At 40.6% G+C, this 144,179-nt stretch overlaps 3 protein-coding genes across 6 annotated transcripts; all 3 read right to left on the reverse strand.

The window, feature by feature from the left end:
* Positions 1–6,220: 6,220 nt before the first annotated feature.
* Positions 6,221–24,566, reverse strand: CCDC34 (coiled-coil domain containing 34). 2 transcript variants are annotated; one of them, XM_032690389.1, is made up of 6 exons: positions 24,339–24,566; positions 20,114–20,246; positions 17,554–17,661; positions 8,540–8,698; positions 7,970–8,111; positions 6,221–6,713 (listed from the first exon to the last, which is right to left on the reverse strand). In XM_032690389.1, the coding sequence occupies exons 3-6, from the start codon at positions 17,656–17,658 to the stop codon at positions 6,505–6,507; spliced, it is 615 nt and encodes a 204-aa protein (XP_032546280.1). In that variant the 5' UTR covers positions 17,659–17,661; positions 20,114–20,246; positions 24,339–24,566; the 3' UTR covers positions 6,221–6,504. The 2 variants fall into 2 exon arrangements, with proteins under 2 accessions (XP_032546280.1, XP_032546281.1); XM_032690390.1 differs by lacking the exon at positions 24,339–24,566 and adding an exon at positions 23,842–23,949.
* A 5,848-nt stretch (positions 24,567–30,414) lies between these two features.
* LGR4 (leucine rich repeat containing G protein-coupled receptor 4) lies at positions 30,415–103,413 on the reverse strand. Of its 3 annotated transcripts, none has more exons than XM_032690386.1 (18): positions 103,229–103,413; positions 72,002–72,073; positions 57,898–57,969; positions 56,294–56,365; positions 46,604–46,819; positions 45,881–45,952; positions 44,389–44,457; positions 43,723–43,794; positions 43,565–43,636; positions 42,829–42,897; positions 42,323–42,394; positions 41,133–41,198; positions 39,986–40,057; positions 39,013–39,084; positions 38,595–38,720; positions 37,086–37,207; positions 36,406–36,474; positions 30,415–33,398 (listed from the first exon to the last, which is right to left on the reverse strand). In XM_032690386.1, exons 1-18 carry the CDS (start codon positions 103,411–103,413, stop codon positions 32,122–32,124), a joined length of 2,847 nt encoding a protein of 948 aa, XP_032546277.1. In that variant the 3' UTR covers positions 30,415–32,121. The 3 variants fall into 3 exon arrangements, with proteins under 3 accessions (XP_032546277.1, XP_032546278.1, XP_032546279.1); XM_032690387.1 differs by lacking the exon at positions 103,229–103,413 and adding an exon at positions 88,095–88,168; XM_032690388.1 differs by lacking the exons at positions 39,986–40,057; positions 103,229–103,413 and adding an exon at positions 88,095–88,168.
* Positions 103,414–114,597: 11,184 nt separating this feature from the next.
* LIN7C (lin-7 homolog C, crumbs cell polarity complex component) lies at positions 114,598–127,011 on the reverse strand. The gene is made up of 5 exons (XM_032691206.1): positions 126,940–127,011; positions 121,903–122,021; positions 121,148–121,219; positions 120,624–120,833; positions 114,598–118,139 (listed from the first exon to the last, which is right to left on the reverse strand). The coding sequence occupies exons 1-5, from the start codon at positions 126,974–126,976 to the stop codon at positions 117,984–117,986; spliced, it is 594 nt and encodes a 197-aa protein (XP_032547097.1). The 5' UTR covers positions 126,977–127,011; the 3' UTR covers positions 114,598–117,983.
* Between the last annotated feature and the right edge of the window lie 17,168 nt (positions 127,012–144,179).

Here is a 144,179-nt window from a genome sequence, read left to right on the forward strand (position 1 = left end):
GTGATTTGGTCTAGAGATTCTACACTGCAAACCCTTCCTGTAGAGGACTTAAACAAAACTAACGATTGAATGTGTGCAAAATTAAAAGGAAAGAGTAGCACAGTATTGCAGCACTTGTATTACAAATGAAGTCAAAGTGCCAATTAATCCTGTTTCTCTTCCCAGACAGCCTCTCTGTTGGGCACACAAGTCGCAGTGCACAAATATGAGTCACCATCCACACATTCATGTCCTGCCAACTAGCTGTGTGCAGTGAAACCTTAACTGTAGCTCAGATACTAAGGGACACAGTTGTAAAAATAATTAGGGTTTTAGCATCAGCAGAGGAACTACATCTTCCCATCTCAATCCCTTCCCCAAAATATCATTCAAACTGTATCTAAACCCAAGCTAAAACTGCCCTTAAAGAGCAGAAGCCCAAAATCTTGTTAATTCAACACTAACCTTTGAAGATGAAACTAATTTTTTTACCATAAATATGATTACAACAGGTTTTTCACAGAACTTCTGGGGAAAAAAAAAAACATCAAACCACTTTATTTCCCAATAGTCAACTACTGATTTCCACTCACTTTTAACAGGGGTACTCAGGCGAGTGACCTAGTAGCCAAACGAGGAGCTGTTTAATCCTTTCTGCTGGAAATATTTTACTTTGCTTCACTTTACTTTCACTAAGTAAAAAAAAGTTCATTGATCAGACACTGAAAGTCTCATATCTTATTTTCTAGACCAATGGCTCTGGAATCATTATTACCTGTTAACTATTCTAGAAAAACCATCAGCATTTCAAAAAGAATGTCTGAGGGAAGTCAAATTCTGTAAATTTATCTGCAAGGAGAGTAAATGAAAAATAAATCACTGATCTAACTGGACTAGGCATGAAGTAGATTAATATTTTAAGTGACTGTACCAAACATTTGAACAGCTTTGCAAGAAGATTATGCTTTAAAAGTATCAAAGGCTTGAAGGTAAGTTGCAATGACACTTTTCAATAGTTTTAAAACACATAAAGTTGAAGCTTAGTGTCCCTATTCCTGTTTAAGCACTTTAATCCTGAAATCTTATACCTCTGAAGCAGTCTTAGAACAAGCCTAACAATTTTACGTATGAGCAACACACCCAGAGCACCTGAAATAACAAAAAAGTTGGGAGATTTTTTTCAAAGGTCTGTTTGTGTTGGAATCTCATGAAACATGATAGGCTCATAGTTCAATAATAACTTCGGCTTAAAAAGTAAGTTAACAAAAAAAAAAAAGGAAAAAGAGAAAAAAAACATCAGCAGTGTCTGGATCCTAGAGCTTCCTAAACCAGTATGAAAATACTTTCCTTGCAAAATTCACTGGGGCTATATTACCCACTTCCTCTACACCAAGAATGCTGGTAGGGTTTTACCCTCCCGTTTTCCTTCCTTAGAAGTACGAGAATTTGGATATGAAACAAAACTAAGGTCTGGAAAGCTGGCTGAGGTTGAAGTATGCACAAGGAAACAAGGAAGTTTCATACAGCTTATGTCAGCTGCAATGGGCTGGAACATTACAAACATGTGCCAGCCAAAGGTTTTAATGTTCAGCCCTGTACCAGTGCAGCAGCCTTGGCACTTGGCTTAATAAATGTCACTGTCTAGGTTCTACTGATGAGAGCACTTCAAGCTGTTGTCATTCATGTTTGGCTTGGGATAATTTTGGTACACCTCTGACAAACTGTGTGGTACAGGAGAAAGTGCTGGATGAGCACAGTAACTCACTCGTTCCAGCTCCACACTGCACACACTTTGATGGCATGAGAAATAAATGATGCAGCACAGGTACCACGTTCTGCCCAGTCACAGCTGCAGCCTCAGCTGCCATCAGCCTCTCATCTTCGTGTCCAGTATCCTGGCACTTACATCTGTTATGGAAACTGTCTTTGCAAACTTCACATGTCCTTTCACACACCTGCCACTGCCTAACTCAGTGTGCTCTGAGCTCTGCCCAACTGGAACAGATATCCTAACAGAGAGAGAAATCACTTCTGAACGGTGGAAATAAAGCCACTGGTGTTAGTCCTTTGAACTAGTGCATTAGCAAGAACAACACAGGAGTTCCTGGGACCCATCCTCTACAACTTGATCACAGTTTTGTTAGGAAAGGCTGAAGTGTGGATTTATACCAGTATCTTTGAAGGGCTCTTTGAACTCAGGCATACCACAGTCATCTTGGTTTCCTCACAGGTACTGACACAGTACATGGCTTTCAGGAACTGTCATTTAACAATAGATGTGCCAATGTAAAGGGAAATGGAAGAGCTTTCTTCTTACCCTGATCAACATCTCACCAAAAAGGACCTATATATTATGGATTTCTTACCTGTACAATCACATAGGGGGGTATTGTATAACAAAACTTGTAGGGTGTTTTTTTTTGTTTTAGTCAGACCCAAGTTACAGCAAAAACATTCCAGCATCTCTTAACATTTTGGCATTGCTGGATCACTTATTAACAACCTGTTGCCTTAATCCCAAACCACACAACCTCACATTGTTTAAATGAATCAGCTGGAAAAGTCAAAGACCCACCTTCCACAGGATCTATACACAAAAGCACTTACTATGATATTTATCGAGCTGGATTAAGAACTTATCGTCATTTAGTGCTAATAATACTGAAATAATTTCAGTTTTAGCTTCAGTAAAACAAACCAAAGTCTGAGTTCTTTGTAACAACATCGTTAACATAATTGAAACATAACTGAATGCACCCTTGCATCTCACTACAACATAGTTCAATTGGTTTTAAGACCTTCAAGAATTTCACTTTCCAAATGACTCACCCTGCCAACTTTCTGTAAATTCAAATTTGCCTGTGAATTAAACACTTGCAATCCCTGTTTGAGTCACTAAGCCAGACCAAGCAAATACTTGAGTCTGTATAATTAAGGAAAAGTCTACAGATTTTCCAAAAATTTACCTCACTTAACTACAACTTTAGAGAATTGTCTGTCATTATAAAATGAGTTACTTGTATAAAAATGTGGACATCACCTTACAAATGGAGGCTTTGCTAACTGAACAGGTCTTAGGTCTGAGGCCTCAAATCCCAGAAAGTGTGACTGCTTTAGCCCTTCCTTATCGATGATCTTCCTAGTACATCTCAAGTTAACCATGTGTTTATATGCTTTACTAGATCAGGGTGATCAGATTTCCTTTCTGGTATTGAATTTAAACACAGCCCCTGATGCTGCCCGGGGAACACTCACCTTTTGAACAGAAAAAAAGGCTGAAATCTTCCATATTTACTCAAAAAAATCTACGAGTGAAAATCACATCAGGACTACTGACTGCTCTTCAATCTGACTTTCAAAAGGATAAATTAAAGAATTAATTTTACAATCAAACACTCCACTGGGAAGGACATTGTTAGAATCTGATGCAGTTATCAGGTTGAAGTGAATCCTTGGCTCCACACCAGAACCAGTAACAAAACTTGCAACAGTGAAGCTGCACTGTGCTGCACTAACCAGACTTCCCACGAATGCAAGGCTCCCTACAATCACAGTGACCTCCCACTCTTTGTATGCTCTTCCAGCACTTTTGATCCACTTTTCTGCTTGTAGGCTTTCAACCCTGAAATATATGTGTGAAGATCCACTGTTAATTTCTGGAAAGACACGCTTCTTTACAGAGCACCTACACAGTCATTTCAAAACCCAGAAAAAGCTCACAGGAGATGTAACCCTTCATAGTGAAGCTGAGTGTGGCACTCTATTTATGACCAACAGATGGAGAAGAGGAAAGGTTGTGAATCCTAGAAGGATGCAGCAGTCACGATTTGGAAGTGGTCTATGAATTCTTACAACCAGAAATTCTGTGAAAACATGGGGATGAAAAAAAAGCTGATGTTAAGTCTCCTGTTATTTTAGCAGCATAGACATCGAGATGCAAGATCTTGGATTGGTTCCAGTGAGTAACTTGCGACTCTGAAACTTGATCTACTGTGAAATTTTGTGCGCAGAGAAATTCAGGAGAGGCCTTAATAACAGAATGCTGCTTAAGCTACAACAAAGTGTCAAGATTTTATCTTTCTAATATCTGAGAAAGAATGGTGTAAATTAGTTGCCACAACAGCATGAAATTATAGCCTTCCATAGCACACAATCTAAAACTATGCCACACAGCCAGACCATTTTATTGTGTGTTTGATACCCTGTTGGAAAAAATCCAAACACTATTTCTCTTCTTCAGAAAAACCATTATGTGGACTGAATCAGAGCCAGTATGTACACTTAGGAGCTATCTTGCCTTAACCTTTTTTATAATTCAGTTAGGAGAGAACTGTGTTTACAATGCTATGGATAGACTACAGCAAAGGCCTCATCTTAAAGCTTCTATTTTAGGGGTTGTAAGTCTACTAAGTCATTTTATTTCACTACAAGCAAATAAATGCTAAAACAAATACGAAGTCACAAATATACACTCAGGTAATTATGTCAACACACTTTCCTGGTGGCCACGTGTTATTTCAGAGAAACTACCAGAGAAAACACTAACATGCCAGTACATGACTGTTCAACTAAATCAGTCCCAATCCAAAATTAATCATTTCCATTGTAGTAAAATGCTGTCCCTTCACCTGAACACTCACGAGCTTCTCACAGCTTACATCACTGTCAAACTTCTGACTCTGATTAGACATCTCAACATAGAGATGGAAAGATTAACAATTAATCTATTAATCTACTAGGTTCATACCCATCCATTGCAGAGGTCCTTACAAAAAAAGCTGGGGCACAGAGTTCTAGATCCTGAAGATAATGTGCAGACTTCTTCTCTGAAGCCCACATGCTTCTACCTAAAAGGAACACAGTTTGACACTCCATGTGTTTTACGGAGCCCAGACTTCTCCTAAGTGTGTACAGTAAAATTAAGACTTTGTGAAAGTCAAAATACAAACACAAACCAAATAATCTATTAACAGTAACTACTGCACAGTGTTGCAGTCTTGTTAGCATTTGCCACTATGCTGAAAGAACAAACACAGGCATATTGTATAAACTGATTCACTCAAAGTAATGGTACAAGAAATGTATTAAGTATAAACTCGACGTGAGATGGCTTAGTATTGTTCACAACTTGCTCTGAGGAAATTAAAATATATTATTAAGACTAGAAGTAGAATCAATTTAATAGAATACTTACATGCCAGAATGTGCCTTAGTGGGTTTATTTACCACGTAAATTTTATAATATGTAATATACTTCTCAGTAGTGTAACTTTTAAAGAAGAACAAGATATTTCCCAAAATGATACAACTATGATAAGAGGAAAAACAGTCTTCTTTCCTTCTGCTTTCTCCTTTTCACCATTAATCACAGACTTGTTGAGATTGGAATGTACCTCTGGAAATGGTCTAGTCCAACTCCCTTGCTCAAAAATAAAGGCCGACTAGAGCAGGGCACTACTGGGCACTACTAGGATGGGTCTGTTCCACGTCTCCACCCATAAGGTATTCACAGACATTGCTCAGACACTACTGAGCTTTCTCTCCTTCATGCTGAACAGTGCCAATCCCTTTACTGACCTTGCTCCAGAACGTTCATGTCACTCTTTCACTGGAGTGCCCAGGAGTGGACACGGCACTCCAAATGTGGTCTCCAACACTTATGGTACAGGGGAAGGATTGCTTCTCCTGACTTGCTGGCCAGTGCTCTTCCTCCTGCAGCCAGGGACACTGCTGGCTGCATTTCCCACATCCATCACCTTTCTAGGTGGCCTGTAGTACAGACACACCTTCTTGCCCTCCCTGAAGACAGGGTTGACATTTGCTTTCTTTTAGTCCTCAGGAACCTCCCCTGATCACCATGATCTCTCAAAGATAACAGGGAGTGCCCTTACACTCAGCACTCTCAGGTGCACACTGCCAGATCCCATAGACTCATGTGTGTCACTGCAGGCAAGGCTGCCCCAGTTCTCCCTGGTTTGCACATATCAGGACCAGCATTTGTATCCATTCATTGCAGCACTCCAGAAATGGAAGCTATCCCACTACATCTCTGCAATCTCAATGATACTGAAAACTGCACACATAAACCCTGAAACTGCACGCAGGCCTTGAATTCCTTCTGCATTAAGCCAAAAATTGTTTTAAAATCAATTATAATCAGCATCTTTAAAATAACCCAGTTATACTGTTGCCCAAAAGAATAATCACATACACAGAAGAAGTCCTTCAACAACAAGAGAGGAAAGGAAGAAACAATCCCGTGCATTTTATTAGTATTAAGTACAGTCCCATTACAATTGATTAAAGATGACTTTTTCTTTCCCCCCCTTTTTTTTTTCTTTTTTACTAAAATGTAACATAGAAAAAACATAAAAAACCTGATTGGTCAGTTAGCTGAAACCTATGCACAAAAATGAAAAAAAAAAAAAAAAAGCACAAAGCAATCTGCTTTGGACATATGTCTACACAGAATTTCACATTAATGGCTCAGTTTGCTCCAGATCATAAGAACACTTTTTTTCTGAACTAGGACTTCTTTCTGCACAAGGATCCAATACCAGGGTTGCTCCTGGGCTTAGAAATTACCATAGGTGCAGATGGCTGACAAGATACAGGTCTCTTATTCTTCTTCATGGTAAGGACACCGTCTTCCTTTGGGGGAGGAACATGGATCGGTTTCCAAGGAATGGGGTTACAATATGCTGGGGCTGGATACGAATTTCTGTCAGCAATCCCTAAAACATTTAGAAAATACACATAACTAAAAAGGAATATTTACACTGCAAGTTTTTATAATAATAAACAAGCAGTTATAATATTCATCTGGACTAAAAAAGGCACAACAGCATCTTCAGAGAAAGACAGCACAGGCACACCACATAATTTTAAATTATTCACGATAAGAAATATTCCAACTTTTTTTTTTTACCAATAACTGGTGTACTGTTCATGTTTACTAAAAATAATAAGCAAGTTGAACGCTCAGTCACTGGCATACTTAAAAGCAGTAAATGTCTATGAATTGGCTACTTTGTTTACCCGACCACATGATGGATACACGTCAAAGTCTGTGATATATTCTGTTGCATGAACACAAGTGAGTAGAGAAATATTTCTCAAAAATCATTTCAATAAATGATGGCAGTTGTCAGTAAGTAATGAAGGTCCAAAACAAAACATGAAGGCAAAGTGTATCACTATCTATAAATATATGTATGCGAAAGAGTAAAGGTTGTTCACTGGCTTTATACATGTTTAAACATTCAGAATTTTGGTCCCAAGTATTTTAATTGTACAAAAAAGAAAAAAAAAAGGAAATAGCATACTTATCTATTTTTAAAGAAATAATAAATTAAAATATAATAAAGCACTCAAACATGTAATGCAATACCACTTCTTGCTACTCTTCTGCTTTTGTACCATGTGGGATGACAAAAGCCACCAAAAATAGTGAGACTTGTAAGACACCACACTATCAACAGCATTCTCTTTCACACTTGGCTTTCAAACAAAAAAGGAACAGGATTACAGAAGCCAAGGAGGTGCAATGCAAGGGAAAAGCAAAAAGGAAAGGAAATTGTAGCTCACAACAGGTTGATTCCCATGTCTCCTTTCACAGACAGGACTTCTGTCAGCCTTCTTGTGCCTCACAACCCCACCTCTTTTCTAAGGGGGATTCCTGTGTGCTAAGCTGGTACACGCCTTCTGTGGCACGAACATCACCTTTACCAGGGATAACATAACTGATTTGCTTCACAGGAACCAGTGATTGGCTCTGGTGATTCCTGTGCCTGGTAAAAAAGCTAAGAAAAGTGCACAAAAGGTCTCAGAGTATATTTCTCTGAGTTATACCACATGAGGTAATCACCCTTATGTGACAAAATTAGATGCTGGACAAGTATCTCAAACAGGCTTCATTTTACATGAAAATATTAGAGGGAAGGAACCACAAATCTAAGTCACTACATATTTGTGTACTAGAAGTACAAACCTGTGGACTTCCCATGTGGGAAACTATAATCATTTAAAACAGGGCGTGGTTTATTTCTAGCATTTTGTAGCCATTCCTTAAAGATTTTCTCCGATCTTGTTTTCTTCTCCTGTAGCTCAGCTTCCCGTTCTTTTTCTTTTTCCTATAAATAAAAAAAATCTAAGATACTTATAGACAAAGCTTGTGTACAATATACACAAAATGGTAAACAATTTTTTTTTTAAACAGATTTCCAGGCTGATGAATATATTTCAAATGTCTTCAACTACAAGCACAATTTCCCCAACGACAGAAAGGATGCAATCTTTTCAGTCTGAAAACAAATTTCAAAAAACCCAACCTCCATGTTAACTCCACTGTTTCTGACAAAAAAGCTCAAAGGCTATAAAAAAAAAATGCTTTAATGTGTATCTTGCTTTGCTGAACATTCCACAATGTCTTCAATGCACTAACACTGCAACTTTTCAAAGTTTATTTTTCATGTACAACACCGCCATTTGATATCGACATATTTAATAGAGGTCACAGATTAAGTAACGGCATCCAAATAAATGATCAGTTCATTAATACCTTCTCTTTTTTCTTCTTTTCAGCCTCTTCAGCTCTCTTCTTCTTTAACCATTCTTTATACTTTACCTCAGCCTTTTCTTGTAACTGCATTTTTTCTAGTTCCCTTGTGGCTTTTTCTGCCATTTCTTTGCTCAGCTTTCGTTTCTTTTCTCTTCTTTCCTATGTGAAACATACCAAAGAAACAGAATACAAACTTTTCAGTGTACTTCCATGAGCAATTTCTCTGAGGAATACAGTTAATTTTACTACATAATTACAAATAAAATTATCATGAACCTGAAAAAATATGTAACATTGTAACCTCTTTAAAGACAGAACCTATTCATCTCTAGGTTCCAGATAAAATAGTTTTAGAAACATAAACCTGTCAGAAAAACATGATAAAAATTTTACTTTCAGGTCTCCTTATACTATTATGTTTACTATGCTCTTTTATTTATTCAGACATTTGTTAAAACACTTCAGACACTTCTCAGTATTTCTGGGAAAGAAATAAATGTTTCAATTCTCAACAGTGGTGTGTTAGTTCTACTTGTCAGTGAAATCTAGAGCAAATTACAGTTCCAAATGGAAGACAGGCAAACTGTCCCCTCCTAAGTCATTGAGATATGCAGACTGTTCAGCACACTTTAGCATAAATTGATAGGAAAATAAAAAGTTCACATAAAAATCCAGTTCATGTCCTGTGGAATTCTCTAAATTTTTTATATTCTTTAGTTCATTCATATAGGGACTACTTCACTGAATCCATCCACATGTTTCTCCTCTCAAAATTATCAAAGGGAAAACGAGAAAACACGTTCTAGGGTAGGAAAAGAGTGGTAACTGAGTGTGAAGTGAAATTGCCACCTGACCTGCATGATTTGGGAGACAGAACACACAGAGGTGTCATTCACTTCTGCTTCTGTTCAGTGTGTGTGTACCCAACATTTTGGGGACCTTCCTCTAAGCAAACAACCACGTGTCGATGGCCTGGTCCTGATCTGGAGAGGGAGGTATTTCCATCTGAAGAGTAACAACAGCCCTTCCTGCCATTCCCTGTAACCTTTATAAAATGTCTGGAATTCTACTGCTTCCATACTACTCCTGCTTAGCTCGCTTAGCTCTGAAGCAGCTGCATACACGTGTAGAAGCAAAAATCTACCAGACAAGCTGTGCATGCGACTTGGAGGAGAGGCAGAAGACTTAAGAGCAGTTTCATCTTTATAGGAAACAGTTGTTGGAAAAAAAAAAATGTTTTTCTTCTAAGAAACCTTTTACTTGTATGCTTCCCTGTGTACTCTTCTGGAACAAAGGAGATGTGTAGTTCAGCAGAAACTTATACTGACTCAAAATTGCTATAGTTGGCAGTATGGATGTAAAATGCCTAGAACTACAGCTGCAAAGTATAATAAATAAATGAAATAGGGGAAAAACACATTCACAAGAAAACCAGAAATATACCCCCATTCCCATTTTACCATTATATATCGCCATTTTTCCCATTATAAGCACAAGAAGGCAGAAACAAGAGCTCTCCCCATGTCTCCCTCCCCCATCTTTTCCCCCAGACTTACTGCCTTTCTGCAAAATCCAATTATACATAATGAAGCAGAAGCCATAATACTGGAGCTGGGGACCAGCACGATTCCCTCAGTCTGGTCTAAACAGGATATCTGATGGTTCAGTGCTTGTCCCCCACACCAAACTTACCAGCACCCCAACAGAGTAGCATCATACAGAATAAAAACTTCAGCTTATATTGCCCTGCAAGACACCACCTCATTTCTACCAGAAAAAAAGCCAGTTTACAGAGCTGCTTGAGTTAGTGTGTCTTGTTCTGTGTTTGCCAACACAAGAAGCATTACTACAATTTTATCAACCAGCAGCTAAAGTATTTCCCCTCCCCCCTCTCAGAAGCTATACTTTATTAACTCTGGTATAATCTCTGAGGTGGATGTTTCTTCACCTAAATCAGAATGATACTTTCAGTACCACTGTTTTGGTATACTCTTGTCAAATAGTCTTATTTGACAACAAAGATTTATTTATGTACATACTGCTCACAATTTCACAAAACTATTACAATTAGCTAATAACTCTGTTTTCTCCTTTGTTGTTGTTGTTGCTGTTGTTGTTTGGTCTCTTGTGTTTGTTTCCATTTCACTTCTAATATATTCTAGCAAATATCAGCTGAATCTGTACTGTAGTGTAGGGAAAGTGGTCAGATATGGATACACTCCAGTGTCAATGCATATTCTGGAATGCAAAACTCCACAGAATTACGATGTAATTGAAGTCTTATTAATATGATTTCACAGCACTGAGGCCTGTACATGTAATAAAATTATTTACAACTATAACCAATGAAAAAAAATAATTTCATTTTGGAAAAAAAAAAAAGTTGAGATTCTGAAACGTTTTTGTACTAGCAGAGAATGGAAACAAGATCTTTCTTAACATGAAACAAATGCTTCCATACTTAAAAATGTTGAAAAGGAAAATTAATGTATTTTTGACAAATTATGCAGAGTCTAAGTATCACCTTCCTGAAAAGAACAAATAATCCATTGTCTAAGCTCTTCCTCCTTCATCATCTAAAATTCATTCGAATCTTTTATCCAGAGCTGTTTCTCTGTCTCTCCATTACAAATATTCCCCACATGCAACTCTCAACATTCCCCTCTCAACAACTCCTGCTTCAAGACAGTGGCAGTCTGTGACACATAAGAAGCATTAACATAGATGAGAGATAAAGGTTAAATCAGTGAGTCAAACTATTGGTGAAGGTGGCTTACAAAGACTTCACATATTTTGCTGTTTGCTGACTTACCTCTGATGTACATGAATGTAGGTTACAAAACTAAGGATCTTCCAAAACTACAAAACAAACACAGGACAAAACTGAAAAAAGTGGGCCCCTTCCATACCTAGGGGAATTGTTCAATAATGGAAAACTATTATAAGCAGCAAATAGACCTAAAATCTTTCTAAATGCTCTAAATGAAATGCAGGGAAGCTTCTGAAATTATGTATCTTTAATCACAATACTTCAGATGAGTTTAGCTAGTATCTAGGCCAACCCAAAGTTAAATTAGGTCCTATGTAAACAATAATATGCCATGCACACTACCATGAAAGCCACAACAATTGCTAAGTTTTACTTCCAGTGAGACATCATTAAGATGGGGAGACTCCCTGCAGAACTGCAGACTTTGCAGCTGCCTAAAAATTATTCTGCAGACAAATCAGAAACGCTTCCTCTTTCTCTCACAATCAGAACAGCTTTTCCTTCAGAAACTTAGTGTACACCACATTCCCAGCTGCTTTAGGAACCTGTTTCATGTCAAACTCCTGTCACCCTGGCCTTCCCAGCTTCCCCCCCTAACTCATTACTTTCCCTTATACAAGTCTATCAAAAATGCTATGAATGTGCATATTAATGTACATGTTCTTCAATCCTTATTTTACTTTCCTTCCATGTATATACAGGAGGGAGAAACCACTTGTTTACGCTTGGTGTTGTCAGATTGGGTTTTAAAAATTCTCTTTGATCTTGTGTTCAAAACAGACATGATCTATTCGATAAACCACTAGTAAACTTACATACACTAAAATATGATTACAGGTATTACATAAACTAAGGTATTGATTGTAAAACATCCAATTACTCATTGCAAGAAAGGCTTGTTCTCCTGCCACCCTACCCAAGCACGTAATTAAGGACAGAGGATACAAATCTACCCTGAGGGTTCACTGCTCTGGGCTGTGATCCTATCAAGCCTCAGAACCTAATGAAGGCTGGGCTAGGTCTGTACTTGGAAATCCCCCACCCAAATCAAATCATTCTGTCCCACAAAGCAGTGATGGTGACTCAGTCTCACTGAGTCAGGATTAACTACTAACTTTTCAAGAAAAATCAGACCTAAATGTATGTGGCGAGCGGTCACAGGATTTTAAAATTTGAAGCAGCACCCCACCTCCTTCTTGACGGAAGGCAGAAATGTTAAATCATTTTCCATGCAGGAAAAAAAGCCTAATTGCCTTAGAATCGGAGGCACTATATCCAACTGGAAGAAGACTAATAAAATATATACTTCTGTATTTTCACATCAATGCTTAAATGAGGCTGGAGAGGGTAAAGCACAGAGATGCTTCTGTTCTGCGTTTTCTATGTAGATTGACACTGAGTAGAAATATTTCCAGAAATTAACGTTGTGATTGATATTTTTAAGATATTTCTCACAGCAATCCTTTTCCACTATATGTCTGCAGAATGTGACAACATTTTTCTTCTCAGATAATGGTTCTATTTCACAGCTGTTTGCCCTGACATCTCAGCTACCATATTCTAGCATGATTTAATGCTGACTGATGGCAAAATATAGGAAAAGTCCACACTGCCAACATCAGAACATACATCCAAATTTCCTTGTTTATCCTCATACTAATCCTGAACATCAACCACATTTAGCAATCTTGGAAATCTGGGTTGTTCAGACAATTGTAATTATCTTTTCCATTTTGCCCTATAACACAATTCGGTCACCAAACCAGCCCACAGAAATACCTCTTTATTCTCTCCTGAACTGGCAGGTGTAAAGAACAAGAGGCTAGAGAAGAGGTCAGTGAAACAACACTGAGCTGCAGTTGTCTCCTGATAGGCAGGTTTACAACTATTTACTGCTCAAGTTCACATAAAGTCAGTGCAGACCCCACTGCAGTCTAGGAACTGGAGAATTATTGGATCTTTCTCCCAAAGCATGCTCATTTCATGTGGGTACTCAATGTATGTGACAAGTAGGAAGTTTTAATGTACTTGGTCCCTGGAACACTCTCAGGGTCTTCAGAAGAATGCAGAGTCCACAAATGCTGCTGAAATACATGAGCACTCATATTTTATTCATCTGTCACCCTGAGTTCCTCCTCCACAGCTCTATCTAAAACTCATTTTAACACTAACCATGAGAAATTAGTTCATTCTACTTACAGAAATCTAAAGGTAATTAAGATTCAGGTACAACCTAAAATAATAACTATGGCACTGGTTATGCATGAGGTCACGGAACAATTTTGTGTAAAGACACTCCAGGTTCAGAGAGTGAAAGACCCACAATATGCAGAAAAATATCCTTAATAAATTTATCCCAGAGTCACAAAAAATTTAGATACATAGACTTTTATGCAAACAGAAAATTTTAACTGTTAAGTGCAGTTGGTTCTCAAAATTGGAAAGTATTTCTGCTAGAAGATGCCCTCACAAACACACTTCTTGAAAGGGTTCAGTCTTGAAAAAAGCAGACATCTTAGTATCTCTTTCAAGCCTAAACTGTCAGGGAAAGCCATAGTACATCAGGGTCTGCATTAGCAACCACTGCTTCGACTCAGAAAAATAGTTCAGCTGTTAGAACATCAACCTGGGACAGGGAAGATCTGGATTTCACTACCTTTCTCCCTGAGGGCATTCCAGTGAACATGTCCCACTGAGAGGAGAAGTCTCCACCTATCAGGGTGCAGGCTGGGATGACAGGATTCTCCACCCCTTCTGCTGAAAGGGTCCCACTCCTCGCAAAATAATTCACAACTCATTGGATGAAAGAAAGAGAGCATGAGTGAGCATAGCTTTTGAACCTGAAAGTCATGCTCAAGCTGTTGAACAATCTGTGCTCTTCATTACCAATGTTGAGATAAAGTACAAATTAAACAGAAAGTCTTTGGAGTAAGAGTTGGAACCTCGGTGTCTCTTCTGGGAGGAATCATGCAGCACACCAAGAAAGGGAAGTCTGCTCCAAGAACACTGTCATTCATTGCTATACACTGTGTTGGTTCTAGGCCTTCATACTTCTTACTGCTCTCTGCTTCTCAGAAAGACTATCAGCCAAATGCACACTAAATTGTGAGACCAAAATTTTCAAGGGCAAGGCATTGAAACAGAATTTTCCCATCCCATACCTAGTTTCCATTAAAATTATATTTTTCAGTGAGTAAAGGGGTCTTACTGAAAAAAAAAGGACAAAAAAAAGTTGAACATTCACATTTTATGACTAATGCCTGTTTTGTTCATATTTGCTGAAAAAAAAAAAAGTGATGCCTTATTCTCTGTTCTGCAATGCAGAAAGTATTAGAAATGCTACAGTCAAATTCACATTGGTATTAATTAGTTTTTCCAATTAAAAATGTGTAACTTCACTACTCATGCTCTTACAACTTTGCTATATATCATGTTGATATAAAGAATTACATGCAAAGACTAAATACCAGGATGTTAACGACATGAGTTTCAGAGCCAGCTATTTTGGGATGCAAGCATTCCTCTCTGGGGATTTCTGTTACTGCTGCAAACATATGCATTGCACACATGCACTGGGTTTTGGTTGGGATGGAGTTAAGTTTCTTCATAGCAGCTCCCGTGGGTTCAGTCTACAGTCTACAAATCCACATATTTGCATTTGTGACCAATATGGTGTTTGTTGAACACAACTGCTGAGCAGTGCTTACACAGCTTCAAGGTTTGTTCTGCTTCTCACTCCCCCCCCACCAATGAGTAGTCTGGGGGTGCACAAGGAGTTGGGAGGGGACACAGGTGAACACACATGTTCATATATGAATTGAATACTCCAGATATTTCTAAGTTCATATTCTATTGGCATTCTAAGAAGGAAGTAGCTTTGCAGAGTCAGTAAAGGTGAACTAAATATGATTGGAAGATACCAAATTAGAGTGCAGAGGGTGGAGTGCACTGTATCAGTTTTAATTTTTTTAATATTTAATCAAAACTCTGTTGTCATCAGGCCTGACCTTTAATCCTAATATTTTGTTCAGCATTAATTCATAAGAGATTCTGACTGTTGTGACAATGTTCTAAATAATTAAACAGTTTACAGACTCTTCACAGTTTATGCATTCACAATGCATTTCTCAAAAGCTTTTGGTCCTCTGATTTGAAATCAGTACTTTGATTTAATCACTAATTCAGCATCTACAGGTACCTTTTACTAAAGTGTTAAATCCCGGAGCTGCTGATAGGAATGAAAGAGACCACACATTTCAGGATCAGAAGCTCACATACAACAGTAAAAGAAAAAACCTTGCTCCTGTCAGCAACAAGATTCCTATCTCATGGCAAACCATTAGGAGGTAAGTCACATCCAGCTCGGGTTCTGCAGATATGGTCTTGTAAACACAGCACCCTCAATAGGTGTGGGCAAGTCTTAAACCTGAATTATGCTTACAACTGTAAGAGAACACTGAATAAAGGAAGAAAGGGAGCCTTAAAAGGTAAAGGTTTTACAAACTGAACTCTAGCAAAGAGTTCTCCGTATTGCATCTCATTCCTGAGAGATGAGGCTGTAGGGGTAAAGTTGTCTTCCTGGAAGAAGGCTACAAATATCTTGAATCAGTTAATTCAAGGGAAAATGACATGAAAAACAAATCAAACTGGCTTCAGAGAGCAGTTTACTGTTTTTCCAAACACAGAAGAGCAGCTTTTCACTGGCACCTCCAGAAGCTCCCACTGAGTAGAACACAGTAAGTTATCGGGCAGTAGGACCCATCCAGAGTTTTGTCATCACATATTAATTCAACAGGATTTAGGTGACAGAGAAAAATCCTTGGAAGGAACCAGAAATGTGATTCCCAAATATTTTGAAGATGTGTAGCAGTGCTTTCTACCTTCCTCCTAAAACTATAATTTACCCAAATCTGTAAGCAGCCTACCTATCTGGCACAACCTGCTAAGCCAAACAGCCACCAAACCTTTATTTCTTAAGCAAGATCACATTTAACAAGATACAAGTCATAAAGATGCCACTATGGAGAGGAGATTTTCATATGTAGGTACCCTGATTCAAATAATTCCAAGATACAGTTTAGGGGAGTGTATTGAGGGTGTTGTTGGGTAGTTGGTTTGTTTTAAATTTACTCAGTGGTGGAGAACAATGACTGAAGTTAACTGATTTGTTCAGTATCTACATGGAGTCACAGGAAATTACAGACTTCGAATGCCTCTTCTTTTTCATGATAAAATTCTATCCATTATTTACCTCTTGGTATTATTTTCAATAAAAAACTTCATTCCACTAAGAATTAGTTTTCTATTAGCCCCTCACCCTCCAAAAAAGAAAAAAAAAAACCACAAAGTGCCATAATGAACTGACAGAGAGAAAAAAAGCTTTCACAAGCCTTAAATCTAACCTGAAGAAATTAAACACAAAGTAGTTTTCAATCCTGAATACCTATTCAAGATGTAGTTCTGTGATGAGATGGGAATGAAGGATGTCAATTCCTTTTGTTTTAAACTCTAGGGTTCAGCTAAGAGCTCCTTACCAAGCTGGAGTCTAAATACAGCAATTAGCAAGCAAGCATTTTAACATTCCAGAAAAATTAAGACAGATTCTAATGGTTTTGCTGATCTGTGTCCAGTTCTGCATACCACTTAAAAAAAGGCTACTTTAATGATGAAAACAGAACACTGAACACCAACTTTGCTCAGCATTTATAATCACTACCACTTCATTTTTATCAATGAATCTAACAGTAACTCAGAAATAAAAGTTTTAGTTACATACAAAATCATGTTGTATTCAAGTAAATTTTTTTTCTGGAATCAAAAGCATGCTTAGAGTCATTTTAGAGTTAAAATATTTCAATTGATACTCCTGGGACTAGAGCTCTGCTTGGTGTACAAGCCATTGCACACAGTCAGGGTGTACACTTCACCCAAAATGCTTGGGCACTGAACCTAGGAAGTCTGAAAGAGTTGGGTACACTGAAGACCAGAATCACAGCTATAATCAGCAGAAGGCCACTGCCAGCTGTCAGCTACCTGACTACTGGGAAAACAAATCCCTTTACACCTTAAGGAAGAAAACAGATCAGTCTTGGAAAAATGTTTAACTGTTTTATAATTTTCAGTTAAAGCAGCCATTCATTCAGCAAACTTAAAACATGGGTGCCCAAACAGACTGAGTAAATTTTACATAGATTTACTCAAGCATGGCATGTACTAGAATATTTGCAGTCAAAGCAATGTTTACCTCTTCTCTCTTTTTTTGGACCCATTCCTTGTGTTTCTCTTCAGCTATCCTTTTCCTCCTTTCACGTTCTTGCTTTTGCTTCATCTTCTCAAGCTGTATATTCATTTCCTAATTAAAGAAAAAGTATACCTCTTAAATCTGTGGTGACCATCTACACCAATACTGGAAATAGTGCTACAGTTTAAACAATGTAAACATTAGATTTTGGTATTTTTCCTTCATTAAGACTTTGGAAAAGACAGATGACAGTCAACACAGAAATATTATGAAATACATTCAATAGAAATGTACAATTTTTAGAGTATTAACTGGAAATACATATTTTAATTAGGCTTTGGAAGCAAATCAATGGAACAAATCACTCCTCAGCTTATTGAAACACCTTTTCAGTCAGCAGAATCTTAATCTGCAGCAGTACTTTTCTACAATACTTAAAATTTACATTGTGGAACCCTCTGCATTGTGGATGGTATCAAAAGCTAAGTGAAATATTACTCACTGGTGAGTTTTAGTACCAGAGCTACAGGAACCTAGGCTTAACCCAAAGCTCATTAAAACCAAAATTATTGCAGATTTTAGCAAACTTTGAAACAGGAGCTTTATTTTGAAGATGAGAGAAGAAATTCCCAAATATCTTTATATGACATACAGTATATATGTAATCACTTATGTATCCCCAGTGAAGTTAACTGATAAAGGAAAAACATGACTAAGAATACAGTTTGAGAAGTCTGGCTTCTCCAACAGGAGCATTAGCACAAAGTGCTCTTTTTCAATGAAAATTCATACCTTCAAACACAGACAGATGGAATCTTGACTTTATGGTTCCTACACTGCAGCCAGTCTCAGAGAGAACCCCTTTATCTTATGAATTGAATTCAGTTTAGCAGGACATCAAGAGGAGCCTACAGAAAGTTCCAATACCCACAATATATAGTGTGAAAATACAGCTGTTGCTGTATTGAGGTAAAGTTACAGCAAGTATCACTCCTTTGAGTTCTGAGACATCTGTGTTGCAGGGATCCTGGTTTCTGTAAAAGCTGATGGTATTATAATTACTTTAGAAGACCCAATCCACTATCCACTCCAAATGTTTATCTACATTTTTGACAATCAAGACAGACTTGTTGCTGCTGCCAGCAAAAGATCTGGGACTTCACAGTTGTTTCTTATGATATCAGTTTAGAATACTTTTTACATGCAGATGTAGTAATAAATTTTTATATCACTATCATATATTTCATTGTCTTCTGGCACCTTACAAAAATATTGTATTTTTTTCCCCCAAATATAAGCTTTTTGTACTGCCTATGTTGCAGTTTAATACCTAATGTTTTCAAAATCTTACAAATTAAAAATAAAACTTTTACCTATACAGCCATTTTCTACATGGCTTTAAGTAATGTTTGTCCCATAACTCCTCATAATACATAGTTGAGAGACATCTGCTAGATTACATTTAGTATGGTGTAAATGTTATTGTGTGATACACAAGAATAAATTGTTTTGGTTCCTCATCAAGACCACATGAGAGGTCCATACACAAACCACATTTTCTACATAACGCCTAAAATTGCTTTGGCTCGTTTTTTGTACTTAAAAATCAAAATAGGGAAAGACAATTACCAAATTAAAATATAAAGGGGAAGTCATGAAACATTGGGTGGATATTAATGGATCAGAACATATTCCTCAAGCTTAAGGAACTACTTTGGTGTTCTGCTGACCTCTAAAAGACTGTTCCAGAACCTTCCATCAGTAGGTGTTTTATAAATAATATGAGGTAGCCCACATAAAACAGTTGTATGCTATATGCACTTTTACAGATAATCACAGGAAAGCTAGGGCACTGTTCAAGGTCAAACAGTAAATCAGTAACTAAAGTGAGAAATTATCTAACTTTGATGTGATTGTTCTAATCACTACCCAATACTTCCAGTTTGATTTTCAACACCAGTATCATTTAATCAACTGCAACTACAAACATATTAATCAAGAAAAGATATAGTGCTCTCACTTAATTGTGCCCCAACCCCGGTATTCAAGAACTGTTCATTTGCAAGGGGGCAAAAGACAGAATGAGGGGGAAAAAATGCTGTAACAGGGAACCCTATCCTGGGAAAGGACACCAAACAGCTGTAAAATTACACACTAAGTGGGTAACAATACTGTGCCTCCAATCTAACCAAGGAGCTTGGCATACTTACAGCCAGCACACACCCTGCTGTGTTTTATAACCTCCATGCAGGTGCATGTACCTGAGATGAAAGTTGAGGTACCAATGATATAACTATGTTTTAATCTTTTAAACTCGAACCATTACCTGACAGTTGGATAAGCAAAATACTATACAGCACCACTTCACTGAAGCATAACATTTAGCAAAAGGGAATGCACATAACACGAATCGTGCCAGCACTGTCAAAACACAAACACAACACAGACCCAAGACATTAAAAAAAAGTGGACAACACTACTCATGTTTCCATAAAGGAAAAAAAAAAACCAGTGTTTCCTGTCTTCTATTAGATTTAACATCAAGCCAATCGGATGTATTCACCTCTTCAGCTCTAGCCTGGAAGCGGGCACGTAGTTCCTTCTCTTTGCCAATGAACCACTCTTCCCATGGTGAAAGATTATCTTTCAAAGGTGACTCTTTTGTCCCCCCTACTATTTCAGAGTCTTCAGCCTTCCTGAATTAAAAATGAGAAATGTAAGGAAATATTATCTGTAATGTATGGGACTGAAAGGTTAAGCAATGCTACTGTCTTGAAAACCTACTTTTATAGCATAATGTGACAACAATGACATCATTTTTCTACTTGCTCAGGAACCTCCTTAACTGATAAACGGCATTTATAGTGAACCTCTGACCATCCCCCTTATTTTCTACATTCTACTTGTTAAATTCTAGCTTGTTAGTGATTTCCCCACCCCTGGCACACCCCCGTCCTCCCCTGCTCCAAACTGTGGGACAGATCTAATTGTTACCTTTTAGAACCTAAACAAAAAGAACACCAGTAACATCAGTGTCACCTTCCTTCTCACACACCGAAAACAAGGAAAAACAGAATAAAATTAACATCCTGTCCTTGCCCACAGAGAGGTTTCATGTATCAAGTGCCCTTTAGCACAAGCAAAGAAAGAGCAAGAATATTTCTTCTTCTTTCAAGTACCATCAAAGTGGATTCATGATATCAAGCCATCTCAGCATTATGAATCCGTTCACTCGAAGAGGTCAAGTTTTCCACCTTAAAAAGCTTTCACAGGAAACATGCTTAAGAACTGCAGAAAGCATACAACACCTGATGGTATTATACAAGGTCCTATTAGACTTTTAAGAGAATACCTCACATAACTCACTCGTAACTTCTTTACTCATGAATAATGCAGCAGTCCTAGCCCCAGGCCAGAAATAACTTTTATAATATTCTATACACATACTATTTCTTAAGTAAGACAGTATATTAGGCTCCAAGTCAACACAAAACTGAAAACATGCCGATAGATTTCTTTAAAATATTTCTTCTATCTGACATAGAATTTCTTCTTAATAACAAACAGTGACCACAAGACTCCACTTTAGTATTTTACATGGATGTATGGCTCTGGAAATACCTACCTATATATTTACTTCATGACAGTGAAGTGTTTGCTGAATTTAAGCTACAAAAGTAGGATCCATTATGCTAATGGCCCCAGACATCAATATTTTAAAGATAAGATATCTGGGGTTTATCAATATAAAAGTGTAACATATTCACAGGAAACAGCAATACTCCAACACTATGTTGCAAAACATTTTCTGTCCCAGTCATCTTTAGAATATATTTCTGTGACAGGAAGCATTTGGGGGCGATGTCAAAGCAAAGGAGTTTTGTCCTACTCTTCTCTGTTGTTTTACCCAGGTGTGCTTGTGCTAACACGACTGTTCACTGCTCAGGTCATGACATGTTCGGGGGAACTGATTCATGCTGGAACTCACCTGGAAAAGGTTTGTTCCTCCTCACATCAGCCCCCAGCCCTCTTTTATACTGTGCTGCCACAGACATGTAGCGTAACAGAAGTGCCAGGGACACCCTGACACACGGACAGTGCAAGGACAGAGGCAGCACAGGCCAAACACTCCCAAGCCCGGCGTTGTCCAACACATTCTGCTGCAGCGTTACCAAAGACCAAAAATTTAACACGTACATATAATAAGAGATGCAACTTAAGAATGCATAATAACACATTCTGTTAGACAATAACTCTCTGGAAGTTTATTAAATATAAGGATAAAAGTATTAGGCATTCAAATGCAGGAAAAAACCCACAACTTTGTACAGACCTGACATTTTGGGCAGGGATACTTCCTCAACGCATTCTTTTGCTTTGCGTGATTTGCATTATGGCACCTAGTACTAGAACAAGGCTGACACATTAAAGCAACCTCAGAAAAAGTACTAGGAGAAGGAACAAATTAAGAAAAATAACATTTGCTATGTGTTTTCTTGTATCAGTAATTATGAAGTTCAAGCTGTCAACTTCTCAAAAAAACACTTCACAGTAATAGATTAAAGATTTGTTGTAGACAAGTAAGCATGAAGCTTCAACAGAGGAAAATACACTCAATATGAAGACCTCAGTATGAATTTAGGAGAAACACCTCCCCAGTACTGTGTCTCAAGCTCTCAGATTGCACCAGAAGGCAGACACATTTGGCATTAGAAGTCTGATTAATAGAGAACACTGTGATTATCATTTGCCATATATTCACTTAGGTCACACCATCAAACACAACACTACTGGTCCATAACGAAAGCATGAAAATGCCTAACACCGTTTCACAAGGCCTTGTTTACATCCTTTCTCCTCTGCAAATATTGCATTTCCCACATTGGATGTCTGCCTCCAGCTAATTTTTGTGTAGTTTTAAGAGGACAACAACAACAAAAAGATTCAGAGTATGTGCATACATAGAGAGGGCAGTGGCTATGTAAGAAGTGCTCTTTATTATTATACCTTTGAGATCCTGGTACCTGTACCTGGAATCTGCTCTGTGAACATGTGGTAGGCACTTAGCACAACACAGCAGCAGTGTTACTCAGAAGTGGTGTCTGCGTGAGCGAGGTATACACTGTGCCCACAGTTTAACGAGGCTGTGCTAACTCAGGGCCTGAGAGAGGTCATCTTCAATTGCACCTTAGTGCTGCCAGAGAACACTGCAGCAACAGGCCCCAAAACTGAAAGCTGTTTCAAAGAGCATCTCAAGCTGTAAGGACATGCTGAAACTTGAACAAAGTGCTACTGAACTTCAAGGTAGGTTAACAAATTCCTTCTTGGGAAGAAGTAAATGGTGAGGTAACAGAAAAACTGAAAGAGAAGGGGACCATAAACTGGCTGCTATCTTTTTCATTCCAAAGCTTCTGACTATGCTTCAACACGCTTTTCCTGAACTCTCAGTGCTTTTTTCAAGAAGCGCTTGTAAGCAAAGTTCAGCGTGGTTCATATTCCTCCACTGCTCTCCCTGGAGGTTTGAGAATCAGGCTGGAATCCTGAACCCTTGCCCCACCTGCACTTTTAGCTCAGTTCAGCCTTACTGATTACATTCACCACCAGCTAATGCACAAGTTTGTTAAGTTTCCATGGCAAAGGCTGTACTCCAGAATAAGACAGGCACTGCCTGCTCTTCCTCCTTCTGTTTTAAAGAGAAGAATAAGAATTATTTATTTTCCTGTCCAGCTGGTGAGATCCCAAATAAAAAGAAGATACGCTAGGCTTGCATATGATTCAAAGGGAGCAAAATTAAACCACAGGAGAGGGCACCGTGCAATGCACACAGGCAACAGTGACTCTGGACACCACTACATACACTAGGCAAAGAGGAGCCCTTTGGTCTCAAAGAGCTTTTAAAAGGATGACAGGAAAGGCTGCAGCTTTTCATCTGGCAAAGACCCCGAGGCTCGGGTCAGCTGCTTGCAGTTTACAACCTTCTAAAAAATACTCAGCTGCCCCCCCAAGAAGACTTCCCAAGATATAAGAAAGAAAAACCACCAAAACCCCAAAGCAAAACAAACAAACAAACTAAAACGGAACAAAGCGCTTAAAGCGCTTATCTATGCAAACAAGTCTATATTTATGTAAAATAATCCTCTGTCCCCAAGGTCTCCAGCGGAGGGCCCGGCTGCTCGCGCACGGGCAGCGCCGAGCTCGCTGCCGGAGCCCGGCCCCAGCCGCAGGGTTACCTATGGCCCGGCGGGCTCCGGACGGCCGCCGCCCCTTCCTCCTCCTGCCCCTCCTCCTCACCGCTCGGGGAGCTGGAGCGGGACGCGGGGGACAGCGAGGAGCCGCCGGAGGGACTGGAGGGCTCCTCGCCCCCGGAGCCAGGGGAGCACGGCGGGCCGAGGGCAGTGTCCCCGCTGCTGCCGCCGCGGTGCCGGGCGCCGCCGCTCATGGCGGGGCGGCCCCTGCGGGAGAGCCCGGCGGTTACCAGCGGGCCCGGCGCTCCCGGCGGCACCCGCGGCCCCGCGGCCCCGCCGCCCCCGCCGCCCCCACGGCCCCCACGGCCCCGCCGCCACGGCAACCGGGACGCGCAGCCCCGCCCGACCCAGCCCCGCCTCAGCGCCCCGCCCGGCCTCAGCGCCCCTCTCCGGCTCCGCCTCAGCGCCCCGGCCCGGCCCCGGGCATCTGCAGCGCGGTGTGTGACGCGCGATCGGTTGTGTGGGAACTCTTCGCAGTTGTCCTTTTCTTAGTGATGTTTTTGGGCGTGTACCAGTTCACTAAACGGGAACCAGCCGCCTCACCTGCGGGTGACAACAGCAATGTATCAAGAGGAGGCAGCTTAACGCTTGCTAACGGCCCAGTCGGAGTGTGTAGCCCGCACTTGTATTGAATTGCAAAAATCCCCTTTCGGTCGCCACCGTTGTTATCTTGTTTCCGATTTAAAATTCTAAAGACTTTTGGTTTTCATACATCTCTGCTGGGCAAATGGTGTCCTTTGCCTTCTCGCCTCTCAGTTAATTCTCCAATGAGCAACAACTATCTGTTATAAATAGATCAGATTTTATATATATATATATTTTCCTATCCTTGTTTACCAGTAGATTTTTTTGTCAATATTCCACTGTGGTTCCAAATCCCAGGTACACAGTCCCTTCTTCATTGCTCATGCTGGGCCACCTTGACCCAGGATCAGCAACAAACATGTATCACCAAAGCTTTTCACTGCCTTCAAATTTCATCAACCAAGGAAATAACTGCTGACTAGCACTGAGCAAATTTTTATAAAACTTCATTGACTCATTTTGCTGTGGGTGCCTAAGCAGAAGTATTACTGATATTAACACAAGATACAGAAGTTTGAAGGTGATTCTCCAGGTGTATGAGTTTAGCAAATATATTTTTAGTTGGATAAATGTTGATGTAAAAAATACCCAAATGGTCATAATTTGGAAATTTTAAGATGGGCTGTTTGGTTCTTGGGCTGCAGAGCCACAGGCACCCCAGTCTATAATTTCTCAGCCAAAGGAGCTGCATCTCTCCTGTCTCTCAGGAGCACATACTTCTCCCTCCCTCTTGCTCACCAGACCCTTCACTGACCCACAAAACCTTACTAATGTAGTAGAAAACTCTTTGGCCAAGCAAACTCTTTGGTCTGAGCAAGTTAAAGCTCAGGGATATGTCTGACATCTGCTGAGGCCAAAACCAGGCAAGCCCCAGGAATGCAGAGCCACAAACTGGAAGGGAGAGGCAGAGGTGACTTTCCCCTTTCAGTGGTGGAGCTTCTTCATTTGTCTTACCATTTCATGGGAACTGCAGTTTTGGCAGGTTGGAAAAATATCCTTATGGTTCCTGAAAGAAAAAAACCTAGATATTATCCCACCGCTGATCACATGTGCTGATAACCAGTTGATCATCTGGAATGGTTTTCCAGCAAACTGAAGAACACCCACAAAAAAGGCCTGACTGCATCTCTGATTTAAGCATCCCCAGAATACTGACGACATCACTATGCAGCAAATCGATGCTGATGATGCTGAAATAACTCCAGTCACTTACAGTAGATTATTTGATGATAATCAGGCTCAACAAAGAAGCAAGTGTGACTAGCCATGGTGTCTAACAAATGAATTACACCCATTAAAATAATTTAAAATCATTAAAATAAATAAAAAATAAAATTATTTAAGCTGATGACTTAAGTCTTGGAGACAACAGAATATCACTAGAACCTAAGTTTCATGCCAATTAAAGTTACAAGAAGAAGACAATTTCAAATTGGATTGAATTCTTAGGTCACAAGTTACACAGTCCAGTGCCTCAGCTTTGTTAAACACTAACCACCTATGGGTTTAGAAGAAGTTTTGTGTATGTGCCACACGCAGCTAAAAAATAAAAGTAGTGTAAAAGTTGCTTACTCCATGGCTACACAAGCACTGCTAGCAAAGCTCCATTTCCTCCAAGCAGGAAAATTTCAAGTATTTCAACAGGTTGCAGACCAAGGTAATTTCAGAACATCTTAGGAAGGCTTTAAAATCTCCCCGATCTTAAGGCCTGTCTCATAGTGAAGACTAATAACAGTCTTAAATGAATAGAAAAAATGTTGCCCCATCTTGTGTCACTAAATTGAGGAATTCTGGAGCTCACTGCACTGGGCATCTCTCATTTCTGATGGAGGCCCACATCACATCATCTGGGATGGCCAGAAACTATGAAATGGGTGTCTCACGGCAAGGCAGCAGCAATCTTGCCAAAGATACAAACATTTGAGTCTGTCTCTTCCTTCCATATACTGTAATACAGATTAAAAGAATTTCTTAGGGTTCAGGAGCAGATATTGGGCAAATAGTTTTTATTAACAAACTTTAGCCTTGTGACAAGCTCCCAGTGTCGGGCAAGACTGCCCGTAGAGAAGGTGGCAAAAGCCAGTTCACCTTATGGGGAATTAAAGCATTGCCACTGGAATGGCAGAAGCATCCAACTTTTAAGAGATGTGAAAGTATAAAATAATATTGTTATTATCCCTCTTACCGTTCTGCCCAACTTGTCAAGCCACCTCCACAGCCACTGTGCCCTAGTTAACACAGGCAAGGTAAAAGCCCAAACAATGTGATTTAATAAAATACTAAGGATTGAAACAACAATCCTGCAGGTTCAGGTACACAACTCCTATGGCCATAGCAGGACTGAGAAGCAGGCAAACGGCATGGTACAAGGACAGTGCTTCATGGCAAATCCTTAATTCTGTGAACTGAGTGCCAGAAAGCATCTGCCCTGGTAAGAATTAAGTGCCAACAGTGCTAAAGCCCACAGGCAAAATCAAACTGCCACAATGAAGCACAGAAGTTGCCGCAAACAACTTGAGTGTAGTGAATAAATATATACACACATCCTACAGTTGATACCAGCGTGCAAAATCATCCTAATTTTTCACTAAAGAATCTACAGTCTTTCAGTGCTAACTGAACCAACACTGCCACAGACTACTGAATAAGCAACAGGGAGTAAAATTCAGAGTAAACACAGCTTGATGTATTCACAGACCTATACCTTCTACCTGTTTGGACATGCCAATCAATGTGTCTGAAGAGCCCAATGCTCCTGGCAAATTTCTCAAGTACTCCCTAACTGCCATCCACAATATTTGAGAAAACCTTTTATGCAGAAAATATCAGGAAAGCAATTTGACAGGTAACAGACATAGAAATGAATTAAACTCTAGGCACAAATCAACTAGTCTGAATCACTAAGTACCTTGAAATGCCAACACCTCTTTATGCAAAACTTCAATTTTAGAAATTCAACTGTAATATGATAAACAATCTCTGAAAACACAAAAGCCAGCAGAAGGAAACTTCTCAGTTCAACTTGATGAATACTACCCAGATTTAATGAAAAGAATCAGATCAGATGTAATGTCTAGTTCCACACTTGTATTCAGGAACATAGAAACATAAAAATAATCCTGTAGGAAAAAAAATTACTAAATTTAGACAGAAACAGAGGCTTAGACAACATGCCTTAAGCTTGAAGAATATAGATCTTAATTTTACTTGCGACCTTAAAAAGAGCAGAAAATTTGAACCAAATATAGATGAATTTAAGAAGTTTCCCCAAGTCTTCCAATTTTCCACTGTGATAAAAAATAGTGCGGCAGGCACGGGAGTGAGGGAGAAACTTGGCTCACACTCCACGTCAGAGCTGAACAAGCACTGCCTATACTTGTCTGCTGGCTATTTTTGTGCCTGAATGTGTAGTTCTGCTTGATTAGAGGCTGTGAAACCTGAGAGGTCCTGGATTGCTTCACTTCCCTTGGCAGTATGGTGTATTCCCGTCGCTGCAGTACACTGCACACACCACTAGTCCCAGCCCAGGTTCTGCTGACTGCAGCTGTGGAGCCATCTCTTCCAAGGAGCAGGGCCTTCAGATGAGAATTTTTCTCTTGTTATTTTAAAATCACACCTTTTTCAATCACTGGCAGGATTCCCACTCAACCCAGCTGTTTTATGTGAGTTGGAGATCACAGCCCTCCTGCTTTTGAACAGCCTTCACTTCTTTAGCTAGTTTATTCTTCTGCATAAAGTCTTTCTTTTAAAGCATCAGATAGTAACAGATTTACTTGCTCATTTTTGGGTTGAAATTTTCAAGACACAGGTTATGCTTTTGTTACTGGAAACCAGTGAGACCACTTCATATTTTGTTACCCTCAAATCAAAATAATTTCCCTACAGCAAACACCACAGTGACCACTAACTAGTATTCCTAAAGCAAAACCTAAATAATTATATTTTATATTACTGTAGTGCCATGAAATATAACATATGAGTCCATTCACCCTCCAAGTTCTTAGAGTACACAACAGTACAGAAAACAGCAATTTGTGATGTATTACCTCATTTCAGATTTCATTTCCTTATTTATTGAATCATCTTCAACTGACATCTAGTGCTAAATCAGTCACTCTACAGTACAATATGTGAAAGGTAATATTAAAAGTCTCCTGCTAAAAAATAAAGTTATGCTACCAGTAAAAGATCAAAAGCATTTATGAAATTAAAAATTATTGAGAGTACATATGAAACAAACTCTGCATTGAGCTTTTAATTAAAAATATTACCCTGTAAACTAAAGCTGAAGGCTTAAAAATAGTAGTCAAAGTGAAAAGAATTACTGAGGTATCTTTGTGTAAGTTTGAAATTTCTGGGTAAATTTATGAATAAACACAGGAAATCCCACTGGAAAGAAATTATGAGAGGCAAAAGGACTCTAGACAAAAAAGTTGCAAAGCAGATGCATAATTTTTGTAAGAGAATGAAAATGCTCAGTTTCCCCACCATACTGCCACGGAGCAGGCTAATAACCATAAGTAAGAAATTACTCTTAATGGGGGAAAGGTTGGGAATACCTTTGGCAACACTATTTGTGACTCTGTCTCCCTGCAAAAAGCTGCTTCCTCACAATGGCAGATGAGGAAGAAAAACAACAACAACAAAAAAATGCTCTCTCCTTGGCCTAATTTTTTCATTTAAATTCAACAGCAAATCCTTTTTGACTGCTAAATCCAGCACTGGAATTCAGTATGACAGTTTGTTTAGAGAGGTCTAGAAGCAAGGTGTGTGACACTGTCACTGTAAGAACAGTTTCAGCTTGCTTTAGACTCTAGAAGATTGGAGCATTTATTTTCCGCGGACCTCCAGAAGGGTGTAACGTGAGGTTTCACTTGTTTGAGTCTCAAAACTGAAGTTAGGAAGCTTTGCCTAGCTGAAGAGGAGGCTGCTGAGGGGATAGCTCAAAGGTAACTGGTACAAAGGTAACAAAAATCCCACATGTTGCTAATGCAACACCGCTTTAAGGCAAGTTGTCCATATATTTGACACGGCTTTTGGAGCGGGAGCGAGTTCTCAGTGGATGTGAACATCTGAACATTCCATTGTGCCCTAGCCCGAGATCAGCTTGACCAGCAAAGACACAACAAAGGTGGCACTAAGTACCTGACAGCTGGATTTGTCCGGGTTCTCCTTATGTGATCGTCCACGGGTGTTCAGGCACGTGGTCATGTTGAGAGGGGCAAGTTCTGCTGCTTCTTGGTGGGCTGGTTTTAGGAGCTGCTGCCTGTGTTCTTTCACCTCTACCAGCAGCAGACAGAACCTGTGTGTGCTGGAAGACACTGGGCTGACTGCAGTAAGAGTTAACCACTAGCACAGCTGAACCCCACAAACATACTGATGTAAAATGAAGTACTGGAACTTCAAATGGACCACATCGGACCTTTTTAATAGCATTGCAGTGAAGAATCATTTGTAAAACACAGAAGAAATAAATCCATTCTCAAGAACACGGTTTGAAAATACAACTGGCTTTTTGGAAGCTTGATGCTTCAATTTCCTTCTCTACTGATTTTAAATGGCAGCTGACATTTATAGTCCTTTTTGAGAAGCATTCGTGTCACCTTTGACAGGTTGGCCAACAGAGGGAATGTGGGACAGACTGTGACTCTTACAAAATGATAGCTTAAAAAAAACCCCAACCAAATCTCAAACATAAAAAAAAGTACCAATATGAGAATTATAATCTGTATGATTATCCAAGCCATACAAAAATCATTCTAACTCAAACACAATACATAACATCTTTAATCACGAGACTGCTTTGTAAGAGGGCAAACACCTCACTGAAGGTTTTAATCTTTTGAGTGCCAAGACAGCATTAGTCAGAGATCATAAATCCACATGTAAATTGGCAACTTTCTTAATTTTCTGGCAGTTCTTTCCTGAACTCACCACACGTAGCCGAGAGCAGATGACACATTATTTATGCTCAATAATTCTACATGTGCACCATTTTCAGCCTTAACTTTTGAAAAACAGAGATAAATAACAATCAATATTCATGTACCCTTTATTTGCTTTCAGTGTAACATTCCATGCTAATTGCAGATGTAATATTCATGAGTGTAAATATAAGAATTAACAACTCTGGGTTGGTTTTCTTCCCTTTTTACACGTGAATATTTTGGCTTACAAAATTAACAGCATACAGTAAATAATCCTCCCATACTTTGTACAAACTACATGATTTTGATATACAAGGATTCTGTTTTTATTACAGTGACAATATACAACCACATCTATTTACAATGCAAAAAGTATATAAACCACATTTTAAACACTCTGCTACTGGCAGCCGCTATTGTTTAGGAGGTAGCTTTAATTAACAAAATGAACTGAAGCCACATTTTCCATCATGGGTTCTATCAAATAACTTACAATACAAAGATAAAAATTCATTGTATGAACAGTATGTACAGTTTAATTCTCAAAACAGCAATCTAGCTTTAATTCTTAATGAGAATGTCTCCAGAGTGACTGGGACGGCAGTGGATTTGCTCTTGATTTAGTGTATTGTTCAAGAAACATACATAAATACTTAATCATGCATTCATAACTTTATATCCATCAGATTTCAAACTAAATATAGAAAAAATGGATCACTGATTGTACTTAAATCATTAGGGTCTCAGGACTTTAACAGTTTAAAAAGATTGCACTGATTTATGTGAAAATCAGTGGCTTCACAGAGTGTACTTCACTCTCAGTAAAATAACTGGAAAAATGCTTTTCTTCATTGCCAAATTGCTTTGCATTTTCCCTCCATTTGCTCAGTCTATCCATAAGTATCACTGGAGTGCTGTAACATTCAATAGGCTGCAGAGCATTAGTCAGTCTTTCTGCAAAGACATGAGCTGTGTACACTGACAGCACTGCTAACACTCCCTGATACATCAACATTCCTTCCAATGGTATGACTTGACTGCATAATACTGAAGAAACTTGCTGTGGTTCACCTGAAGTAATGCATCATCACTGGAAAAACATGTTCAACCCTACTATTCCTGACAACCTCATATTCTTATTCCCCTAATCTATAGAATATTGTGGATTACAAGTGCTTTACTGCAACAAACCCTTTTTTCTTTTAATTGAATATTGGCTTAAAATACAAAACAAACATAGTATTCCTATATTGCTGTCACAGTTACGTATGGGAGAATTAATCCCTTTTTTGGCCCTGCAATAAAATTCATCCTGAGATTCAATGCTGAATACACTATACAAAGCTAGCAAGAGATTTTTTTTTTGCTTAATTATAGAAAAGTTACATTTAAAAATAATTTCTATAATATCAAACAGCTGTCCTTTATATTGTGCTTTGGCGGAGGGGGGGCGAGAGGGAAATCAACAGAACTTACCTCGCCAACAGCAGAAGCAAAGTACAACTGGAGCACAACATGGAAACATACCATTAGCATGTAAAAACCGTATAAAAGAAACCACTATTGCGTGGAAAGAGTAAAAATATCGGGTAACAAATTTGGTTTACCAATTATTTACAGTCAGGGCAATTGATTTATTTGTTTAAAATTTTTTTTTAAATGTATGGCTCAAGAAGTTGCTGCCCGCTTCCCTTCTTTACAAACGACACTAAACAACGATTACAAAAGTGCTTCCTGCTCGAAAGGTCAAAACAGGCAACAGTCTGCAAAGCATTATACCTCTTTATTGGAACAGCTGGTGGCAGAAGGCCTTTTCAGTCTTTAATTCTTGGTATGTTGTAGGCGTAACGAACCAAAGGGAACCCTCGGCTTTGGTAGAAACACGCGCGGCCACAGGCCTGCACTTGGTCCGAGCTGTCCGACACGAAGGAGTCGTCCTCGTCCGCGTAGTCGGAGTGGGCCGACTGGGTGCCGCAGTCCGACCAGTAGCCATCCGGCCTTTGGCAAGGCACCACTGCCAGCGTGGGGCAGCTCTGAGACTTTATTAAATGTTTACAGGGCACGGGCTTGGATAGAAGGAGCGACTCGCAGCACTCGCACACGGCGATGTTACCCTGCAGGTGGGAGTAAACGCCGCAGTCGTAGTAGAAATCCTGCGTGGGGCAGCCCCCTTGAGCGTTGACGGCGATCGCTACCGCGCCGTTCTTCCTGGTCAGGTGGCGCCTGAGCATCTTCCAGTCTTCTTTGAACTTTGGGTTGAAGAATACATACAGGACCGGGTTCAGGCAAGCAGGCAGCGGGAAAAATATCAAAGTAACAGACTTCATGATTTCGGGGCTGATAGAAATCGCAGTGATCAACGGTGCGAAGGAGAAAAACGCAACAGGGCAGAAAAAGATGCAGTTCGTGAAGATCAGCCAAGCAACATGCTTAATCGTGCTGGACTGGGAGTTTTCGGAGAGATCCTCTTTTTCCAGGTTGCAATACAGTTTAGTGTAGATAACAGCCATCAGCAAAAACGCCAACGAATTCAGGAGCACTAAAGTTACTGTGAAACCAAGTGAAGGCGTTTCTCCAGTGGGGAAGGGCAAGCAAAGGGGGGATGCCGAGTACTCAGCTTTATAAAAAAGTGGTAAGCATCCCGCTACCACGGCACACAGGAAAGCAAAAACTGCTGCAATTTGAAACTGTTTTTGGCGATTGCTTTTCCCCTTTTTAATGAACTCCTTCGCAGAGAAGCTCCGTTCAACAGCTGCCAACGTCAGGAAAAAAATGGCACTTTCTGACGAAAAGACTGCAAGAAACCCAGCAACTCTGCAACCACTGCCAGTCTCCCACCATATGCCAAATTCAGCAAATCTTCCCCAAGAGACAGCATCCAAGAAAGTTAAAATACCAGTATAGACTCCCATAAATAAGTTAGAGACAGAAATCAGGCTTATAAACAGTTTGGAAGATGGCAATGTAGTACAGGATGCAAATATTGTTAACATGACAAGCAGGTTGAAGAACAAAGCAACCAAAAAAATAAACCAGACAGTAAGTCGAATCATCCAGCTGCCCAATAAATATTCACAAGGCTTAAAGGCACCTAGAAGAAAACAAAAAAACAAAGAGAAGGACAACCAATTTAGGAAAAAATTCTGCCTTAACAAGCAAGATTTTGAAAAGGTATTACAAGAGTACTCATTAATTAATGAAGTACACAGCTGAACTGCTAAATAGGTCAGTTGAAAGTAAACTATTCTGCTGAAGCTATTTACTAATTAATTATGCCTGAAATAATAATTACCACAGTGAATGGTCACTTGAGAACACTTTGTATAAACAAGCTAGCTAAACAAACTTAATTACTTTTCGCTACTCAAAATAGCTTTTATTAGTGCCACCCAAATACTTTATTTTATTGAGATTTTATACATCATAAAAAAAGATTGGCAAAAAATGTGAAAGCAAATGTTCACAACCCATTTGTAAGGGGAAGGAATTTTTTAGAAGGAACATGTTCTCTCAAAAAACGATTCACAAATATGCCTTCTGGAGCAACTTTTGGTCACAAGGAAACATCTGTAAAACAGCCGACAAATTCAATTTAATCAGCTTCAATAAGGACAGGAATTTACCACAAGCTCTGTCCTCCATCCTTGTCACTGAAACACACTGTGAGCTTGGAAAGCCATATGGGAAAACCGTTTTTTTTTCCTTCTTCTTTCACCACTTAAAAATGCTTAAATAGTAAAAAAAGCCCAGCAAGCAAAATAATAGGAGGCAAGACAAGGAAGAAAGGTCACTACCATTGCTTACCCTTCTAATCGCTATTTATTCCATAGGGAAGTCCTACTGATTTTAAGTAACAGTTAGAAGAGCTGAACCTCTCCTTATCCCCATTAGGCACCGCTAACTGTCCAAAGCACAACAGCTCAGGATCCCTCCCTGCAGTCAAGGAGCTGAGGGAAAATGCCAAACTGTGCAAAGGCTGGAGCTTGAGCCACACTCAGCCTGTGACCCTGGCTCTGCACAGCACGTGCCTTCCCTTTTGGCAGGGGAGAGAGAAGGACAACCCATCCCTAACACGGGCTGAAACACAACTGCACAGAACGACTAAATGTCAGTGCAAGGATCTCCCAAGGCCTAACGCAACTTCCAGCAATTAATGAACTGACAAGACAAAAATTAATATTTTGTTCGTTTAAATGAGCGAGCTTCATTTATGGGCATGAAATAATGGTGCTCACTGGATTAACAGACCAGTAAAATCAGCAGTAATATCCCTTTTTAGTAGGTATTCCCAAGTAAGGCATCCATGCCAGAATAATCAGTTTTACAGTACATTCACATGACACAACAATACCTGCTAAGCCGATCTACATAAAAATAAAAACAACTTCCCCCTTAGGAAATTTAAAAATGTCAATTCTGTGCTTACAAAAATCAATTTGAAGCCATTTTTCTAGTAGCTATACTTTAGACAAACAAAACCCACCACTCTTTCCTATCTAAGTCTTGCTATCCTTAAAGTTAAAAGCTACCCTCCTCTCTCACTGATATTTCCAGCCCATGTGGGAGGAGGGGAAAAATTCATGCTCAGAAGGATGAGTTTCACATCTTTCAGAGGACTTGAGCTACTTGAACACCACTGTTCAGCAATCCATTCCTGCCATTAGGCAAAGTGAAAGGTGGATCTACGAGTCGAGCAGTGATTCAGAATTTACATGGTGGGTGGAGAATTTTACTTATGACCAGATGACAACATGGCACAGAAACTTGTTAGTATGGGAGGGACTGGTGAAAAACAAGGCAAATTTTGAACTTGTAAAACAAGCTCTTCATTCCTTTTAGATCTACTACAGCATTTCTGGCATGGGCAAAAAGAAAGAACTGAAGACTTCAAAGATTTAACCCATGTAACACACCATCTGAATTCTCATTCTGTGAACAGGAGATCAAAAGCAAATAAGCAGCATTAACAAATTAACTCTCAGATTATGTACAATTACATTAATAATATATTTGACTGTCTGACCACAGTTCTTTCTGGATGTGATCAAGAAATCCTTGTGATATGCTGGATACTAAAGCTAGAGCTAGCCCAAAAGATGGAGAATGAACAGATTTTCATAATGTAAAATACAAGTTAGGAGAAAAGAATGAAATAAGACTTGGATAACTCCTGCTCATCCAGAAGTAACTTTACTGGAAGCATACTGTTTCCCCCATCTATGTGTTCCTTTTTATGCAAACAGGAGCACAGAAGATGTATGGGAAGGAATCCTCTGGAGAGGCTGTGGCAAAGGCAAGGAAGTAGGAAGCACCACCGTAATTGCTTTCAGGAGCTGAGTGGAACTATGTATGGAAATTTGCAGTTTGAGAAAGAGAAGCAGAAGGGCAGAAAAAAAGCTGCCTGGAATGGAAATATTCATTGCAAAATCAAAGACTTTCAACACTCATGGACCGTTCAAGCCTGAATTGGTAGTTCTTGTATGCCAATAAGACTGTTCATTGCACAAGTGTCTCTAGCAGTTTAAGATGCTACTGCCTACTCCAACTACTTGTAACAGCCCTCTGCTCTCACTTAATGCAGCTACAGCAGGGCTGGGGAACAGATCACGTGAGTGTTCCTCATCCACTCTCCTGCAAAGACATCAAGCTTTGTTAAAGCCACCAGTGACAGCAGTCTGAGTCAAGCTTTTAGAACATGGGCTGAACTGCCACTGAAACAGGTGAGCATTCATACAGTCTGCTCCACAGACATCTCCTTGGCAAAAATAAAGTAGAATTAGGGGGCATGGTGCATTAAATACAGCAGACTCCAAATATAAGTATTACAATCTTGATTGGTCTGCTTATGGAAAGAAACTCCAGTATTTTTCCTAGCACAGTTCTCCAATAAAGTGCTATGTGTCTAAAGCTCAGTCAAATCTTTGTGACTGCTCATCCAAAACTGACATCAAGTGATGTTTCACCCAAAGCACTGTATAAATTAATCTCCTGTGTACAGAATGATTACCAGGAATAAAACATGTAACTCTGCAGCCAGCTCTTTGTGTAACACCATGCCTGAAGTTCACAGTGTGGCTAAAGCACGTTACAGGATTTACCTGTTGCTGGTGTACAGTGAATAATAGTCTGTCCCAGTTCCTCATTCTCCTCATTTCTCAGAACATCAGCTGTAAAAGTGAAAAACACGTTAGTCATAGAAAGAAAATAAAAGTGAAATGCAGTGAAGCTGCCTAGGATGGGAGTAGTCTTTTGAGGGATCAAACACCTAACAGTTCACCAGCACTCCAGCCTTCAACAAGTGGAGTTGCTCTGGTTTGCCACACAAGGTCAAAAGCTCAGTGCAGAAATGGCTGCAGCAGTTTGAGTTACTCCTGCCTGATCCAGGTAGTCACAATGCTTTATAACAAAGCAACATCTTTGATCACCAGGACCCTGAAACAGACAGTGGAAGGGACAAGCCCAGTCTGAATAGGAAGGTCGAAATACTGAGAACAATAAAACCATGACAGAAGCAATACTTGCAGTTTGAATTTTTTTTTTTTAAAGTTGATTTTTTTTTCCCATACAGGCAAGTCTTACAGCGCCCGACAAATACCTTTCACATATTTAGAAGGAACAAGGTACTGCTGATTTGTTAGCAATTGCTAAGCACTTTCAGCTTTTGTAGCCCTACAAAGATTTACATTTTTCATACTCCCTTATTCAAAGACAACATACACTGTTAAATTTGAGTCCAGCACAAAACAATACTGCTGGTTAAGTACAATGAAACATTTACCCTTCTCACGATCCATCAAGGCACCTTGATCTTGGTGACTGGAATCTTCAGCATTAGAGTTTAAATAAGAATCACAACCCCAAAATGCACAGCACTGGTAAGCATATGGTACAGAGAGTGACCTGAAATACAGGCAGAACAACGAAGACTGGTAAGCATTGTAACCAAAGTTAAGATTACTATCTATTAAAAATATTTAGATAGCACACTTCAGTGCTAAACTTAAAGCTTCTTTTTTTGCATTTGCCAATAAAAAACTACTTCAATTTGGAGCAGACATAACCACTTCTGACAAACTCTTGCACTGAGATAAAGGACAGGTGATATATACAAGTCTTGCCTGCTGTGAGAAGCACAAAGAAAATGTTACTATGTTTAGCCCTCTGCTATCCATTCTATTCCGTATACAAACCAAATTCTGATCAGGGTTTGTGGCATTGCTGTACAAATGAAACTGAAAACTAATTAAGCATGCTAATTAAAGAGTAACTGTTTTGCAAGAAAGTTAATTCCCAGATGACTACAAGCTTTTAAGTTACGTCTTTCCTTCTCACTCTTCGTTTGTGGTACCAAAATAAGATTTTTAATTTTTTTTACATGTGTTTGGCAGAAATGGTACATACTATTATTCTGGCAGAGAAGTACACCTGCACACAGAGTTCTAAAAAACCCACATAACCCACATAAGCAATGAAATAATAGCAGACCAGAAGCTAATTTTTCTGACTCAAGACTACATTATCAACTATCTGCAGTATTGTTCCTGAATTCTCTTTTTGCAAATATTTAGGAGGGATGTCAGTCTAAAGAATCCCAGAAAGCATGAATTCTCAAACACAGATCAAAACCTAAAAAACAATCTGCTGTTTCCACAGCACTGCTGAAGCTTGATTCTAAAAGTGACATGGATTCTTTTGCTGGCCTTAGACAAATTAACAGTAGCTTCATCGCTACTTTTTCCATTGGACAGTGTGGGAAATAATTTATAACTGCTTCTTCTTAATGTGCAGAAAGATCTTTGAAAATGGAAAGCAGTTCAACCCTGTCTGATCCACCTCCCACAGAAATCAGTCACAAGTTTCCATTTGAGTGATTACTGTTACTCTTACTATTTGCCTCCAAGAACAAATGGCATATGTATAAAGCACGGTGATTATGGAATGAGACACCTGTGCATCTGCTCCCATTTTCCACAGTAAAAGACAGATGTGTTCAGTTCAATAACAAATGGAAATCCACCCAAACCACTCCTCCCAAGTGAGGTGGTGTCTGCCTGGAAAGTGGTGGAGGAAAAGTAGAAAAGATACCGAGAAAATTGTCTGCAAATGGTTTCTTACATCAGAAGAGTCAGATGTCCATTTACATATACCAACACTGAGGCACTACAGGACTCAGCAAAGGGCCTGATCATGTGTCATGAGCACTGTCTAAACTGGCTTCATTTATTGCCCCATTGCTTGTTGCTGTGAGAACAAAGGAGGCACTCTGTGGTGTTATTTACCAACATACCGGAGCTTTGCGAAGTTCTTTGCTGCCAAAGCTTCTTTCAACTCAGAATTGCCTGTGAGTTTAAGCTGGTTCAGCCCACTCAGTCCTTCAGTTGGAACTGAAGTGAGTTCATTGAAACTTAGGTCTCTGGAATGTGAATATTAAGACAGTGTTACAAACAAAGTAAGTTTGAAGACCCTATAGCATACACTTCATTGAAGCAGGAAGGACTTTTAAAGTCTCACAGAAGGCTGTGGTCTGGCATATACCTGTCAGTGCACTCTAAAGAAGTGTGCCCTACATATGTTCAGCTAGCAAGAGGCTTCCTGATTTACAGATATTAAATGATGGGCATATATCAGTTTTAAGCTAAAAATGTTCACTATCTCAGAAGTTTTATAATAGAGAGAGGAGGTGACTGCACAAATAGCCTACTTACAGGTTAACAAGAGCTCCAACAGAGATAAAAGCTTCTTTGTGGATCTGGCGAATCCGATTTCTACTGAGGTCTCTGCAATGAATGCCAAAGCAGATTATTTTAGCAGTTTCACCAAATCTTTGTAACAGCCACTGTACTAAGAAAAAAAAAGCTAAGATCATTTCCCCTCTCTTCCCAGTCAGCCAGGTGCAGTAGCAGCCGAATCCCTTGGTAAGGCAGCTGTATCCTGCTTTACCTCATCCCCACAGTTGAATCCATCTCCCACTCCTGCTCCCTTTGCCTTCCTTTCTGCTGCCAGGAGCACAGCCTGTGCTCCCAAGCCAGAGGTCAGCTCTGGCACCACCTATTCCCAGCACGAAGGTGCCAGGACAACCACTTTGGTGACAACTGCACCTCTAGCAGGGCACACTGGCAGAGGTGGGGGAAGACAACAAAAGAACAGGCAGAAGAGCATCTGCATTTTTGGATGTCAAAATCCAGCTCCAGCTTCTGCTGGGCCACCATGACTTATTCTATTCAAAATACCTGTCAATTTGTGGATTTTTTTCCTGATAATTTAAAATGTTTCTCATATAATTTCATATACCTAGAGATGTAAAGGGACAGGATAATTTTGTTTACTGATCTCCTCCTCCTGAGGAAAACAGAGAGGATCTCTCCAATAAATATTACATAATGGAATAATATGGTTATAATGCAAAATAGTGGAGCACTGGGAAAAAAGATCTCATTTTCAGTCTCCATATATATAAAAATATCTTTATAGGCTACAAAAAAATAGAGAGTAGAAGGGACAGGGCTGAAACTGGCTGCTGCTAGTATCTCTTGTACTTGGTTTACTTTATCTTAGGATCCAGCATACCTGGCCCTTTTGCCATCAATCAAATTTATAGCACCAAACCCTGACATCAGTTTACATGGGAATCAAAAACATGATCTTGTTTTACTCAGCACTGTAGCTATGTACACTTACAGGATACGAAGGGAGGACAGTCCTTGAAAGGTGTCCTCTGCAATTTCGTGTATTTGATTATGTTGTAAGGAACTGCAAAGGGAAGAAGCAGAAACAGAACTTTATTAGCTAACTGGGCTGACTTCAAACCAAGGGATAGCTTGGTACCTGCTAATACTTGCATTGAGCCTTATCAATGGCAGGATTTTTCTCATTTCCCCCGGTGGGCAGACTGTTTAACTGTTTTGCATTAGCTGCATTAATACAACCATGAAGCACTTCCGTGGCACCTCTGTCCAATGCACAACTCATTTAATTTAGAAAAGACTGTTAAGTGTGGACTGAATTACTTTCAAGCTAAAAATAACACTGTGAATGTTGAAGAGTCACACTAAGATTTAAAACAACTGTACTCCGTTGTGCAGGAAGTCTTTAGGCATATTTTAACCACAGGTACACTTCCACTTTCCAAAATGCAGATTTATGAAAGGAAAATATTGACAAATGCCTCAAGGGCAAGTGGGAAAATTTTAATTCCAGTTCACTAGCTCCCTTTACAATGAACAATGGGTATGAGCCTGGAGATGTCATGAGTATAACAAAGGTCCATAGGCCTGCTAGCCCCATTCTGATTAAGGGGATAGAAACTTGAGAGGTAGAAGGAGAAGTAAGAACATAAACAAGTGGAAAAACTGCGTAGGGTCTGGCAATTAAGCTTAAGTAGATTTAAAGCAATGAAATAAAGAGAAACAAAGATGGGCTTTAAATGTGTCTTACAGGGACTGGGGAAAAAACTCATTTTACACAAGCACATGGTGATGGCTGGAGGGAACCAAAGAGTGGAAGGGATAACAGGCAGGAAGGAAAAGACATAAATGCTCTTTCCATTTATGTGCATAGCAGTACTGCCATGAAACATGGGATTGAGGTGTGTCTTTCATTTCTTTTGTGCCACAGGGATAACTAAACATTAGCCAGTTGAGGAAAACACACGTGGTTGAATTCTCTGTCCAGCACACTCCACTCCTCACAGAAGGTGGTCATCTCTCTCTCTCTCTGTCCTTAATTTTAGAAACTTACGATCAAACGTGAAACAAAAAAGTTTCTAGGGATGTGGACTCAGCATACTAAGGAGTTAATAAAGATAAACAACACTATTTCTACTTACATTTCTTCCAAGGAGTGGCAGCCCTTAAAACTTGGGAGGTCCTTTATATTGTTATAAGACAAGTCCCTTCAAAACAGAAAATAGGAGAAAGATGCTTAGTTCACACTCCTTTCTACTTGAACCGTCCCATCACTGGTAACTGTTAAATTGACTGACAGAAAAATCTTCCTGTTAGTACCATTCTGTGGAAAAACTAAGGGCAGTTTAGGGAAAATCACAGAGGGAACTCCAAGTGTATATCTGGGTACACGCATACCCTAAAAACATAGTGTACAAGTTCCCTGAATTTTGAGAGTTGTAATATAAAAAAGCTTATTGATGACCTGCTTTTTTCAGAATAAACTGGATAAATTGTATGTAATGCAGGAATTTGGTGCCAGTTTTGATGTAGTGTGCTGGTACCTCCTTTAGCAGAGCTAGGAAAGCTCAGAATGTTCTCTGAAACTATGCAGCAAAAAAAAAACCAAACCAAAAACAAAAACAAAACAACTAGAACAAGCTAATAATCTTAAAAATTCTATTCAAAAGATAAACTGCTGTTTGAAAATAAATCCCACCCTATCATTCCTTCTCCTCATTTTTTCTTATATAAAACAGTGTACTTTTTCTCCTCCCTTTTTCAGGATTTACTTTTGTTCCATGCATTTTCCTGCATGTATCCTTCACAAACATGGTTTATCCCTACTGTCCTGATGGCTTCAGTTACCAGTTTGGGGGTTTTTGCATTAATTTTAACACATCCTTACTGCTTTTTCTGTTTGAGCTTTGTATTGCTACCTTCTTCCTAATCCTCATCTCCATTTCTCTTGGGTCCTGATACTCTGTCCCATGTTCCTGGACACGAAAAGTCAAAGCACTATAACTAAACTCTTCCTTAACCTCTGAATGTAGGCAGAGTGAATCTGAACATGCAAAGACTGTTCTCTGCAGCACCATCATACATATCTCTTATAACATATGAAAGAAATATAGTGCATCCCTACAAAGGGGACTCTGTTTAGGGAATGTAAGGCATTACATCAACTCTGCCAAATGTCTTGATATGAAGAACCAAGAAACCAAAATTTCCAGCTCTGATAGAACTACTAGGATGAGCAATTCAAAGCAATACTTTTGCTCTAAATTAGATTTCAGTTTCTTTCAAAGCATTCTGATGCAGATGAAAAGAGAGGCACAATATGTCTACTTACAAAGTTCGAAGGACCTTCTGCTCTTGGCATAAATTAACAGGAATACTGTTTATCTTGGTCCCTGTTAGAGTTCTGTGGGAAAAAAAACCAAACACCAACAAAGCCACATATCTAAATGCCTGTATTGTTGATTGTAGATGGCATAACAAGCATATATAAGAGCAGAATAAGGATGGAGTCTCAGCTATCAGGGTGCTAGATTCACCCACCAAATTTTTTCTTTGTTTTTTTTTTTTTGGAAGAGGACAACTTTTCTGTTTTTCAGTTCTGTGAGAGGGGTTTAGTACCAATGGCCTTTACATAGGCTTTTATCAGCTTATCCTACTAAAAAAAAAATGTCAAGAGGCACCCAGGTATCACAGCAAGAAAAGCTGTATCATTACATCTATTGACAGGAAGAAAAACATATGCAGTTGTTCTCCAGATCCACTTATTGTATTTCAATTACTTCACAAGAAGCAAACCCAGGAAATCACTGAAATTTTATTTCTGTAGAAGATACTTACAAGCTCTCCAGGTTCACAGTTCCTGTCAAATTAGGAAACCACTGCACCATGCTGGCACCCCGAATGACCCTAAAAAAAAACCCCAGGGAAATTAGCTGTAAACTGTTAATGAAATTGAGTTGTGACATTCAATCTTATTATCCGGTAGATATTTGCACTAAGGAGACATTCTAACACTCTCATTGCTTTTATTTAAATTTTACACTTGAATAGTGTGTGAAAGATGATTTTTTCACTGCTTTTTATACTACTTCTTTGCTTGATGAATTACTCCTCTATGAGCAAACAACTGGAATTCATCAAACTGGAAAGAGTGGTATCAATACACTTGTGAAAAGTATAGTTTGCAGTTCAAAGTTTCACTCCATTTTGCTTATTTGTCATCCCCAGAACTGATATCTTTTGAGGGCATGCATGCACTAACCTGTAAAACATTCTCGCAATGTACATCCACGCTCAAAAAAACCACCGAGGACGTACTGCAGTTTGTTTAAGTAAGAACCTGAGCATTTAGCCTGGGGTTATGTGTCTTATGAAAGGTAATAAAAAAAAGTTTGTAGAGCACATTTACTAGAGCTTCTGAAGAAACTGGTATTCCCAACAATAACAATTTTGTTAAAACTTACTGCAAGAAAATTATAAGGTAAGAGGGAGTCAGAAAATTTATTTATTTTGAGTTCTTAGCCACCATATTTCATACCCATTCATTGTACTGTATTGTCAAGAGAGTACTTACAGGGAATGCAGATCTGACAGATTCTGAAATGCTGAGTTCCCCACGAAAGACAAAGGATTATCATACAAATGTCTGGGAAATGAAGAACATGTTTCAATGGTTGTTCTTAGAGTCACTGTCTGCTAACAGCTAAAAACAGATGCACCAAAATTACTTACATCGTTCGTAGAAGGGGGTTTCCTGCAAATGCACCATCAGGAATTATGGAAATGTAGTTACTGTGAAATCCCCTAAAGATATCAGCAAAGAAGAAAATCAACATTTAAAAATACACTGCCAGCAGATTCAACCAAGAGTTATTTTCTTCACATCTACTCAATTCCCAATCCTGCCAAAACCAAGATTGCAATTAAATAGGAATAAGCTAAACTGCAGGAATAACTTTAAAGGTGTGATTTCTGCCCACTGCACATCAGCTAAACTGAAAATATTTCATTAGAAAGAAATTATTCTGTCCAAACATGATGCTGTACTTTCACTTTTCGTACTCCTCTCTTAAGGAGGGGACAAAGAAAACATGTATGATCAATGAATACTTAATTCTGCTACTGGAAGCCAAAACCAGCTTGTGATTAAGATCTATGCTAATGGTTCTCCTGAATAAATTGCTTGCTTATGTAACTCCAAAATCATTTTCAACGCATTCCCTCTCTAGATGATGATTATATTTTTCTTTAATTATAGCTTCACTTAGCATAACTTAAACTGATTTAGGCTGCTGCATAATGAGACAAACACTCTTAAATCCAGGAATTTCTTTTCTTTTTTTTATTTATGGAAAGGAGAAAGAAAACCAGTGAAAAGGGAGAATAAGTAATACTCACAACTCCTTTAGACTTGGGAGTGCTTTTATGGCTTCAGGGAACTCTACCATATTATTGTAATTTAAATCCCTAGAAGAAACAAAGCAAGAACATTAAAAAATTTTAATAGTAGTCATGAATTGTCAAAACAGTTTTTGTTTAAGACAGTCCAATGAAAGTAAAAAGTTCTCAGAACACCTTCAACTAGACCAAAGAATAACTTCAACTTAGATTTAGTCTTCTGATGTTTTACATGCTTTATAACCAACTAATAACTTAGATAAGATATTTAATATTATCCAGAGGATTATTCATATTAAGTCAAATAATATTTCCTTACGGCAAAGCTCAGTATTTTTCAATACCTCACAGATTTTTCTTCAACAGAATTTACATGGAAATGAACTATGATTTCAAAGATTATTAAATAACAAAAAAAAACTCTAGTAAAAATGATTACTCTTTATTAATTTACTAAGAAAACTTTTCGTCCAGGTTTTATAAAACAAACAGTAAAGAAGCCATTAGGTAACAGCAAACCTCGTAGCAAAAGCAATTACAAATAAAATAAATTAGAAGCACAGGGAAGTCTCATGACACCGAATCAATACACGAGTGACAGAGATCTGTTGAATTCTCAGTTAACATGTCACTGTTCTAGCAGTAATGCCAGGACTTGTCACAGTCTTTTTTTCTGCAAAAGGGATTCCTCTATAAGCAGCAAACCCCATTTTCAGTCTCACATCAGCTGCATGTCTTTACACAGAATCTCATTAGTTAACTGAGGTTCTAAGAGAATGACAAGATGGAGTAAGCAGCATTTCTGGACTCATCCAAATTCCTCACATTAACAGAGGCTGTCACTGGCTTGCCCCTGCCCTCCTTCCTTAGTTTTATTTATTTAATGTTCTCCTAAGCATAACAAAATGCACAGCTAAGGGAGATATTGCTCATTAGATATTCACTGAGGGAGCTGAAGGGAAATGGGAGATGTAACCCAAGCAGCTGAAAGCCCTTCCCTGCCCACGAGGCACTCTGGAGGAGGAGGAGCAGTGGAGAAACAGCCCACTGGGGCCCCCTCAGAAACCTCCTATTATCACACAACAGTTTTAGCAATGTATCTTAAATATGTTTAATCCTACAGCAAACCTGAGAAACAAATATTTGTCCCTTATCACCCCTGGGGCCACTCAAACACTTGTGATATATCCACCTGACTCAGTGGAGTGCTATGCAAAGATACACCAGCTAGATCAGGGCTAAGAACATTAGAGCCACATCATCCAGCATGACATTTCACCCAGGCTAATATTTACCTGCTTCTCAACAGAGTTAATTAGTTTTGGTGGAGCACTGCACTGATACCAGCCTTCAGTTCCAAAACGTGAGCTGGACCTAAGTGTTAGTGGCATGTGTTGCACAGTGCCTGATTTGCAAAACCTTTGTCATAACAGTATGGTAACCTTGATTAAGCTGAGAATGAACAAGAAATTGTTTTAAGAAACATACTTACAAGGTTTCAAGGTTGTCTAATCCATCAAAACAGTGCTTTCCTATAGTTTTTATTTTATTATTATGAAGATGTCTAAAAAGCAAAACCAAAACAAAGTGAATTATTTCCTATAAGTTAACACATTAACAGATATTTCTATGAACTCAAGAGAGTTAAATGGTTTAGAAAAACCATTGCAAGGGGTAGATTATGTAGAAGAATATCTTTCACTCCCAGACAGAAATATATCATCCTCATATGGGAACAGAATAGATTGCCTGCAGTCAAGACAACCTATTTTAATTCTTTATCCAGAAGTGTGATAAAAATATGATTTAAACATATAAATCAAACTAGTTTTTCACATTATTTCTTGCAGGTTTTTAAGCCTACACAGAAACACGTTTCAGATAAAACATAATTTTTTCTTCTTTTAATATCTCTGAAAGCTTTCTCTGACAACCACCAGTTTGAAATATTCATTCCTATAATGAGATATCAGGAATATATAAATCAAATTTCACTACCCACAGCCCATTTGACTTTCTGTTTAGGAGAAAGTCTTGAGCAAACCTTGGGCGGGTTCTCTAGTGCACATGGTGTCATCTCGTGTTGGCAGCACAGGCTGTTTCTAGATAACTGAGCTAAAACGCAGCACAACAACCATTTTCAGTGTCAACCCAGATGAATCAAAACTGTAACGGAGGGGGAAAGCGAAGTGACCCACGAAGTACAAATACTCACAGGACAACAAGACTGGAGAGGTTTGTAAATGCATAGTCAGGGACGTGTGTTATCTTGTTGAGGGCCAGTGTTAACGCCTGCAGAGAGGGCAGGTTGCTGAGCGGGTAGATGGGAACTTCTGTCAGACTGTTGTCATCCAGCCAGAGGTGACGCAGCTGCACCAGGCCCTCGAAGCTGTCCTCTGGTATGGCAGTGATGTGGTTGGCATCTAAACGCCTGTATTGAAACAGAAAGAGTTCCTGTAGCAAACTCACAAACTGCAGATCAGCAGAAATATCAGTATATCAGTTGAAGTCCTATTACTCTTTTTTTTTCTCCCCCCCAAGCTTATATGGGTTTTACTGAAATAACCTGGAGGTTATTCTATACCACCTGATGTCATTGCTGGGGGCAGGGGGAAGGGAGACTCTTTTGGGAAGAAGACCCTGCCAGGTCCACATAGTGCTGGGGGGGGAGCAGCTGGGTGTTGTTGTTTCCATGTGAAATATTCACCTTTTTCTTGTACCACCTGTCATTAGTATTGTTGTCGCTACCGTTTGTTTTATTATCTCATTGTAGTTTCCAGTACATTGTTCTGCTCTCAACCTGTTATCTTCACCTTTTGTGGCTCCAGTTCTCCTCTCCAGCCCACTGCAGGGAAAGGGGGCAGGGGGAGGAGTGAGTGGGCAACGTGTGGTTTCAGTGGGAGCACTGTATTGGAGAATACCATTCCTAAACCACAACAGTGACACACATGGAAGGTGACATACCTATCTTTCATGGAGAAAAATCAAACCACACATAACTGCTACAGTTACCAGCTTACCTGTGCTACGGGGTTTCACCTCTGCTTCAGGTTTCAAAGCATCAAACAAAAGAACTCCACACCTGGAAAGCCAGGTTGCCAAAATGCATGTGCTCAGCTCCAGATGTGAAGCCCTCATGGCAGGAGGCACAGGTGTTACTGTCAGACCAGAATCCTGATCCATGACAACTGACAAACCTGATCCTGCAACTCGGTCAGGCTTTGGCAGTGAAAACTGAAACTCTCACGCAAAATGACATGTGATTTTTCCTCATGCAACACGTTCTGAACCAATCTGTTTTTTCATCTTCCTTCACTAGCAGTGCAGTTGCTTGGACAGCACCACTGGCAGCCAGGGTGGGCAAAAGACACAGACAGAGACCGGTTCAGATTTGTCTATGCTATGCCATGCACCCAGATGTGCTTGGGACAAAAGTGGAAAACCACCCTACTAAAAGCCTGGGCTTGGATTAAAGCATATGGAAGCCCCAGGAATGAGAAGAGGAAAGGGATAACCCAGGAAGAAGCAAAACATTTATAAAGCAGTGATAGTCCATGAGATTAAAAAAATGGACTGTAATGGATCTGAGAAGGCATAGGGCTGAGAGCACCAAGCAACTCTTGACTGTCCTCTGACCTAGAGACTGTCTTCTCTAGGCCAACACACAGCTGAACCACTTGGCTGCACACACAGTGACTTCACTGCAAACACAGAAGAAGACACCTTGCATAACTGTTCTGAAATGAGTGCTGTACCAGCCATGGCAGTGTGCTGCTGTCTGGGGAGACAGAACAGATACACCCTCCTCCACTAGCATTGATGCTTACTATGATACAAATCAACACAGGTTTGGAGTTACATTAATCATTCACCGTATTTCTAAAGCCATGATCAGACATTCTCTTGAAAGTCTAGCTGGTAGTTTCAGAAGTCATTGCCTCCAGCCATTCATCTCAACCCTCTCTGGGCAGGCAGCATGGACCAAGTGACTGCTGTGCTTGTCCCCAGGCACAGTCACAGTACTGAAAGTGGTTCTGGATCCCAACACTTAAAGGACATGCAGAATTCAAAGGGAGAAGCCAGGCAGGACAAAGAATTAATGCAGAAGACAAGCTTGATCATGAATTAACACAATCTATTTCCTTAAAACAGTTTGTTGTGATGCACTTGGTTTACATATTTCAAATTACTAGGGAAAAAAAGTCAGCAGCTGAATTTCCATTTAATAGAGAGTCAAAAAATACATCAAATTAAGCAACAAATATACTAATACAAGTGGGAACTTACAAAACTGTCTGTAGTCAAAGCTTTCCCTTAAGATAAGTGAGGTGCCATTAGCTCTAAAACTGTACATCAAAGAGCTAATTCCTATGGTTCTTATACTGGCATCCCCTTATCATTTGCCCCATGGTCTGACAGGTGTGTATGATATTCTGTTTGAATGTTCTTAGGCTGTACTGACACTAGAACATTTCAGAGAAATTAAAGTCTGATGATAATAAAGGAGAAAAAAAAGGAGGGGGGGAGAGGAAAAAAGCCTGCAGCTCTGCTTCAGAAAAAAAAAAAAAAGGCAACTAGAAATTACCTGTCTTTCTTCTCCCCTAAATTCATACAGCTCCCTCAAGATCAAAAGAATTATTTCCCAGTCGAATAAACATATCTGAGTCTTCTAATTTCTCCCTGTCCTGCCCCCCCCAATTGTGTTTTTTTTTTTTTGGTTTTGTTCTGAGGGTTTTTTTGGGGGGGAGGGTTTGTGGTTCTTTTAAGAGAAGCATCACACTCAAGAGGCAGGCCTCAATCCTTGTGCCTGGTTGTCAAGTGCATTTGCACTTCCACTGGCTCTTTGCTAAATTCCATTTATTCTAGCAGACTCTGGAAAACAAAAACACACAAGGAAGCCCCAAGTCCTGCTCCTCCTCCCCAACCCTTAAGCAGAAGATAACCAGGGGAAGGGTGGGTGCCTGCAAGGAGGGAGTCAAGCTCTCAGCCAGGGAGAACAAAGAGGGTCCAGGAGAAGGTGCTGGCCCCCAAATTCTTAGTTTGCTTTGACAAGACCTCTGTCCCCCAGCACAGGCAGATCCAGTACCCAAGTAACTGCACCTTAAACTGATGGCTCTTCACAGCCATCCAGTCTGTTGTGCTTGTTTGCTCCTGCCCAGAGCAGTGAAGATGTGGGTGGGGGGAAAGAACACCACCACCCACCCACTGACATTGAGCAGGGAGGTTTGGAGGGTGAAACAGAAGTTTTTAACTTATTTGGCCATTTCTGTCTTACCCATATTTCTTTTGTGTTCCTTCATGTCCCTTAGTGTAAAAGCAAGCTTAATATGCTATTTTTCTTTTCCAAACAGTCAAAACTTATCCTCATAATGCTTAAATGCACAAAACACGGCTGAAATGCTTCTATTTAGTGTGAAGTGCATATAATGAAGCATTTAGTGAAACAACTGAAAAGCAAACCTAAAATATTTGACAACTTTCACAAAATACTAACAATTAAGAACCACACCTTTTCTTTAAGGTGGATAAGGGAGTATTCCCTAGCTACGATAACTAACAAAGTACAGGTAATATTCTTTGCTTGGACTGAACTTTGTACAAAGACTGTGTTTTTCCTTTGCAGTGTTAAAGATAAGACTATGTTCTTTAAATGAGAGCTTGCAGCATGTACTTAGTTCCTTAATCTTCCAAAGCTACTCCAATTCCAGCTTTCCTACAGGCACTGGTTTGTCAGAGACCTTTACATTTTAGTCTGTAAATTCGGAGTTCACTTGGGGAGCTGTCAACTTTTATCGCCTTTCAGGTTCCCTCCTCACACAAATACCAACTCCACAAGAAGAAAAGAGCAGGAGGATGACAGAAACCTATACATTCAGCAGTTCTTACATCAGTATTTGATATATCATTAAAACAAGGACATAGCAACCGAAAGGTCTATCAAACAATTATTTCTGCTTTAGGGAAACTAGGACTAATATGAACTCCTACCTCAATTCAAATGAGTAAGAGTTCCAAGCCTAACACACACATGTAAATGAAATTTTACATATATTCACATGCACACTGCTTAGGGCAAGTGCCCTACAGCCTGCATCCCCTGTGAGGCCTTCCAGGAGCAGCCTTGCTAGCTCTCATCTGTGACCACTGCAGTCTTCCAGGCTTCACTGACTGGGAAATTTTAACAGCCTCGGGCTTACAGCAGGAGTTTACTGCTGATGTTGATAAAAGACAAATCACTCCCAACTCTTGTGTTAAGCCACTTCTGCTCAGTGGTGATTATTAAAGAACTCTAAAGTGCTCCTTCAAAAACCACAAAGAAATCACTCAAAGTGGAATAGATTTTTAAGTTTTGCAGTTGAGTACTGATAAGCCTGGTACCTCGGAAATCCTGCTACAATGGGAGGCAGTAACCCCCCATGTTAACAGAGGCACTTCAAAACACTCTGAGAGTTTGCTCACAGTATCAAGCGGTGGCTCTCTGTGCATTAGGTGTCAAGAACATCAACACAAGGATTTGCTTTATTCAAAGACAAATTTACAGCAGCTCTCAGAAACTAATGATCCCTGCCAAAGCTATCTCAATCACCAGTACTGATGTGCCAGCACATCTGTTTCTTCCGTCTAAATGTTTAACATGGTACCAGTCAGAGATCATGAAGTTTGCTGCAAATTACCCACAGAGGATTCAGCTGACCTTTGCCTACATGTTGTTTAACTTCCACCATCTCAATTAATTTTCTGATCATTCAATTTCTAAATAATTCCCTGATTTTATTTAAACATCAGCAATTCCTTAAGTAAGCCCAGACAGTTAAAAAAAAGAAGCTACAAAAATCCCAGAAATTCCTGAAGCTCACAAGAAACACCCATACTTCAGTTGCAAGTAAACCATAACAGCTTCTAAAGGTGAACATGGCATAGAAAAATAAGATTCTTGTCATTCAGCAAGTACGTGAAGTGTACTAAGCAGTATATTTAAACTGCTGCATATTTAAAGATTTTTTTAGCACAATCAAACATGTTCAGGAGAGCTCTTATACGTACTTTAATCATTCAAGGAAAAAAAACATATTCAGCAAATTTAAGTTTGTATTGGTTTTGCAGGTTAAAAAGAAAACGTGTGAATTTCTTCGTTTCCCATTCTGATTAATTCCACAGCTTAACACAGACTCAGCCTGAGGTCTGACACCCTTTAACCCTTTAATAACAGCAAAGCAGGAAACTAGAAAACCCCTGAAGACATCCCATTAAAAGTTACTTAGTTGAAAAACCACCTGCCACTGTTAAAGGTACACACTACGTACAAAATCATCTAATGCTTAACTTCATCTAGTCATTGCTGTTGATGAACACCTTCCACAGCCTCCCAGACAACACCATCCTTACAGATACCCCTTGTCCTTCCCAACTCTATATCCCAAGATCACTAAAGCCATAAAGCACTCATCAAGAAGAAAACAGCAGAATTGGAACAGAACTGTGTATTTTTGGTATAGGACTATGTTTGCATTGTCCTTTCCAAATTTAGGGATCTTCCCTTCTGATACATTCCAACGTGCTTATGGGTTTACATTCCTGAAATTGCCACCAACATGAACCACGGCTTAAAAATGGGCAGTTTCACTACCAGCAGAATGTTTCTAGATTTGATTGTTTGTTTGGGGCTTTTTTTTTTAATAAATGCAGATGTAACTTGATCTAAAATAAGAAAATGCTAGAAATGAAAGGTTGGAGCATATATGGGCTACAGCACATATTTTAAATATGCCCTGGCTGAAATATGCCTCCATTCTCTGTCCCCATGCTTTTACCATACATCCTTACTCTGCAAAGCAAGATCCTGCTCTCATTCCTTTCACTTCCACATCAGGACCCTAGTGTTTCCTGACTGGGCCAAGATGATTCCCACTCCCAGAAAATGCAGTCACATCCCGGTTAAGCACATTCACACCTCCTGCTTCCCTCAAGCCTGCTCCAGCCTCCTGAGATAGGAAAACAGGCTGAAAAATTGGTTAGGATCCTGCAGCAGAGGCTGTGAGCAGAGCGGGCTGTTCAGGGAGCCAGAACTGCCACCAGGGACAGCACAAAATGACTGCTGACCACATGCACGAAGACACTTACCCTTGCAGCTCAGGTGAACACCCACACAACAAGAAAGGCAGGACCTATCACAGCTGAGTACCACACTGGCATGATCCCAAATCCCACAATTTGGGAATGTGGCAGAACAGCTAACCTGCAGTGCTTTGAACTACTGCTGCAGAATGCTCTAATGTTCCCTGCACGTGGGCATGTGTGCACACGTGCTGGGACAGTAACTTGGTCATTCCTGAACTGCAATTATAATAAAATTGTCCCCAGTACATTAGCAGCTATTGACAGGCTTTCAAAAATGACTCCTGGTCTGATGGCAAATGCACAGTGGCAGTTAGGGTGATTTGTTTTTTTTTTAATTCAAGTGGAATACAGTTTTCCTTTCCAAAGCATCTTAGTTTAAACAGCGTAGTTCCACTATTTGTCACACACTGAGGACTGTACTAGAATATTCTGTGTTATGACTTAAAATTCCTATGTAGCTGGATTTCCAGGGAGAAGCAGAGCAACCCTAAAAGTTGCTGCAGTTTACAGACCCACTTTACAAACCCACGGATTCTGGGTCAAAGCTCGGTATAAGCAGTGCTACCAAAGAAATCATTGCAGTCACAAATGCTAAGGCATTAAAAGGAGGGACTTTCTCTAATGGCTTCCTGGTCCTTCCTGGCTCTGCACAGGCTGCCAAGGAGCAGGGCTGTGCTGCCCACGGCTCTCTGTGTGACCCTTGGATCGCCTGTAAACCTCAACAACACCATTTGCAGATCATCACCTCGTGCTCACAAAAACATGCTGCTGATGCTTTGCAGTAATTGAAATGCCCCAAGACTATTGTTTGCATTTGTGAAGCTCTTTATTTGTCATGTTTTTCTGCTACCAAAAGAGGCAGGCACAAGGTGGACAACCAGTGCCTTGTCCTTTGGCAGTGCAGTGCCACGGTCCCACCTGTCACAGTGTCTTGCAATGCAATATAAACTTTCCTGGGGTGCTACACAGTGAGTTTCCACTCAGTAAAACTCTCTAATTTTGCTAAATTTCACCTCCATTAGAAAAAAAGAACTCCATTCTAACTCTCTTTTGGAGGCCAGAGGTGAGAAAATATCCAATGCAAACAGAAAATAAAGAGCTGTCATTTATAATTCTGAGCCAGGCTGGCTACTCACCAGCTCTAATATAAACATTAGAGATCTAAAGGAGTTTCAAACCAAATTACTATCAATATACTATAAAGTTTTATGAGCAAGCAATTTGTGTCTCCACTAAGAAAAAAATCGCCCAAACCCTACTTCAGAGTAAAGTGGAAAACTGCCAAAAAGAGAGTCAGTTCGGTAATGTTTAAACTTGCAGGACTGGGATGGAGATTATATATTAAAAGGGTAGAAAGCAAGTTTTCTAAAATATAATCTGCAATTTGTTTTAAAAGAAGGTCACAAAACTTGGGAGTTTTGAATCCACACAGATTCCTTTGGGAGGGGAATAAATCACTTTTTTCCTTTTTTTTTTTTTTTTTTTTCTTTTTAATAAATTAAATAAAGCAGCATGCTGACATTTATGTTTCCATGCTCAGGCACAAAATTCAGAGGACCAGTTCTACATTCCTTTGCCAGAAGGTGCTACCTGCATTACCAGGGCATATGCATAATTAGTGTAATTATTCATGAGTAGTGCAATAAACAAAGTTTTTCTGAAATTTGTTAAAATCACAGAAATGCATTCTGGTGAGGTAAACATTGCATAGAAAAAATGCTTTACACATTTCTTACTACACTTGTCTCAAAAAAATAATTTATTCTCAAATTCCTGCCCATTCTAACAAATTATGGTGGTCTTGCAGTACAAACAGGTATCCTCCTCAGGAACAGAGAAGGGAGCAAACCAAAGCCTGATCCACACCAGTGGAAAAAACCCCCATAATAAAAACTTGGAGCTTCAGATTAGCTCAGTTGGTTAGAACTAAAAACACCACGGTCATGGGTTTGATCCCTGTGTGGGCCACTTGCTTAAGAGCTGGACTGGATGATCCTTGTGGGTCCCTTCCAATTCAGAATATTCTCTGATTCTGACACCAGTAACTTCCAGACTGGATTTGCCCCCCATATTTCTACCAGCTATTTGGAAATTTCAGTTTGGTTTTCCTCAGAAATAAAAGTAACAAGAAGCTTGCTACTACTTATTAACCCAATTTCCTCCTTTTTCACCATCCTAAAATGGATATAGTTTAGCATTTGCCCTTAAACAATGAAGCTCCCAGAAAAGGAAACTTCACCCCACTTTAAATTGTTACTCTTGTATTTGAATTGTAAGGATATTTTGTCCAAGCGATTATACTGATTACATTATACAATATCACATAATCATTCCATTATTTTTTTCAACAGCTATAATGTCTGATTTTTTTAAATGGCTCTAACAATTTTCTTTCCAATAATATTAAAAGTATACGGATTTTTAAAAAATAGATATATATGATTACTTAATTTATACATTCATTATTTTCCCCCTAATTTTGTCCGTTCCCTTTTGCACATAAAATTATCATCAAACCAGCAATTGGAGGTTTAATATTTTAAACTTTAATTAGAGAACAAACATTACTGTAAATAAGTAGAGAAAAAAGAATGTTCACTGAAAATGCAATGGATGATTTGTTGACAAACATATTTACTAAAGCAGTTCCTCTTTTTGGCATCACAAAAGTGTTGGAAGCAAGGAAGGAGTTTCTGATTTTGATTCTTTGTTTTAATAATTACTAAAGGGTTACTCACATCATGCAATTTGGAGGATTTTTACTACAATGCATAATATTTGCACCAAGACCAAGTTATTGTTTTGTCTACACACATGATAAAACAAGAGGGTAATGTGGACACTAAATTTGCTGCTTACTGTGCTTTCTTCAGGTGGAAAAGGCAGCAATATCCAAGCAGCTACGAGAAGGTAGTGGCCAAGATCCAAGCTTAGTGAGTGCAGAAAGCACCTTTGCAAAAGTTGTGCAACAGTCTGGAAAGCTATTTTTCAAAACTAATTAATTTTTTTTTCCCCCCCCAAAAAAATCCATAATCTGATGCAACACTGAAAGAAACAGGATCTTAGACCAGAAACATGAATTTTGGCACAGGGGGAAGAGCTAATCTACCCTCTGTCTCTCTGTAGGTAAGCAGAAAGGAGGAAAAATTTTGAGGCCCTTCCCACCTCCGCCTCCTCATCACAGTGATAAGCATCTACCACCTAGAGAGCTGTAACTAACTATTAAGGTCTGATTAAAATGCTTTATAAAACATAATAAGCCATGAGATAGTATAAACACGTATGAAATACCTCATGAGCAACTAGCAATAATGGCTGAGGTATTCATAACTGTCTGTGAGATTTCAACACCTTCCCGTAAAACCAATACTGTGCGTGTCTCAAGCAATACTCCTTCCCAGAAACCCCTTTCCCTCCTCTGGATACAAAAGACTTGGGCATCATTCATTTTTGCACAATGTTTCAAAATTGCTTAAACACCTCAGGACATGCAAGAAGGATGATGGTTTAACTACATCACCACTGCATTTACGCAGCAATCCTGTACCCGCGTTTGCGTTTTGAAAGAGTTTGCATTTGGGTCACCCCACCAAAGATGACAAAAGTCCTTATGACTTTTACTTGTGAAACTTTGCTCCAGTTGCACTATCAGAAACTCCAGGTACATTACTACACATACATGATTACACTTCACAACCCTACAGAACGAAGCTAAGGTGTACAAAGAGTGACTGGAAGTGGAACCTGGAGAACAATCCAAACACAAAAGCAAAGTAAGAAAACTTACAGGGACTGCAAACCGCTTAATCCTCTGATGGCCTCATTAGGTACAGTCTTCAGCTGGTTGTTCTGGAGGGTTCTGTAAAAATCCACTGTATTAATAAAGTAGAATTGGACAATCATCTTTATCAACAGTAGAGGTGACAGAAAAGCCCACAGTCCTGTTATGGTTTCACAGATTTCTAGTGTACATGAAAGCACGTAAAATTATCAAGACCAGATACCCAAAGGCTACAATGAAACAAGAAAATGGTCTATTTCAGTTTTATTTGCAACACATTAATCTCATTAATTAACAGCATTAATTTGCAGAGAACAAGCCTCTGACATAATAGGCTAAAATTCCCTTGGGAACTCACTGAAGTTGAACAACTTAATACTAGTACAAATTTGCTACAATAGATGTTTTCTTGTGGAATCATCCTATACATGCTACAAAACACACAAACCTCTATTTTTTTCCTGAAGTCACATGAATACACAATACATTAACAATCTAATTTACCAAGTGTGTTCAAAACAAGGCACCTTTGGGCCAAGCTAAATTAAGCTATACTGTTGGGGTTTTTTTTAAGAATTCTCTAATGGGACAATGTATTATAGCACAATGAGTTCTTTTATAAAGAGAATGTAAATAACAGAGATCTCACATCTTAATAAATCTTACTAGGTTTTGGTGCACACTGGAGTAAAATGCAAGTGGGCAAGTAAGTTGTTAATTAAGATCCATGTCCCAAATTTTTCAAGAACTGCTAGAATTTCAGGCATCTCCAGTGTTGAGTATCACAACGGATATACCCCCAACAGCTTTGACACTCTGCATTCATCTTACAAAATATCATATTAAGGAGTACTGCAGATGGGCAGTTCCCTAATCTGTACCCTGCTTATAGTGTCTGTTTATACTTTTTTTTCCTCTACAACCTCAGAGTCCACTTTTTTTAAAAAAAATATCTGTCTAATTAACTACCTATTACCCTGCTAGCATTTGGAAATATTTACATCGTCAGAAATGCTACAATTTCTGAACAAAGGTTTTTAAAATCCCAAACAACAGAAAGCTTTTTTTATCCTTAGCTATGGGGCAAAAAAAGTTGACATGAAAATTCTTATCTCAGAAAGAAAAATAAAAACTTTTATTAATAGTAACCCATTTTCACCTAAAGAAGCCTCAAATTATAGAAATTATTTCTATCACCAGTAGAGAATAAGTCAAAGGTCAAACAATGTAATGAATCTCTAAGCACTAGTACTATCTGATAATGTCAGGGCACCTGACAGACTAATCTGAAGGGGTAGAAAACAACAAAAAGCTTTACATGCCCTTTTTAGGATTTTTCCTCCAATTCTTGTGCTACAAGATACATACTTCAGAAGCAAGTAAGTGTTCTAATTAAATGCAATAATTACAGTTTAGTCAAGTTCACCATGGCTCACCTTAACCACTTGCAGCAGGCTTTGTTAAAAAATTATTAAAACAAAAAAAAAGTAGGACTATAATTTAGGGGGAGGGAGGGCAAAAAAATTTCCTCCAGCCTACCAGTAAACAGTCTGGCTGTGCACTAAGAAAGCGTACAGCTAGCTATGAAGCTCTAAAACCCAATTACTTACAGAACTTTGAGTTCTTTCAAACCAGACAAGGCCTTTGGATGGATAAAAGAAAGGTCATTGCCAGCCAGTCGCCTGGAAAAAAATTGCAATAATAATTTCAGTCACAAAATACAGTACTTCTACAACCATCTAACAAGCAAAATCACTGATACATCAAATCTTGCAGCTATTACGCATTTTGCATTCGAGTATGCTGTATTCATCATCTTCCACGTTTTTAACACTTATTTTTGTCATTGCACATCTTTAACAATGAGAACAACTCAGCCTCATGGATGTTCTTCTGCAGACATGCAAGAAAAACCACACCGCAGAATGATAAAGAATCTTCTTATGGCACTAGGTTTGAAGAGTGCATTTACCAACATGATCCTCTGGCTTTCAGCATTGCTCTGCTGAAACACAAGCTCTGGTACCCATGTGTTTTTAATCTGTGCAGCAGTTTCTAAAGAAAGTATGAAGTTAAGTAAAAATAGCTAGATGCTACAGCAAAGCAGGAAGAGTCCTTATGAGAATCCCAAATGTGGAAACAATATTCACAAGCAGATTGGAAGTTCACAGTGCTGACATTTGACAGGATGCCTGTTGATGTGACCAAGATATCACCTTGGTAATATTTCAACCTTTTGGTCAGTTATCTGGAGGAACTTCTTAGGAAAGGAAACTGCTTTGGGGGAGGGAGAAAGGGACCAGGATTTTCATCCGTGCTCACTGTCTCTCAAGATAGGACTGGTTTCAAACTTGGACTGCTAGACACTAACACAAAGTAAATTGTGAAAACCACTGTGATATCAAAAGTAATAAATACAGGAGATGCTGCAGAATACAAAGCAGGAAAGCAGAAACAGCAGCCAAAACAGCTGCTTCCAAACAGTTCATTCCTCCTTCCCCCACTCTTTTTTTTTTTCCTTCAACCTTTTTACCTCTCCTCTGACCAGCAGACCCTGTGTGGTCCAGCCTTTGTTGAGCTGCTAATAGTTGTATTTTCTGAAGGGTAAAGACAATAATGCAAAACACCTGGTAACCCATAACTGCCAAAAGATGCTATAATTTCAGCCAAAGTATTTGCTTTCAGACTGGGTTTCATATCCAAGACTAAGCAAAAGCAATGTTGGACAAGGTTGTGCAATGAAATCACCCGTGGAAATACCGTGCAGGGTCCAATAAGTGTTAATAATTAAAAAACAATCAATGTGCTTTAACAACGGTTACAGAATATCAAAACCCGCCTCTGCTGTTACAGGGCACTGTGAAGCAAGCCAGAACACTAAGGGGAAAATACTATTTCAAAGAGGCAAATGAAGGAAATAATGAGAGCAACATTTAAAGTATCAGCTTGCCAGAACATAGCAACGTTATTACATTTTTATCTTAGTCTCTAACTACATAAAAGAGATTACCCAAAGCATTTAATGCCTACATAAATCTTCTTGCAACAGAATTAATTACTTCGTAAAATGCTGCCTGATAGAGAGGGTGCTAGCTATGTTTATCAAATCCATTTCTCAAAGGTAGATGGTTTTATTTATAAATCAAGGGAGAAGAGGATGATTTCTCATGCACAGGAAGGTGACAGCTGCAGACACTACTTCTTTTTAGAAAACTGTGTTACTCTTGCTTGTTAAGGCAGACCTTAATATTTACCCCTGGTATTTTCACACACCCCCCCAACTGCCATGGCTATGGCTCTGACATCATTACAAGCCTGCTTAAAAAAACCCCTCGTGCTGACTGCTGAGAAGTTTGGTTATACACAAGCCACGCAGACAAACAGCTCTGAAACCAGAAGAAAACTAAAAAGAATCTATGCATATTTATGTTTTTAATCTCCGGTCTGCAAACGACCTCAGAATTTCAGAGCTGGGATGTGATTTTTCAAATACTTTGAATTTTTAACATTAATGAAAGATTCCAGGTGGCAACTAAACATTCCCCTAAAATTCATTTTGTTGTCGGTAGCTGTCCAAATCAACTTTATTAACTTTATCCGGGGTGACGGGGAGGGAGGTTTGCAATATTTCATTGCTTTCTTTTAAACAATTTCCTATTAAGTTCACTGTAAACAGAAAGAAATAGCGATACAACATGCTGGGTCTCTACAGCAGAGAACCACTGATCTGCAAAACACATTTATTTTAAAATGTACTTGAAACAGCAAAATATAAATCCTTAAATCAAGTGAAATTTAACTGAGGCTGTAACTCCTCATTATTTTGCACACAAACAGAACTAGTTGATGCTGATTACATATTACACAATTCAAGGAGTGGCAGCCCTGGTAAATGTGTGTCAGGCAGCTCTGGCTGCAGCTCGGCCAAGGTTCGCCATTAATCCGGTGGGTGTGTGGCTTCTCAGGCATCTGCTGTAACTGCTCCCTCTCCCAGAGAGGCTGGGGATTATTAAAAAAACCCCTAAACTAAACTAAATACAGTTGAATAGCCTCCCCCAACCCCACTGAGTGTCACTAACAACAACCTAAGAAACACTGGAAATAAAATACAGCTGAGCCAGAGCAAGGCTTGCGTGACTTCAAATAGCGAGACTTCACCTACCTCAAGGCAACTCCTGTTTATTCAACCTTTCTGCAACCAACCAGCAGAAAAAAAGCCAACCCTTGCAATCCATTACATTTCCGTTTCTCCTCTATCTGGCAGCTTTCCAGGAAGTGTGCAAAGGCTCTACTAATCAGTTTGCCAAATACACATTTATCATTCACATCCTGGCCTTGGGGAGCTGCTCGTGAGGAGGTTCCAACTGCAGCTCTCAAACAGGCAAAGACCAACATATCACACACTGCTCTCAACATGCTTCCCTCTGCAGCAACATGCAGCAACTGGGAGGATGGAAAGGTCTCTCTTTACATAACCAGGTTCATTTTAAAGAGAGAATTGAAAAATGAATAGCATGTAGCATATAGCGCACATACAGCGTTATAAATTAAGATGTCACTGAAATCATCCAGTCAGGTTTTCCATGTTATCTCCTTTCAGCAAGTCTTCAAAATATTTATTATTAAATATTTTAAAAGCACCTCTCTCTCTCATGCACACGGTAAATGGGCTAAGGGAAATCACAGCTTTACCAAGGGCAAAAACTCTAGCACAACAGAAAGGACAGACAACCTTCTTCTCCTTGTAGCAACACTCACTAACCTGCTTGGGAACTGCCCTGGAAAATTTCTGCTCTATGGCAGGACAGCTTCACACTGCCATGAAGCAGCACCTGGAAGCAGCCCTACATTTACACTGTCAAGAGCCAAGTACTTCCCTCCATTCTGAGTGGAAATGGGTAGAGACCTGGTCTGAAAGTCTATCTCTTGCTACTGAGCCAAGCAGAGACACAAAGGCAGTAAAGACTTAATTAAAGTGTCCTGACATGCTATAAGGCCACAAAAACTTTATTTGCTGTCTCTTACTTTTCCAAGGCATAGAGACACAGCATCAGGCATCATCCAAAGTGGGATGTAAATGTGTATCACACTGACCAAGAGCTTTCCTGCTATCTCAGTCCTGACTCTCCTTGTTTGGAGACTGCCAAGGACCACAGGTATCCTGAATTAGTGCATCTGAGTTAAAGCTTGGAAGTTTCTGCTGTCATGTATTACCACAGTAGGTACCTTTCTTTTAGGTGGGCAATCTTGTAATTGCTTAGCATCGAATTTTGTAGTCCTCTATTTTTACTTTAAAAAATAAAAAATTGAATGCTTCAAAGGGACAAAATTTCTGCAAATCTGGACAAACTCAAATTTACAGAATCAATTTCAGCATAGCAGGATAACAGAGTAGGACACACAGAGGAAAAAATACTTCTTCTAGCCTGTCATACAGTGGTGAGCAATACCCTCTAATCATTATTTTAAGTGACACAGTAAATGATCTCCAGATGTAGAGGACACCTTTTTGTTATTACAGACATCAGGATACAGTCTGGCCAAGGACTAACCTTCCATGGTATCTCATTCCCAGAGGACATAGTAAGCTTAGCTTCTTGCACTGAAACTGCAGCTAAGACTGTTTTCCCTCTTTTGGGAAATTAAAACTTCTGCAATTATGAGCCTGGCAACCCGGCTGCATGTTAACCAAGCCAAGTTAATCACTGGTGTCACTCCAAAAATTAGGGAAGATGTCCCAGGGATACATTTTTGTCTGTAACAATTAAAACCACTCTTATTATGACAGGATGCAAACACAAACTTGTTGGAAACCTTTCTGCTTGTCTTGCATCCCAGATGGTAGTGAACCTCAGGATATCTGAGCAAAGAGTTTTGCCTCCTTTTGTCCTTCTGAAATTCTTGTGCTCATACAGAAAATATTTTTGCTGTGGATTTTGGGTTGGGTTCTTGTTTTGGCGTGTTTTTTTTCATCTTGGTTGTATTCTGGGATCCTAATAACCTTATCTGTCTATCTTGTCTCTGATAACAATACAATGGCTGCTTTTTCCATGGATCAACTCTAATTTTACTTCCTCACTGAAAATTCCAATAGTGACACAGACCGCAAAATCCTGACATGTCACAATAAAAAAGCACCTGATTTATTATTTCTACATTAGCTGCTTTCTGGTAAGACCCAAGACTCCTATTTTAAGGTGTAGTCAAGACTGAACCTTCCATATCCCTCACAGACCATCCATCACTGTCTCTCTGCCCACCCAACCTCTCCTTTTAGCTCTCCAACTTTTACCTACCTATTTTCACCCCATTGGAAAATATTCCACTGTTTCCCCACTTGTATTTTTGCCATCTCTTTACTTTTTTTGCTGTCTTACATCAAACCATTTTGCCATCCTTACGTGACTGTCCCTAACATTCACTTTTTCAGGGTTCTCTGTGCTTCCCATACAAGCTTGAGTTTTCCTTCAAGTTCTCCCACAACAGAAGTAACCTTTGAAAACGCCTCACAGGTAACACCTGCTGGGCAGCATGGATTAAGTTTTCTCAAACCTAAGAAAAGGGCTTCAGTTTCCACCTATTCCAGAAGAGCAGTCATTCTGGAAGAGAATTCTGTTTTTCTTAACAGATGATGCATAGTTACGTGCTACAATTTATTCATCAAGGTTTAAAGCTCTACAGGAGAGGTACAGCCATTTGCAGGGAAATACAGGGGTTCACTGCACCCCCTGTGCAGGGATGGATGGCCTGCCTGGCAAGGGCACACACCTCTGCAAACAGCTCCTGCCCAAGCTGGGCAGTTGCAGAAGGGGAAGGGCTGGTAAATGGAAGCTGCATCCCCAGACTAAATTTGGCTTTGCTTATCTGTTATTAGCAAACAGCCCCCTTGGGACTTTTGTCAGCTGCAGCCTCCTGCACTGCTGGGAAACCAATCAATAATCTGCAGATTACTCCAAATTCCTCCACACCTATCAAACAAAACTAGATGGGTACTTTATTCTGCTGCTGCTACTGGAAAATACATTTGTCTCCTCCTCCTTTTCTTGCAGTAGTTTCAGTATTATACAACCTCAAGCATTATTTATTTGATCCTGAGTATGTATGCCAAGACACACCATGACTAAAAAAAGACAACTGTGACTACAACCAACACCAAAACCGAACCAACTCCATCCAGCACTTCTCGTCCTGAGCCTTCCCTTTCCAGCATTTACAGCTTTCTCAAAGTTATACTGAACTTTAAGATAGCTGTAATTTCCAAAATGCATCTGTGGTCTAAAAAGCTAAAATATCTAAGTAAACTAAACTGACTGATTAAAAAAAAGTCTAAAGCCTATCCATAAGTTCTATGGTTAAATTGTAGCAAGAGTCACCAGCATCTACTGCAAGACAAAATGTGGTTCTATAATATTGGTTTTCATGGACTATCAGAGTTGGGGAGTTTTTTGTTAACAGGAAAAAAAAGATTTATTATGGATTTTGAAGAAAACAAGCATCCCCAACCATGCAAAATATGCTCTATCATTCTATTTTCAAGCAGTACTGTATTTGGGCAAGACCTTCCTAAAATAGACCCCACAGGCTACAACACACATGCACTGAAGGAAATTATATAACCTAAAACAATTATACAGTACGAGCTGTTGAATCAAGCTGCCTTTGTAGTTCAGCAAAAAAAAAAAAAGAAGTTTGCATAAATTTTTGAACATAGACACGTATGTCTTAACCATAAGCAACTATACTGTGTTGTCTTGAAAACTGTTTAACAGCTATTCTACAGCAGTAATACTGAGTTGTTGCTGTAAGCAACCTTGATTCCTCTCACTTCCAAATCAGATTGCAGAATATGTTTTATAAAATACAAATCTCTTCTCCCCACTTGCCTTTGCACATCTTGCACGATGTTGTGGTAACTCTGCTCTGCTCTACCATAGTCCAGACCTTTCTTTGGACAGCTATCCCCTGACACTCAGGTGGAAATGCCTTTCACTCATCCAGTCTGTACAGCAGAGACACAGAGACTAAAGCCCCCAACCTTGGTTTTGATCAACTGGGATGCAACAACTGAACCAGCTTCAGATTGTGCTTTTAGCAGATAGTGCTATTTGGATGCTCAGGTTTCCACAATCATGAAATACGTTGATGGTCAGATGATCAGATGAAAGAATTACTGTTGATATAATAAATCCTCAAAGTTGCTTTGGTCTGTCCACACAGCCTTGTCTCTTGTCCTGGCATTTACTGGCTATGCAGGCATGGGATCTTCTGAATGACCACGCATCTAGCAAGTGACACTGCAAAATGGGGAAGTGGATTAAATCTACATATATTTGGCAATTAAACTTCTGTTACTAGTTTTCTAACCCCTTCTGATACATACTGGGTAAATGCAAGACCCAGGTTCTGTAGTCACCTTCACAATGAATGACCTTAAGGAAATAGGAGTAATTTTCAGTATGATTCTTTGATTCAGATTTAAATCAACTGTTTACTTTTTTCCACCTGAAATAAGAGCAAACATTTTAACAGAATCATCTAGAATTTCACTTCTATATAGGAAGGGCAGGAGAAGAACTTTACAGGAGTGCTGGTTACTACTTCTGTGCCAGGATAAGATCCACTAATTAGGCAAGAGTACCTCTGTACGAACAAAAAAAAAAATACAAAAATACAGTGGAAAGGAGGCAAAAGAATGACATCACCGTGTCTTTTTATGCTAACATACAGTGTCATACTATGATACTATGAGGACAGAAGGCATTCAATTACTTTCTCAGAGGATAAGGCATTTACCTTCAACACAGAGGATTTGGTTTTCCTCCTCTTCTGTCTGTGTAAGGCTTTTGCTGAGCTCATATGACTCTTCCTGACACCCAACCCTGGAACTGGCTACCTGCTCGCTCACACACGTACATCTTTTGTCCCACACTCCCAATTTCTGAAACCTAAAGGAAGAGGAGGACTGCATGCCATGAGCACCATTTGGGGAACTTTACCTGGAGAGACCCAGCCTGAGAGCTTCTCAGGCTACTGCTCAGCCTCCAGAAGTTTCTTATCTGGTTTATACCTTCAGACAGCCCCAGCCTGGCAGCATAATAAATTCAGGCTCGTAAGACTGGTCTCGAAGTGTAATAACACCGCAAGTTCAGCCTCCAGGCCGTTCAGCTAACCCAGCTCCTCTGTGTGTGTGTGTGTGCAGGCGAATTGAGCAAGATGCAAAAAAAGGACAGATAAAGTCTCATTGTCCTCTAAAAGTACTTGCAGCAGAATAACCAGTCTTAGGATCCTAATACACAACCATGCCGACTTTGGAAATTAATATGTAGAAAAGGAGACTGGAAAAAAACTTCCTCATCTTCTAAAAACAATAGAATTTACTCAATCTACTAGCACCTGTCCCCACAAACAGGAAAAACCATGCAGCTGTTAAACAGAGCAAGAACCTCTTAAACTACAGAAATATTATTCTCGTATCAGCATGATTAAAACTCATCCAGAATCAAACTGATTTGGGACTCGCAGAGATAAGCAAACACTAATTAAACACAAGCTAGCCAACATGTTTTTAAACATCATTTAGCATCTAGTGCAGACCAAACAAGTGATGTTTAAAAATATCTTAGCTGACTGTGGTTAATTCTACTTGGGAGTCTTTGCCTAAAGGTTTGTCTTGACTAGAATTTGAAGGTGCAAGTTAGAACATGCCAATGCACTTTCTAAAGCTCCAGTGCACACAAGGCAGCATGCATTTCTAATGTGTGCTGGCTGGTCAAGTTAAAGCTTAGGCTCTTAACTTGCTACCACACGTGAAACCTACACCTTGCATTTTTTTCATTAAAACTTTATCTCTTGGAATTCAAGCTGGAGCAACTGAGGAAATCACCTCCTCCAGCTGTTCAAATATTCAGAGCTGGTAGATGGATGAAGGGCACTCATCAGCTTCCAACACAACTTCAGACAGCTATTTTTAAAAGACCAACAGAAGGTACCTACACTGGCTGCCTTTATAACAAAGCAGCTGAAGAAAGCTCTCAGCCATTCACACTCTGCTGGAGGGGCTGAGTGGACAGAGATGGGGTGGTAATGTCTCCAATCATGCCAGCCTGTTTTACAGAATGTTTAACCACAGTTTTAGTTACCACAGGTCAGCTAACACAAGGCATCAGGACAGATTTCTCATGAAGATTCATCCTTACCTTTTCTACTCAAAACAAGTCCTTCATCTCTCCAGCTTCTCACTGCAAACCTTGGGACTACCCATATTTATGAAAGAGAAAGAAATTGCACCATCTCATCAACACTCTACCTTGAAAGACCTGGCTTTAAAAGACCTAGCACTGAAGGACAAAAAAAAGGTTCTCCCATCAAATGTTCCACAGCCAGGTGAGGAAACACACGGCATCCTGAACTAACAGCTCAGCCTTGGCATAACTCCAAGACCTGTCTTATTCATAAAACCCAAGTAATAAAAGAGACATGATAATCCCCCTCCCTCCCCAAGGATAATGCAACTTGGTGCTGATGCAGAAATTAGAAGGAAGGGTACCATCTAAATTACACACTGAAAGAGATACTACAAAAGCAAGCAGCTGTGCCATTTTAGCCAGGTGGTCATCTTCAGCTGCAGTCAAGAGGGAAAATAACTAGACATTTCCCTTGCAGATACTTCCTGATTACAACCTTACAGCAAAAACCCACCTCATTTTCACTGCCAGTATGCACTTTAATTAATCCTTATGTTCCTAAAATATACTTTGTCAATTAAAAGCCAAGATCAGAGACACTGGCTGGGGGAGGGGAGGTAAGGAGGTATTTAAGCAAGACCTCTTAAGTGCTGTAATCAGCACGGATATCATTAAATAGTAGAGCAAATAGTCGGTTGCAATACTCTTTCTTTTCTTGCAAAAATTACAGTTTGCATGTGTGTGGTCTCTCGCTCTGTTTATTCACCTCTCAGAAAGCAGATCAGCATTAGTGTTTCAGAAAAGAAACACTATTGATCTAAGTCTTCCTTTTATCACTTTATTTCCTGAACCATTTTCAACCAGCCATTAAATAAAAAACATAAAGTTTTGCCCCCGCCTGACAAAAAAAATCCCCAATGTCTGAAGGTAGTGACACAGAAGAGAGACTGTTTCACATCATGTATGAGCAAACACAACAGAAACACAACAGCCCTCAACAACAGATCTTGGTATCAGTACACATCTGGAAGTTAATTGAGGCATTGGTGCTTTCAGGAGGGATTATTTTCCTTGCAGTATTACTGGGCATGATATGGTCTTCAAAATCACAGCAGTCGGAGAGTATCCTCCCTGACCCTTTCTGGAGAAGGTCACAGTCCTGCCCCGAGGCTGACTGGTTGGGAAGTGACCAGTGCTCCCCTTAGGACAACACATCCTTCTGTAAGAGGCAACCTACAGACACAGGACAGCTTGCTCTACCTCTCACGTGGACCAGAAGCCAGACAACCAAGACCTTATCATCTAAACCTTGCCCACGAGTGCAGGGCAAATGAGACAACAACATTTTAAAGGGTTAAGAGTGGAAATCAAAACAAGGTTAAAAGGTGATTAAGTCAAGGATACTTTTGCTTTATTCAAGTGGTTCAGGTTTCTGAAGAAACTTCTGAAAACTGGAAAACTGGACAAGAAAAAAAAACCATTTTGAATTGCCTTCCTCGATGAGAGAGTGCCTTTTTGTGAATGATCTAGCAGATCATTCACAATTACAGTGAATGGAAATCATATAGTTAAAATCCTTCAGACTACTTCAGATAATTAGAAGGGACTAACACCTTTTAAAAGGCCATCAAAACATAACACAGCCTGGAAAATGGCTTCTGCTTTCTAAAAACACTGCATTATTTAGCTGTATTTTCCTCTTCTAGCTTTCTATAAATACTTTAAGGTGTGGTTAGAAAATCATGGCCAAGTTCTTCAAGGATTTTTAGCTTCCATATCATGTTCAAGGCTGCAGCATATTTTCATTAGCATTTTCTGGAGAATACACGTCAGTTACTGCTGAGGCAAAACCCTTGGTGGTCTGTTCCTCACTGACTCTGACCGTTGCCATTTCAATAATTTGCAAATTACTTCCAGATGGGTATCAGTTACACAGACCTGGAGAATTTTTATAACATTTATAAATAGTGCTAGAATCCTACAGACATATGATAAGAGTGCTATGCAGTGACATGCATGATGAGGCTGTGAATGGGGGTGCATGGAGCACACAACCCAGTGGGTGGATTCCACCCATGGACAAGCTGGAATCCCCTTGGTGTACCTGCAGGTAATACTCACATAGGGTACTATCTCAGAGGCACAAAAACTCAAGGTTATACATGCCAATTGGATACTTTTCTTGGGAGTCAGTCGCCTAAACACAGCCCTTTGGTGCCATTTCAGATGTCTTCCTCCAGCTGGCCCCAAGTGCCATTCACAGCAGCCCTGGGCTCCCCTCTGTGGCAGCCCTGTCACTCCAGGGAGGGTGTCTCGGATAACGCAGCACATCTAAAAACAGCCTGGGACCGACACATCGAAGCGCCCGACTCGCTCCCCCCTTGGTGACGCAGGAGGCACCTCTGAATCCAGCAGCCAGCCTTTCCCAAGGCTGGTACTTTGCTTCTTTCACCAGTGGTCTTTTTAGGATTCAGAAAATGATCCCCTGGAGTCTCTCCAGACTACCAAATAATTCATTGCATTGAGGAAATGACAACCCCCGTTTTAAGTGGCTCCTGCTGCATTTTTAATCTCAGCTGCTCCATATGTGCAATTCAGTTGCCTACATAATACATCTAATTGCCTGGCATTTACATTCAATTAAATTCTGTGATACTATTTTGCAATATTAATTAACTAACTCTGCCAGGGGCTAATTGGCCAGAGCATTTGACAATGGCAGGGCTAAAGCATGGTATGAAGATAAGGGTGTCTGGGGCTGCCTCCTCAATGGAGACCTACTAGAGTCCATGCTGGTGTGGGTACTTATTGCATTCCCATTAGTTTATGGGATCTTCATTTGCTTTAGACATATAATTCTTGGGAGAACTTGATGGAAAAGTCACTCCTACCACAGATTTCAACACCACTTTAACTTTTTTCTTTAAGTTATATTTCTTTGGTGTGGAGACTCGCATCCACCTTTGTGTGCTGAAAAAGCAATTTTGTTAATGCCTGGCAGTCAGAATTTGGATCTGTTCAACTATAAATAAAATCCAGGAAGAAAGTTTGAAAATCACAGAGTAGAGAAGAAATATTGTGGTTGTACAGTGGGAAGTACAATAGTTGTTTCTGTTCACAACCACCAAAAATAAAGGCTGAAAGATTTTTGTACCCTGTTCCACAGAGAAAAAGGAATGGACAGAATGAAGCAAAAACATGCCATGTCTGGTGCTGGTCATTTCTATTAAAGAAATGCTTTTGTTTGAATCTACTTCATTATGTTCCCATTTTTAAGACGAACGTGAGCTGAAACAAAGAGAACCTGGACTTGACTTGTTGGGGGGTTTTATTGTTTTCCTTGGAGTTTCTTTTCCCCCCAGAAGCTGCTTTAACACATCAAGTAAGCATGCTAAGAATGATTTACAGCTTCTGGGTGTTCACACACAATTCTGAGCTTAATGCTAGCCTATTTTTTTTCAAACTAAAAAGCTGGATTTAGAGGTACATGTAGCAAATGGCTCTTAGGCAATAAGCACAACAGATGATGGCTGAAGGCTCTGCCTTTTCTCTTTACCTCCTGACACACCCCAGGGTTTATGGAAGTTACACAACATGCACACCCACCAGTTAGGTTTTATTGCTTAATTACTTATTGGGGAAAAAAAAATAAGTCTCCCATAGTCACATAAGTTGGGAAAAGAGAATCGTTTGGGGTTTTTTCAACTTTTGGCATGAAATATGACTGTGAAGAATTTTAAAAAAGAAAAAAGGGGGACTACAAATCTAATTCAACAAAACACACAGACACAGCAGCACATCATGAAGCACATAGGGAATGCTGGCTAGTATATACTCTGAAGCCAACTAAGTCTTCCTAGGCTTATTTTTTTTCCAATTTACTACTCATGCCATAGAGCTTTTCTTAAATCCTGTCAATTCCACAAATGCACCATCTGAAAACCTATTTTTCTTCATGAAGCATTCTCAGCTATACTGCAAATTTAAGCAATACCTAAAATCGGAGGGAGTAAACCAGAACCTGTTAAGCATGAAATAAGATATCACACACAATTCATCTGACATAAATAAGCTCAACTGTGCTTCAGAATTGTACTGACCTGAGTCAAAACTATTTAACAACCAGAGAAAATGAAGGTATTTAAGTGCATTAGTAATGGTAGCTGCTACATCACCCGGATATAAGAGAGATCAAAATTGTAAGGAGAGGCAGAACACCTTATTAGAGCAACCAGTGAGGCTGAGGTGCAAAAAATAAAACCAGAGAAGCTTTCAGGAACCCAAGCCTTTCTTCAGCAGCAGGCAATCCATCCCTTATCAATTGCTCAATATCTTTGTTCCAGTGAGGTGCAGTGTTAGATTACCAGAGTCAAAGGGTTCAGGGCTTTATCTGCAGTTTTGCTATAGGGTTAATTTATCCTTTTGCCCTCTACAAATGGTTTTCATTCTTCGCTTGCTCCCTCATTGGTGAAGTCAGGACACCACTTCCCTACCTCATAAGGGTTTGTCTCTTCAACAAAACGAGCTGTTCTTTCCCTAAGGTGCCTTTATTAAAAAAGCCTCTCAACACAGCATTCATAGTCCTAGTCTTGCCAAAGCCACAAAGAGACAGCCTTAATTTTGCATTTTAAATGCACTTTGATATAAGAAATGCTACTTTATCACTGAAAATGCAAGAGAAGCAATGCAAATTGCAGTAGTTTTGTCTTATCTGTTGCCTAGTACTGGAAGTTCTTAAAGCTCTTTAGCAAAGGTTGAACCATTAGACTTACCCTCTCTTCACAGATAAGGAAACTAGGGCACACAGAAGTCCCATGCCATATAATAGGACTTACTAAACTAGTAATTGAACGTCAGAGCTGCCTCCCTGTTTACTGACTCTGAAACCCAATTCAGGGTTATGCTGCTTCAACTTTGCAAAGGCATCTCAGTAAGATTTCAGTTCAGCAAAGTACTGGGCACATGAGCCTTGGTGCAGCTCAAGGATTCAGAAGTCCAAGTTATCACCTAAGTAAAACAAAACCTAAAAAGAGAGTGGGACAAAAGGGGGGTGGGAAGTGGAGAAAAAATTTCTGCCAGAGAAACTAAGAGCAAGAAGCCCTGTACTACAGAAGCTGAATTTCTGATCTAGGTCAGGATGGGCTTGTGAGCACTGCATCTCCAGCCTACAAGGACAATGGAAGTCAGCTGCTCACTAAGTGAAGCAACATCTATTTCATGGAACTTATGCAACAGCTATACTGTAGCTCCTTCAGAAACAATGGTAATTACACACCTCTTGTGTTATCTTTGGATAACACTGTAATTATTATATGTCATCACTCTAGCCATGATTAAAATAATTACTGTAAAAAGTCCCTTGTAAGTAGCATTTACTGTTCCGGTTTCCAAACATATACAGGGTTATATTTTTAAAGTATAATTGCTTTTTCTGTTCACAGCTCACCTCAACACTGTTTCTCCACCCACCTTCCACTTTACACAGCCATACCATGTTGTAGCAAAACTGTAACACGTGTGAAATACTTACAGCTCTTCCAAGTAGGGAAAGTTCTTGAAGGCATCTTCTGGTAGCCTTGTGATGTTATTCATGCTGATGTCTCTAGAGAAGAGGAAATACAGATTTATCAATAACCAGTAAAGAATTTTTACACTCTAGGAAAAGGATGAGAAGAAGAAAACCTAATCAGATGGTATAGTAACAGAAAAAAATATTCTAGCATCAGACAGTATTCTCTCTTTCCAGAAATTTGCATGCTAAACTTTCAAATCACTGTAATTTGAGAATCCAGTTGCAGCAAAGACCTACAAAAAGGGAAGTTGACTAAATCAAGTTTTACAAAACCTCTAAACAAAAATAAATACTGTAAAACTAGAGGGAAGGCATGCATGGAAGAGGCTCTACAGTACTGTTATCCCCAGTACTAATTTTTACCAACTTAGATGTGCATACAGTTTTAATTCGGATAATTAAGACTGCTCTAAAACCACAGCACAGGGGGGAAAAAAAATGTGACCACCCAGCATGCAAATTTTCATCCCACAGTGTCTTAAAAAAAAAACAAAACAAAAAAACCCCATGCATTAGGACTTAATAAATAGCTTCTGGCAAATATGGCTTCTGGAACAACTGACAAGAATAGCAGAAACATGTCCTGGCCCTACCACAGGTTTTTTCGTTTGGTTTGGGGGGAGGTGGGGTGGTTGGTTGGAGGGTGTGTGTGTTTTTTTTAGGGGGGGTTGAGTTTTTGTGTGTGTGTGTGTGTGTGTGTGTGTGTGTGTGTGTGTGTGTGTGTGTGTGGTTTTTTGTTTGCTTGTTTTTTGCTTTTTGTTTTCCTTCTACAGAACCTACGAAAGTCCTCGAGGTAATAGTTTTAAGCAGATTTCATTCTCAGTCCGTGAGCAGAGACAGGCCAGCAGCAAGTGCCTACATGATAGGTATGCAGACCTGCTCGGCTTTTCTCTTCACAAAGGAGCAGTAAGTGGCAAACTTGGTGCCATCACCTCAGTTCACACCTACACAGTCATCACAGATAATCCACTCCTGAAGCTAGTTATTACTCAATGTGAATAAAAGCAGCACAAAAACAATTCAGTTTGATAATTAAGCTAATAACTGCCTAACAATTTGTGATATAACCCAAGTTCTTACTTTCCACTTTGTTATTGACTTTTTTTTTAGTATAACGAGCAATTCAGTAAGACTTGTTACCAGAGCCCTCCCTGCTTGCTGTCTTCCACTCAATTTTCTCTAGCAGCTATGTGCTACCTCTCTATGCAATTCAGGTAAAAAGCAAACAAAGCCAAAGCACTCCTTTCATCTCACTGACAGCCAACCAGTACCACTGAAGCTCCTCCATGAAGATTTGAAGGGCTGGTGAGTGACTTCATGCAGGACAACAGATGCTGGTTGACACCTAAAATGCTTGACCTTGGAAGAAAGTACCAACCCCTGCCTGCTGCTGGGGCAGACATTCTCAGCCCATCCATAGCCACAACTATCTGCCTCAACTGGAATTACCACTGTTTCTGATGAGGCAGAGAAAGGCTGGTTTAGACTTTTCCTACTATCCTGGAAGGGCAGCAAAACCAATCACATTCAGGATATCTTCCATGGCTCTCAGAGAGGACTCAGTGCTGACCTCAGGAGGTTCTGAGCCCAGGCCCCTAAGGGGAGCAAGGAGCACGTGGAGGGGTTGGTGCTGCTTCTGAGGAAACAGTGTCTCAGGACATTTGTGCCTTCTTTCATGCTGTGATGAACCAAATGCCATGTCCAGTACCATATAACCAGCCAAAAATGTTTCAGCAGCTACTCGAATCACATTTTGCAGAGTACTCACATTATTTCTCCCGTCACCAGACCATAATGTCTAAAATAACTCTTTAAAAAAAAAATTATTTACACTGACAACAGAATTCAGTTTGTAAAAAAAAAAAATATCCATAGTTACTGAGGAAAAATTATTTTTTTTTCTCCACAGCAGTTGACAATGTCAACTGATGTCAGTGAATTCATTTGGACGTTAACAAGTAACTGGCAACTGGTCTGCTGGCCCAACTGGGCAGCACAGGTCGCCACCAACGTGAACACTGCACTCTAACATTAAATCTAGAGGCAACTGTTTCTTCAAACTAAATGTTTATTAAATAGTAGTCCAAAACTTCATTCCTCATTTCCCAATGTAAACCAAGAGTTATTCCTCAGCAGCTGTTAACAGTACACTAACATAACTCAAGAGCAATGAGATCAAAATAAAGTTCAGCACAGACAAAACAAACCCAACTGTGAGAGAAGCCCAAGAAAATCCACCACGGCACAACAAGCTCCTTTACTGAGGTCCAGAAGGAGCTGAACTGGAGGTGATTTATCCCTGAACTCTATAGCCCACATACTTTAAGAGCTGCTTTGTGTCTCAGCAGCAGCCCGGTTACCATGCAATGCTGCAGTTGCTGTGGGGGACATTTTTCTTCTTGAGCAGGAAAGTAAATAAAAATATCAGATATATGAATCGTCAGCTGTCTGCTCCATGGGAGACTGCAACTTCTGTTCTCTCTACCCCCATAGACGTTTTTCAAATTGTCATAAAAATGCACATTTCACACATCCCAGGCTCATCCTCTCCTTCTCAGAGGACTGCAAATCTCCTTCCAGTATCAACTGGGAAGCATTTACAAATAAGGTAGGAGGGTAAGAAGGGAGTGGAGACCCTAATCCTAAAAAAATAGTAACCTGTGCAAGAAAATCCCAACTCTCTCAAAAGACTGTCCAGGTGACATAAAACCCTACTATCATACACATGGTATTAAATGGTAGTAGGAAAAATAAGTCACCAGTACTTATCACCAGAAAGCACCTTATGAATGCCTGTGCATCACTTTGGCAAAGATTTTGGCTGCAGCCATGGTTGCTGCACTACATAATAGCTCTTTAGGACAGCTGAAGTAAAGAAACCACATCCACCTGAAAGAAACAGTCTTGAAATTTCCACAGCTATAAATGCCCAATTTCAGAAGTGCCATATGCAATCCTAAACAAAGTCAATGGAAACCATGCAGTCATACAGCATGGCTGACATCCAAATTCTACACAATTTTGGCTTTCTCTGGGATCTGAAATTAGCAAAGAATGTTTTTTTTGCCTGTAGCTCCAAGAGTTAGCTCTACAATTTTAATACGGGAAGTAGATTCTTCGGATGTAAACACGAAACAGATCACCTTAAAAATGAGGCTCTGAGAAACATCATCAATATCCTGAAATTCTACTGAAATTTATTTTCAGTGAAGGTGAATTTACAACAAAAACAGACACAAATATGAACTGAGATCGTATTTACCATGTGAATTTTTAGAGACTGCTTACCATGATGTCTCGCTAAAAAGCTGGAATTATTACAAAAAGCTGGAATTATTACAAAGTTTCTGTACCGGCCTTCAATACACATGCTAGTAACTCTTAGTAAATAAGCCAATCCTCATAGCACTGACTCACAAACTTTGGGGAACATCAAAACACCAACTTTCAAAGTTTCTTAACGATCGCCATATGAGTTTTAAAGCAATTTTTGCTTAATTCAAAACATTCTGTAAAAGCAGCTTTGCTGAGATAGATACATATATATATATATATATACATACACACACAGAAATATCTAGATATAGGTGTGAAATAGTTTTTCTTTTCATTTCACTCTACAGAATATCCTCAGAGAATGAGTTCTTAGGTATTATATGTTGGTAATAAAATATTAAATAGTTCATGAGCTTCTGTGGAGTAATGGATAGGGTTAAAAGTTAAAGGAGAATAAGAATTACAGAAGGAGACCCAGCTGCTGCTTCTCGGATGAAATGTGGTCATGATGCCCCACAAAGGTTCCCCAAACTCTGATAAACACCTGTTATGGAGGATGCACCAGAGAGGGGAGCGATGTGAAGGCACTGTGACCTCCCTCCACAAACATCCTGCAGGAAGGGGAACATGGTGACACTTTGACTGTGCCATATCTGTCCACCAAGAAAGATTGATGCCAAGGACAACTACCCAATTAAGCACTTATGACTACATTCACTCGAACTCCACCTAAACCTAAAGAAATAGAATAAAAGGAAGGAAGGAAATGGGGAAATAGCAGAGGAAAGTTTCCACCAAAACTGCTGGATCAGCTGATGGGCTGAACATGTCCTTCCCCCCCCACTTCAGAGACACCTATTGGGGGAGAAACTTATGCTGTATGTGCTAATTACTGCTTTAAGGACTAGATCTCATGTTTTGCTCTATAATATATTAGTAGATTGTTTTGTATCAGAGTTTGTGCTTGTGCCTTGCTTTGTAGTATTATTAGATTGCTTGAAGTGTGTTCTTGCAGCTAGACCCTGTCACCGACAACCAGGAACCTCATTAACTTGTCACAGTTTGTATTAATAAAGTATGTTATTCTGTAAACTGTTGGGGTGAGTCCCTTATAAGGTGCTGAATAACACATGGGAAGGCCTGTTGAGGGGTTCTCCCTTAGGCTGTTACCCGGCAATCCCCGAAAAAGGGCAAACGAATCACTCTGATCTTGTGAATCTGTTTGGAGAAGGGTTCCCGTGTGGGATACCTGACAGACTGGGTCTGACAGACATGGTTTTGTTTTCCCTGAGGCACTAACAGACAAATAAATCTCCGTGGGTCGAGAAAATCTCCCCACTCTAAGGGTCGGGCATAGCCCCGCCTTTCACGTGACAGCTTCAATACAAGAATTTACAATCATTAGGAACACCCAGGTCACTAAAATTAGATGGCTTAATAACTACTCTCTAGAAAGCTTACCTAGTTAATTTGGGTAGATACTTTTAATAACACATGCTTAATAGAAGAATTGCAATAAAAATGGACTAGCACCATATATTATGACAAAATAATGACAAATAATCCCCTGAAACCATAGTCCAAAACAAAAATAGCCCTTGCTACTTGTACGTTAGGACATACTTATTTTACTAATCCTAAAATTAAAAAAAAAAAAAAATCAGTCTATGCAGTAACAAGAAGGCTGTCCATTTAATGAAGATAAATATTAGTATGTGCCTTAGATATGTCGAAGACATCTCCTCTGAGAAGCTGTCCTACTCCACCTGTACCTCCACTTCTACTAAAAAGACCTCAGGGCTAAGAGCCCAGAGCTTATTTAAGGCCCTAATACATAAAATAAAGTTCTAAGAATGAACAAAATGAATACTAGCAGTACTTTCCCAACCTCTAGTAGTTGGGAATGATTCCATGGGAATGATGCTATCGCACAACAGAAGGATCGTGTCAGGAGTTGCCTAAGGCCCTGTTTCAGCAGGACCAAGCTAAAGGACCCACTATGGACTGGGTTATTACATCCAGATGTAAGCCCCCTAAAAACAACACAACACCTCTAAACCTTTCGAGTGCCACCACACACAAATGCACACAAAACTCCCTACAAACAAAACACCAAAACCTCCCTACATCTGCCCTAAACTTTAGTGGTACACTGATGTTCAGACTCAGTTATCTCAAAGGCTTATATTAAGTTTCTTGTTCTTCCAACAACTCCCCAGTTTGCTGTCAGCCCAGTAAACTACAGCTCTGACTTGAATTCAAATTCAGACCCACACCTATATGTGAGAGGTTTTCCCAGAAAGTGCAAAACAGACACAGCAACTCTAAGAGAGAAGAGATGACAGTAATGCCACGGTTTTACACTGTAGGTTCATCAGGCAAATGAAGGAGAAGCTGTGGCAGACCTGCACCTTTCAGTAGGTAGCCATTAACTGGGTTTATCTGTACTAAGCAGTCAGACTAACTCTTCACTCACTAACCTACCTTAACCAAGGCAGAGGTGGCAGATGCCCCATCCCTGGAAACATGATGGGGCAAGAAGCATTGAAACTAAAACGATGAGCTGCTGAAGGTGGTAACCTCTTTAGCAAGAAGAGGCTGCATCTCGGGGATAACATGAATCACAGCCTTATAGTTACAATTAGTTTCGCCATTTCAGGCAGAACAGAGGTAACACCAGAAAACAAACACGACTGCACTCCCTCCTGCAATGCTACTGCTGCCCTGGCTGCAGTTTTGAATGATGAATAAAGCTCCTCACACTCTGTCAGAAGCTTGGTCCTTCTTTCAGGAAGGTACCATAGAAAAGAATAAAACCAACTAAAACTAGTAGATTGAAGAAACCTACTCTAAATGTTATTTCACCATCCCAGGTACTGCAGATACTGATTTTTAAAGGCAAAAGGTGAAAAATCAAGCCATGGTTCTCCAGCAGTCATTTGCTGTCTCCAGCCTGCTCAAGGATATCCCTTCAGGTTATTCTGACAACTACTTGAATCTTCCTTTCTAGCTTAGTTTAGCAAAGTTCCCTGCTTTCACCTAACACAGAAACACTTTAAAGTCTTTAAAAATACTTACACTACCTGGCAAGGACAGTAAAAGCTACAAAAACCTCCCTCTGTTGAAAACAGGCATCAAGTGAGATTTATGTTTCCTTAGGAAAATGAAAAGATTTTTTTTTTCCCCACTTAAAGCCATTGTGTCCATTTTCCTTGGAAGAGGAAAGCATCTTTGCTGGACACAGTAAAAAATACAGAGCACCATATCTTGTCTTGCATGAAGCCAGAGATTTAATCACTTTTAAATCAACCAGCAGCGGAGATTTCAGAAACATAAACTAGGAAATATAATGCACCTAAACTTTTAATTATACTCCTTCTATGCAAGAATTCCAGTTCCTCATGTGAAGTTTTGATTGGTTGGATTATTTTTTTTTAAGAATTCTTTATTTTACCACTTAACCAAAGTCAAACTTCCTCAGGCTTCAGGATGAGCAGAAATACTTTGTCTCTTGAATAGCAACTTACTAATTCTCTCACATTTTAAAAATAGAAACTCTTATCTTTTGAAAGTGGCTTCAGTCACAGCTTTCATCAGTGGCCTCACACAAAAGAGAATTAGATGCAATGCACAGCGTGTCACAGTGTCTCCTGCAGGCACAGGTAGCCTTCTCTCTCATTTTGAAGTACTGCCTCTACCATAAAGTAGCCTGATCCTTGTTAGATTTATCTTAAACATCTTTGTTACCGATGGCCAGAGGGTGATTCTGGCTAGAAAGTGATGGGCAAGAGGTGATGGACTGCAACAACAAAAAGGGACCACAAAATGGGAAGTATAGACTTCCTGTAGGACAGAAAGGACAACAAAATGATAGATAAATTAGCCCAAGATGTAAGCAGAGAATGAAAGCAAATGACCCACAATAACTAATGGGCATTGAAAAGGAAAACAATGCCAGTCTCTCTGAACCGAGGGACATTTAGTTGCAACAGTCTTGTCTTTTCTGACAATACCTACCATGCATCACTGCATCTCCCCAGCCAAAGGTGTGCACATTTTAGGCAAAGAAACCTTCCTCACTACCCGCTTCCCAAAACTCACAGGAGATGCCGGTGCTACACTTTCCATCCTGGCTCACAGCCTCCTCTCCCAACCCTCGGATCTGCACTGGGCTGGGGGCACAGGCACCTTCCCACCACACTCACACACGGCATCCGAAGGAATGCTAACGACCCAAAACACACCCCTTTGTAAAACAGATCTTAGGCCGAAAAAACATGAAATACCCAGCTACAGCAAAGCGAAATTTTATCTCAGCAAAACCAAACTGAGATCTGCTGTTTAAAAAATAAAATTGACACACACCCCTGTGCTTCTCTGCACTTCTTTATTAGCTATCTACTTTTCGGCTTTTTGACTCTGTGAAGTTTAGAAAGGATGGGAGAGAGGGAAGGAGGGAGAGAAAAAGAGAGAGGAGTGTTGGTTGAAGTAAAGAAGATCATGTTTCAACAAGGCACCTTTAAAATCCTATAAAATACTGCCTCTGAGCAAGCTTAACCTGTTTGCTGATAGATAATAGCATGTAATACTGTAGGCTCCATTCAGTCTTTTCCAAGGTCTGGGCCCTCTGCCACTGAGTTATTTAATTATAACACTTAGAAAATTACTTAGGCAGAGCTATCTATATTTGAATAAAGCCCTCCTACCTACTTGTACAAAACCATTAGGTAATAGGTCTTAATCTTATATAAAATTCCCCAGGTAGTAACTATGATCCAGCTTCACCAGTACTAGGAAAAGCTGAGGCTGTTAATATTTTTAGCAACTAGATTAAATAAGCCAGGATACTGCAAATGAATGTCAACATGACATTGCTGGAAAATACTCAGCAACAATCAGCCACTCGTTACCACCTGGACCATCGATACATGGATTAACCTGATTAAGTTAACATTGGTGAAGATAAAAAAGACAAAGCAACATATATTCTTCTTAGAATACGAGACCAATGGTTCTTTGCCAATGATCAAAAAAAAAACCCAAAGAAGGGACAGAAGCATATGCAGGTGAATGGCGATGGTCAGTGCCTCAAACTTGGTCCAGGTCCCATCTGTGTTAACCAAGAGAACTTCCTGGGGGTGTGGCAGCAGGGAGAGGCAGAGAAGCTGGAGCCAAGAGTGGGCAAGGGGGAGACACAAAATCAGGGAAACTCTAAGTTAAAGTAATTTAAGTTGTACTGCAGTGCTACAATCCTCAAGAAACACATTCAGTGCCGAACTCCTTGTAGGAACATGTTCACTTGATGAAAACCAACATAATTTTCATCCAAATCACACCCTTCAGAAGCCAGTCCCAGGGGAGAGCAGGAGCTGAATTACATCCCTGGTTTAGATCCACTTTCCCATTTAGCTAGTTCCTTCAGGATGAAGATGTCCCACTGAAAGGGACAGAGTAAATGAGTTTGCATTAATAATGCCCATGTCTTAATTGTATTCAGTATGTAATGAAAGCATTAGAAAGCCTAGACGATCAGCAAGAAAATTCTAATTCAATTCATTCAATTAAAAAGAAAGAAATTTGGTGGTAGTGTTTTGCTTTTTTTATCCTGATGGCAAGAAGCAAACAATTCTCTTCTGGAAGCACCATCTCACAACTACTGCTTTGAACGGTGACTGCCTGCACTGTGAATCCAGTGAGTGCAGCTAAAATCCAAGGATATGCATTACATGCAGACATGCCAACCCCACCTGCAAGAAATCATGAACAGGAAGCAAAGTAGTACCAGACAAAGATGATGTTTACAGAGGAGCCTACACTCAGAAAGTGTTTGAGTTCATAGTGATGTTTGCATTCAAAATAAAGTTGAAATAACATACTGAGAAATTAATTTCTTACTTTTCATATATTACCTACATCTATTACTGCAAGGTAATAGTATAATAGTACAAAACCTATACTAACATTTATATGGTAATAGGACCCCAATGTCTCAGTGTTAGACTGGTATTGTATTTAAAATTTACATTCTCTCACTTTCTGACAAGGTCTCCACAACTGCCAGTGCCCATCTCCCAGTGGAAAGGGCCCACTGAGTAGACCAACAGCCAAAACTCTGCAGTATTAACTATCCCTTATTTCCAATCCTTACTACCACATCCCAGCACATTTTTCTCCTCTTGATATTCATCTACTGTTCCTTTTAAAATGGGCAAATCTGTTAATGATAAAATGGAAGATTTAAACTCAATTTTTGCATTAATGTAGACTTTTCTCCTTGTGATTCCATCTCTCCCCAACAACCTTAAGCATGTCCCTGCTGCCTCTGACATGATCACAGAGACCTCCAAAACTTAAAAAAGCACAGAAACCGGTTCTGTACTCATAGCCCATTCTGCAGTCCCTAAAACCCTATCAGACGTGCCATTTTTCATTTATGATCACGTTTCATTTTTCAGTTCTTCCAGGAAACACTCTCATACGAAAGGAAATACCCAAATACTTCAAGCCTCAGCCAGTACCTGCTGTGACTGGCTAAGAAAGACACAGGTTGCATTCCCACCCAGCAAACACACTTGCCATTTCCTGAGTGCCCGCGCTATCTCGCTAATGAGCACAGCCCTTATCATCTGCTGTTTGTATTGCCACGAGAAGCCAAGGGCCCTGTTCAACATGTCAACGGGACCGGCGCTGTACAAATACACAGTTGGAGACACTCCTCACCCACAAGAGTTTGCTGCTTCGGTGGACGAAACAAACAGCGCGGGAGGGGAAACAGAGCAGGCAGGGGTGAAGCGAGCTGCCCAAAATCACCCCTAGAGCCTGGAGACCCTCCAGTTGCCCAGTGCTGCTCCCATGTTCTGCTCCTAGCTACTGCCCACCGTGTCATCTCCAAAACAAATTAATTACCTTTCTTCCCCTTCTCCCCGCCCCTGCCCCCCTCCCGGCTTATTCTTTTTAGCAGGAAAACAGGACAGGAGATGGTTCTGACAATGCGTCGTTTGCTAGATGTGTAGGTTCTCTCCCAACTGTGTCTTGCAGAATACACCATCTAAGGAGTCTTTCCGCTGTGCCTTTTGCAATCGGACATGTCTGTCTCGTTTTGGCCTCATTAGCCACCAGCGTGCCTGTAACAAATGTGGATAGAGCCTTCCCAAATCTTCGTTCGCGAAGCCCAGCCATGAGTGAGTATGAGGTTCTCTCCCATTTGGTAGCGGCAGAAAGAAATTAAGCTCTAACTGCTATGCAAGCGGCTTATACGCAAGTTTTCATCCACTTTTCTGTGGCTCTAACTAACTGGAAAGCGTGTGGCAGCTCACGTGGGGATGAGGCTCTTAACCTGCTTTTTCGTGGAAACAATCAAACTTCAGATTACCCACCGCCCCCGGCTGTTAAAAGGGATATTGATTATCAGAGGTTTTAGGAAACAGTAGTGCACGGAGCCCTTTTTCAGTATAAATTAAAAAAAAAAAAAAAAATCCTGCCTATTCCAGTAAAGCTTTTAGCATTTTGCTGAAGCAGGACCTACAACATTTTTACTGACAACAACAGAAAAGCTGCAAAATTTCAGACAGGTCTGTTCCTGCAACAGAAGTAACATCCCCCTCTTTCTCCCACCGTATCTCCAAGTTATTTCTCCTGCCTTCTCCTTCCCATGCCACATCAACCTGTTGTTTTGGTTTTTTTTTTTTTTTTCCTTCCAACATGATGTCTTAGCTTTCTTTCAGACACAGTAACTAGCTGTAATGTACCCTATTCATGTGCCAATCAAGCCATCATCAAGATCTTAGAGGGAACAATACTTGTATGCAAAGCCCTATTTTGAACTGGTATTTGAGTCACTGCATGCCAGCCATTAAGCAATCACACATACGGTTAATGGCCTATGTTGACACATGGTGGGGAATTAACCTAGAAAAAAATTCCACTGCATTATTATGAAAGCGATCCTATCCCAGAATAGGAATATAGCGCAAATTAACACGCTTTTCAGTTAATTTTTAAGAGCCACACTTTTGGTGCAGATTACAGGGCTAAAGGAAGGGCTTATTGTAAACTGGAGGAGGAAACAAAATGTCTTTCAGCGCAGGAGCATTTTTTTTACATAGTTAGAGATTTACATACTTAGAGATTATTTACAGCGGAGAGTAAAATTACGTATTATTCACAGTTTCATAATTATTTACTCCGTGGAATACAGTAATGCCAGGGAATTTGAGTACAAAAAAAAAAAAAATCAAACCGTGTGACAGGCAGCTAATCGAGCAGTCTGAAGGCAAGCCTATGCCGAGATACTCCTGTACCTATGAGTATTCATCACAAAATGCAAATGACCTGTGCAAAACCACGAAGAGGTCCGTGGACAAAAGCATATGGGAACTCGGATCATCCGCATCTGTAACCCATTTGCATGGGCTGCTCTCACCCACACTCCTGGTAGGGAAGCATGGTTACATCACAACTACCCTCTGACTTTAAAGTTTTTTTAAATCATTTATACAAAGTAAGATCATCTTAGCTCAAAACACACGCATCTAAAACCACGCATTACAACCATCGTTTTTGGCAAAGCTTGAGATTATTTGTAAGGCCAGGAAAGGAAAGCAGAAAGATTTCTAATTTTTTTAATCCATAGGTTTCCACACTTGGGGAAAAAGAGAATGCAGCAACAGGTAACACACTTAAGGCTTCAATCTGTCACACCCTCCAGGTGTATTTCTGGGCTGTGGCCTTTTATTTTCCCCCCCTTTTTTAATCAGATGAAATCAGGGGTTAGCTGTCTACATACTATGGCCCCAGAAAGAGCCATATCAGCCCAACTATGAAGCAGCAGACTCCTATGGTAACAGGACAGAGCAGAAGTACTGAAGACAGTGGGAACTTCTCGCTAAGAGAAAATGTAACATGTAGCTATGCCTGCAATGAAATCCACACCAGATGCCCTAAAGGAGTTTTATGGAAAGATATTTGTCATGTTTTAAGTAAATAAAGTTTAACGCTATATCTGCAACTAAGTTAAAATAGGGCAGTGCTGCCAGTTGTATCAATTGTCCTTACCATCATGGAACCATCAATCACCAAGGTTAACTATGTCATTTTTAAACGACTCTAACTTTGAATTTCCTTTAACGAGTTGTCAGTCCCAAATTTAACACATAATCTGAGTTTTGATTTAAGTACATATTGCTAAACCTGACACCGACACTTCACACGTGATCAGGACAAGGTTTTGTTCATTACAGTTGAGGAAGTTCTCAAGCATTTTTTCCTTATCGAAAACCTCCGTGAACAACCATTGCTGAAACACTAGGAACATCACCAAAGTATGTAATCTAACCAGTTTAATGAGATCTGGGTCCCCCCGCCCTGCTCAAGTCTCAGGTTTCTGCTGCATAACCACCAACACCTACGAGGCACGTTTCATTCCATTTAACAGCTTCAAGGGCAATTCCATAAAACTTAAACAGCCTCAACGGGAGCATCAGGAGCCACACTCACCCTTTGGACTCCAAGGACACATCTCTCTCCACCTAGCAACACTGTATTTACTAACAACAAATGTTTCGCACCAAAAGCTCCCCGTTACAACTCCGGACAGAGACCCAGCGAGGTTCAGCGACTTGCCCCAGCAGAGACTCGTTTCGTGGGTTTGGACAGGTTGTTTTCCTTTCCCAAACCTCTGGTTCAAAGGAGAATAATCTTTCTGCATCTCTATGAGGAAGGAGGAGGTTAATGCTGCCTAGACAGAGCCCTGCACTTAAATCTGTTTACTGAGAGAAAAGCACTGCTATCATTGCACACATATTCATACAAAAGTCTTCTGTTGCAGTTTCACTGAGTGTTTTTGCTGTTGCAAAAAGAGAACATAAACAACTACAAATCCAGTTTCATAAAAATGCCAACTTTAGTAACTCTAAGTACTTTGAATTTTATTCATTTTCTTCTGGTTTATTTTGGTCTTCCAAGTCTGTCCCACCCAATGTTTAGAAAGCAACCAGAGCCTCAAAAGTTTGGGCAAGAGCTACATTTTTAGACGACTAAAAGCAAAAAAGCAAAACAAAATTGGTGCATGAACACAGTCACTGATATGATGAAGCCAGATGACAAAATGTAAACGTCTCAATCAGTCCAAACCTATATACAACAGCTTCAGCATTTAAGAATTTTTTTCAATTACATATAACATGTAACTTGGATGTAACTAAAAATTATTTCTGGCAAAAAGCACTATAATTATCTACACAGTGGGAAAACTAAAAGCACATAGTACAGCTTCCTAGTGCCAAAATAGACTTCATGGCAGCACCTGGAATGGCCTTTTTAGAACCAAACATGCTTTTGTGTAGCAATTTTCAAGGCATCTTAAGTTAGCTGACGAAGCACGAGCAGTTCTGATAAGATGTAAAACTTGGGTTTTGGAAATTCTTGGTCATTTATCGCACAGCATTTTAACATAAGAGTAATTTCCACTTTGGGACATTTAAAGGATTAAAGTCTGCCTCAAGTTTCTCACGTGGCAGCATTCATGTGTGCCAACACACAACCCTTGTATTTCTCTCAGGAAGGGGTACCTTTAACAAACAGCAAAGTGAGGGTTGCTGCCTATTGACAAGGAGTGTGGATGAATACCAGAATCCATACAGCCTCAGTAGCGTTGTACAAGCTTCCTGATCTTTATTCTGGTTTCAGCTACATTTCTCTTTTTTTTTTTGGATTTGAGATGGACGTCCAAGTCCCTTATGTATATGAAGACACGGGTAGAGCATCCACCTGAGCTTCCAGCAAACCTTAGATATGAATTGAAATGAAAGCTGCTCAAAACATCTGCCAGGACACTCCTAGAGAAGAGCTGCACAAAAACTCCTCTTTATGCAAAAAGAGATGAAGGAGGAATGAACTCACAGGCACTTCCACCTCCAAAGGTCTGAGGACAAAAGGCAGACAGACTCTCCTCTCACCTGCAGCAGAGTGACAGGTAAGATGAGGAACATCACCTTTTCCCTTTTGTTTAATACTATTATTATGAACTCTGCCTAAATGCAAAGAGGCCACCACAAGCACCTCATCCCCTGACAGGCCTGCTGAGCAGCTAACCAAACAAAGATATATCAACTCAGATTGAGACATGGATCCCTGCTCAAAATTTGCCCCAAACTGGAAGAGATTTCTCCAGAATCCAGTCGGTGAACATGGTTCATAATCAGCTGAGTCTCTTCACACATTTAAACTACAGCTAGAGGCTGAGACAAAGAAAATTTTTGGGGAAAAGAATTAATTTTGAATTATAAAAGAAAGTTTTGGAAAAATATTTTTATAATGTACTAGACCAAGCAATAGGGATGTCGGAGAAGGGGTGACAAGTTTCAGGCACAGAGGCACTTTTTGAGGTCCTTAACGGCATGCAGACATGTATTCTGCCTTTGCAGGGCTTCCCACTGACCTGCACAGGTTGTCTCTCCATCACTGTGGCACACAAAGGAGCCAGCACTGCCTGAGCTGGCAGTCACAAGAGGGTTAATGCACATTGCACACCAGTTAGAAAAACCTACAGCTAAAATCAACTGCAATTTCAAAGAAAAAAAAATAAAGTATGAGGAGAAAAAGAAACCCAAAAAACCTCACTCACTCACACACCCACAGAAAAAGCGGAGTACGCTGCTAACACGGGGAATCCAGTCCCTCACACATTCCAATTCCATACCAGCATATTCACAGTAGTTTTCAATAAACATCTACACAAGTCACTGGAAGAGGAAAAACCAAAAAATCTGTTTTCTTTCATACAATTCCACAAAAATAACTGTCATCACAACCATCCTTGTGGCAGAAGAGTCCATATTTGCCTGCAGTGAAATCCGTCTGCAGCTGCCCTGTGGAAAAGACAGCCAATAATTGGCTTCTTTCACCTCTGTTAACCACGAACAAAAGTGTCATTCAGCTCCCAAAAGGACAGAAGGCACCAATGGATGGTCAGCTCTCCGAGCCAATGGGCTGGAATAACAATAACCCTGTAGCATTTTCTTTTTCCTTTTGTTTAGTCTTTCAAAGCCCTTAATTAAGACCCTCACAAAGCACCCCTACAGGCTTCTTTCAATGAGGCATTACACGCCTGTTTTCTTGTATTTAAGGAAGAAAAGTAACAGGGATTTCTGAAACACATTAAGCAGTACACACAATTTCCATGTATTCACAACTGAAATACTGTTACATTTTAGCTTTTAAATATTATCGTCAATAACAAGAAGTTCAAGCTTACTGTTCCCACTCTCTGCTGTACCTCCCTTGCTACGTCAAGAAAAAAGTAAATACAGGCAGGCAGAAAACTGGCCCAACTGCAACAGCTCGCTCAAATCCATCACAAGACAGCAGCTTCCAAAACGAAGGCAAGTGGAACAAAGCATGTTGATGAAACATCCCTGGGCATCCTGAAGCAGACAGCTGAGAAAGGACCGGGTAGTGCTGAGGCTGCACATGACACACTGTCGTTGTTTGGAAATAGAGCTGGTGAAGGCTAAGGTATTAAACCCTGATGGGTAAATGGCCTCGTGTACAACTAAATATCTGCTTGCATTTAATATGCATGAAGGTAATCTGTACTCCATTACTTAGGACCGAACCGATGTTTGTGTATCAAAAAGGACATTTGAGGATTACCTCTGCTTTTCAGCAGCATAGGTGGACGCTGCTTAACAGAAATGCTACAGAGACTTGCAGTGTTTGAGCCACAAATAGGAAACAAAGCGGTTTTCAGAAAATACTACGGAAGTATCATCCTCACAGATGCAGGCTGTGGTTGGCGGAAACCCAGTCATCTAATCCTTTCCCACTCCAAACCATTCCAAACAGCAGGATAACGTGGCTGCTGGTTTTTGGGGGGCATCCAGCGCATGCGGTGAAGGGCACAGGGGTGGGTGGGGAGCACCAGGTACAAGCACCACCTAACAAAGCCATCACCCGGCCAACCACGGGCCAAGCCCCTCAGAGTGCTGCAGCCTCAGTCCATTATGTTGTAAATGCCCTTGTCCTGTGAAAGGCGGCACACAGGCAGCTTCCTCACAGGACCGGCCCTGCCAGTCCAGCCAAAAACTACCAAAATCATTAGCAGAGGGTATTTTTCACGTCAAAGAACCACAGGCTGAAGCTTTGGGAATTCTCCCCTGCAAGAAAACCGGAACAGCCTTTTTATGATTGACGGAAACCCCACAAAACACAAGGAGAGAACGGAACAAAGACGTTTTTATTACAAGCACCAATCTGAGCGAACACAAAAAGCAATGGTTTAAAATCGTCCTCTCTACTACCTGTGTATCCAGCAGGCACTCTTTAACAAGCACCACATGCTATAAAGAGAACTGAATGCATCTGGGCAAAAACTGGGAGTGTTCAGCCTGGAAAAGAGAAGGCTTTGAGGTGACCAAATTGTGACCTGAACGAGCCCACCAAAGAAATGGAGAAGACTACTCAAAAGAGCGTGTAGTGACAGGGCAAGGGGGGGGATGGCTTCAAACCAAAAGCCAGTAGGTGTAGATTAGATATGAGGAAGATATTCTTTACTGTGAGGGTGGTGAGGCACTGGAACAGGCACACAGCCCAGAGGAGCTGTGGATGCCTCATCCCTGGAAGTGTTCAAGGTCAGGTCGGATGGGACTCTGAACAACCTGGTCTAGTGGAAGGTGTCCCTGCCCATGGCAGGGGGTTTGGAACAAGATGATCTTTAAGGTCGCTTCCAACCTAAACCATTCTAGGATTTTATGAAAACGCAACTGAGTACAAATCAGCTAAGACCTTTATTGACTTATTTTTTAAAAAATACACCAAAGAGTCAACTTCTTGTAATTCTGTTTCACATAATCAAGGAAGTAACTTGCCTTTCAAGAATGATAATCCAATGGTACTCAGTCATTTTGCTTTTCAAAGATCAGACTGCCTACTTAGGTATTATACATCAAAATCTCTTTCTAGTCTTACCTTAGACCACTGAATTAAGGCCCCAACAAATACTACATGACTATCACTTGTCCTACATGGTGTTCCTGTTTCCTCCTACAAGAAAATATGATGTAACTAAACTAAAATATAAGGAGGAAAAAAAAAACACAGCAATGTCTGCATGACTTGGCTTGAAGGCCTAACTCCAAGCACACATTTTTGGAAAGCCTGTTCACAAGCCTTTATCGGAACATCTTGCATCACTGACCTTGACAAAGTTCAGTGTTGATCAAGGAGGAGTTTGCACTCAAGTTCTGTTACATTATTGACAATTTCTATGATTATTTACCACAGCAGTTCAGGAGGGACTCCTCTCTTGCAGCAAAGAGCAAGAAAAGTAATTCGCATTCTAAAAGAACAAGCATGAAATGTCATCCTAAGTGCACCCGGTGCATAAACTACAATCCAAATTCATATCAAGCTGATAAAAATGTTGCAAGAATATCTGATAAAACTGTGATATAATGTGAAAATATGCCACTGCAATATAATGTAAAAAAGCAAAGCAAGACTCAGCGTGTCCATGCACCCTAAAGCCCACACAAGGGTAAGGCTTTGCCTCTCACTGCTTGCATGGCTCAGTGCCTAAACTGCAGTGGTCTAGGGAAAAAAAAAAACAAAACAAAGCAAAGCAAATAAGAAAATATGGCCATAAACTAAAACATGAGATGTTCTACCTCAGCATGAGGAAGAACTTCTTTCCATTCAGAGTGGCAGAGCACTGGAACAGGCTGCCCAGGGAGGGCATGGACTCTCCCCCTCTGGAGACATTCCAAATTCATGGATGTGTTCCTGTGTCACCAGCCCTAGGTGACCCTGCCTTGGCAGGGGGGTTGGACTGGATGATCTCCAGAGGTCCCTTCCAATTCTAACAATGATGTGATTCTGTGAAAAAACATGAAACCAGACAATCCTCCAAAAACCATCCAGAGATTGGAGGCACTCACCAGAATGACTTTGTTAGTCAGGAATTGCACCCCAAACTGGAGAGTTGTGATAACCAAATTTAGTAGGACAGCTCTGGACTTCAGGATTCTGCCCTAACATAAATAAAAATAATAATACTTACCATTGCTGACCCAAGAATATAAACCAATTAAAAATTAGCATATTTTCTAATTTTTAAGGAAAACGTATACAAGCATATGAAATCTTTCCAGAAACCCTCTGCCAAAAAGAACCACTAGCCATCACTTGCAATTATAAGTAAGAGGTCAAAGAAGCACTTATTACTAGTAATTTCCTTGAAAAGGTTAAGTTCTCCCTTCAGCTTAACTTTGTTCTCAGTACTTAAATGACTACACCTATTTAAAACTGAGCAGATTTTAATCACTAAATTGTCAAGAAAAAAAATCAGCATACTTAATGCAAGCAGAACATTACAAGTATTTACATGAAAAACAAAGACCTACCACATTAACTATCCAGTCCACGCTGTTTGCAACAGAGATTAAGGCTTGTCAAGTTTAATCATGTACATAGGATCAATTTTTATATAAACACATCTAATTCATGTGTGAGGGAAAAGCAAGCGACCCACAAAAGGCAATCAAGTAACCTGCCTGAATTTCTAGCCCGCTCAATAGATAGAAAAAGCACATGCATCTTTCCAGAAACATGCATTTTACACATGAAATCCAAGAAAAAATTTGCCCTGTGAACCCTTATCTCCTTGGCTATCTCCATATTTTTACTTCATCATAGCTATCCTACAGGGAAGGAAATACACTGTAGGCCACTGATCAATGTAAATTGACATTAGGACAACTATAATGGATGCAAGGTGGACAAAACATATCCTTCCCAGGCTCCACTAATAAAGAGATCTGGTTTGTCTTGTTCTTGCTTGTTTCAAAGAAGTCTGGTTTCTTCTACCTTGAGAGACTATGAGTTTTACTGAATCAGTAAACTGGGGCCAGTAAAACTTGCCATGCAGCTTGAAACCTGCTCCTCATACAGTCACCTTAGTGCTATTGACACCCTGCTTCCTCATCACCAATTTAATCCTTTACTACCATTAACACACCGATTTTTCCAACTTATCACCAGCAAATAATGATGATAATATTAAAAAAAAATAAAAATATTAACGCCCTGAAAGTTGAGAGGGTGAAAAAGTGTTTATGGAAACTGGCAAACCGTAACATCTTTTCCTTTTTAGTACAACACACCTACTAAAGTCAATATTTAAGCTACCAGAAATGAAGTAGTGCTCTGCATTTACGGTGTCAGATTCCACAATAAATAACAACACATCTTATACTGGCTACCAAGCCTGAAAGGTATAAACCAGATGCAGTGATTTATTTTAACCTTTAGCTGAGGGACAGGTAATCCCCCAACTGAGCAGAGTAGAGCTTTAAGAGACTACCTTAAAGAAAAAGGTGAGAAAACATGTAAAACATGATCACTTTTTAGCTGTTTTTGAACAAGCACCAGGATACAATAAAGAAGGCAGTGTAATTTAAAAACACAGATAGCTTTCTCAAGTTCAAAATGGTTTATTTTTTCCATATACACAGAGACAGTAAATTTTACACATACTTACTGTGTCATTAAACTAGAGTTATATAATTATTCCATCTTAATAAGAGCACAAAATATTCAAAGGTCCAAGACCAATGGAACCTTTTGCTACTTTTCTTTATATTTACCACAAAATAGCTAAAATGATGTAAGTACTGTTTACAGTAAATATGATAGAAAGGGAAGCATCCCATCCCTTTGACATATCAGATTGTATTTTGTAAATCTTATAGATTAATAAAAGTTTCAAAAGAAAAAGCTTTTAGAAATAATTCTGTACCAAGAGGTGATCAGTCACATCTCTTCTAGCTACCACTGACTTCAAATGAAAAAGGTTTTAACGAAGAATGTATATACTTTATTCCCGTTGGTCTTTACTATTTGTGTTTTCTTTTCTTTCATCCATACTATGTATTAGGAAGGACAGCATGGGAGGCAAACAGAAGGATATGATCCCAAGAAATTTCCACAAGATTAAATTAAGATTAAAAAGATTAAAATTAAATTTCTTTGCTATCACAGGAGCAATCAGTCTGGCAGCATTGCATCACATTCATCTCATAAGGAGTCATTTTCTTTTGACATTTAAATACTGTATGACTAAACAGCTGCTAGTAGAAAGAAATGGTTGAATTAATGGATGTTGTTTGCTAACCTGAATGTCTTTTCCTTTGTACCTGTATTGCCCCACTACAGTATTGAAGTGCAATGTAAACTGGTGCTTTCCTGCTGAACTCATAGGGCCTTTAGTTAAGGAAGAAATGTTTAGGGCTTGCTAATTCAGTACCTCTAGTAGTTGAGTTTCTGCAAACTGAAGCTTAACATGCTATTTAAAAGGTATAATTTACGTTTCCAAGACAGCTCCAGGCACTGCCTTGTTTGGAATTGCTTACCGAGCAACTCTGTTTCTCCAAACAAACTAATGTGCAGAAGGGTAAAGGGCAGTGAAGGTAATTATTGGAAGGAAATCTCTCCCTAGGCCAGAAAAGAATAATTAAGCTTGTGCATGTTAAATCACATAGGGGAAGTGAACACTGAAATATTCCAGTGTGTTAGCAAGACCTATCTACAGTCTTCTTGGAAGGAAATTAAGGTAGGGGCAATCTGAAGTGGGATTGTTCAGGCAACACGAAGGCAGTCTCCCCAAACTCCATTCACATTCTCTGCATAAATGTTCACGTTTCCCCTACACACACACACACTCCCCCACAGCAGAGAAAACCTTCAGTAACCCTTTTATAGTAAATAAATCAGAGAGGACACCAAATTCACTGAAAGATGGCATGAAGGAGGAATATTTTTTAATGTTTACATTATCATTCCACTATTTGTGATGGCACTGAATCAACCGAGACCAGGTGATGGACTTTGCCTGAAGGACATAGGGAATATATTTGGAAAGAAAAATATCCAGGGTATTTGGATATTTATCTGATGTATGTTACAGAACTTCTCCCATTAGCAAGTTACTAGGGGGAAAAAAATTATGTAAGTGAAGATACAGTGACAGTGCAAGCAGTCCTACTCTTAAGCAGGATTTCTTATATATTATCATTTTAACAACAGCCTTTTTTGAATGTGTAGAGTTATTTTACTGGCACAGTTACTTAGGAGAGCTGAAGAACCTTAAGGAGGAAAAACTGGTCTTGTTGCACAATTGCAAAGGATTCTGCTGAAGAAATAAACAACTGCCATTTATTATCCTGAAAACAAATTAAATTCCTGCTTAAGGCTCCTAAACATCAAGATATTGTACGTTTTTAGTCTGGAAACTAGAGACTTGTCTTTGCAGTAAGCAGGTCAAAAAAACCCCAACATGTAAACAAACTAGTTGAAATTTTGTTTAAAATGTCAAGCAAGAGCAAGTCAATTCTAAATAAATGATTGACCTGGATATTGAAGAGATATAATGCCTCTAGTAAACACTTAGCACAGAGCCAGAGATTTGCCCTTGGAAAAGACATGGATTTTCTACACCTAGCAAGACTCACACTAGTTCTGTAAAATATTAACAGTTTGGTCAACATTAGCACATCCACTTTTTTCTTTTTTTTTTCTTTTTTCTTTCTTCTTTCTTTTTTTTAACCCAAGTGTTAAAACCAACAGCACTGAAAAATTACCAAAAGCCTGTGTAGGCCCAAACCATCAGTAACTGCATTCTCAGAGTAGGACTCCTTACACAGGACTATGTCCTTTTCTCTCCCCAGCTCAACTTTCCCTATCCAGTTCCATGAAGGCCACCAAGACCCCAAAGGGCCACCCAGCACAGTGAGCATTTAATGCCTCAAGAGAGCAGCTGCTCTGAATGAAACAGCAACTAGAGAGAGATGAACATACTGCTGCTGGCAGTGGCTTTGCAAAATTCCCTTTAAGAACATGTAAGCCTGGCACCAAACTTTCAAATAGTGCAGGGCTCCCTTCAGTAGGTTCAAGGGCTCCTAATTTGCAGGAGCAGCTCAGAGAACTTCTGAGAGCACTACAAGCCTGTGCCCCAGTGTGGGAAAGGTCTCCTCTAGTTAAAAAAACCCAGCACGTTTCTAGGGCTTCCAACCAGAGCACCTGAAAAAGATGACAGCCTCTTTACAGCTTTTATGTGCAAGAATGGAGTGAATGAAGAGCAGATCCACCAGTTCCTCCAGCGAAGGACACCAGACACATTTCCACACAGAAAGACCCTCTGCCCCAGAGAGAGAGGCCTGCACTCCAAAATCACAGGTTTCACAGTCTCTTCACTTTTCCAGATGAACCAACTACATCAGCTACTATTCTGGATCAGCATTTAGAAAAACAGCAAGGAAACTTCTGAAGTAGTAGTTATTTTTAAAGTAACACAAGACAAAGTCTTAAAAAGGACAGTCAGGACATTCCTTTCATCAAATTCTAGCAACAAAGAAAGGATTGAAGTTAGACACCACCAAGTCCTTCTGACATGGAGCAACAAACTTCCCCAAATGTCCTTTCCTAACTTGCAACCATGTTCTCCTCCTGCAATAGGAGTAAGCTGTCCTACTTTCCTGCCAGAACCCCAAAGTCCTGAGTGCAGGAAAAACAAACTCACACTTTACAAGCTAACACGCTGCCTTGTCCTGTTTGGATGGCAGGGAACAGCAGGTCTCACTTTGTGCTCTGAAAGGGGAAGCAACGGGCACAGGAGGAGACTGACCCCCAGGTACGTCCCAGCGGGAGCCCCACATCTGCACTCACATCTTTCGCATCTCCTGAACACCGAACACCAACCACCACCGCGCCCAAAAGATTGAGAAAAAACCATTGCTTGGTATCACACACAGGGAAAAACGAAACACAGCCACGGTGAGCTGCACTGTGTGGTCACACCAGTGACACTGCAACGCCACAACAGTGTTGTTTGACATCCGGGGTTCTGGTGCCGCAGCAACACGCAGCACCAGGCACAGCACGACGCCTTCAGCGAGAGCATTTCGACGGCTCGTGGCAAAACCTTATGGCCAACCCACCATGAAGTTGGAAAGTCCCCACCCCCCTGCCCTTACAGCCCCACACATCGCTCGCAAAGATGGGAATGAGATATTCCATATGCTGCCTTTGTCAGCGACACGCCTGCTGAAAGCCGGGGCGCTGGGTCAGGCCATTCATCTGCGACCGTGCGGATGGCAGGGAGGTGATGGGAAAACTCCCAAAGGAAAACATCTTCGCAGAGCAACCTTATAAAACACGCAACTGCATCTGCAGTTGCATTATTAAGCCAAATTAAACAGGTTTGGGCCTCCCCTGCATACCTCTGAAATTGCACATTCATTTATGATTCACTGCTAATCGTTCGCCATTTAAAAGTCCAGACGCACTTGCTTAAAAAGTTTTAGGGTGAAAAAAATGTCCTTGCAAGACCTAGCATTCCACCACGATTGGCTGGAGAGAGAGAAAAGAAAGGAGGAGGAGGTACACCACTTTAAAAGAAAAAGAAAAAAAAAAAAAGTCTTTATATTTTAGGAAGAAAATGCTCAACTGAGAGCTGTTTACTTTCCGAGGGCCTGACTTCTGAGGGTGCTCTCCAGAGGCCTCTCAACAACTTCACCTGACTTGGGATTCTTCTTCGCCTTTTCTTCAAGGTAAATAATTAGCACGTGCTCTCTTGGAAAGAAGATCTCTTTTTCTGCCCCAAAGACAGCACCTTCTGTGCAACTTCAATCCCATCTGCCAGACCATAATGATTAGAGGCTCCTCCTTCATTTTTAGTGCAAAGCTTGCAGGAATTAATTACTACATTTAGAAAAAACAAAAAAAAAGTGATAGTATTTTTGGGTTTTGTAATAGTTTCCCTAGCCCTAATGAAAAAAAAATTTTTTTCATAATTTTTAACTTTAATTTTGATTTTCAGATCAAAAACAAAACAAAAAAAATTCAGACCCAGAAATTACTTTAATTATACCTTTACTGTGCCAAAATCTTGAGGTTGAGTTGTCAAAACTCACCAGCCATTGTTTGAATTACCAACAGGTAACCAAGTTATAAAGCAAGATTTTTAATTACATGTGTATTTATCAATATTAGATTTGAACATCAACAAAAAAACAAATTTCAGCAACAGACCTTAGATGTTTTATATTTATCTCACATTATACCAACAAACCTCTGAATACATTTCAAACTGCTATGACTTGAGAAACACAAGAAACCTTTTTCAGTTGTAAAAAATATATCACTCTTACCTTCCACACACTCATTACTTCACAGGTGTCCTTACTGAATTGTACTCATCAGACAGAAATGCAAAAAAACAAAGGAAACCTAAAGAATTAACTTTTTTATTTTTGCCATGCTATGGAGACCATTCTTCCTTTGTGAAGACATCAAATTAAACAAGATATATTTAATAATATACTTTTTAATAGGTTTTAAAAAATTAATGTCCAAAGCTTCGCCAAAGTTTTACTAACTCCAAAACAGGTCACCAAACAAATATATGACTTTCCTCTGACTCAATAAGTGTAAATGGTAGATGTGAAAAACACATGGGGAAAAAAAGAGGCTGATAAAAATTCATGAAGTGATATTCTTATTTCCTAAAAACAAACATCCCTCACAGTCCACCAGGGAATATATATCAATATCACCTGTTCAAAAATAGCTATCTGCATTTTTTAAATCATGTTATCATATTGGCTGACGTTATGTGTGATGCCACCAGTTGGCTATTAGACATTCAAATTCAACAGCAGTTTTCAGACACCACTTTAAGCTGTTATTTTTGAGATCACTACAGTCCCCTCTGTTGTTTTGTAAGAGGTGTATAATATCATTCAAATTCATGGCGAAGCCCTAATCTTTCAGCAACAGCAATATGTTTCTGGGAGGTGGAAAGTTCTGACCTTGTCACAATCCTGTAACAGTTAAATCACTCAACAGTGAAATAAAATGGATTCTGCTATTTCAACTATGTATTTTAAAACAAATGACATACGATTTGAAAATATTGGGAAATTTCAACTTCCGTGAAACTCACTGACAGGTCCAATAACTCAGCACTTAAACAAAAAAAAAGTAAAAAGGTCAATTGTTTTGCCAGGTAGATCACAGGGCATTTTTTCATTATTTAATTACACTTTCCAGGCACCCTTTATATCTACTGCTACATGTTTCCAGTTTGGACATACCAGCTTTACTTGGAACAAAAAAAACCTAATAAATCTGGGCCTGATTCTGAAACAAGAACTTTCACACATATTTATAGTGAGGACAGTATTTACACAGTAACACCAAGATCTTCCTCTCCCCTGTGTGAGCTCCTGTGACACCCATTGCTGCAATTCTGCATCACCAGACTGGCTGCCCATCTATCAGCAAAGCTACCTCTGCTTTTCCAAAAGGGTTGAGCAGGGGAGAGCACTAAGAACCAATAAACTGTGGCCAGAAATCTCTTTTCAGACCAAAGTTTGAGAACATCTTATCAGAAAACTGCAGCAGGTATGAAAGACTACAGAAGAGCACTTCTCTGTAGCAAAATCCCAGGTCACTGCTGAAGCAGATGGTGAGTCCTACTACGTGGGGGAGGATGGCCAGGGACCTCTAACCCACGAAATGCTGTTGATACCTCTGTTAGCAAAGGTCTTGTAACATTTAAATCTCTGTTGCTTCAATTTACAGGTTTCTTCAAATAGGAGCGGCTGCTTCTTCTCATCTCTTGTGTGCCCTCTCCCACCTTTGTCTCCTATTTCTAGGATCATACAGAGCTCTCTAATTCTTCCTCAAGAGATTTTTGACTTTCTGCTCTTCTGTAAAGAGCCCCAAACCCACAATTTGGCAGCACAGGGCTGCTGCCTGAAACACATTCACCTCTCAATAGAACAACTGCTGGCCATGAAGTCCATGTAGCCATGCTGAAGCTAAAGAGCCCTATCCATTTCAATCCATTTTTGCTTGTTTGCAAAAAAAGGAGCAGGCAAACCCGGGCTGTTGGCAAATCCTCCAGAACATAAACACAGCATCAGCTCCTGTCCATTCCCAATAAGAGGCTCATCTTTAGGAACAAGTTTTTAGGAAAAGCACAAGGGTGGCCGAGAGGACCTCTGACATTCAGAGACACTCCCGGAGCACGGCAGCTCCCATGCTCTCTAAAATGTGATATGGGTGCTCAGCCCTTCTAAAATCTAGGCCAGTAATTTTCTCTGGGTAAATAAAGAGCTTGTGTTCTACAAAAATTGCTGGCTTAGATGTAGAATACAAAACAAAGATAGATCCCTGCAGAGGAGGTTTCTTTAGGTTTTGTTTTGTTTTTCAGTCCTTATATTACAGCTTCCATATTTTCCCCTCCCAAGCAGATAGTTACTAGTAAATTCCTCTCAAGAACTGAAAAGGTAATTATTTACTAGCATAAACTTGCTTACACTAAAGTCCAACTTTTTTCCACGCTGCAGACTTATCTTAGTATTTACTCTCCAAAGTCATACTTACAAGCCTCTGGCAGTAAGCATCAAACAAGAAATTACATATTGCTGATACAAATGAGCTCAACATACAAAATAAATGCCAAATACCTGAGAAATTACATGCTATGGCAGAGCATTGGGGTTTTTGAGGGGAGGGATAAAAGCAAAAGAGGAAAACACCAAATTTGCTACCAACAGAAACATAAAAAAGGCAAAAATATTTAATAAACTTTGAATCAACAGCTTCACTTTTGTGTGTACTACCTAAGAGCATCTACTTTTTTGCAAGACTGACAGATGAATAGCCAGTTTAAAATGAATCATAAAGACGCCAATCCATGTGTGATATTGGCTGGAGAGGCTGCTGCTGGAGCCACTGGATGCTGCCCCAAACTCAAGTCCTTCTCCCGTCCATGGGATTTCAGGGGCCTGTACAAATGGAACAACATTTGCTGACTCACGGGAATATTAATTTTGAAATGATTGTGTCTTTCCAAAACAAGTATGGAATTATTACTTGCAATCCCATCAGTATGTGGCACAGGCAAGTGAAAAACTAAATGCTTTAACTGTAAAACCTTCAAACCTCTAATTAGATAAGTCCTATCTCAGGAGGACTGCAATTATGCCACATTTTCCAGAATCAAGGTCACGTCTGGACATCTTTTTTCACCATAACAACTCTGTTAGACAGCATTCACAGAACTCAACCAAGTCCTTACTGTCCTTATCTGACCGTAGCAGGATGCTAAATATCTCTGACTTTGTACCAGATATATTAGAAGACATCTCACATCTCCCTACTGCATTTTATCACCACGCTACAAAAAATAACAGTGACAGACGAAAAGACTGAAGGTCTGTCCTCTCGTCTAGGGCAGTCAGAGCTCACAAGCTCGCCTTTCCGAACTCAAAGAAAGTAAAATTAAAGCAAGGGACCCTGCCATTCCCTGAAAATACAAGCAAGAAGCGCTGGAATGAAAATTATCTGTACTGTTTTCTTATTTCAAGTGCACTGAGACAGGGCTACATTCCTCATGGTTGTCAGGCAAGACCCTAAAGCAGCCAAGCCCATGGAAGATGTCTCCGAAGCCATTACGCAGAATTATCTGCTTTTCGTCTCCTAAACAAGACTCACACATGTATTAAACATCCCAAACTGGAATTCGAGTTCTCAAACTGACATCATGAGAAACACCAGCATACATATGCCCTACCATAACTTTATTTCACTTGCATGAATGTTTTCTAGAATACGGCATGTGAAACATCATAGCAAAGATCAGGAGAATAATGCACTGAAAAAACCCAAACAAACAATGTTTTCACACTCTAGCACAGGCATCACTTGCACAGACAACATTTATTTTGCAGCAAAGCAAAATCAACCTTCATAAACAGAAAAATAGGTAGATGGTAATTAAGAGTTACATAAACATCTACTTAAATTATACAGAACAAATGGTTGCCTACAGTAAAAGTATCAAGCAGTTATCTCTGGTTATGTTCTCTTGATTCCCTCCTCATCCATCTCATCCCATCCCATCCCATCCAGCCCCTTAAGAGAGTTTGGCTCTAGTGCTGTCACCTCTCCTTTCTGAGCACTTGTACGTGTCCCAAAAATCTCTTTACCCAGGTAACTGTGGGTGGGATGACATACTCACCTTTCTTTATTCAAATTCCACCTCTTGAAGTGCCCCGGTGACTCAAAAGTAATGAGCAGATACTCCATCTTTCCAAGCTGCTGGGCCTGATGCAACTACCCTCACGTGACCTCCCAGTACTTTGGTAACCATATAACCCCCTGCTATCATCCCAGCCCCTCTCTCCCTGCTTTCCAACCACCACAGTAAGCAAGGAATCAGCAAGGGAATCAAGGCAAGCCGAGTAAACAGAAATAAGGAAAGTGAAGGGGAATCTGAAAGGATATGCCTTCAAGACTATACATAAACCAACCACTCATGGCAGCACCTGGAAGCTTGGTTAAATTATTAGAAATTAATACAAAGAAATTAAGACAGCAGGAAAACAGAAGCAGTAAAAATTAAATACCAACCCCCTTCCATGGTTCTCAACTGGCCTGAAACTCATTCACTGCCAACTTTAATTGTGAGCAACTTCTCCTCAGTTGCTCTCTCCTGGCAAAAATCCAGGCACAGCTTTGCTTTTAGCATCACAGAACATCACTTGTGACACTCTTGCAACCATCTCCACCTTAGGGGCTCTCTCCTGCCATGGCTACAATCAAAAAAAAAAGGCGCATAGCAATGCTAAGGGGATTTCCTGGCATCGTTATGGTGCCTGACAGAGAGCATAGAAGAGCTTTCTTCATGTAGCTAAGGTGCTTTGCCATGACACCAACACGTCAGCTGGAGGGGGTGATTTTATTTTCATGTGTTTTTTCTCCACACAAACCAAATCTGCATCTCTGGGAAAACTACACATTGCCACATCTCAGCAGGTTGGAAATAGGTTTTTTTATTGCCTCCCAAACTGCCTTCTACATATCCCAAAGTTCTAGTGGCCTTGCTACAAGAGAAACTAGTCAAGCTAGGAAGTGCCAAGAAGTCACCTGTTTTTTTCCTTCTGTCAATAAGGAAACAGGAACTAAACACAAATGGGGATCAAGAGTATCCTTCACCGCCACAGAATGAGTTAGCTACAAAGTTTCTCCAGTTGTTTAAAGAACATAAAACCAACAGCTACAAAACCTCATCCCGAAGCACACTGAAGCTAAGGAGGTCCTCTCATTTTCGCCGTTGGCTTTGGGAAATTCACCTGCACAGTAAGGGGGAACTTATAAACTGCAAGTCTTTGGCAGCCTTATCTCTAATGGGTGTTGGTTATGGCAAACTCGTGCCCATTAGACAACGAAAGCCATGTTGCAGACACGCAGGAATGTACCGAGCCCGTTTCACGAGACAGCCAGACAACACAGCAGCCATAAAACCCTGCGCTTAAACACAGCTTTTACCAAAGAAGCTTCGAGCACTTCATGAATTTGGGTAACTCCCCCGTTTTATCCACGGAGGAAAGAGAAGACAACTTCCCAGCAAGTCCAAGGCTTCACAATGAGCAGCTCCTGACTCCCTACCCCAAACACTCACAAACCACAATTTCTGACAGAAAAAAAAAAAAAAAAATCACAAAGTGAGGTCCCAATAACACCATATGAGCACAAAAAAGGGAATAAGATATTTAAGCACACGTAAAAACAGAGACCTGTAACTTCTGCCATTCATCAAGTGCTACACAGGGAAAAGGCCTAGTAATCTTTCTTCACCCAGCCTGAACAATTAAAAGAAAGAAACAATCCAAATAGGTAGGAGAAATTGGAAACCTCCTCAGTAAAAAAAAGTCCAGTAACTAAGAATCAGACTCCCTTTGCATATTAAGTGTAGGCAAACAAAGAGAAAGAAAAAAAAAAGTGCAATTTTCGAAAGCATACACCACTCTCGTATTCTGACAAAACAGCAGTTGAGTACCGATGTGAAACCACACGCCATCATTTGCCGTAGTGTGCTGTGTTACATGCTGTAAACGCAGCGAAGCTTTAGTAATACCAGACTTGACCACTGGCCCATACGAGACCTCGCTCCACCCTGTGAAATCTGCGCTGAGAAGTGGGGCAAGACTGACAGGTTTTATTGTGAAACTTAACAAGTTTGTGGATTAGCAAAGCTACCATATTGAAAGCTGAAAATCCCTCTTCAGTCATGTCTCTACAGAACAGTGCGTTCATTCCTCAATTAAAATTTTAATAATAAAGTTACCAAAATTCAACACAAGATCCACCAGTTTGTGCCTGCTTTACAGTATTATCATAGAATATGGGAGAAAGTGTTTTAAGAGTTTATATTTTTCTCCACCTCCAAGCAAAACTCGATAAACCTTCGACGCTTGTTTACGCTGTGTTGTTCTTTTTTTCAAGGTCCCCTCCTGTGCTTCACCGCAGCGAGAGATTTTGTAAAAGCGAAGGCACCTTATTTAACTAGACTTGTGCATGCTTCGGACTGAAAACGCCTCGGGAGAAATCTGTCTAGCCCGGGAACTGGTTCCTGGAGAAAACTGAGGAGGAGAAAGGCGATTCGGGGCGAGGACCTCACGCTGCGCACACACATGTGCGGGCAGCAGCTCCCCCCCGGCTGAGGAGGGCGAACCCTCCGGGACCTCCCCTCTCGCTGCCACAGCAGCTTCCTCCCGGCCTTTTAAACCGATCCCTTGGGGGGGAGGCTCGGCCGGCTCAGTCCGCCCGCCGGGGCCCAGGGGAGCCGCCCGTGTCCCCGCCGCCCTCACCTGCCCCAGCGGGGCCGGGCCCTGCGTGCGGCCCGCCGGCCCCGCCGCGCACCGGGCCGGGAGAGGCGGCCGCGTTGGACCCGCAGCAGCGACAACAACCGCACAGACACAGACACAGACACACAGACACCCAGTGCCCGCCGCAGGTACCTCCCCGCCGCGGGTACCTGCCCGCCCGGCCCCCGCCCCGACTCACAGGGCGTGCGTGAAGGCGCTGAGTCCCGGGGGCACGGCCGCCAGCCCCCGCCCGGAGCAGTCCACGCCGCGGTCGCCGTCGCAGCTGCAGGAGGCCGGGCAGGGAGGGGGCGACGCTCCGCCGCTGGGTCCGGCCCAGCTCCCCAGGCCCCAGGCGACGAGGCCAAGCAGAGCGAGGCACCGCATCGCCGGCCCCGCCGGCCGCCGGCCGCCCAGCCTGCCCCGGCCCGGCCCGGCTCGGCTCGGCTCGGCCTGCCGCTCTCCGCCGCCGCCCTTCGCGCACCGAGCCCCGCCGGCCGCCGCAAAAAAAAAAAAAAAAATTATTTAAAAAAAAAAAAGAAAAAAGCCAACAACGACCGAAAAAAAAAAAAAAGAAAATAAAGAGGCGCCTCCGTCCGGCGCGGCTCTAGGGCTGCCTCAGCGGGAAGTCAGCCCTTCGCCGCCCGCCCCGTGCACAGCCCGCAGCGCCGCTCGCCGCCGCTCATCTCAGCCCCGCGGGCAGCGCTCGGGGGCGGCCGTGGCCGTGGCGGTCCCGGGCCGGTCCCCGGCCCTTCGGCGGCCGCGGCTCCGGGGCTGCGCTCGGCGCCCCCGCCCCTCCCGGACCTCGGTCCTGCGGCGGCTCCGCGCCCAGGGCAGGGGTGCGCATGCTAATGAAGCCCCGCCCCCGCGCCCCCATTGGCGCGGAGCGGGGGCGGGGCGGGGAATATGCAAAGCAGAGTTCGACCGTAGCCAATGGGCGCGGTGGGCGGGGCTGGCGATGGGGCAGCCCCGCCCCCCGCGCCCCGGGGGCGCTCCCCGAGCGCCGCCGGGACCCCCGGGAACCACCGGGAACCCCCGGGGCCTCGTCCCCCGGGAACGGGGCGGGAGGAGCGCAAGAGTCGCGGGGCCGGGGCCGGGCGGGCCTGTGAATGAGGGCAGCGCCGGGCCCTGGGATCACAGGACACTATTTCCAGCTCTAGCTTTGCCGCGGCGGGAACGTGAGGGCGCCTGGCCCCGCATCCCCCAGCAGCCGGCAAGCACCGGCACCAAGACCTGACGTGCAGTGGGAGGAGATAAAGGCAGCCCCATGGGGGGTTCGGTACCAGAGGATCCCAGCTGGCGTGGCACATCCATCCCCTGGAAGCGAGGACAAGGTCCATGCCGTGCTTCTGCCTCTGGGACATAAAGCATTTCACACTCCTGTTCCCGAAGCAGCCCGAGCTCTTCTCAAAGCTGGTTTGCTTTTGAAGAACTGTTTGCTTCCCATACGAAACACTGCTGTGGTACCTTGCTTTTATACAACCTGTACGTCGAAACTAAACCTGTGCCAGTCTGGGTCCTGCTCTCCTTATGCCTTAAAAAGAATGCTAAACAAAGCTGAAAACCCATCCATCCTTGTCATTAGTGCCCTCCATCACCCTCTTTGTGCTGCTTTTCTCTTTAACCAAATTTTTTCTTTTTTTTCCTAATGCTTTCTTTTGGGTGTTTCTAACCAGCAGCCACGTTCAGCTCATCTCACCCATGCATCATGGTCCACACAGTCACCACATCTCACTGGAGATATCACAGCAGCACTTGAGTAACGCCAGCTGGGACCTCTTACTGTTGGCTCCCTCTGGTCCAGACCCCATAACGAGCTCTGAGCCCACAGATCAGACTGAAGCCAGCACTGTGAAGGCACCGGATCCTGTCCTGGTGCACACTCACACCACCTACTTAACATGTCTCGTTTGATGCTCTCAACTTACCTGGGGAGTTGCCTGCCCAGCTCCGCCACCAGCCCAGCCTGAGTCACACCCAGGCAGGTGTCTGTGCAGCCCAACCTAAACAGCACAAACACCTAGAGAGCACACTACAGATCCGTGCAGGTAGGTAGGTACCCGTCTGTTCATTCTGTGGGTAGGTGATGGAGAAGCCCAGAAAGCTCAGTGACTGACAACCTGCCTCCACCGCAGCAGGGAAATGGGATGAACCACATCGCTGTGCGAACACTGAGCTCCACCAGCTTCCCTGACGCCAGGAGCAGATTTGCAATGCAAAGTAAAAGCAACTGTGCAAGGGTGTCACATGGCACGGCAGCAGTTACTTCAAGTTCCTGCAATCGCATCCCAAAAATCCCAAATACTCGCACATACATGTAAGTCAAACATGTCAGGGGTGAGGCAGACTGCTCCCAGCAGACACACAGTGAAGCTCGCAGCAACCCTGGCCTGGCAGTGGTGCAGGGCAGTCAGGAGTTGAGGACACCATTGTTACGACCCGCCCTGCCAGGCAGCAGTAACTTTTGTTTTTTGCTAATAGATCCCTTGGTGTGAATTAAAGTAAATCGATACTAGATGCTCAGTATCGATCATGTAAACACATATCAGTGTTTACAGATATATATATATTTATATATATGGTTTATTCTAGAACAATTTGATTGCAAGGGAAAACAGTATGTAGCCGTTTTGGTTGTTATTATCTATGGTAACATGGAAATATAAAAGTATAAAGGTATCTCAAAGGAAAACAAGTATTTGGGTGTTTTGGTTGTAATATAGCAATGTAAAAGTATAAATGTATCACCCAAGAAAATGTGTAAGGGAAAAGAGAGAAAGAAAGAAAGAGAAAGAATAAAAGAGAATGAAAGAGCGAGAAAAAGAATTAAAGTTCATTGCCACCACTCAAAGGTCTCCGGTGAACTTGGTTGTTGTTTTTGCTGGTGGCTTGGTCCATCGGGGTGTGGTGGGGGAGAGAAGCCCATGAAATATAAAATTCAGTGGGTTTATACACCCTCCTGGTGCCTCCCCCATGTGTGTGTGGAGGGGGCTGTTTGGCACAGTGATGCCGGTTTTGCAGAGGGCTGGAGGTGCTGATTTTTGCAAAGTCATTTTAGGCTTCGGGGTGGGGGGACCCCTTTCGAGGCACCCCTGCTATAAACGAGGCGTTCTGCAGGGTAATGGGGGTGTGTGTGCACAAAAGGGCCCCTTTTGACACAGCCTGGCTCATGGGAGATAAAGCATCACACACACAGAGAGTCGCTGCTGGTCTTTAGAAAGGCATCACACACCTGGGGAAGCATCGCACACCTAAAGAGTCGTCCCCCCTCGGGCCATCAGAGTTAACAGTTTGTGAGCCAAAGCCTCCTCCCCTCAGCCTTTATCTTCACTCTCCGGGCTTCTTTGCACAGGTCGCAAATGTTTTAAGGCAATTAAAAAAGTCCAGTTCCTCACACCCATCCCTTACACTTCACCTTCTCAAAGACTGCTGGTACCAACACTGACATGCCAGAGGACACCCCACGCCGGGCTGATGTCTGGACTAATGACACCTTCCTTGTGCTGACTGAGGTGGGGGAAAAAAGGAAAAGTCTTGGTTTAAAGGTGGTTGTTTGGTAAAAATTAAGAATTAAACATGTAAATAGCGGAGACCTGAAGATTTAAAATCACCTGTGCCCAGGAAAGTAGAGTTCACAGTGGGGACCTTAGAAATATAGATCCTCCAGCCACCTCCTCCACCTCCTACATTTCTCCTCAAGTTTTTTCAATTTCTCTCTTCTAAAAGTGCTAACACTATTTTACCTAGTCACTAAAAATGTTATTCTCTTCCATTTGAGAATCCTACTCCTGACACACTGATTTTGTGTGAACATCATTAGTGCAAAAGTAAGGTCATTTAATAACTATGTGCTTGTTCTGTACCTTGTGAGACTTATGAAGCTCTCACAGTTGAATCCACCAATGTATGCTAAAACTTTGCCACACAAATATAGACACATATGTTTATCTCTTGTCCTTCTCCCTGGTTGATCTCGGCAGGGAAATGCATCATCAAAGCCGTGTTGTTCTAAGAAATGTCAGGGTCAAAAACTGTGCATTCATGTCACCCTCTGTGCCTGTGCTCAGGGACAGCGATGGAGCAGCAGCAACCAGAATAGTAGGGGAAAAAAATTAAAAGGAGTTATCTTGACATACTCCAACAAAACAGATTCAAACCAATCCACATAAGAAAAAGTGACCTTTTTCTTCCACAGTTGGCAAAGAAAAATAACAAAGCACTTATAATCACTCTGCAAATAGTCTCACTTGACTAACCAAAGATAATGGGAGCAGAAATGGCCCTCAGTGCCTGCTTGGCGTTTGGAAGACGAATAGTAGCAGGGAGCTTACTTTGTGCTGCAGCAGTGGTGGCCTGCAATGCCCACAGAAACAGAACTTCTCTTCTGGGAAAAAAAAAAAAAGGACCAAAGATCTTTAGTAAAAGCAGAATAGCAAAGTTGTTGGGTTTTTTTTTGTCTTCATGCTTCAAAACACTGGAAGAGTTTAGCTTTTCCTCTCAAATCCTTATCTGATTTCAATCTTTCTGTTAATTTTCTCAACATGGCTTTGGGTGTATTTTCCATAGTGCAGCTCTCTCAAGTCTCCATATTCGAAACTCCTGTCCTAGGAGTAATCCATTTGACTTTGCCATTCAGTCAATACTGCTTTGCTGCTTCCATTTAGGCCATAACTCATCCTGGCAAATTAATACTTTCCTTAGTTTTTCAACCTCTGCCTCTTCTTGATAGTACTGTCAGAGCACTGCTCTCTCCTCTCCATCAACAACCCACATTTCTCTCACTTTCTTATGCAGGCACCTGTTTGCAGGCATTTATTGGGTTTATTTTCCTTTATAAGGAAAACTCTAACATTTTTTGCAAGGCTGGTTTATTTATGTAACAAAGATCTACAAGGTGTTTTAAGCTGGGAAAAAAATGGGCACATTTTACTAAATGACCAGCTTAACTAAAAATTGTACCCACGGACTTTGAAATTATCATAGTTTAAAAATCTAGTCCTTAGTGTCACAAATGCCAAGAAGCATCCCTCAAAATACAGCATAAGGCAGCAATTAGCTTATTTAATAAAAAAATAACTGCAAAGGAGAGACAAATCTCAAGCTGTGCTTTAAACCAGGTGAAGGACGTGAGGGTCTAACAATCAAGTCAACTAAAAAAATAGATGAAAGGTTCACTTTAGCTGAGCTGTGGAGAAACTACGGTCTGTTCTTTGGGGAAACTGGAAAGCACCACGAACTGATGTCATATCACTGCATAAATTCTTCAGGATTTAGAGACCGATGTATAGGCAGGTGTTTGTAAAACTTTTGTCAGACATTCACTGAAAAGATATTAGGAAAGCTTGAGAGATGAAGGGAAAAAAATACAAGAAGTATGGACATTGGATTTTTTTCTTTTATTGCCACAGAACAGTCCAGCAAAATAACTGCTTCTGGCAAAAATCTCCCTTCAAAGACATGAATTCATTTGGATTTGGTGGGGGTTTGATGTGGAAGAGCATACAGATTAAGACCAGAAGCAAAAAAGGCAACGTCCATATCCACCCATATGTATTCTATGCATTCTGGCATATTTCACCATGTATGGCCAACTGAGAATTAGCAGGCAGAGCACTTTAGGTGAGGGGTGGGCAGGGGCAGGCAGGGGCTCTCAGGCAGCATCTAGTATGGGCTTCACCACCCTGGAGCAGCTCCCATCCTGCCCATACCCCTTTCTCTGAGATCCTCCATAGGAAACAAAAAGAATCACATTTTTAAAGTCACACAACCTGTTATTAACTTTTTTTTATAAGCCACTGAAGTGCTGACCAGCATAAAATTGAAGGCAAGACATTATACCAGGAATTAAAAAACCTAAACAAAGCAGTGCTTTAAGGGGGAAATCTGCCTCTGCAGAGGGGCAGCTTAAGGATTATGTAGCTGTAAACCTATTTAAAAACTGTTTTGAAGAATTATAGTAGACCCCAAGTAATGTAAAGGAGTAAACTTATCTTCAATGATAAATTACTTCCAGCACATGCCCATAATCCTAAAATGTTTAGCTGAATATTATTAAAGCTCCTATGTAAGACTGAATAAAATCCTTTTGTTCAAGTCCTTTATCAAGGAAGACTTGATTTGGTACATTAACTATCATCATCACAGAATAACCCAAACAATCTGGAAAAAGAAATACACAGGGAGAAATACAGGGGATCTTATAAGGGAACAATTAACCATAATGTAATCATTTGGTATTGAACAGTTGTCAGTGCACTGCTAACAAATTATTTCTTTTTAGTGTTGTGATGAAGACTGAGGGGATACACACCCCATCAGTTTTGACTTGAATTTTCTATTAGTATAAATTAACTCACTAACATCCTAGGTCCAATGCATTGATTTAAATCACATTGAACACATGCCAGATACCTTTGGCACATTCTCTGAAATGACTAGGTCACTGATTTCTTCCTATACATGGTGCCTTAAAGATAAACAGAAGTGTTGGGTTTGCTTTCCTATAGCACACAACTCCTCATCACTGTCCAACATTTTGTGTTGTTCTTTGTCTCTCACTCAAATACTACAGCACAACAAAAATTTATATTTTTATCCATATTTTGAAGCTGCATAAACATAACTCATGGGTGCCATAGTTTTGGTAGGATTGACTTTAAATTGCACTTTTGTAAATCTCTTATAGTTAAAAGGCAACTGACTCACTAGGCTTCAGCAGAATCCTTACTGCTGGAGTAACTGAGAAATCCCAGCCTTATTTTAACTATTTTCTGTCTTGGGGGGAGGAAGGAAAGAACACTAAGTAATTAGAATTTATCATCAAGTTGATCTATCAGACACAAAGCTACTTTCAAAATTTGGAGCATAAGCATACACTTGTAATTTTGGGCCTACTTTATCCTATTTTACCTTCTCTGCCAATATTGTTACCCTTGTCTTTTTTTCTTACCGCTAAGTCATTTCCCACAATTTCTCTCTGGCTTGCCATGCAGAGAGGTTCAAGTTTTGTTCTGTAAAACACAGTACATATTTACAGTGTTGATTCAAGAACTGACACTGATGCCCCCAAACAGGGCCAGACACTTCTCAAGATACTTTCGGTGGAGGGGAACAAATGTTATCAGGCCCTGATAAACTTCCCCAGGCGTGGAAATGAAAGTGAAAACTTTGGGGGACACCTAGGACAAGGCAACAAATCTATTTAGCAACATTTAATAGATGACTGAAACTTCAAAGACAGAACCATCACATTCCTTAAGTAACTGCAAACCTTTATCACGGTGATCCAATTTTTTTACTTGCCCAGTTGCATTCTGCTCGTCTAATCAGAATTATTCTCGCTATGTCATTTGAGTACATCCTCACATTTACCTAAAGCTGTTGCTGTGCACGATTAAACTGCAGCGTGACCCAAGCCTAACAGCACCACCAGCAGCTCAGACAGACATGTTGTACACAGGGATGTGTCTACCTTGACTTCAGCAAAGCCTTTGACACCATCTCCCATGGCACACTCCGTGGCAGACCACGGCTTGGATGGGGGCATTCTCTGCTGGGTTAAAAACTGGCTGGAGGGCCAGGCCCAGAGGGTGGTGGTGAATGGTGCTGCATCCAGCCGGTGTCTGGTCACCAGTGGTGTCCCCCAGGGATCAGTGCTGGGCCCAGTTCTATGTAATATCTTTACTGATGATCTGGAGGAGGGGATTGAGTCTCTCTACCATCAGCAAATTCATGGGCAGCACCAAGTTGGGTCAGACTGTCGATCTGCTGGAGGGTGGGAAGGCCCTGCAGAGGGATCAGAACGGGCTGGATCAATGGGCTGAGACCAATGGCCTGAGGTACAACAAGACCAAGTGCTGGGTCCTGCACTTTGACCTCAACAACCCCCTGCAGTGCTACAGGCTGGGCACAGAGTGGCTGGAAACTGGCCCAGTGGAAAAGGACCTGGGGGTGGTGGTCAACAATGGATGGACGTGTGCCAGTGTGTGCCCAGGTGGCCAGGAAGACCGGTGGAATCCTGGCATGTATCAGGGATAGTGCAGCCAGCAGGACCAGGGAAGTGATTCTGCCCCTGTACCCGGCACTGGTGAGGCTACACCTCGAGTGCTGTGTCCAGCTCTGAGCTCCTCAATTCAGGAAGGACGTTGAGGTGCTGGAATGGGTACAGACAAGTGCAACAAAGTTCCTAAAGGATCTGGAGCACATGTCCTGTAAGGGATGGCTGAGGTTGTTTGGCCTGGAGAAGAGAAGGCTCAGCAGAGACCTCATCACTCTCTACAACTCCCTGAAAGGAGGGTGTAACCAGGTGGGGATTGGTCTCTTCTCCCCGACAACCAGCGACAGAACAAGGGGAGACAGCCTCAAGCTGTGCCAGGTGAGGTTTAAATTGGACATGAGGAAGTAATTCTTCATGGAAAGGGTGATTAGATATTGGAATGGGCTGCCCAGGGAGGTGATGGAGTCACTGTCCCTGGAGGTGTTTAAGGAAAGACTGGACATGGCACTCAGTGCCATGGTCTAGCTGACATGGTAGTGCTTGGTCATAAATTGGACTTGATGATCTCAGAGGTCTTTTCCAATTTAATTGATTCTGTGATTCTCTAACACTTTCATGAAGCAGCAAGACAGGCTCTCAGCTTCAGCAAGGTTACAAAAAAATAACAGCAAAAAGTTCAGCAAAAAAATAACAAGTTTTAATAAATACACCAAGAGTTTTGCATCTCAAGCTGTTTGCTCGTGCTGAGGGACTGGCTCACTTTGGTACTCCTTGGAGGAAAAAAAGATAAATTTATAAATTGCCTCAAATAAAATCACATAGGAAACCGCAAAAACACTTATTTCATTTTCTTCTACTGTATTTTTTTTTCCACTTCTCAGAAGCATTTATCTTACAGTGCCAGCCACAAAAACTACAATTTTGCAGCAATAGATTGAGGGCTTCTGGAGCCAAACCATTTGTTCTGCCATTGTACACTGCAAAATACAACACAATCCAGATTCTTAGAGGACTGGAGGAGGTTGTGAACTGTTCTAAAAAATCCTCTGCAAAGATTTTGGAGAAAAATTCTCAAATACTCATCAAAATTAATACTTGCTTTAGTTTCACTGTATGTCTAATTATGTGTGATGACCAATGCCTAAGGTACACAGTGCCTGTCCACAACAATCAGATTTTGCATTCTGCAATAAGGAAAAATGTCTTTAAAACCACCCGAGCCTTGGATGTCTCTCAAGGTCCTTCATACACATGTATTTTAATTACTCTTTCTGACACTGCTCAGCTGCTCTGGTCTTTATTTCCCATATTTCTGTAACGGCACGGGAAGGCAAAGTAGGCCACTGTATCTCACTCTCATTTACAAGAGTGGAAATTAATACACAAACAGAAAGCAGAGGCCATTTTCAAACCCCGACTCAAACCTAGGACTTCAGGTGCTGCTGCAATGCCAGGAATACAATAAATCACTAACTTTCGCCTTTTTACTTACAGGCCCTTGAAGTAGGTGAAAAGCCTGGTGACTTATTTCCCTGCTGTTAGCCATCCAGTCTCCACCAATGATTAGATTTTATTCAGACAATGCTGCTGTACTGCTCAGGCAGAGCAGCAGAGTGTGATTAGATAAGAACCAGGTACAGGTGCTTGTACTTACCTTTGGACGTTTTTGGTCAGGTTGGGAGGATGGTGCTTGTTTCCCCGGGTTCCCCCCCTTCTTGTGTGTCCCCCCCCCCCCCCCCAGTGTGTGTTCTAGAAAGCAAGGAGAAATCAGAAAGAAACATGAAAGAAGTACGTCTTGAGTGTCTAAAACATGATATGATGCAAAAAAAATATAAATCAGTAACTTCATACAAAACTCTGAGTAACTTCTAGAGCCGTGTTTACCTTCTATACTACCCAGTGAGATTAACTAGACAAATATTCTATTTAGAAAAAAATGGGGGGAAGGGGACATGGAAATTTACTCTAGAAGGAGAAAATGACTGTTCAAATATCACTGTTTCTCAACAGGACACAATTTCCATATAAGGTTTTAAAAGACTGAACATAAACGCCCAGTAATATTGGAATGTATCCATCTTACTCCAGCTTCTATACTTAAGGGAGCCATTCTTTACATAGACAGGATTTATCAATATAGCAAATGATAAAACTAAACAGATATAAAAGTCATACAGAGATACGAGGATTGCTCTGTTTGGAATTAATAGATCCAGTTTCTTAAGCCTTGCAATGTGTGACAAGGCTCCTTTTTTCTTTTTTTTTTGAGGAGTGGGGAAGAAATGATTAGCATGTGTCAGAGCAGCAGATTTTATTTTAAACGTAACAATAAAATACCCAATTTACTCATCTTCCCCCACCAAAAAAAACCCCAAACCAACCAACCAACCAAAGAACCACACAACAAAAGCCAAAGGCAAGAGATGCAGAGCTTGTTTTATTTTTCATGGTTTTGTCACTCTAAACCTGTGTCTCTAAAGCAAGAAGAAACAGCAGCACATCAAAACTTCAAATTACTTCTAACTTCATTTTAAAAGGCTTCCCTAGAACTTCTGTTGCAGTTTTCTTGTTTTTTTAACACTAGAACTAGCTGCCAATTTTATCCTGGGGCACACTTCTGAATTTCAGGTGTCTTGTGTTGAGTGTGCCCTCTGAAGACTCTCCAAGGAAAGAACAACTTCCCTGTAAAAGTGAGCACTGCAACCCAGACTCTGCTCTGAAACCAACTTCTCATCAGGCTTTTAGAAGACAAAGAATCACAGAAACCCATACTGCTCTATACCTTGGAATTCCCTTTAATTCCAGTGTTTATCTACCAACTATATCGTCTCACTCTTTCCTTGCACCATTGCAATTCCTTTGACAATGCACTTTGCTTTTTGACTTACATCAATGGCACAAGCCAAGTCATGGAAATTATCTGATTTTAAAATAAAACTGAAAATGTGGTTCTTTTTATTTCCAGTTCAAGCATTATTAATCCTCTACATCAGATATTCACATAAATATTTCTGCATATATTTCCAATTCACAGTCCAGCCTACTTACATTAAAAAAGCCAAAAACAATCAACCCCCCCCCCAACAACAACAAAAAACCGACTCCCCCCCATTATTTAACATTCAGAACTGAAGCATTTTCTCCTACCTTTTATCTCAATTCCTAACTCCAGGCACATTTTTCTAACCATCTTACAAGTTCTTTAAACAAGGACTTACAGAAATTCAGCATCTCATTACTTGAGATACTTGCTTCAAACAATTAAAAGATAATATCTGATTGAGAATAACGAGTTTATGTAGCTGAGACTAAGGAGGTCTCAAAAAAAGCAGGAAGTCCAAGTTACTAGACATACTTTAGAGCATTCTGATTTTCTCCAGCAAATCAGAAAACATGGGGGTAGGAAATGGAAGATCCATAAACAGTCAGGAGAATAAACTACCACAGATTTAAAGTTTCTCTTTGGACACCCACACCCATGCAGGGTGCTCATGTTATGCCCTGGAGGTTACAGCAGTCTGAAACCCGCACTCAGAATGGAAAGTTGGAAGAAAAACACACAGTCACAACACGTGTGAGATTTAACTTTTATTCTTCTGTTGATAGAACCAAAGATCCCTCACAGCAGCAACAGATGCAGAAGTTACTTGCAGAAATGATACCTCTTCTTAATCTGTTTGCACACCCAAGTATGCCAAGTGTGTAGGGACTGCATATTAACACAGCACAGGCACTGCTCAGTAGTAACAGAGATCAAGTTTCTTGGCGTATTTTAATCCACCCTTTCCTTATTACTAAAGGGTTTTCATAGTATTAAAAGATGACAACTAGTTGTCTGTTATTCATTTTTTCGTTATTGCAATTTAAAAAACATTTTATCAAATTCTACATGCACTATTTATATGCCCAGATACACCTCCCCACATTTTGTAGTAGTTGACAAACTGTATCCAAATGCTATACATTTGGATTCAATTCACAATTCAGAATGAAAATGCTACTGCATTTAACAGCTCTAGCTGCACTAGAGTAAGTATTTCATTAGAGTAACAAAACACACCTCTTTGTTCAGTAACACAAGGGATACAGGTTGTAAAATGCACATTTCTATCTTGTATCCATACCTTTCTATATTATATATATATTTATATATGGCTCTAAAACAAACCTCTACTAATTTACAATTAAATTAAAACACATCCACAATTGATCTAACTAATGATTTTGGTCGCAATACTTTAAACATCAGTTGTTCCATAAAAATATACAATTCAACATCATGGTTGTATCAGTAACATGAGGCCTTTGGAAAGAGGCCTATGACACATAACAAACCATGCAATTCAGTGCTCAACGTCATCTAGCTGATAAATATTTATACTGAATTTTCAAATTACCAGTATCTTCGAAATTTCTTTTTGCAGGCTTACCATGCTTACAAACATGCAGAAGGCAATCACATTTCTCACTTGCCTGTAGCAATCACATTTTTTTTTTTTATTTTCGAATAGTTCACCTGACAAAGCACAAGCTTCATGCTGCCATTTTCAGATCACTAGCTTTTTCCTTTTTCCTTTTACATACTGCCCCATGTGAAATCAGACTAGGGATTAGCCACACAGCAAGAACTGCACTTTTCAGTTTAAGCCTCTAAAAATCAAATTACTAACAGGAAGCACTCAGAGCTGCCATACAAGTGAACAGACAACCAGCAGACAATGAAGTTAATCCTAGATATATACCAAAAGGTGAAGCTCGAAAAAACCCCAAACCAAAACAAATCCAAACCTAAACTACACAAGTACAGCATCAAACCTGGTAGATTCCAAAAGGTGGATCTCTGTCCAGAAATTTTCTCCAAGAGGGCACACAAAACCCATGCCACCACCAAGCATGCATGAGATAAGACATCAATTGCGTACAGACGGAGATGTCCTTACTTAGCAGTGGTGACGTAGTACTTCTGTAGCACAAACAAGAATCCTCCAAGTCAGAAGCAGTCAGTAATAAAACCCCAGACAAGTTCACATGTCACAGTAACCTGGCATTTAAGACTCGGAACATTTTACTCTTATAAATATAACAATCAGCAATTTAGGTACTAACTACTGCAGGACCAACACATTCAGCGTGTAGATAAGACTACAATAGAAGATACGAAAAAGATAAGAGAGGTATGACAATTAAGATGAATAATTCTTTTAAACAGCAGAAAGTCAGGGAAACATCTGGAATTCTTTTGCACTGCATTAATATACCTTCTGTTTCTCAATATAAAAATACATCTAGAGAGTCAATCCAGAACTGCATACAACAGTCATATTTTTCCCCTTAACGGCTTTAAAATTAGTACAAAATAATATAAGTTACAGGAATGATTGTTGCAAATTTGTAAATGTTGGCTATTACAAAATCATTATATGAGAACACCAACTGTAAATTATTTACAGGAGAGGTAATACTATTTCCAGAATAATGAATTAGTGTAAAAACAATGTATTCACCAAAACATTACAAAATCTGGTATCATTATCAGCTACACAGTAGATTGTGATTAGGTTTTATAGTCGATATACAACATATTCTTAAGAAAAGTGCCAAAATACTGCTACATAAGAATTTTTTTTTTTCCAAAAGTCATTCAGCAAAAACCCCTGCAGATTCTATGTTAAGTAATGCCAAAAGAGAACAGGAAAAAAGGGATGCCGATTGTACCAGTATGTCTTATTAAATGCCTTTGAAAAATCTGTAAATTCGTTTTCTTGCTTAAAGGTCTGACACGAGACTTATTAAAAAAAAATAAAAATCAGTAGAAATATCACCGTATATGTTTTTTCAGGGTATTTTAGGCCATTTTAAAAGCACACATTCCTCTTAAACTGTGAAACACGTGGAGACTGAAAACATTCTGAAACTGCTGAGGGTTTGTGATCAGTGGCACAGTGTCCTGCCAGATGCCAGTCACTACTGATGCCCCTCAGGGCCCGTACTGGGGTCCAAACTGTTGTCTGTTCTCATTAACAACCCGGGTGACGGGACAGATCACGCTCTCAGCGAGCCATTCAAAGGGACCTCAGCAGGCTGGAGAAAGGGGCAAACAAGAACCCCATAAAGTTCAGCAAAGTGCAAAGTCCTACACCCAGCATGGGGGAAATGACCCCACACACCAGCACAGACTGGGGGACTGACCAGCTGCAAAGCAGCCTTGCAGAGCAGCAGTAAGCCGTGAGCCACCAAGTGCCCTTGCAGCAAAGCAGCCTGGCAGTCTCCTGGTCTGCACTGGGAAAAGCAGTGCCAGCAGGCTGAGGGAGGGGGACTCTCCCTCTCTGCTCAGTCTTGGTGAGACACAAGTGCTGGGTCCAGTTTTGGGCTACCCAGTTCAATACAGAAAGGGGTGTACAAGAGCGAGTTCCGTGAAGGGCCACAAAGGTGATTAAGTGATTGGAGCATCTTACAGACAAGGAGAAGTGGAGAGAACTGGGATTGTCTCACCTGGAGAAGAGAAGGCTCAGGGGTGATCTTACCAACCTGTGTAAATGCCTGAAAGGGAGGAGTAAATAAAGAGCCAAACTCTTCTCAGTAGAATCCAGTGACTGGACAAGAGGCAATGGGCACAAGTGGAAATACTGGAAGCTCTATTTAAACTAAAAATGGACTTTCATGGTGTAAGGGAGAGCAAAGCACTAGAACAGGCTGCCCAGAGATCTTCTGGAGTCTCCATCCTTAGAGATGCTTGAAAACCCAGCATGTCACAGTGCTGAGCAACCTGCTCTAGCTGGCCCTCCTCTGAGCTGAGGGCGTGGTGGACTGGATCTCCAGGAGTCCCTCCAACCTCAGTCGTTCCGTGATTCTATGAAAAGGACGGGGTTTTTTGTAGCCCAGGCATTGGATCAACCGAGTCACAAAGAAACTATAATATGTAAAAGGAATATATTTTCTCTTTAAGTTATTGCATACAATGTTAGTTTTGCTGCCTGCGTTTTGCCGATCTCATTTTTTCAAATCTTGACTCCATTTCTTCCAGGACTTTCGGCGTGTATCGTACAACTAATTTAACCTTTCCTTGGGCTGCCTTCAGCAGTTCTACAGCCTTTTCATGGTGTTCACCTTCAACACTCTGTAAAGCATAAACCATTAAGTATAGTTATTAGTAAAGACACACTCTGAAAACGTTTTTTTTTTTCTTTTTTGTACAACTTCTTTATAAAGAAATTATTTATAATTATTTACATGTATTCTAGTTTCAAGACTGCACAAGGACCACGTCACACACGTTCAGGATTTATGCTTCAGCAAACCAACGAGATGATGATAAATATACTCACTAGCATTAACAAAACAGCACAAAAATTTTGGTTAGGTTTGTGCTGAAGAATTAAATTCTTCAAGGATAACGCTAGTCAATTATGAAATTACACTCAAAAATCAACAGCTTCAGGAGAATGCTTACTTAAAATTCAATATTGTTTTTCTTCTTTTGGCATGCATTTTTAAATTCAGTAGCCACCCTCCATTTGCTTAGTAAGCTGCCACAGACAACTGCAAGATGATGCTGCCTTCTTGATGTTACCCTGCGTTATGACAAGACAGAACACCGGGTGCCTGCAGTGGGGCAGCCAACCTGCAGTGTGGTGCTTATCCCAGCGTGCCACAGGTCTCTCAGTAAATTCAAGATATTCAAGTTAATTTCCTCTAAACCGATTAAGAACAGCCTAACCCAACTCAGGAAGAACAGAATAAAAATACTTTCCTGAAACAACTCTCAGAATTATATTAGATTAATCTAACTAAAATTTTTAAGCAGCGGTTCGCAAAAACTGCATCCAAACATGCATTCCTGGACAGCACACATTTTATCAGTAAAGCTTATTTCTCCCAAACCTGTTAAACACAATGACAGGACTACCCCAAGCCTACCTCCCACTGGTGCTACTAGAAGCTAGAAGGCAGGTGATGTACCTGTTGATTGGAGGGTTTCCCCGTTACTATAAAGTTACTCACAGAAAGAAAGACAAAAGTTAAGAAAACCACCAAGTTATTTCTCTTCTATCAGACTTAGACAACACATACATTTGAATGTTTTCACTTCTCTTATTCAAGTGGATGTGTAGGCTGTTGTGTTTAAAACCAGTAATAAAAGGATGGCAAAGTTCTGTGTTTAATTATATCAAAACACCTAAAATTCTGCAGTACACTCAAGACCTGCCACCTGAAAAAAATAAAACTTGTCTACAGAGACATTCCCTGCAGTCTTGGCAGTGGCATCTTCTTTATTATTTTTATCAAAGTAGAAATTACAATCACAAGAAAATGTCTGTCCATGTATTATAACGACAGGATTCCATCTGTAAAATCAGATGATAGTGATTCTTCTGAGACTATCTTGGCATTCTCAACAGTAATTTATGCACACACTGTATTCTTACAATGCCCATGTACACACTTATACATCTGCATGCACACAAACACAGTCACTGTTAGCTGTGCCAACTGTCTGATGATCAGCTGTGGGTGGAGTGGTGGTTCTGTTGCCTTTAAGAGGGTCTGTGGGTGAGGAAGGACCCATCTGAAGACAGTTTTGCACCAGCCCCTCCAAATATGTTTCCAAATAACAGGAAGGTTAAGCCAAGGACAGCTGCACCACTACAGCTGTGATTTCTCTTATGCCTCTTGAAAAGGCCAGCTGGACTCCCAGGTAACAGTCAGGAGCCAAGTATGCTGGGGATCTGTGCTAGCCAGGAGTTCCCAGAGAAAAGATGCCTAGTAAGTCACTATTCCTTTCATGTGTCAAACACCCCCAGGAGTTAGTATGACCCTCAGTCTTAAAATAAAATTTGGTTCACAGATGTAATGATGAGAACATTAATTTTAGGCCAGCATAGAGCCTCTCTGTAAACAAAAGCAAGCGTTTGAGAGATATTTCCTGGCATTTGACTGAAAGCTGCCTCAAGGCAAAGTCTGTCCATAATCTCCTCTTTCCAGCCTCCCTGTTTCGCTTTTTGTAACTCTTCAGAAAAGGACACACATAAAAAAATCCTATATTCCTTAAAATTCAGTAAAAAGCCTGCTTTTGAAGCTCAGTACACTTAAGTGGAAGGAAAAAAAATACCACACAACTTAAGGTAACATCACCTTGTAGTTCCACCTCATTACAGCTTTCGTCATGCAGTAGCATTTTTATTGGGAAAAATAACAATCTGGTCGGTCTAATGCAACACAGCATAATTTACTACTTACCTTAGAAGGTGCAGAAAACTATATTAATAAAAATCTGCATTATGGAAACTTGGATGAAAGAGGAAGCCCTAATGGCAGTTTGTATTTCACTAAATACTTCCAACTACTTTTATACAACCCTTCAGATTCTGAAGTGCTGAAGTACATCCTACAGTTCCTAGTTGAGATACATAACCAAAGCATCAGCCTAAAACTCTCAATGCACACCACTCTACAGAAACCTAAGCAAGTTGTTTTTGTGAGGACAAAAAGAAACTATTCTGCCGAAGTCAAGAGACAATGAGCTTGTGCCATGTGTATTCTCTGTGTGCCCTCAAGTGGAAACAAGGAGTTACTGCTACGTAAAGAGAAAAGCAGCTCCTACCACTCCGTTCACAGAAAGCAGCTGGTCTCCACGTTTCAGGCCTCCGTGTCTGTCAGCTATACCTCCAGGGATAATTCGAGAAATATAGATTGGAGAATTTTGTTCTTTGCCTCCCATGATGTTGAATCCAAGACCTTCTTCGGTTTTGGGCAGCTCAACCACTCTGGGATGGGAATGACCTTCACTTGCAGCAAAAGCAGCTACCGTGGCCTGTGAGACACAAACAGTCCCTTTAGCTAGACACAGTGAGCAGGCTGAAAATGTATTTTATCTCAAAGTACTTAAGTGTTAAGACAAATGAGATTAATTCTCTACATACTAACACTAGCATGAAAACCTCAGAACTCTAAGAATAAGCTTAAAATAGAAGAAATTTAAAAATAACAAATCTTGTTATACCCTTTTAATAACCCGTTAAGCTTATCCATTTTATCAGACATCTAGATAATATCCTTCAGAATTTTATATAATCTTCTTCTCTTTCTAAAGTAATGAATTTTATGCAAGTTATATTTGGCTTTTACCTTTGCTGTTGCATTAGCTCTAACTTCTGGGCTACTGCTGATATCCACAGTTTCATATACGTGTTCATACACCTTTAGAGACAAAACAGTTTCAGTGGCAAATAACTGAATAACTTCAGGAACAGACAGAACCAAAAACACAGAGAAAATGAGAACACTAATTGCAAGGAGTCCTTGCACTGAAGGCTAACCCACATCCTCACATCTGCCTGCCAACCACTTGGACTTGCCAAGCAAGAAACACTATGTCCTTCATAGGATGAAAACACACAACTGTGTCTACAAACAGATTTTTTAAAATCATTCCAGGTGTTATCATCACCAACAGCAAGGCATATTCCAACACCTAAAAATCTCCAAAAAGGAGATTTTTGGAGAGTACCTGGAATGAAGACGAGGTGGCCCCAGGCTCCTCCTAAAGGTGATGTGGATTTGGCTTAAAAGTAAAATAGGCAATTGGTACCTTGTCTATTCTGACATTCCAACAGGATAACAGCCTGCTAGCTGCCACTAAGGACAGACTTTCAAAATAACCTTTAGGAAGTGATTTGCTCCTGAAGCATTATTTTGTACACCTATGCCGTCCCAAATTATTTTCTTTTGAACTTATTTAAAAATAAATCTTGTTCTATTAAGCTCTGTAAATCAAATTCAGCTTTTACAAAGTACAAAATCAGCTTACTGCTCTGAGCACAAAAAGAATAAAGGAAATCATACTGGTCTTAAACTGAAGATAACTGCTTATGTTAACTTACCTCTCTTACAGCATTGCAGAATTCACTTTGAAGGACCCTTTGCAATGCCTGTAGCTTTTGTGGTGGCACTTCTCCACTTCTCTGCAATTTTTCCAGCAATTCAATTGCTCTGCAGATGTCTTGGGGGAAAAAAAAAAGGCAACAGTAAAGAGGAATGCCTGAGGAAATTCAAGGTATGTTTGTTGTTTTTTTTTAATTAAGTTAATGCAGCAGTCTGTCTGTGTGCACTTGTATACATTTTAAAACCACACATTAGTTTCATTGCCCGTAAAACCATGTATTTACAAAATGCTACAAAAAACACTGTACTTTCAGACTGTTTATAAGTCAACCACAGCAACCCATATTTGGAGTTGTCACTGCCACATGCATATTACAAAGAAAATCCAATTTTCCCTCAAAGTTTGAATTGGACTGAAATATTTCACTGATACATGCATATGATATATTGGTAGTGTTTTTCATCTACTCCACCGACAGCATTTTGTTAACACCAGCTACAATATTGTCAAATATTCTGTCTAACATTCCTTTTGCATTCAAAAATTAGTTGAACTCAGTACTTTCCCTACTAGAGGGCTAAGAACTATCTGGCCTATTCTTTTTCCCCCTGAAGCGCTTATAAAAACAACAAAACTCCTTTTGATATCCTCAGTTGAGAGACAATATCTCCCTAGTCTAGAATCCTGAAGCCCAAACCTCTTTGTTTCAGTTCCTTGAAAATTTGTTCCTAAGAGTTCATGTTGTCCATATTCTCATAAACGCTGCTTTGTGAAACTGAACTCCATGAAGGATTTCATTCCAGACCAGTACGACTCAAGACAGGCATCAAATGCAATGTGACATTCTCTTGGCAGCTCTACAATAGTTGAATACATTCACATCCCTCACTTGTATTTCCAAAGTGCTACATTAGTGAGGATTCTGAAACACACAAGTTCTCGAACAGAAGTAGAACAGTCTCTCAGAAAAGCAGACGGAAAGGATTACCTTCATTGTCACAAAGGTCAAGAAGCAGTGAATAATCTACTACATAAATAATGCACAGATTATTTTAGAAAAGGATGAAGTCTGGGACACAGCTAGTCCCAAATGCATTACTTTCTTCTTTTCTGTAATTAACCTTTAGGTACTCATTTTTCAGGTGAATGCATGTCTACTCAGTGGCATCACATCAGCACAGAAGACGTGCAATAGCCACGAACTTCTCCCAAAAAACAAGCGTAAAAAGAGAGAACTTACATAACATGATGAAAAGGCAGTGGGGTGCATGTTCTGAAATCAGGGTGAAGTACACTGGCAAGACATAGCCCACAGTGATGTTCTGCCCACTTACATGAATTATCAGCCACACCTTGCAGACTACTACACCGAGATCCGGCGTTGCAGTCGATTCAACAAGGTACAATTTAACCTCCCAGACTGGTCATCCATGGAATGGAAACTTTTTCCCTTCATGGAAAAACACTCAAGTATCATCACCACAGCCACAAGACCCAAATTATTTCAGATGGCAGTTCAGGTTGCTACGTGCCATGAGAACTTGGTGTTTTCTGGCAAGTGTTTTCAAGCTTTACAAGCACCAGTTATCTAAAGCCAAGCAATACCAAAAGCTAAATTGCTAATCCCATGTTCTACAGAGAACATGCATATTTCACACAGACATGCATCTTTGCAATTTATACAATTACAAAATGAAAATAAATGCTTCTAAAGCTTTTAATTTCCTAACACGTATTTTGTACTTCATTTTAAATCCAAAATAGTTGGTGAAATTAAAGACATTCTAGATGATGAAAAATAACTAACAAACATTCTTAGTAATCCTTGTGTTCGGCAACAGCAGTAGAAATTATCTTAATTTCATGAAGTCTCCCACTGAACAGCTTGAGGTAGAATGATCAAATGGCAATAGCAGCACTTCCATCTCACAACACTCCATATATTCATGCAGAAAGTCTAGCAAGTACATAAATTACAACACATCTATCATTTCAATACATGCAGATGTTTGCAGACAAATGATTATTTCACGCACATAAAGAGTACAGCTCTACACAGACATTCCTGAGCCTCTGGTCCATGACCCACGTTAAGCTGCCAGGTGTGTGAACTCGTTTTCAGTTTGTTTAGGATACTGCAAGAGATTTTAAACATTTAATGACACAGCATATTATACCCTAAGGTAAAACTGGTTTGTTTTGGGAACACAGCCGCATCTTTCAAAAAGCGCAGACTAAGAACACAGAATCAGCTTTTCAAAAAGTGATTAGGATACAGTGGATTCCTTTTAAATGAAAATAAAGCAGCAGACACACTTTAACAAAAAAGGGCCTTTTAGATCAAAGGGCCAAACTGTTGCTATAAAGTAAAAACTCAGAGCAGTAAAACAAAGCATGAAAGTTGGATCCTCAGCACTCAGTAAATGTTTTATCACACCACACTTCTTGCTCAGGTAGACACAGACAATGGATCCCATCAGCAGGACACTTTGTTCCCAACTTTGTTTTGCTTTACCTTGCTGAGAGGATCCCATCGTATCAGCCTGAAAGTGCAACTGAGCATAACTTTCTTCTGCTGAACTGCATGAGGCACTGCTAGTCAAAAGCTAGGGGTTCAATCCATCCCAACAATACCACTTTGGGAAAGAACTAGTTTGGCTGGGAACAAGTGGCAAAACACACAGTTTGCAAGAAAAGATTGTTGACTGCTGTGCTGATGTAATTTGCTTCCTCCTGAATTACTGCTCTGGATATGACCAGCTGAAAGGTGTCTTCCTCACAATATTAACACTACAGCTTAGCCAACTGCTCAGCACCAGAGACCAAAATGAACAGAAGTGTTTGGATTTCAACAAGAATCAATGTAAAAATAACTCCAGAGGTAGGAAAATAAAATAAAATAAAAATAATCAAACTATAAAATGGAATCCATACATAACTAAAAAAATCAATCTTCTCTTAACCTTTTCATCCTTTTTATACCAGTTGCCTGTTCTTCACAAATAATTTTTTGTGATCATGGCATATTAAATCGGAATCCTGAAAAAAATACACATTTAAACTAAAAGAATGTGGGGAAAAAAAGCCAGCAAGAAGTCACCCCTCCAAGCATATGTGTGAACAAAACACTGAAAGAGGAAAAATGCAGCATCCTCACAGATACTCCTGATTAACCACCTCCACTGCTTATGTTCAAATAGTCTGGATTCCTAAGCTGTATGCAGAGTTACCACATGTCACCACCAAACCATAAGGATAACTTTGAAATGTTAACTGTTGTTTCATTCCTACCCTCTGGTGAATTTGGGTGGCGGTGTTTGCAACACAGCTTGGAGGAGAAAACAGACAGAAGAAGTTTCACTTGCCCTGGTAAGCATATGGTAACAATTTTAAATCAGCTCATTTTCTACACTACTCTCTCTTCTCTTATGCTCTTTGCCAACGACAACAGTGATGTTCACTCTCAAGCTGATGATGACTCATCATCAGGTTATCTGCAGTCAAACCACACAACTAACAGGGTTACTTACTTCTGTAAATAAAGCTCTTGCTTTTGTACGTCCATTATAAGGTTCTCCCTTTTTCTTCTTTTCTTATAAAAGACCAATATGCCAGAAGACCAAATAGCTCCTTTGTTCCACTGATCCCTAAGTAACTCTGCAGATCTGTTTGTTTTCATGGACAGAGCATAGTGGCAGGGTAATGAGGTGAAGAAGGATGGGGCCTGAGGTTTAACTCCGCAGACCTTTCAAGATCAACTAATCCACTGCCAAAGCAGCTGCCCTAATTAACAAGCTTTGGAGTAGAGAGGGTAGATGAGCTGCACAGTGGGAAGCAAAGACCTTACATAAGTCACTATTTACAGACCAACTCTAACACACTACAAGTAGTTCACTTGTGGAATGGGAAGCAGGGTCAGCAAAAACAGGAAAACTGAGCTCTCTGGTCACACGATAGTACCAAACAAAACAAAGTGGGTATGGATTGCATGTTACATGCCTACAAAAAAGCATCTACCACCACGAGCAAAGGTGGTGGTCGCAGTAGGAGTGGCAGTGGGAAAACAGTCACTCCATTCAATCACCTACACTCCATCTACTTATTTTCCTTTGTAAAACCATGATTTCTAATTATCAGCAATACTTCCCCATTTAAATTCCATTTTTCAATCCCTATCTGTCCTAAATACACACCAGTAAATCCATCATGTATATCGTTATAGAACCATGTGTTCACTGAGCTATTGTGGACTGAAGAATCACACTGAGGGTAATTTATCATCGTTTCTTAAAAGCCCTGGGTTAACATCACAAACACACTACAGAAAAATACCCACCCAGGTTTTATATTTTATCTATTTCGCTCATAATTCCAGTTACACACCGCATGCATTAACAATACAAATCATCATTGTATCCCGGAAAAACGGGACGGAAACATAAACGTGAGAGCGCAGTGGAGTTGAGCAGAATCGCGAACAAGTGCAGAGGGGCCCCTGCACGTGTCAGTTGTCTTCCATCAAAACAAAGTAAACTAGTAAAAAAAAAGTAAACCAGCACACAGCCAACACCTTGAACTTAGAGCTAATAATTCTGCTGCGCGCAGGATGAAGTTTTCCCACGAGAGAAACAGAAACAAAGAGACGCCAGGTTGAGTAAGAGCTGGCCCAGGCGCCGGCACCAGCGAAGGGCTCAGCACATTCAGCTGCAGAAGGCCCGGGGCGAGTGCCACCCCTGGGAACCCAGCCGCGACCTGAAACGCGAGGAAAAACCCTCCGGGGGCTGCAGAAAGCCAAGCTGGCCCCGAAGAGGCCAGTCCCAGCGGCACGCTGAAGGAGCCAGGAGGGAAGGGAAGCGTGTCCAAATCAGCGAGGAGAGGAGAGGAGGGGAGAGAGGAGCGCCTCGGCTCCTGCGCGGGGGGAGCTCGGCCATCGCCGCCGCTCCCGCCGCGGGCCGGCCCAGGGGCCCAGGGACAAACCGTCCGGAGCCGGGCCGGGCAGGGCAGGGGCTGGGACAAGGGCAGGGACAGGGCTCACCTCGCTCCAGCCGCACCGGCTCCCCCAGCGCCGCCATGGCCCCCGCCCGCCCGGCCCCGCCGGAAGTGACGTAGCCCGGCCGGAAGGGCGGGGCGGGGCCCCCACCCAGGGGGCTCGGGGCTTCTCTGCGCTTTGCGGGGCCGCAGAACAGCCGTGTTTTCAGTAGGAAAGTGCCCTCTCCCTGTTTCCCCACCCCCCACCATCCCTGAAGGTGACTGAGGACACGCTAAAAGCGCCGCACGGCGAGGGCATATCTTTCTGTGCGCCTAGTGTCCCCTGGAGATGGAGTATATATGTGTTATGTATTCATATCTACAGAAAAAGAAAATATATTTACATATATACATACACATACGCACACACATACTATCTTTATGTATTATATATGCACCTACATATGGGCTGTTGTCTACCTCGACTTCAGCAAGGCTTTGGACGCAGTTTCCCGTAACATCCTCAAAGGTCAGCTCAGGGTGAATTTTGATTTTAGATGAATGGACAGTGAGGTGGATCGAGAACTGGCTCAATGGCAGAGCTCAGAGGGTGGTGATCAGTGGAGTAGAATCCAGCTGGAGGCCTGCAGTCAGTGGTGTTCCCCAGGGATCAATCCTGGGTCCAGCCTTGTTCAGCTTGTTCATCAAGGACCTGGATGAAGGGACAGAATGCACCCTGAGCAAGTTTGCTGATGATACAAAACTGGGGGGAGTGGCTGATACACCTGAAGGTTGTGCTCCCTTTTGGGGGGGACCTCGATAGGCTGGAGAGTTGGGCAGAGAAAACCCTGATGAGGTTCGACCAAGGCAAGTGTGGGGTCGTGCACTTGGGGAGGAATAACTCCAAGTACCAGCAGAGGTTGGGGCTGAGCCAGTTGAGAGCAGCTCTGCTGAGAAGGCCCTGGGATGTTGGTGGGTGACAAGCTGACTGTGAGCTGGTAGTGTGCCCTGTGGCCAGGAGGGCCGATGGTATCCAGGGGTGCATTGGGAAGAGTGTGGCCAGCTAGAGAGGATCCAGCAGAGGCTACAAAGATGATGAGGGGTCTGGAGCATCTCTGCTGTGAGGAGAGACTGTGGGACCTGGGCCTGAAGGGATCTCATCAACACATACAAGTATCACAAAGGCAGTTGTCAAGAGGATGCTGCCAAACTCTTTTCAGTGGTGCCCGGAGACAGGACAAGGAGAAACAGCCATGAACTAAAACACCAAGTTCCACCTCAACATAAGGAAGAACTTCTTTCCTTTGAGGGTAGCAGAGCACTGGAAGAAGCTGCCCAGGGAGTTCATGGAGTCTCCCTCTCTGGAGACTTTCAAAACCCACTTGGGCAAGTTCCTGTGTCACCTTCTCTAGGTGACTCTGCCTTGGCAGGGGCTTGGACAGAATAATTTCTGGAGGTCCCTTCCAACCCTAACTATTCTGTGATCCTGTGATTATTATACTATATATTCTGTGTTATATAAGATCTTATTATATAATGTATATAAGATATATATATAATGTATATAATGTATATATATATATGTATATGTATATAATGTATATATAATGTATATATAAGATCTTATTATATAATATATACTAACATACAGCTAAATATATAAAAATACACAATAAAATAATAAAATAATAGTATAAATAAATATATATACCAAATTGTGTATCTGTATTTATCTATAATAGATACACACACACACACACACATATATATATATATATACATATGTTAATGTTGTTCTTCCTGTGTGAAATGTGAGATGTGCTTTACATTTCTTGTTTGGCACCAGTTTCATCTCTTTGTGGGGCTAATGTATCGACTGTATTAAATCACTGTAATTACAAGTATGACATACTGTGTGAGTTTCTTCTGTAAAAGTGTAGGAGACTACTTCAGAACATGTATTTATATGCTCTTAATTTATTCAGAGGATATAACTCTTTATGTTTGGCTTTGATTTTGTCTGCATTTTCTATTTTTTCCTTTGAAAGAGAATAGTTCTCAACAGGTCTCAAAGCGTCCGCTAATGTGACAGTGATGTACTCGCTCCCTTCTGTGATTTATTTTAATATCAGCTCCCCTCAGTTTGAAGGATGCTGCATGTGCATTTCAGTGAAAAGGTCAGACAAATGGAATTTTCAGGTGAATATAATTAAATCCTCACAGACTAGTTTTCGGCGAGAAAAAGTGGTTTAGCAGCCGGAACTGTAGAATGCTTCTGGAATAAAATCCAGATGTTTCTATCACAGTGGTGCAGCAACTACCATTCTGTTAGAAGTGATTGAAATTTTAAATAGCCTTCTCAGACTTTGGACAGATGAGCCTATGGAGAAAAATGAGTGTTCAGCAATATTTCATAAATCTTACAACTTTTCCAAAAGACATGGGATAAGAATACATGTTTAAACATATCTTTAAAGTACCATTATTCTGACTTCAGTAAAGACTAAAGGCTCAGAAGTTAAAGCAGCTGCTTTAAATTTCCTGTAGACCCAGTGAACTGAACAATGACATTACAAGAATAAGAAAATCTGAAAAAAGAATAAGAAAATCTGAAAAGGAAATTTTATGTAGTGCTTCCACTGTCTACTTCGTATCACTGTCCAGCCTAAACCATATTGCTCCAGGAATTTGTGCTCATTTATACCTGAAGAAAAAAACAAACAAACAAACAAAACAAAACCAAAAAAACCAAAACACAACAAAGTTTGGGTTCCTAACTTGTAATCTGTGAAGAATGTTGATGATATAATAGTTAGCAACAGACAGGCTTCAAATTCCAGTTGAAGAAGTGGAATGCCAGTGCAGGACCAGAATGGAGGAAAGGAAAATAGGGCTACAGGTTACAGAGAAAAAGCTTGCTCTTTCTTTTCTGAGGTAACATTTAAGCACACTGCTACATTTTTGCAGGACTGCCTGATTTTTACAGTGGTCTCTGAAGTTACAAAGCCAGGCATTGCTATGGCAGAAATATTTTAGTGTGGCTTTTGTCTTCAAATAAGAAAATGTATTTAAATTAAGGAAATAGCCACTGTGTAAAATCACAAGTCTATCTTAACCCACTAGAAGAGAACTTTTGAGTCTATAGAATGCTATATTTTTTTCAAGAAAAATTCAAACCACAGATGGATGCTGACAGATTAAGTATTAACATGACAAACTGTTTGTACCATTCTAGTCAGGAAATCCCTATCCTGGTAAGTGTTTGGAGGAAAAACAGGTCCCTGAAGTGATTCCCAAAGAGTGGGGGGTGCTCCTCTTGAATTAGGAGGTAAATAGATTTGTATTTGCACACTAGTGGCTGAGAAGCATGAAAGAGCTGAGCATTAAGCTTCAGTTGTTTTATTTTGCTATCTCTCATGAAATTATTAATTTAGAGCCATTTGTCTGTGTCACTCAAGCTTGTGACATTTTTACCAGAGGTGAAAATTAGCCTAGGTGTTACCAGCTGCATTTTAATGCCACATGAAATATTGGTGCTGTGTGCTATAGGATACATCAGTAGGACTTCTGGCTGACACTCTAGAGTCATTGTTGGAGGATTATCAATAACCAAGGGATATAGCCTATGTCGTCAGTGGAAAATAGTCACATTCCCAGCCTAAGAGAAAATGGAAATCAGTCTCTAGTGTAAATTAATTTAAAATGAAAGCATAGTTTGTTTTAGATGAGAGGTCTTATTATTTAAGAAGTTAATCTGTAACTGTAAAAAGATGAACTTTCCTTATAGGTTAATTAGTAAGGTCTTAATATTTTTTATGACAGTGTCTTACCAGGCAGCCAAAAATGGGGCCCTTTAATTCTAGGTATCAGACACAGGAGAAAGCAAACATGGCAGGATAGAGCCTATTATTAGCTATAGGCAAAATGCAGGCAGGGGAATGGTTTGAGAAACTTTGTTCTCTTTCCTTCAGGCTCCTGCCTGGGTGCAAGATTTGGGCTCAGGCTTCTCATGAGAAAGCAACACAAGCAGTTTACAGCTACACAAGCAGTCCATTCTTGTGAACCTCTCTCACGTGGACATAGTAATAATAATAATTATATGAATAATAAGAAGGAGAAGAATATCAGAAGAGTAAGAAAATCACATGGGTTGTAGCTAGCTTTGTCTCCATATAATCCTACCAGTGTGTAAACTTTTATCTTAGTTCTGTTGGAAGATAAGAACTTCCCCTCTGTATGGACCTATCCATGTGTATAGGTGTGTATTCTTGTATTAATAGGACTAGTCCACAGTGGTCTTATAAATAGGTAGTATTTTCCTTCACATCCAGCTGACATGAATGTAGTTACAAAGAGACTGTTAGATTCTTTAGATGCTATAGAAGACATTGGAACACAGTTTTCTGAAACTTCATCATTCCAGTGACAACTTTAGTAGTGTAACAGTGCTAATCAATTCATTATTTTAATGCATAGATAGGACAAATCACACACCTGCAGCATTTATTTATGTATGTGTTTTCACATGCATATGGTCAAGAATGATCTTGAAGTGCTTTCAGGGTTTTTAGGCAAATATCAAGTCGAAAATGAATTTTACTTATATTACTGCTTAAATAATTCCTTTACTGAAAGGATTTTTATTTAAATAATTACCTAGCTAATAGCTGTAGAAGGTACATATGTGTCCAGTTACCTTTAAGGAGGAAATGGCAATCTTCTAACACAGTACACCAATGTGAAGAAAAAAAAATTGACCAGTAATGGGTATCAGAATATACACTTACAAAAATTGCAGAGAAATTTTTGCTGTCCATAAAGAACAGCGTCTACCTGGGAAACCTGAAAGGCTGAATTAACCATGATAGGACTTTTATTTATGATTCAGGGCAGAGAAGACAGTGCCAGTTCTATTTTTAGGTTATTAAGACATCTCTTTGCCTCAGAACCACGATGCTGGTAGAATTTTATTGCTTTAATACGACTGAATTTAATTTCTTTAAATCTTTGACAGTTGCACTAGTATTTTCAGTTTCAGCAACACTTTGATTCGTTGACCTAGTCCAGGGTGAGTTTCCTGGTCTGCCACACACTGTGATTGATTGCTACTGTCCCTGTCAAAGTTCGGGTGTTTGTGTCTGTTGATGAACTTGGTACCTTTTTGGTCATGCACATACTGGTGATGTTTTCTGTCTTCATATAACAGAAGATGTCTTTGCTCTGTTACATGTGACAGAGTTGGATGAAATCTTACGTTGTATGCCTTCATCAGACAATACAAAATTTGCTATTTCACATCTTTTGAGAATAGCTATCCTGAGCAGATGAACTGTTATGATCAGCAAGGGTCGTGGTACAGAATAAGCATCTGTTCTGTTCAGCACCTTGTGAGCGTTTGTATTGATATTTAATTTCACTTTTTGGCCTTTTGGCCTTTTCCCCCTGCTTTGTGGTGATTTCTCTGCTGTCTGAGGCTGTATTTGAGAATCCAGTGTTCCTTGGCTAGTCCTTCTGCAATGAACCATTTCTCTGGTTGAGAAATGAGCTTTAGATGAGCTGTCTCAGAAGAAAGCTCATTGGATCAGAAAATTTTCTAGAAAACACTGGTTTGACTCCTAAGATCTGAAGTTGTTCTGTTTAAGCTCTACCTGAATCATTAAATGTATGCCATTGACCTAAGCAGGACTTGGACTAAACCAGAGAAGATCATCCAAGTTCAGTAAAGTGGTTCTTGCACTCCTCTGGTACAAATGAGAAAATTTCAATCCAATTAAGTTATATATTCAGGACTTAGGACTGTGCAGCAGATGGACTTGGCTGTATGATAGGCTACACATTTCTGGCTTTGTAAAGAGACTTTTTTCTTTTCCTCCAGTGTTTTTGGCCAAAAATGATTTATATACACTGTGGCTCAAAGGTCTGGTTGTAACAAAACGGATACAAACTGCTAATGTAACATTAAAGTGAAATTACTGTCAAACTGTTTATGCTTTCAAAAACACGTCCACCATCTAAGGCTCACCCAACAGATCCTCCATCTCCACATAACAGGGTCCTCTCTTCCAGAAAGGAGCGTGAGTTCCAAAGGCACTGCCCGTGTTTTTAGCAGTATCGCTGAAGTTTCGTGAGCCGTGGAAGTGCTCTGCTGCACGTTGCTGCCCATTTAAAGCTCAGGGAAAACAAAGTCTATGTGTAAAATTTCCTTTTAAAGTATTTGAATAAAAAAAAAAATTAACATTATCCTTCTGTGGACTTACCTAGGGCCAGATCACTTGCTGATGCTGATGCTGTCTCTAAGTCTATGGCTCACTGGTGCCTTATCGCTTCAGTGCCAATTTAGGCAAGGTTTGGTTCCTGCAGTACCTGGCATTTTGCTGCTAACTGCAGTAGCAGGAGGGCTGGACCACTCTGTACAGGTAACAAGAATGTACCTCTGTGTATACGGTGCAGAATATGCCATTAATGTATTTCCTCCGCATCAACAAGGATGTTCAGAGCTTACTTTCTATATATTGGAGAATATAAAGTGACTGTTTATCAAAATGGAGTATTTAGCTAAACTTTCTTCTCCCTAGTAAAGCTTCCAAGCTGAAAGTGCTCGAGATAGGTTAATTTTGTTTTGTTAAAATGGCTCATAATCTCTATAAAGCCAGTGAGTTTGACTAATACTAAACAGACTACATTAAGGGTATCTAACTGGTGTCTAACAACCTCTTTCCATATCATTTTATCACATTACTCTGGTTTTTAATCTTGCAAATATTCTGAGGAGAAATTATATACATAGAATAACCTCATATTCTTTAATGCTTGCAGGCCTGGACCCCAGGTTACATTCTGATTTATGTTAAAGTTGTTTCTGAGTGTAAAAGGCTGCTAATTATTACAGATGCAGCATTTAGGATTATATTTTGAAGGGAGAAATACGTCTTTGTTTTCTGATTTTTTTTTCCTGTTTCCTTCTGATCTGTTTTGTAGTTACACATATGGGGAGCACAATGCACATGGGAAAATAGTTGGTATGTTGGTGATAAAAGTGTTTTCTGTGCTCAAAGAATGAGGGACTGCAACTAATTTGACTTTTTTTGGTTTTGCTAAAAAATGGAGGAAGCAATTTGATTTGTAACATGATTTGTCAATCTATACTTTGGTGATCAGTATAAGATGAGATTTGAAACATATTAATTTGTTTGCATTTGCACATTTGAGAAACATAAGGTTTTAGGGTTTTTTCAAGTTGTGCTTCCTGGTTGTTTTACATTTCAGTCAAAGGAGTGAATTTAAATTTGTGTAGAAAGGCGGTAAAAGTACAAGCAACTGCTACTTATTTTCAATCTATGACAAAGTGAATTTCTGTGGCAGCTTGTAAATTCATGAAATTCAGAACTTCAGCTAATACTAAAAAACAAGTAAATGGTGGAAGAACCTAAGTCCAGCTGCAAGACAGCGAGATTTGGCAACTCAGGCACTTCTAAAACATTTTAATATAAGTTTATGTGTCTTTGAACATAAATACTTTAATCTGAACAAAATGCATAACTGTTTACAGACTGGGATTGTGTTCCTAGGTCTTATTAATTCTGTGGTTTCAGTGACGGACACAGCATAGATTTTAGACTTGCAATTCAGTGAAAGCATGAGAAGGTTTCAGATTTGGATTCTAATACCAGAATTTGAGATGCAAGTGCCTGTAACAGGGAGGAAAATAGATTCCTCCAACCTTTGTTAAAAAAAGAAAAAAAAAAAAAAAAAGAATTCTAATTTCTCTTGCTCCTGCCAAACATATGAAAGCCAGTGATTTGTAACAGATGGGAATAAAGGCTGCTCAGATGATTAGGTGAAGGGACTAGCTTACAAGGAAAGGGGAGAAGAGCATCCTGAAGAATATATGCTGGGGATTGAAGGGGGGCAACAGACGTAGATGACAACAAATAAATAAAGGTCAGCCGGTAGTAAAGTTAGGAATTATCAACAGCTGCCTGCCATTAATGATATCTGATTCTGAAGAAGCTTTGCAGCCAAAACAGGCAAAACCCCCCAGACATGCCTTTGGAAGGAAGATCAGTTTATTTCTGAAAGGGCTGATGACATGGACCTGAAATAGGAAGAGACTGGATTTCCTGCTCCAGGTGCTTGACCACTGTGCCTTTTTAAGGCTGCTGAGTTTTGCATCGTTTTTTGCCCCTCTTTATCCCCCGCATGAAGCACAGTAGAACAGCTGGGCTCTCCAAAGCTGCAGTCCCAATGTCACTGTCACTAGCAAGTGACAGTCCTTCCCCTGCCTTATCAGCAGAGCAGAAGGCATCAGCGGTGACAAATCACATGCTTTGCTTCCTTCATCTTTACCACAATTCTGGGAAACCAAATTCAACCTGGTACCAAATTCTATCAGGTAGATCCTCAGGACTGGCATCTGCATTTTTTCTCTACTTTTTATGATTTCAGAGGCTCTTGTGCTGCCGTGACAACATTCAGTCCCAGTGTCCCCAAGCAAGTTTCCATCACTTCCTTCAAGAAGCTGTTGTAGCAGCTTTCCAACAGCTTTCCTACCTCCATCTGCAAGCAGTTGGGGTTTGCTGCCTCAAAAAGTATGGCAGAGCAGGAATGGGAACATCCATCATGGCAGGGACATCTGCAAGAGAATGGACACAAAATCATTCAGTCTTGCCCTTTTCATCAAATAGGAAAGAATTTACACTCTGCTTGTTGTACATTTACCTAATCCTATCTATAACACTGTACAGAGCACAATGTAACCATCAATGGCAAATTATATTTGCCATATTAAATGGTTTTACAATTCATGTTTCTCCATGTAATCTCATCAGTAGAAGCCAATATGATATAAATATCCCCCTTTTTTTCTAAAGCAGTCTTTCATCTCTCTTCTTTTTAAGGTGATCTTGAAATATAAGAGTTGAAACTAATATTTTTTACTCTTCAGAAAGGCCTGTGTGGATTTATCTTTCAAACTTGCCATATTGTCTGGTTTTGGCTCACACAGGTAGAAAACAAACTTTATGAAAATATCTATAAAGGCTTTGTATATTGAGTAAACTCACTTAAAAGTCAGGAAGCAATTAATAGCAAAATACTTCCATTTAAAAAACACAAAGGAATATAAAAATGAGAAGAAATCAGGAGATGAAGTTCATCTGGAACCCTGAATGGATTTGAGACCTAAAGACATCCCTAAGATTGTGTTACCAAATGCACAAAGAGAAACTCCAAAGAGAGATAGGCTTTATCCCCTCTACTCAAGTGCTGCAAGTTTTTATGATGACAAATCTGCGGCCCCATATTAAAATAAAACACAAAACCCGAAGTAAAATAAAATAAAAAATAAAATACAGCACAACACAACCATGTCTCTACTCTGCAGGGAGGACTATAAGTAGCTTTCATCTCTTTCCTGTGCTCCTGGTGATTTATGGTGGTTCACAAGGAGTACAGCCAGCTCCCGTCCTCTGGGGTGCAAACACACTGCCTCTTCTCCACACCCTGCCATATCTGTTTAGCAAGAAATGAAGAAGGATTTTGCACTTACAGTTTCTCAGAATATCTTCTTTTTTGCCCCCAAGACTCTTTGCTCTCTGGATTCTGTGGCAACTAAGGACTCTCTTCTGTTTCTAGCATCTGTAACATTATGCTATTCCAAAACCACAGGTAGCAATTAGCTAAAACTGGCTATTTCTGACTGCAGGAGTAAAAAGTCAGGATCTGGTGATGCATATTTATGTAGTGAAATAAACTCTGAAATAATTCTGTCTGCTGTAGTGTTGGATTTATGCAACAGCTTCATAGGAAGTTCTCTGAGCACAAGTTAATTACCACATACCTTTAGCATTTAATGTTTTGTGATGAAGACACCTAAGGCCACCCTCTGTTCGTGCCTGAATCTGATAGTATTTCAGAAGAGAATATAAAAAAATAAAATATGTAGCTGAAGGTGTACTAAAGACTGTGATTAAATCCTTGAGCTGAAATTTAGCAATTATTCATTGAAAGTATCCATTATCAAGTTTAGAAATTAGCAATTAGCAAGTGTCCATTATCAAGTTTAGAAAATACAGATAAAGATTTCCACACTGGTGGACACGAGGGTGATATCAATTTTACTAAATAAAAGACATATATCTTTATTTAAGAAAGTCCAATAAAAATTCTTTTAAAAATCAGGGTTTGTTGTAACAAGCAGCTGCATTTCTAGCTCTGCTTTAAGATAGTTTTCTAGTCTTTTCCTTTTACCTTCCCTAGGTGAGTAACAAGACCCAGCTGAGATACATTTAGCCACACTGGCTTTCAGGACCTCTCCCTTCTTACCTCCCTGCCCTGTGCCAGAGCGTGGCTGTGGTGACAGATGTCTGTGCCTGCGTGTCAGGAGAGGGCTCCCACTTGCCTCCAAGTGGTTCCTTGACGTGGCATCCCCAAAGAGTCTGTAATCCTTGTTTGCATTGTTCTGCATTGCTTAATATCCAGTGACTCAGCACCATTCCCTGCCACCCTCTGGCATATTTTCCCAATTATTTTATACACTGTGAAGCTGCCACTAATTCGATTTCTCGGGTGATAAATGTTCTCCAGCACATTATGTGGGATCTTATCAGAGAACTCTCACAGCCCCAGGAAAAGTTTAGCTGTCATCTCAGTAAAGGCTCGGTTTTGGGGAAAGATGCTTGCAAAGTGTTTATGGGAGCAATCATACAGGGTCTGGGAACCCAAGATAATTGCAGGGAAAGCACTAAGGGATAGTTACTGGGTGAGTAATGAGCAGATGCCCAAGGAGAGGCACTAAACAAGCTATGGAGCAGCACTGGAACAGCCCTGAAGCCACTCCAGGAACAGAGAGATGAGGCAGCTGCTGGTGTATTCCTGCTCCACGGGATGAAGAGACCCACCTGATCCACCTTCAGCACCGTGCCTCGCTAGCCCTGCACTTCCATGCTGCTTCTCAGAGCCTGAGGATGGTTTGAATAGTCCTTAACATGAAGCAGGCATCCTTCTTGCCCTGGCAAAGGGAGAGCTGTGCTGATTTATGGCCCTGCAGGACACGTCCGTAGCAATCCTGGGCTTAAAATAAGCGGATTGAGTTGCTTAAAAGGAATGAGCAAAAACTTACTGGATTTTTCTGAGGTGGTTAAGGTTTTTAGCTTGAAAGTCATCTCTGTTTATTTTCCCTATCATGTTCCACCAGCCTTCACCTGTGTTTTATGCAAGGCACAGCTGTGGCATTTACACCTTGGAGGTTGCTTCATGGAGGGCATCCGTACAGGATAAGAAATGCTGTTTAACCAAGCAAGCATCAGAAGCAACAAACTTCTCCCAGTACCAAACATCCTCTGCCAGTGGCTGGAAAAAGGGGAATTGTATATGAAGCTGGGTCCATAAGCAGAGTGATGTACCTCCTGCGTGGCCACAAGTGACAGCTCGCCTGCCTCAGCCCCAGCAGGTCCTGCTGCCAGGAGCACACCACACATGTGGGCACTGCTGTACCTGGGCATAAAGTGCCAGTAAACACCCAAACTGTAAAACCTGTAGGAAGCCAACTGGCCTTGGAGGAAGCAGTGAGCTAGCACAGTAGGTGGTGGTGGAGAAGGGCTCATCCATGGGACAAGAACACAGCACAAACCTTGTTTGCTATGGTAAATGTGGACACTGGGGAAACAATGGCTATTTCTCACGGAATTCACAGAATATTCTGAGTTGGAAGGGACCCACAAGGATCACCAATCCCCCCTGTTCAGAGGTTGAACCCCTGACCTTGGCATTATTGGCACCATTCTCTAACCAACTGAGCTAATCTCAGGATCATGTGATGCAAATCTTAAAAACAAGGTTTCTTTTTCCTATTAAATCAGATTATCAGCCCCTGCTCTTGACACCCTGTGATCATCTCTCATCAGACGTAGAGTTCAGTTTCCTCATGGACAAGTTCAAGAGGACTGAAGAAACTGCACCTAAACCATGGGGCTGCACATGGTGGGGACTAAAAATATTAAAAGTGAGTATGTTCAGGGGAGGCAACTTTGGGTTTTGCTCATGGGTGTAAAAAGTTTAATATCACCTTTCGAGAGGATCACCATGTCCTAAACTGATCTTACTGCCGTTGGAAAAGTAGTGCTTGTTATGTCTACGAGATCCCCAGGAACAAAGATACAGCCACATGCAAACTGTACACATATTGTAAGCACATCCATGACTGCAGACACACTTTCTAAGGATTTGACCAGCTGGCAGAACAAGTGCTGTGTTTACCATACCAGCCTGGCTAAAGGCAGAAGGTTAAGAAGCTTTGGCACAGTAAGAAACATTAGATATGTGGTTATGATACAAGGCAAGTCAGACAGGAGAACCCACATCTAAAGAGGAAACAGATCAGTCTCTGGAACGATTAGGAATATATTTCTTCTCAAAAGATTTTTCCAAGATACGTCTTCAGTCCTCCAAGATAATTTCACCAGAGGATATAACAGATAAGAAGAGTGATTGTGTATATCAGAGCTATTGCATTTGCCATCTAATAATTTAAATGTTGAATACTAAGTATTATTACTGAGTGATTAAAAGGAGGGTCCCTACAGGACAGTTGCTTGAGCCAAAGGTATCATGATTAGCGGCAGGCCCACAGCTTTAGTGATTATCTTGAACTGTCCCAGAATGATTTGCTCATCCTAAGCAGCAGTTAGAAGAGCCTGTTTCACTTGCCTTTGTCGATCTATACTGAGGCATGACATGAAAAATATCTGTAAGCTAAGGAAAGACCCATAACCACAAGAACAGGAGACAAAATCTGTGTACGAATGGAGTTAGAGCAGAAAAGAAGGATTTGAGAAAAAGGGTTTCTAACCCAAAAGGAGGAATAAATATGTGAGAAAGTTTCTATACAGGAATGGGGATGAAGAGGGGGAGAATGGGAGCAGAAAATCCTCTTTTAAAGAAAATTTTAAGAAGAAGCCCAGTGGTGGATTGTTATGGTTGTTTCTTGGCACTGTGGGGTACACAGCTCCAGCTGCTGCTTCTGTTTTTGTGTCTGGTGCCTCCACTTTACAAAGACCAAGAAGTGTTATATATCTCAATAACGAGGTCAGTGGGGCTACTATAAGCTTACTCTGTTAGTAAGCACTGGATCTCCTCAGTATGTATGCAGCTCTGGTCTCAAACAGCTGCAGAAAATAGAAACAGAAACATGAAAGTCTGCTATCAGAACCAGGGAAAAAGAAAAGGTCAAGAAGGGACAAGAAGCATGATCACATGTCAGAAACTTTCCTGTGAGGGACAAGTTGGTGGCCTAAAGCTCTTCTGCCTGGAAACGTGAGAAGTGAGGTGATAAGTCATGGGAGCAGGGAGCAGAGAGGGTCAAGCATTCGCAGTAATTTTTCCACTACAAGCCACTGGGAAGCACTGACAGGACCCAGGTAAGAGCCAGAGCTGGAAAAGGCGTGTGGATGTGGTCCTTCCCAGAATGTCCCCAGCACTCCCGGGCCAAGGATGCAATGACTGTGGGGCCAGCAGGAGGCTTGGAAGGTATTGGCTCAAGAAGTTGCCTCATCTGCCTCATCATTCATTCAGGGTGATCATTAGAGGAAGGATGTTACTTGCTGGTTCTTATTTCTTGTAAGATCCCATCATGCCGTCACTGGAGACAGGCTACTGGACTGCAGGGACCTTCATCCTGGCTACCCTTATGCTGCCTTCTGACTTTGTTAATAGGATTGTGGAGGATGAATCAAAAGCAGCTTCTAGAATGAGTCAAGGTGGACGAAAAAAACACGGGTAGGTTTGTTTTCCTTGGAGAGCAGCCACGTGTAAACAGTATAATTAGTTCTGGAAACAAGGACTGTGACTTAGCTAAAGTCCCAGCCACCTTCTCTTCCGTTCAGTCTTTGATGCCTTTCCAGGAAAACAGCCTGAAGTCATGGGAAATTTTGTGATTCTTCACCTTCTGCAGAGAATTGCTGACAGCAGTCTGCCTGGTCTAAGTGTACTTCAGATTGTCTTGAAATAATTTATTTGTAATTAACTTTTTTTTTTTTTTTTTTTTTTTGGCAGAGAGCGAGAACAGATCTCTTGACAGTCAGAAGTGTTCGTAAGGGTTTTGTATTTTCAGGCTGGATTGGACCACCTCAGAGAAATACTGGGTGAAAACTGAACTCCTGATAGTAATTTTATGCTCTGGAGAAGGTGTAGACCTTTACTGCAATACAGTAAATATAATAGTAGAAAACACAAGAAAGAGAAAAAAAGGAACTGGATGCTTTTTCCTTATCATATCTTCCTATGAATTCATAATTCAACTGCATCATTCTACAAAGAGAAAAATTTGTATCATCTGCCTTATTTCTTTACCCCAAAGTTATTAAGTCTGGCACATAGTATGTATGACAGGAGTAAAACATCTTCAGTCTGATCATCTCTCACCCAAATTATAGGGCAGGCTGCTACACAATATTCAGAATTAATGCTCTAAATAGTTCAAGTGATGTGTTACTAAGAATGGTAAGATTTTAATTGCTTTCCGGCAGTTTTGGATTACACTTCACCCTGCACTGCATCTTCACTCTACAGATGTTTCATCCTGGAGCTCTCTTCCAGCAGCAAACAGTTTGGCAGCATTTGTGAAACAGTTGGTGTGTTAAAACTCAGAACATGTTTCTAAGAGCCTGGTACTAGAGGGGTATATGACAGTAATCACAGCACTTTTTCCACAGCCTATTTATAAAGATCAAAACCTTCCTCTGTCATCTATTCTCATGCTAGGTCTGCTGCTACGTGGAAATCTATGAATAACCCACTACAGCAACATCAGGTTTTATTAGTTGAGGGTAGGGAAATGAGTTGGGAAATGAGTTTACTCTTCTTCCTTCAGTCCTGCTCAAGCAGATCTCCGTAGTATAGTGGTCATAACCAAGTGGGGATCTGGCTCAAAGGTTAATGCTCTGTTTGGTTCACTTCATGTGATTTTGAAGAATCTGATGGTATAATCAGCTGTGTAACTCTCTACTATTGTTTTGAAATAAATTAAAACATTTGTAAAGTTATCTATCTTACCAACACTTCTGTATTGACATGGCTCTCTGCTCTGGCCATTACGGTTTTCCCCTGGGAGGAGCTAGCTTGATAGCTTGCTAGTTTGAGTTAAATGACTTAAATGATAAGTGGCATTTTGTTCTCATTACACTAAGAAAAGTCAATCAATATAAAGCGCATGAATGCATTAATATAAAAGCAGAAACCAAAGAAAACTGATATTAAATGGAAATTTAGGATCCATTATATCGAACACTACAACTCAATTTCCTGAACTAGAGTTGACAAACCACCAGTAAATGTCCAGCAGGGAGTAGTTCTGCCCTGATTATACTGACTGGATGATTTAATAGTTCTTTTTCCTCTCTAATACCTACGAACACACGAAAATCAATGGCAGCCCACTTAGTGAGAGAACCTTCCCTCTCTTGCTCCAGATGTAGGTTTGAGCTACCTACGCAGAGTGGTGCTGACAGAGATGCTGGCTGTGTGTCACCTCGGGGGGAAAGCCTCCCACAGAAATTCAGGGTCAAGATCCGAAGGATTGCTTTTGAACTCTGGAAAACGCCTCCTCCTTTCCTGTGGAGGATCTTCAAGCAAAACCTTGTCCCAGGAGAGGAGGATGCCGGTTGCCAGATGTAGAACAGTGTAGGGACTGGCTGGCAGGAGCGTGGGAGAGTGTGGGAGCTCTGCCCAGCACCCCTTCCCCTCCCACAGATCCTCTTGGGACACTGGTCCCTGCAAACCTGTGGAGAGAGGATGGGATAGGTGTGCAGCTGGGACCAGACACTGATGTGTCCTCTGTGAAGGCTTCTCTTCCATTTAAGAGTCTTGATAAAAACTAACTGAGGAATATGCCAAACAGCTCAGCTATGTGGATTTATCCAGATTGGTCATCTGATCCCGCTGTCCCACGGGCTGTGGAAAGGTTGTGCCTGAGGAGCAGAAGCAGCCGCCTCCTCTGTATTGCCAAGGTTTTATTGTACTTTTCATTCCTGAGCTGTCATTTCATTTAATTTCCAGTAGATGCTACTCTACTCTAGATGCTTGCTGGAGCCAGGAATCGCTCCTTACCCAAACACCAGACCTTTACAGCAACACTTCTTTGGCATTTTCAGAATACAGGAAAACAGTCTTTGGCCAGCAAAAGCCGATCAGTGGCATGACATGATTAATTAACAAGCAAAAAGGAAGGAGCAGGGCTCCCAACCAGATCCCACACTGTGCCTGTGCAATGAAGCCTGTGGTGAAAGGCCAGTGCAGGACCGGATTCAATAATTTAAAAACATTTTAATAAACAGTGGCGGGAATATGGGAAGTCACATTATACGTCAGCGCTGCTGGTAAGAAGCAAGCATGGGTGTATGAAAAACAATAAAATCTTGGGTTTGGGTAGTGAAATTAGGGAAAATGGAATAAAATATCCTTCCTGGAACAACAAATTTGACCACAAATTGGTTCTTGGTCCCATTTACAATATTGAGTAATATTTGCACATCTTATTTTTGACCTTTTTTTACGTATTTCTCTGCTTTTCTCAAAAAAAAAAAAAGAGGAAGTGTGTGGTGGAATCCTTTTCATTAAAGAAAGAGTTGTAGGTCTCCTTGGAAAGTCTTTTGCAAGGCCAAAGGACATGGTTTAGCTAAAATAAAAATAAAATAATACAATTTCTCAGTCATTTTAATATTTTAATCCCTCTGTCTCCTGCACACCCTGTGCTTTGGACAGAGAACCTTCCATCCATTAGAAAGTAAGGAAAAAAATCTTCTCATAATCTGAGCTGGACCATGCTGGAAAAAAAAAAGTAAGTTCCTTGCTCAAACTTATATTCATGTTATTTGTAGTCACCCTTTTTAAAATGTGCTCATGTGTGGAAGTGATGAAAGGATAAAAGCTGATGCCAGGTGTCCCACATCAAGCAATTGTTCCACATGAAAGGAGGGAGGACACTTGATTTCCACAGGAGCCCTGTCCCATCTCAACTCCCCAGCATGATAAAGACCAACGGCACTCGCTTGCTGACATCCCCATTCAAAACCTTTGCTTTCTCCTTCTCCTGCCCTTTCTTTCAAGGAGACAGACTCATGCATGCTGACACCAAAACACCAGAAATTCCGTGAAACGATGGAAAAGGTAAAAAATGGAAGGAGGAAGTGTTGCTCCAGACTATAATTAGTGAAATTTACTGTGAATATTAATGAATGGTGCCCAGCAAAGTTTTACCAATGTTACAACTCATCTCAAAAGTCTTGGCTTTTCTTTTTCCCCATGATAATTATT

Source organism: Chiroxiphia lanceolata, chromosome 6 (assembly GCF_009829145.1).
Source record: "Chiroxiphia lanceolata isolate bChiLan1 chromosome 6, bChiLan1.pri, whole genome shotgun sequence".
In the NCBI taxonomy this organism is placed as follows: domain Eukaryota; kingdom Metazoa; phylum Chordata; class Aves; order Passeriformes; family Pipridae; genus Chiroxiphia; species Chiroxiphia lanceolata.

Coding starts and splice junctions, on each gene's coding strand:
- LIN7C (XM_032691206.1), bottom strand. CDS start 126,976: ATGGCGGCGCTGGGGGAGCCGGTGCGGCTGGAGCGAG. Junction 121,220..121,902: donor TCTGCAATGCTGTAAGAGAG/GTAAGTTAACAT, acceptor TTGTCTCTAAAG/GTGTATGAACACGTATATGA. Junction 120,834..121,147: donor GAGCTAATGCAACAGCAAAG/GTAAAAGCCAAA, acceptor TGTGTCTCACAG/GCCACGGTAGCTGCTTTTGC.
- CCDC34 (XM_032690389.1), bottom strand. CDS start 17,658: ATGAATATACAGCTTGAGAAGATGAAGCAAAAGCAAGAACGTGAAAGG. Junction 8,112..8,539: donor AAAAGAAGAAAAAAGAGAAG/GTATTAATGAAC, acceptor TTTTATTTATAG/GAAAAAGAAAAAGAACGGGA. Junction 6,714..7,969: donor CCCACATGGGAAGTCCACAG/GTTTGTACTTCT, acceptor TAAATGTTTTAG/GGATTGCTGACAGAAATTCG.
- LGR4 (XM_032690386.1), bottom strand. CDS start 103,413: ATGCGGTGCCTCGCTCTGCTTGGCCTCGTCGCCTGGGGCCTGGGGAGC. Junction 56,366..57,897: donor TTGAAAGAACTCAAAGTTCT/GTAAGTAATTGG, acceptor GGATTTTTACAG/AACCCTCCAGAACAACCAGC. Junction 33,399..36,405: donor TCACTGTACACCAGCAACAG/GTAAATCCTGTA, acceptor GTTTTCTTCTAG/GTGCCTTTAAGCCTTGTGAA.